The sequence below is a fragment of the Oncorhynchus clarkii genome, chromosome 13, assembly GCF_045791955.1.
Source record: "Oncorhynchus clarkii lewisi isolate Uvic-CL-2024 chromosome 13, UVic_Ocla_1.0, whole genome shotgun sequence".
NCBI lineage: Eukaryota > Metazoa > Chordata > Actinopteri > Salmoniformes > Salmonidae > Oncorhynchus > Oncorhynchus clarkii.
The window spans coordinates 32,432,276-32,543,342 of record NC_092159.1 but is presented as its reverse complement, the minus strand read 5'-3'; the positions used below and the strand labels follow the sequence as shown (position 1 = coordinate 32,543,342).

The 111,067-nt window shown below is 42.4% G+C and overlaps 3 protein-coding genes and 2 non-coding genes across 8 annotated transcripts; 4 read left to right on the top strand and 1 right to left on the bottom strand.

The window, feature by feature from the left end:
• Window positions 1–12,968: 12,968 nt before the first annotated feature.
• On the top strand, window positions 12,969–41,709 carry LOC139364542 (serum response factor-like). 2 transcript variants are annotated; one of them, XM_071101350.1, is made up of 8 exons: window positions 13,001–13,848; window positions 21,372–21,641; window positions 31,005–31,257; window positions 31,781–31,927; window positions 37,397–37,501; window positions 39,479–39,655; window positions 40,022–40,098; window positions 40,205–40,453. In XM_071101350.1, exons 1-8 carry the CDS (start codon window positions 13,405–13,407, stop codon window positions 40,292–40,294), a joined length of 1,563 nt encoding a protein of 520 aa, XP_070957451.1. In that variant the 5' UTR covers window positions 13,001–13,404; the 3' UTR covers window positions 40,295–40,453. The 2 variants fall into 2 exon arrangements, with proteins under 2 accessions (XP_070957452.1, XP_070957451.1); XM_071101351.1 differs by lacking the exon at window positions 31,781–31,927 and having other exon boundaries at window positions 12,969–13,848; window positions 40,205–41,709.
• Window positions 41,710–57,210: 15,501 nt separating this feature from the next.
• LOC139364536 (eukaryotic initiation factor 4A-III) lies at window positions 57,211–69,061 on the top strand. Its single transcript, XM_071101342.1, has 12 exons — window positions 57,211–57,485; window positions 58,030–58,102; window positions 60,479–60,545; window positions 60,841–60,903; window positions 61,334–61,466; window positions 63,817–63,897; window positions 64,212–64,353; window positions 65,388–65,526; window positions 66,402–66,517; window positions 67,298–67,405; window positions 68,501–68,628; window positions 68,850–69,061. The coding sequence occupies exons 1-12, from the start codon at window positions 57,332–57,334 to the stop codon at window positions 68,864–68,866; spliced, it is 1,221 nt and encodes a 406-aa protein (XP_070957443.1). The 5' UTR covers window positions 57,211–57,331; the 3' UTR covers window positions 68,867–69,061.
• On the top strand, window positions 63,402–63,536 carry LOC139365358 (small nucleolar RNA SNORA54). Its single transcript, XR_011626643.1, has one exon. It is a non-coding gene; the product is annotated as a small nucleolar RNA SNORA54 (small nucleolar RNA).
• Window positions 64,868–65,001, top strand: LOC139365361 (small nucleolar RNA SNORA54). The gene has a single exon (XR_011626646.1). It is a non-coding gene; the product is annotated as a small nucleolar RNA SNORA54 (small nucleolar RNA).
• Window positions 69,062–83,776: 14,715 nt separating the features above from the next.
• Window positions 83,777–104,314, bottom strand: LOC139364535 (atlastin-2-like). Of its 3 annotated transcripts, XM_071101339.1 has the most exons (14): window positions 104,212–104,290; window positions 95,879–96,153; window positions 93,706–93,840; window positions 93,224–93,328; window positions 92,760–92,810; window positions 92,123–92,179; window positions 91,813–91,905; window positions 91,298–91,436; window positions 90,577–90,704; window positions 90,025–90,081; window positions 89,402–89,473; window positions 86,070–86,501; window positions 85,493–85,507; window positions 85,069–85,379 (listed from the first exon to the last, which is right to left on the bottom strand). In XM_071101339.1, exons 1-14 carry the CDS (start codon window positions 104,282–104,284, stop codon window positions 85,269–85,271), a joined length of 1,743 nt encoding a protein of 580 aa, XP_070957440.1. In that variant the 5' UTR covers window positions 104,285–104,290; the 3' UTR covers window positions 85,069–85,268. The 3 variants fall into 3 exon arrangements, with proteins under 3 accessions (XP_070957442.1, XP_070957441.1, XP_070957440.1); XM_071101341.1 differs by lacking the exon at window positions 85,493–85,507 and having other exon boundaries at window positions 83,777–85,379; window positions 104,212–104,314; XM_071101340.1 differs by lacking the exons at window positions 85,069–85,379; window positions 85,493–85,507 and adding an exon at window positions 83,777–84,810.
• Between the last annotated feature and the right edge of the window lie 6,753 nt (window positions 104,315–111,067).

The following is a 111,067-nucleotide window of genomic DNA, read 5'->3' as shown; positions in this document are numbered from 1 at the left end:
GTGAGTGCTGACAGGGGGGAAGCCAGGGTGCTGTAACCCCAGATAACCCCGGATAAAGTTCCGATAGAAGTTGGCGAACCCCAGGTAACGTTGCAGCTGCACCTTGGATGTAGGCTGAGGCCAATCCATCACTGCTCTCACCTTCCCAGGATCCATCTGGACACTCCCAGCAGAGATGATGTAACCCAGAAAAAGGATGGTGGTGTGATAGAACTCGCACTTCTCCGCCTTCACAAACAGCTGATTCTCCAGAAGGCGTCGAAGGACCTGCCGGACGTGGCACATGTGTTCTTGAGGGGAGCGGGAGAAGACGAGGATGTCAATGTAGATGAAGACAAACCGGTTCAACATGTCGCAGATGACATCATTCACCAGAGCCTGAAACACAGCAGAGCGTTGGTGAGGCCAAAGGGCATCACCAGATACTCGTAGAGGCCACTGGCTGTGTTGAAGGCGGTCCTCCACTCGTCCCCCTCTCGTATCCGCGCCAGGTGGTAGGCATTCTGTAAATCCAGCTTGGAAAACACAGTGGCCCCCTGGAGCGGCTCGAAGGTAGAGAAGATGAGCGAAGGGTCTTGTCCTTTTTCTTCACAGAGAACCCTGCGCCGGCGGGAGAGGAAGAGGGACGGATAAATCCAGCAGCTAGGGAGCCTAAAGAAGGCCATTGTTATTGCTTCTTTAATCAGAACAATAGTTTTCAGCTGTCCTAACATAATTGCAAAAGATTTTTTTAATGATCAATTAACCTTTTAAAATTATAAACTTGGATTAGCGAACACAACGTGCCATTGGAACACAGGAGTGATGCTTGCTGATTATGGGCCTCTGTAGACCTATGTAGATATTCCATTAAAAATCATCCGTTTCCAGCTACAACAGTCATTTACAACTTTAACCATGTCTACACAGTTAAGGGAGTGTTTTATAAAATAAACGCAACATGAAACTAAATAAGAAATTCGAACAATGCACAGACTCAACACTGGAACAGAAACAATAACGCCTGGGGAAGGAACCAAAGGGAGTGACATGTATAGGGAAGGTAATCAGGGAGGTGATGGAGTCCAGGTGAGTCTGATGACACGCAGGCGTGTAACGATGGTGACAGGTGTGAGCCATAACGAGCAGCCAGGTGACCTCGAAGCCAGAGAGAGAGCAGACAAAAATGTGCTTTTCTTTCAAGAACAAGGACATTTCTAACTGACCCCAAACTTTTGAGCGGTAGTGTATTTCCACCAAGCACAAGTTTGTCACGGCTTTTGAGAATATTTGCTTCTTAAAAAAAGAGATACATTTTACTTTGTCTTCGTCAGGTTCTGTTATGTGTTCAAAATCAAGAAGGAAAAGATAGTTTTTTATTATTGTCAGATTACAAATGGACAACAACAATAATCCATTAACTGGGGTGGCAGGTAGCCTAGTGGTTACAGCGTTGGCCTAGTAACCTAAAGGTTGCATGATCGAATCCTTGAGCTGGCAAGGTAAAAATATGTTGTTCTGCCCCTGAACGAGGCAGTTAACCCACTGTTCCTAGGCTGTCATTGAAAATAAGAATTTGTTCTTAACTGACTTGCCTATTTAAATAAATAAATATCTGTGAGTCATACAATAGCCTTAATTTACTATGACATTTCTATCTGCATTACCCACTAAACTGCTCTCCTGTTTTCTCTTGGACTAGAGTATAATTAACACATAATTTCATAATTTTTGTCCCAATGCCACATTTTAGAAATGACGTACTAACTAGACACTTTACATTAAGCAGAATCAATTAAAAAGTGTGTGGGCAGGATGGTTCTTCAATTACGGTGGCATTTGGGCATGGCATTTTGGTAAAATGTATTATTTTTCTTATTGAAATGTTTTTGGGGACATCTTCCCAATCTTAATCAAATAATATGGTAGCTCAATGACTTTAAATTATTTTTACCATCATAATAACATTGTGTCACCAGTAGGAGTAGGTAACACAAATGAAATGGAGGCCTCAAATGCTCAAATCTGAGGTCATCAAAAATGATTTACTGAAGTGATATGATTAATCATTTTGATCACAATGTTATTTCCCTTCATATAAATTGAGTAACATTAAGTGACACTTTGGATTTAGACACATCACATTATTGGTGGACTTTTCAAATCTATGACATACTAAAAGGGTGTGATTAGCTAATAATTGTATTTAATATAGACCCCTCCCCCGATAACAGTTTGCCACTGTAGAGAATATGTAAGGTCCTTGAATATCTTCGTAATGAGTGATTTTCAAGGCGGAAACACCAATGACATAAACCTGAGGGACACACATTATACGAGTAAAATATTTATTTAATTCAATAGCCTTATGTGTTTTTATTGATCTATACAATATATTCAATACTTTTGCATTCAAAATAATACATATAGAGTACAAGTCAAAAGTTTGAACACACCTGCTCATTCAAAGGTTTTTCTTTATTTGTACTATTTTCTACATTGTAGATTAATAGTGAAGTCATCAAAACTATCAAATAACACATATGGAATCATGTAGTAACCAAAAAAGTGTTAAATAAATCAAAATATATTTTATATTTGAGATTCTTCAAATTAGCCAGCCTTTGCCTTGATGACAGCTTTGCACAATCTTGGCATTCTCTCAACCAACTTTACCTGGAATGCTTTTCCAACAGTCTTGAAGGAGTTCCCACATATGCTGGGCACTGCTTTTCTTTCACTCTGTGGTCCAACTCATCCCAAAACATCTCAATTGGGTTGAGGTCAGGTGATTGTGGAGGCCAGGCCATCTGATGCAGCACTCCATCACTCTCCTCTTGGTGAAATAGCCCTTACACAGCCTGGAGGTATGTTGGGTCATTGTCCTGTTGAAAAACAAATGATAGTCCCACTAAGCGCAAATCAGATGGGATGGCATATCGCTGTAGAATGCTGTGGTAGCAATGCTGGTTAAGTGTGCCTTGAATTCTAAATAAATCACTGACTGTGTCACCAGCATAGCACCCCCACACCACCACACCACTTCCTCCATGCTTCACGGTGGGAACCACACATGCAGAGATCAACCGTTTACCTACTCTGCATCTCACAAAGACACAGTGGTTGGAACTAAAAATCTCTAATTTGGACTCAGACCAAAGGACAGATTTCCACCGCTCTAATGTCCATTTCTCGAGTTTCTTGGTCCAAGCAAGTCTCTTCTTATTATTGGTGTCCTTTAGTTGTGGTTTCTTTGCAGAAATTCAACCATGAAGGCCTGATTCATGCAGTCTCCTCTGAACAGTTGATGTTGAGATGTGTCTATTAATTGGACTCTGTGAAACATTTATTTGTGCTGCAATTTCTGAGGTGCAGTTGACTCTAATGAACTGATCCTCTGCAGCAGAGGTAACTCTGGGTCTTCCTTTCCTGTGGCGGTCCTCATGAGAGCCAGTTTTATCATAGCGCTTGAAGAAACTTTCAAAGATCTTGAAAATCTCTGCATTGACCGACCTTCATGTCTTAAAGTAATGATGGACTACCGTTTCTCTTTGCTTATTTGAGCTGTTTTTGCCTTAATATGGACTTGGTCTTTCACCAAATAGGGCTATCTTCTGTATACCAACCCTACCTTGTCACAACACAACTGATTGGCTCAAACGCATTAACAAGGAAATAATTTGCACAAATTAACTTTTAATTTAAACACACCTGTTAATTGAAATGCATTCCAGGTGACTACCTCATGAAGCTGGTTGAGAGAATGTCAAGAGTGTGCAAAGCTGTCAACAAGGCCAAGGGTGGCTACTTTGAAGAATCTCAAATATAAATATATTTTGATTTGTTTAACACTTTTTTGGTTAATACATGTTTCCAAATGTGTTATTTCATAGTGTTGATGTCTTCATTATCATTCTACAATGTTGAAAATGGTACAAATAAAGAAAAACCCTTGAGTGAGTAGTTGTATCCAAACTTTTGAATGATATCTTTAAATCCCCAAAACATGTCACTACAACTATACACATCATTACTGGGACAGCCAATTTGCTTACCCCAAGTACTTTAAACAATGCATAAACAATACATTTTAACATTGATAAACAGTTCAATATCAACAAAAACATGTATGATATGTAACTATGTATTTTTAAAGTGTTTTAATGGTTGTAAAGGGACGCAAATGCCACCGCTATCCAAAAACGACCCGGCCAATAACTACACTAAAAATATTAAAGCAACAATTTCAAAGATTTTGCTGAGTTTCAGTTCATATAAGGAAATCAGTCAATTTAAATTTAAACAAATTAATTATGACCTAATCTACAGATTTCCCATGACTGGGAATACAGATAGTCACAGATACCTTAGAAAAAGGTAGGGGTGTCAATCAGAAAACTAGTCAGTATCTGGTGTGACCACCATTTGCATCATGCAGCGCAACACATCTCATTCGCATAGAGTTGATCAGTCTGTTGATTGTGGCCTGTGGAATGTTGTCCCACTCCTCTTCAATGGCTGTGCAAAGTTGGTGGATATTGGTGGGAATTGGAACACACTGTCGTACACGTCGATCTAGAGCATCGCAAACATGCTCAATGGGTAACATGTCTGGTGAGTGTGCAGGCCATGGAAGAACTTGGACATTTTCAGATTACAGGAAATGTGTACAGATCCTTGCGATCTTGCATTATCATGATGAAACATGAGGTGATGTCGGCGGATGAATGGCAAGACGAGGGTCCTCAGAATCTTGCCATTGATAAAATGCTAATGTGTTTGTTGTCCTTAGCTATGCCTGACCATACCATAACCCTACTGCCACCATGGGGCACTCTGTTCGCAACGTCTACATCAGCAAACTGCTCGCCAAACACAACGCCACACACGCTGCCTTCCATCTACCCGGTACAGTTGAAACCGTGATTCTTCCCGTGAAGAGCACACTCCTCCAACGTGCCAGTGGCCATCAAAGGTGAGCATTTGCCCACTGAAGTCGGTTACGAAGCCGAACTGCAGTCAGGTCAACACCCTGGTGAGGACGAGGAGCACACAGATGAGCTTCCCTGAGACGATTTCTGACAGTTTTCGTGCAAACCCACAGTTTTATCAGCTGCCCGGGTGGCTGGTCTCTGATGATCCCGCAGGTGAAAAACCCGGATGTGGAGGTCCTGGCCTGGCGTGGTTAAACATGGTCTTCGGTTGTGAGTCCGGTTGGACGTACTGCCAAATTCTCTAAAATGACATTGGAGGCAGCTTATGGTAGGGACATTAACATTCATTCATCTGTGGCATTGTGTGATAAAACTGCACATTTTAGAGTGGCCTTTTATTGTCCCCAGAACCAGTTGAACCTGTGTAATGATCATGGTGTTTAATTAACTTCTTGATATGCCACAACTGTCAGGTCGATGGATTATCTTGCCAAAGATGAAATGCTCACTAACAGGGATGTAAAGAAATTTGTACACAAATTTTGATAGACCTAAACTGTTTGTGCATATGGAACATTTATGGAATATTTTATTTCAGCTCATGAAACGTAGGACAAACACTTTACATGTTGCGTTCATATTTTTATTCAGTATAAATACAAAGTTTATCCCATAACCAGAAACATCTGATCCTTTTCCCGACGATCCACTTATTATATGCCTAAACCAGGAAGACACACAGTATCTTTTTATGGTTTGTAGTAAACCAAGGGTCATTTTCAACCAACTAATGGATCAAAGAAACCCCAAACCTTAAAAAAAAAATGAATCACGACTGCACTGTACTGTGTGTGGTTAGACATTTACAGTACCTATAGAAAGTCTACACCCTCTTGTTTAAATAATTTTGTTGAGTTACAAAGTCAGATTTAAATATATTTAATTGTAATTGTTTGTCATTTTTGACAATTGTTTGTCATGCAATTGTTTGTCAAAGTGAAAAGAAAATTACATTTTTTTTTGACAAATTAATAAAAATTGTACAACTAAAATCTAGTTGTTACATAGGTATTCACCCCCATTGTTTAGGCAAGCCTAAATTAGTTCTGAAGAAATGTTGGCTTAACAAATCACATAAGTTATATGGACTCACTCTGTGTGAAATAACAGGGGTTGACATGATTTTTGAATGACTACCCCTTCCTCTGTCCCGCATACATACAGCATCTGTAAGGTCCTTCAGTCAAGTATTGAATTTTAAGCACAGATTCAACTACAAAGAATATGGAGCTTTTCGAAAGCCTCATAAAGAAGGGTAGTGATTGGTAGATGGGTAACAATAACAAATCAGATATTGAATATATCTTTAAGCATGCTCTAGTTCTGTGGTTTATGTATTAATGCTCTTGCTGCTGGTGATTCTCTGATCCACCTCTACGCAGACAACACCATTCTGTATACAACTGGCCTTTCTTTGGACACTGCGCTAGCAAACCTCCAAATGAGCTTCAACGCCATACAGCACTCCTTCCGTGGACACTGACTATCCTACCGATCCTTAACTTCGGCGATGTCATTTACAAAATAGCCTCCAACACTCTACTCAGCAAACTGGATGTAGTCTATCACAGTGCCATCCGTTTTGTCACCAAAGCCCCATATACTACCCACCACTGCGACCTGTATGCTCTTGTTGGCTGGCCCTCGCTACATATTCGACGCCAAACCCACTGGCTCCAAGTCATCTATAAGTATTTGCTAGGTAAAGCCCCTCCTTATCTCAGCTCACTGGTCACCATAGCAACCCCCACCCGTAGCATGTGCTCCAGCAGGTATATTTCACTGGTCATCCCCAAAGCCAACACTTCCTTTGGCCGCCTTTCCTTCCAGTTCTCTGCTGCCAATGACTGGAACAAATTGCAAAAATCACTGAAACTGGAGTCAATTAATCGGCTATGAAAAGCCAACTGACATTTAGTCCATTTAGTCCTGAGGTGCTGACTTTTAGTCCTGAGGTGCTGACTTGTTACACCCTCGACAATCACTGTGATTATTATTATTTGACCCTGCTGGTCATCTATGAACGTTTGAACATCTTGGCCATGTTCTGTTATAATCTCCACCCGGCTCAGCCAGAAGAGGACTGGCCACCCCTCATAGCCTGGTTCCTCTCTATTTCCTTCCTCGGTTCCAGCCTTTCTAGAGAGTTTTTCCTAGCCACCGTGCTTCTACACCTGCATTGCTTGCTGTTTGGGGTTTTAGGCTGGGTTTCTGTACAGAACTTTGACATCAGCTGATGTAAGAAGGGCTTTATAAATACATTTGATTGGTTGATTGATTGATTGACCGTTATTTTACTAATAGACAAACAACTACTGTACCTCTACAAACATGTCTGAATGGAGTTGTATTGACACCAAGTTGATACCAAAAATATTGATACCAAATATACTTTTGTTATATCTCCTTACATCTTATGAGTTCCAAGCTCTGGCCATGGTGAAGCCAGACAGAGTACCCTCCAACATTACAACACCTCCACCCGTCATCAAAAAGGTCAGTCCAACAGTAAATAGAGGTCTAACATTAGTTGACCAAGAAGACAACTAGACACCAGTTGACTACACAAGGCATCGACGCGTTATAATGATTACTGTAATATTGGTTGGTACAACCTTGTCACTAACTGGTTGTGTTGTCCTGTGCTTCCAAGCAGAAGCTGTGCCCCCTACAGCATAACCCTGTCGTTGCAGACGGTTCAGACAGACATGCTTCCCCCCTTCCACCCGTACCAGCCCTTGGAGTGCATTGTGAAAGAGACAGCGTGCAAGCTAATCTCAGCCATAGAGAATCTCAGCCATAGAGAATACCCAGCTGCAGAATAAGAAGATGATCCTCAAGGAGCAGTAAACTAAAGAGTACATGAAGGCCGAAGGCCTGAAGGATGACCAGGGGCAGCCCCTACCCTGCAGACTATCTTCGCACCTTGGCCACCCAAGCAGTTCAGACTTGAGCATGACAGATTACCTTGACAGCTCCAGCCCTGACCTGCTGATGGTGAGCAAGCAGCAGATGTTGGGGCAGCAGTTGACAGGCCTGGGACTGGACCTTCTCACCCAGGCCCCGACAGACTCATACTGGTGTTCGCCGTACAGATCGTCACAGACATGCTGGTTAACATCATGGCCGGTACAGTGACTTCCGAAAGTATTCATACCCTTTGACTTTTTCCAAATTTTATTGTGTTACAAAGTAGGATTCAAATTAATTTAATACTCATTTTTTGACAACGATCTACACAAAATACTGTAAATGTCATAGTGGATGAAAAATTCTAACAAATAAAAAATGTAAAACTAAATAAAACACTTGACTAGATAAGTATTCAACCACCTGAGTTAATACATGTTAAAATTGCCTTTGGCAGCATTTACAGCTGTGAGTCTTTCTGGGTAAGTCTCTAAGAGCTTTGCACACCTGGATTGTACAATATTTGCGTATTATTATTTTTTCAATTCTTCAAGTTGGTTGTTGATCATTGCTAGATAGTCATTTTCAAGTCTTGCCATATATTTTCATGCCGATTTAAGTCCAAACTGTAGCTAGGCCACTCAGGAACATGCAATGTCATCTTGGTAAGCAACTCCAGTGTATATTTGGCCTTGTGTTTTAGGCAAGTGTCCTGCTGAAAGCAAACTGAACCAAATGTTCCTCTAAGATTTTGCCTATGCTCAGCACTATTCTGTTTACTTTTATCTGATGACAAGCAAACCCATAAAATGATTCAGCCACCACCATGCTTGAAAATATGAAGAGTGGTACTTAGTTATGTGTTGTGTTGGATTTGCGCTAATCATAACGCTTTGTATTCAGGACAAAAAGTACATTTCTTTGCCACATTTTTTGCAGTATTCATTTAGTGCCTTGTTGCAAACAGGATGTATGTTTTGGAATATTTGAATTATGTACAGTCTTCCTTCGTATCAGTCTGTCATTTATGTTAGTATTGTGGAGTAACTACAATGTTGTTGATCCATCCTCAGTTTTCTTCTATCACAGCCATTAAACTTTGCAACTGTTTTAAAGTCACCATTGGCCTCATGGTTAAATCCCTGAGCGGTGTCCTTTTTCTCTGGCAACAGAGTTAGGAAGGGTGCCTTTATGTTTGTAGTGACTCTGTGTATTGACACACCATCCAAAGTGTAATTAATAACTGCACTATGCTCAAAGGGATATTCAATGTCTGCTTCTATTTTTTACCTATCTACCAATAGGTGCCCTTCTTTGCGAACCATTGGAAAACTTCCATTGTCTTTCTGGTTGAATCTGTACTCAAAATTCCTTGCTCGACTGAGGGACTTCACAGATACAGTGGATTCCGAAAGTATTCAGACCCCTTGACTTTTTCCACATTTTGTTACTTTACAGCCTTATTCTAAAAAGGATTAAATCATTTTTGTTCCCTTTATCAATCTACACACAATACCACATAATGACAAAGCAAAAACAGGTTGAAATATCACATTTACATAAGTATTCAGACCCTTTACTTAGTACTTTGTTGAAGCACCTTTGGCAACGATTCCAACCTCGAGTCTTCTTGGGTATGATGCTACAAGCTTGGCACACCTGTATTTAGGGAGTTTCTCCCATTCTTCTCTGCAAATCCTCTCAAACTCTGTCAGGTTGGATGAGGAGCGTTTCTGCACAGCTATTTTCAGGTCTCTCCAGAGTTGTTTGATCGGGTTCAAGTCCGGGCTCTGGCTGGTTCACTCAATGACATTCAGAGACTTGTCCTGAAGCCACTCCTATGTTGTCTTGGCTGTGTGTTTAGGGTCGTTGTCCTGTTGGAAGGTGAACCTTCGCTCCAGTCTGAGGTCCTGAGGGCTCTGCAGCAGGTTTTTATCAAGAGTGTGCAAAGCTCTCAAAGGTTACTGGCTACTTTCAAGAATCTCAAATATAAAATACATTTTGATTTGTTTAACACTTTTTTTGTGACTACACAATTCCATATGTTTTTTCATAGTTTTGATGTCTTCACTATTATTCTACAATGTAAAAAATAAAGAAAAACCCTGGAATTAATAGGTATGTCCAAACTTTTGACTGATACTGTATGTTTGAACAATTTCATGCTGGATGTAACTTTGAGCCGGATGCTGGATGCATCTCTCTGCTGGATGCTGGATGTAACTCAATGCTGGATGTAACTGAGATAGATGCTGGACGTAACTCTGAGCTGAATGCTGGATGTAACTCTGAGCCAGATGTTGGATGTAACTCTCCGCCGGATGTTGGATGTAACTCTGAGCCGGATGCTGGATGTAACTCTGAGCCAGAAGTTGGATGTAACTCTGAGCCGGATGCTGGATGTAACTCTGAGCCGGATGCTGGATGTAACTCTGAGCCGGATGTTGGATGTAACTCTGAGCCGGATGTTGGATGTAACTCTGAGCCGGATGCTGGATGTAACTCTGAGCCGGATGCTGGATGTAACTCTGAGCCGGATGCTGGATGTAACTCTGAGCCGGATGTTGGATGTAACTCTCAGCCAGATGTTGGATGCTAGATGTAACTTAGCCAGATGCTGGATGCTATACTGGATGCAAAATCCAGTATCCAGCTCAGTGTTACAGACCCTACTGCAACCTGTCTGACCTGGGGTCTGTTCAGTAGGGTGCATTGTTACAGAATGTCAGCAGTTTAGATAGAAACGTATTGCGTGAACAGGTACACTATATATACAAATGTATGTGGACACCCCTTCAAGTTAGTGGATTCAGCTATTTCATCCACACCCGTTGCTGACAGGTGTAAAAAAAAGTTGAGCACACAGCCATGAAATCTCCATAGACAAACACTGGCATTAGAATGGCCCGTATTGAAGAGCTCAGTGACTTTCAACGTGGCTCCATAATAGGATGCCACCTTTCCAACAAGTAAGTTCATAAAATGTCTGCCCTGCTAGAGCTGACCCGGTCAACTGTAAGTGCTGTTATTGTGATGTGGAAACGTCTAGGAGCCTAGGCTCAGCAGCGAAGTCGTTCCAAACTGCCTGTGGAAGCAACGACAGCACAAGAAGTTCATTGGGAGCTTCATGAAATTAGTTTTCATAGCCAAGCAATCGCACACATTCTAGACGATTCTGTGCGTCCAACTTTGTGGCAACAGTTTGGGGAAGGCCCTTTCCTGTTTCAGCATGACTTGACTGGCCTGCACAGAGCCCTGACCTCAACCCCCATCAAACAACTTTGGGATTAATTGAAATGCCAACTGCGAACCAGGGCTAATCGCCCAACATCATTTCCCGACCTCACTAATGCTCTTGTGGCTGAATGGAAGCAAGTCCCCGCAGCAATGTTCCAACATCTGGTGGAAAGCCTCCCCAGAAGAGTAAAGGCTATTATATCAGCAAAGGGGGACCAACACCATATGAATGGCCATGATTTTGGAATGAGATATTCGACGAGCAGGTGTCCACATACTTTGGTCATGTAGTGTATAATTGTCTGTCAGGTAGAATAGGTTCGAATTGAACAGGAGACAGTGTTTTTCTAAACTTGGTGCATGAGGTTGTAGGTCACACCACATTCTTTAGGCAGCAAGTCTTATGGCAGAATGACAATGCACAAGTGGAGGCTGCTGAGGGGAGGGCAGCTAATAATAATCTCTGGAACCGAGCAAATGGAATGTCATTAAACACCTGGAAACCATGTGTTTGGTGCCACCAACCTCCTGGAATGCACATCTAGTTTGGAAGCAGTGCTGGAGAAAGTGTTTGCAAGTTGCAGCATGAGTGCTAGAACAGTTGTATGTTTGTTACATGCAAAGTTTCCCTTGCATAAACCTGAACAAAAAGGAAACGTGGCTTGCCTTACAACTTCCCTGACTGTGGAAATCATATACTTATACCGCCACCTTGTGGCTACAGCAAAGCCTACAGTCTTTAACGAACATGAATTTGTTTGATGAATCTCCAAGACAACTCGTATAAAGATACATTTATTTAAATGCATGTATTCCAAATGTATCTTATTCCCCATAATTGTCTACTTCATGTTGCATGGTTGTTTTACTTTTAATTCACAGGGTGGGTCTTCGGGGTTAATTCGCTAGAGTCCCAAATATGGAATAAGAATCGAAATGCTGTATGTGTTGTTATATACTGTTCCATTATGAGTAAATCAAGTAATGATGTAATTAAAAATGCTAGAGAATTTATCATCACATTTACAATGGGGGGTATTTGACATCCTACTTTTAGAACACAGGTAAAGTTGGTAGTTTTATAAGGCAAAAATATTCAAACATCACTGGGGGAAAAAATATGTTACGTGGTTTGCAATTTTAAAATCACTTTAATCCAAGACACATTTGGCTCTTTTCAATTACGAAACTATGTGGATGCCTTTTCGTCCAATCACAACCAAGTTAAGGGCGAAGGTGATCTCTTATATTTACAAGATAATCGAGTGGCTGCTCTAACAATGGAAATGCATGTCCTCAATGATTGAAGGCAGGCGAGATCCGGTGGGACCATTCTAGCCAATGAGAGGGCAGGTACGCGTGATAACAACATGCACAACTAGGTAGTTTTATATCAGTACATTTGTAACAGGCTAAACATGACGTAACTTCTATTTGATCAAATAAACCTCACGAAATTCGACACTCTGTCATAGACCTTTATACAAAAAAGGGCTGATCTCACACAAACATTGTTTGGGTGGAGTAAATGCTCTCGCTTCGCCCTCTTCCTCTCTGCCTAGGGTTCGGAGCTATGACTCACCAAATAAGGAGCGACAACACCATAAAAGGAAATGTATCTCTGTATATGGTGGAAAGTAGATCTCGAAAGAACGTTTCCCCGGATAGAATTCATGCGCGCTAAATTGGTTACTCTTGTACATCTAAAATGTATTTTCAAATGAATACATTTTCCAGATATTAATAACATAAATGGTCTATATTGGAAGAGAGACTGGGAATTGTCAAGCGTTTTCGTGGTGAATTATATGTGATCGCGGAGTAATACCAATGGGTGTAAATCGAAATGTCCTTAAGTGGAGAAGAGTAGGGGGTTGGGCTTGATTGATTAGTTGTAGGAGGAAACATAACTTCTAACTAACGTTACAACTTTGCACAGTTATCGTAAATTATATACCATGGTCAATTTATTTCGTTTACACGAGTCTGTGGTTATTAATTTGATCGTGTTTTGCTAAAGCTCACAGATAACACGCAGCAGCACTATATATCTAGCTAGCTAGGCTTCACTTGTTGATAAAGTCGTTAGCTAAATGCCATTTAACTAACTGATTATATCTCTCGAATAGCTGGATTCCAAGGTCATTTGCACCAACAAGCTGAGGAATGGACAGTTTTTGAATAATTTCTGTTCGATCACAACATCGCTCATTTACGCATAGACCAGTGGGTCCATCGACCGCAACGGGGCGAGAGGTTTGAAGGCCTGGGGGATAGGTTCGGAATGTTGGGGGGAAACGGGGCAGGAATAGGTACAAGAGCAGGGGCCGCACGACCTGGAAATGGGACTGGGTTGACCGCTCTGCAAGTTAATCACCCAGGAACGAACATGAGTGGTGCCGAAGGTGGAAGGTTTGACGACCGAATCAGACAGTACTCAGCCGACGTGGTGTACAGCGGCTCTGAACCAGAGTCCGACTCCGGGGATGATGATGAGACCATGGGTTCAGCCGGGGACAAAAGAGGGGTGAAACGGGAGAGAGCTGAGATGGAAGTCGCTGCATCGGCGACGTCTGTGGGGCTACCCCCGGGAGGTTATGGCGGTGCAACAGGGGCAAAGCCAGGCAAGAAAACCCGCGGACGAGTCAAGATCAAAATGGAATTTATAGACAACAAACTTCGGCGGTACACAACTTTTAGCAAGAGGAAGACTGGCATTATGAAGAAGGTTAGTTGTCAGTATTCGGTCTCTTTGTTTTCATTGCAGACATGCTGCCGACCTGTGCTCGTGCTCCCACACTTGCGCAGACGTTAGGTTTCACAGGCACACGTGTTGGCGCTATGGTATAAATGTGCTTTTGTCTTCATTTAAGGTTAGGAATACGGTGTGCTTAGGTTTACAATCCATTTTAAAATAGGCGGTGACTGTGCTAACTAGTGATGACCCTTTCTCATGTGATGTAACTTAACTAATGATTTAACCTATTATTTTATCAGACAGGCATACTGAGACCAAGGTCTCATTTACAGATGAGCCCTGAATTACATAAATCAAAGAAATGCACATCAAAATAAAAATGCAAGCAGAAAGAAAAACACGGTCATAAAAAAACATCAGTAATAAGGTCCTTAATCAGCTTTCCGAATTGCCCTAGAAGCACAAACATCACATTTTAAGGACATTTTGAAGATTGTTAAAATCAGCTTTTAGTTAGCTCGGAGACCAAAGGAATTTCCGGAGTTAGCCATCCCCGAGACCAGTGTGGAAACGTGTATGTCTCAAGTGTAGTAATGATGGGTGTAGTAATGTACTGTATGTAAAAGTGCTTTGTAAATGAAAACTTAGGAATTTGTCGTCAGAGGGCCAACCAATGAGTATTTAAATTGTCGCCCCCTGCGTCTAACGATTTTAATGAAGCTGCGTTCATATCGCCATAGTCTAGGACCGACTTCGACTGAACAATCTGCTTTCTACTATTTAGCGAGAGGCAGGACCTATTTATATATATTTTTTTAATTTGACCTTTATTTAACTAGGCAAGTCAGTTAAGAACAAATTCTTATTTTCTATGACGGCCTAGGAACAGTGGGTTAACTGCCTGTTCAGGGGCAGAATGACAGATTTGTACCTTGTCAGCTCGGGGATTTGAACTTGCAACCTTCCGGTTACTAGTCCAACACTCTAACCACTAGGCTACCCTGCCGCCCCAATATAGAAAATTACCAAATATTTGTAAGCACATGATCAATATGAACACCATCCAAAGTACATATGCTTAAATCAGACATTTTTATGCGCTCTAGAAAACCACATACTCAGTACTAATTTGAGGTCAAAGTCTTTCTCTAATACACATGATCAATATGAACACCATCCAAAGTACATATGCTTAAATCAGACATTTTTATGCGCTCTAGAAAACCACATACTCAGTACTAATTTGAGGTCAAAGTCTTTCTCTAATACATTAAAGGCAGACTGTAGTTCAGAGAGCCTGATCAACCGTGGGGGCAATAGCATACACAACAGTATAATTGGCATACAAGTGCAGGTTACAATTTTTAGCAGACAAGTCTATTGTTAGTAAACATTAAAAAGTACAGTACCCAGAATCAACCCCTGCAGGACACCTTTCGTAATGTCCAGGAAACTTGATTTTACACCATCAGTAGATATTGAGTTCTATCTGTCACATATTTTTTTATGTGGTAACTTACAGCGAACTAATTTGAGTTCAATGGTCTGAGGCCCTATTATAGATTTTATTAAAAACACAATGTTTTCATGAATGGTTCTTGATTAGGTTGTCCAGGGTAGCTACTTTTCATGAGCTGCTATAAAGTTGCAGGACTGATTTTAAATGTGTATAGCTATTCGGCTTCTACAGAGGATCAAGAGACTGGTGCGAAGAACGTTTTAATGCATTCCTGCAATCACCTCCCCAAGTTATAGCCAAGTAAAAACCTGAGCATGCAAATTCTTGCTGCCAAAGCCACTTTCTTTTCAAGGCAACTCAATATTGTTTGATCAAGCCTGTTTGGTTAGGTATAACACTATTTGCATTTAGGTTGGGTCATGTGTAGGCTGATAACCTCATCCTAGATAAGTCTGTCAAATGGGACTGCAGCATGCATGTGAGAGAGGCAGCATGCATGTGTTCCTCAGGCCTGTGGTCACGTGTCAAGTTTTAATGTCACATGCACAAGTACACTGGAATGCCTTTCTTGCAAGTGCCACAAAATAACAAGGTAGAACAAAAACATGCAAAAGTAAGAAGCTATTTACAGGGTCAGGTCCAATACCATATTTACAATGTGCAGGGATACTGGAGTGATATGTATAGGGGGTAAGGTGACTAGGCATCAGGATATAAACAGAGTAGCAGCGGCGCAAATTATTATTGTGTGCGAGTGTGTCGAGTCATTATAAATGTGTGTGCGTGTTTTTTTTTTTTTTTAATTTAAATTGATTTTATTTCACGTTTATTTAACCAGGTAGGCCAGTTGAGAACAAGTTCTCATTTACAACTGCGACCTGGCCAAGATGAAGCAAAGCAGTGAGACACAGAGTTACACATGGAATGAACAAACGTACAGTCAACACAATAGACAAGTCTATATACAGTGTGTGCAAATTAAGTAAGAGGGAGGTAATGCAATAAATAGGCCATAGTGGCGAAATAATTACAATTTAGCAATTAAACACTGGAGTGATAGATGTGCAGAAGATGAATGTGCAAGTAGAGATACTGGGGTGCAAAAGGAGCAAAATAAATAAATACAGTATGGGGATGAGGTATTTGGATGGGCTATGTACAGGTGCAATGATCTATAAGCTGCTCTGACAGTTGATGCTTAAATTTAGTGAGGGAGATGAGTCTCCAGCTTCAGTGATTTTTGCAATTTGTTCCAGTCATTGGCAGCAGAGAACTGGGAGGAAAGGTGGCCAAAGTAGGAGTTGGCTTTCAGGGTGACCAGTGAAATATACCTGCTGGAGTGCGTGCTGCTATGGTGACCAGTGAGCTGAGATAAGGCGGGGCTTTACCTAGCAAAGACTTATAGACATGGTCGTGTTGGCATGTGAGTGTAGAGTCGGTGCAAAAATAAAATACAAAGGTCAACTCAGTCTGTGTAGCCATTCTGTCAGCTATTTAGCAGTCTTATGGCATGGGGATAAAAGCTGTTCAGGAGCCTGTTGGTGTCAGACTTGATGCAGAGACAAGTCTATGGCTTACTTAGGTGGCTGGAGTCTTTAATGATTTTCCGGGCCTTCCTTTCACACCACCTGATATTGTTGTGAATAGTCAGATTTAATAACAGTTTGATTTTAAACTTTTAGCCTACATGCTGTGAAAAAAAATAATGATTTCCCTAATCTTGTTTACATGACACATCTGCATGAAATCAGGCCACCTGATGGGATTTTGATAATTGCGCAATGTTCTACCACAGCGACCATGTTATTTTGAGGAAGCCTATTTGATTCTGAGTTTGGACATATAAAGTTTGTATGTGGACTCTTTGTAAGATGCATACTTTGTTTTTTTCTGAACTTGTGCATAAGCATAGTGAGGCTTGTGCTGCTGCCACATGTGCAGATCAAATACACCGCTGCAGTTGACGTAGCCTCACAAGCCAATCGGCGTATGTGGAGACAGAACTTAAGCAAATCGTACCATCTGGCCAAGTTGAAATCAAGATTTTAATTTGGTAACATCATAGTGTAACGTGATAATCTTAAAACTGATTCCGACATACAGTCTGCAAAGGCCTTTGGGAGTTAAATAATCCCGCTCAGGGCAGGGTACTTTACTGATTTTTGTACCCAGGTGTGCTGTATGCAGCAGGGAGGGCTAAAAAAAAGTTTGCCAACCTCTCTTACAAAATACAGGCAAGGAAAGGGGCTGCATAGTCAGTTGCACAACTGAAATGTGTCTTCCACATTTAACCCAACCGCTCTGATTCAGAGAGGTGCCTTATAATCAACATCCAGCAGGTGTTTTTGTGGGTTTACTGCCTTGCAGATTCTTCCCCCTTGCCGGCTCTGGGATTCAAACCAGCAACCTTTCGTTTACTGGCCCAATTCTCTTACCACTAGACTACCTGCAGCCCCAGGAGGCTCTGGTTCGCTTGTAAAATCAGACTGCAATGTGGAAGGTAGAGTAAGGTACTGCTTTGATGTGCCACAAAATCTGAGCTATCACTGCTCCTCCATAGTGCACTGCCAAAGCACACACCCCCTCTGGGTGCCTAGGCAACCACAGGGTTCCTTCCACTCTGCAATGAGGCAATGCCACTTGTGCATATACAGTGAGGGAAAGGGGATACTGAGTCAGTTGCGCAACTGAATGCATCCATCTGAAATGTGTCTTCCACATTTAACCCAACCCTTCAATCGGAGCGGTGCAGGGAGCCTTAATCAACATCATCGGCACCCAGGGAGTAGTTGTTGGGGTGTTGCTCAAGGGCGAACGGCAGATCTTTCCACCAAGCTGGTTCGGGGATTCGAACCAGCGACCTTTCAGTTATTGGCCCAATGCTCTTAACCACTAGGTTACATACCTGCCCAGGGTTGGTGTGTGGGTGGGTCCGCACAAATGACAGCCTACAGAAAGTGTTGCTGCAAAGTAGAGGACACAGGAGAGCTAGTCCTAACTCGCTAACTCGCTCAAGCTCTTCAACTCTATATTCTTCTTCCTATCCTTTGCCCCTTCCTGACTTTGTAGCCTTGTTTTCTAATTAACACTGGTTGCTTTCTGATGTTGTCCCTGTTTTATGAGCACCATAAAGTGCATCAATACATTGAATAGCATACGCAGCCAACTGGCCAATGGCTGCTGACAAAACGATCCCATTTCCCTCCTACTACTACTATCCCATAGTGCCTGAGAGCCCTGGGCTTGTTAGAGCCATGCTCTCTGCTGCCTAAGGCACAATGTTATGCTTGGCTGTGGGGTTCCCCTTGGAAACAACAGCTTGTGCTCACCGAGATGCCGTTTAAAAGCTTTTAAGAAATGGCTATGCATGGTGGAAGGAAGCTTGGTCTAGGCTGCATTAAGTAAGGCACTGGGTTGAGGTACTATGAGCCTGTGTAGAACAAACATGACCTTCTGAAATGCTGAGTAAGGAATCCTGTTAGTTATATTCATGACATTTCTATTTGCAATGTTCCACAACGTTTGCCTTCTGAACGTGGCCCTGCACTGCTCTAAGCAACTAATGCGCTTGTTCAGAAATATTGACCTCTTACTCTCCCAATAACCTTTAGCCTAACTCTCCACTCTTGGCCTTTGTCGGACTACAGCCCAGAGACCACATTGATTGTTCTCTGCAACATCAATAAATAAATGGTTAGATGTGCTTGCTGCCATACCACATTGCATCAGTGCTAAGGAATTGTGTGTGTTTGCTGAGCACATTTGTAGAAAGTGTTCATTGAATATTCATGTACTGTGTTAGGCAGTACATGGATTGTGTTATTGACTGTATGTTTGTGTAACTGTTTGTTTTTGTCGCACTGCTTTGCTTTATCTTTGCTCATGCGTTTGTAATAATGGTTTTGCATTTAGATACAGCTTTTCATGAGGTCTCAAATGACTTGTGAAAAAACCACTAGGCCTAAATCCTAAATGCAAATTTTTGTAGTCATTCATCCATTTTGTCATACAACAATATTCACTGAAACTGTAGGCTATACTGAACCTATTACCGTATCACAATTGTAACAATATATTGATAAAGATGCATGCAAGGGCCTGTTTATCTATTGATGCTAGGGCTGGGCGATATGGCTAATAATTATCACAAGATGTGTGTGTGTGTGTATGTTAAATGTTTCATTCGATAACAATAATTATCCTGATATTAATCAAATAATGTTTAAAAATCTGCTTTAGACCCTAGAATGCCTGAACAAACCAAAGGCTTTAATGTTTCTTATTTGTCCGAAGTAGAGCTGTAAACCCTTACAAGTCATGAGCAAGAAATACAATTTTAAAATAGTGCAAGTCAATATGCATTATACCTGTTAGCCTAATAGCACATCACAGTTTGTTGGGGTAGTTGTCTTACAAGCAAGAAAAACAAGTCTGTCTATGGTTTCTGGCTTTAAAGCTGCCCTATGGCAGGTCACTATGTTGCCACCTGTGCTAAAAACACACTGTGAGGGGGAGCTGGTTGCAGGAATGCACAGGTAGTGCTTTGCCAGGTGGCTGACTTTGGGAAAGCTTTTTTTTTTTTTTTTTTGGTGGATCTTCCACCAGTCCAGTGGATTAGTTTCACTGTCAGAATCAGGAGATGTTCAGGAGGTCATCTGTGGCTAGGTCATCATATGTCTCATTCAGATAGTCCATGACTATCGTTTTGATGGTTTGGGTGAGCTCTGTTTCACCATCAGGTTTCATGACCTCTGTATTGAACAGGTGTAGTACTGGCTTCAGATAAGACACACTGACATAAGACTCACCAGACAGAGCATCTGAATTCTAGGAGTGGGGTCAATGCCTGGTTGATGGACTCCAGAACATCTGTATAGGTGGGAGGTAAGTCCTGGGTCTTCTTGACTCTGGACAAGACCTGTGAAATGGCTTTCTCCGGCTCCAGTACTCTTTGCATCATCTTTTGACGTGATCACCACCTGGTAAGTGACTCTGTCACCAACTTGTGCTGGGGTAGGTTGTTCTTTTTGAGCAACTGACATGTCTCTTTTTTTTCCACGAATAGGAAAAGGCACCTACCACTTTCTTACACACTCACACACACACTTTCTTACACACTCTAACCAATCACTTCAATATACACAATTGACAAGGTTACTTACCAATGGCCAAGTGCAGAAGATGTCCAAAACATTGCAGTCGGGTCCATTTGTTGATTTTAGCAGCCTTCATCACGTTCGCACCACTATCCATCGTAATGCAGGCCTGTCTGTCTTGACTGAGTCCCCAGGAGGCGAGAGCGTCAATGAGCCCCTCTGTTATAGCTTCAACTGTGTGGTCGTCGGGAAAGTGTGATGTTTGAAGGCATTTATTTAGAAGATTCCATTCTGTGAGGCTAATATAAGGCTCTGACGTGTGACTAGACCACTGGTGGTGGTGGTGGTGGTGGTAGTAGTAGCAAAATATGTAAAACAACTACCCCAAAATCACTTCAGAGAAACTGATTTTGTAATTTTGGTGCGTATAGAATGGAGTCGTGTGTGTTCCGTGTCTAATTTTCTTCACAATACAACAAACCCATTCTCTTCAGGGCGTAACGCATGTCATCCTTGTAACTGTGGATCAAACATAGCGATCATAAACCTTAATACTGTAAATTACATGTCTTCAAATATGGAAATGTGATGTACATTTGGACTCACAGGTGTGTAGTTTGCTTGTATGACGAAGCGGTATTTATTATAACCCTCAACGTATTATCTTTCAGAACACTGACTCGTCTCTATTTACAGCATTTCCTTCACTCAAACGACATGTGCAGAGGTAGCCCAATTAGCAGGAAGGTTGGAGGCATTTTGTTGTCGCGCACATGCTCAAGTTTATAACAGCTGTCAGTTAAAACCCATACAGCGCTGTGAAGCGGCGAACCTGAGCTCTGACGTCATGTATAGCATGTCACTCTACAGCCACTGCGTTCCAATTTAGGCACTTATTAATGACCCGTATATGGGATGACATGACTGTGGGTGGAAAGGGCTACATTAAGTTTGATTTGATGCCTGATGTTCTCTCATCCCTCTTCCCACTCCCCCAGGCCTACGAGCTCTCCACTCTAACGGGAACCCAGGTCCTCCTCCTGGTGGCCAGCGAGACAGGCCACGTCTACACATTTGCCACACGCAAGCTCCAGCCCATGATTACCAGCGAGACGGGCAAGGCGCTCATCCAGACGTGCCTCAACTCACCTGACTCGCCGCCCCGCAATGACCCGTCCACCGACCAGCGCATGAGCGCCACAGGCTTCGAGGAGACGGACCTCACCTACCAGGTGTCGGAGGGTGACGGCTGCACAGAGCCCACTAAGGTGAAGTGGTTACAGTCTCCTGGGGTTAACGCAACCGATAGCTGCTTCAGAGCACCTGGGTTACCATGCATCAAGTTACCTAAGCTGTCTTATGTGGTGCTTTTAGCCTAGCAGTTGCATGGAGGTGTTTTTTCAAACTCTTAGATCAACAAACCTGTTGTCACACTTTTTTTGCATACTGTGCATAATAATAATAATAATAATAATAATACAGTATGTGGAAGAGGTATATTGTTGCTCTGTTCATTCTTTATCCTGTTGGGAAATGGGCACAAGCTTCAGAACCAAGGAGGTTTGCTAGGTTACTATGCAGTGCCGGAAAGAGAACCAGTGTAGAATGTCTTAACTTGTAGTAGCATTCCCTTGAAAAGCAAAGGTGTTAGAGGTCTTAGAATTAAAGGCACTAGCCAGTGGTAGTTTCACCTCCTTATTCTGGTAAAGTGTGTGTGTGGAAGAACAAACTTTCCAGCCAGAGAAACCTTGTGTAGCCACCAAAAAAATGTATTCACGCAACAACAACAAAAACTGGATCAAAGTCATAGTACAACATCACAGGACCATCATTTTGCTTAAATGATTGACATCACTACATGGGTCCTTTAACCAAAGCTGACCGATGGGTTAACTGGTACGTCTCCGTCACTGTTATTCATGGGCAAATGAAAAACAAAAAAATGCTTCACAGTAGATTGAGAAAAATAATATTTGGCCTCTTTGTCCATATATGGGATGGTTTCCTCTAGTTTCTCTCTTGGCAGAGGGCTGATTGCATTCCATATAAGCTGCAGCTGTTTTCAGCGTTGGTTGGAGACTGTGATTTTTCAAGGAAATGTGGTGAGCTCTATGTGAGTAGGTTCAGCAATGTACGCCAACCTGAGGCTAAATCTTTTGCTTGAGTAAATAAAAAGGGCCTTTGTTGGGCTAGTTTTGCACTTTGTCAACCACTTGTTGTCAGTTTCATCTCTCACCTGGCTTAATACCGAGGGGAATAAACGGTAGCTTCCTCGGATGGTCATGTTGCTGGTTAATTCACCAGGCACAGGCCTACACTTTTCGCTTTGGAAATATAGCGTAAGCTACACAAGTTCACATTAATATTTTTATTAATGGATGGACCATTGACCCCCATTTTAAAGCAGAGAAGCTTATGATAAGTGACAACATATCATGTCATGATGCGCAGTTAGTTAGTTACTACAAATGCGGTGGTGTTAATTATGAGTGATGGCGAAGATTCTGGATTTTTCAGCTCATTAAGCTTCTTTACTCAACCAAAAGCCAGACTTGCTTTGAAATACAATTGGTTGTTGGTGATGAACTACGGTACTACTTTAGCTCACAGGTGCCGTGGTGGGAGGAATCCTCACTGCTCACTCTGTGGAGAGAAAGTTTCTATTTAAAGAGGTTTCTGTCTGACTAGTCACCTCAGCTGTGGTGTTGTGCAAAGCACTGATAGAAAGACAGAGTGCAGATGACAAGGTAGAGCCGCATGCTGGTGCAAGTAAGTTGTCAGGAACACTGAAATACAGATGGACAGGGACGCTGTTCAGGGGCAAAAGTGGGCTGGGCTTGGGTTCTGGACTCAATCAGACCACAGCCAGACGCCCACAGTCAGTGTCATAACAAGAAACAGGCCATCCAACGCAAACTTAGTAGGGCATTACACTCATAACCTAGTTTTTCATTGTTTGCTTTGCTCTCAGTAAAGAGAGTGAGCCCGTTGCATGGTGCTATTTCCTGACAGGTGAGCCGCTGGGCCACCGGGGTGTTTGTTTACTAGTTTTGTCCCCTCTTTTGGAAGAGACTCGTTCAGCAAATGTTTATGGAGGAGGAAATGGACTTATGCTCAGAGGGATAACTTGTTCAAATAGGCTAATGTAGATGTCCTCTAGAAAGAAAAAAGGAAACCAAGTGCCCTAGACTAGAATGCACTATAATGAATGCAAGACACTGAATGCGGTCAGTTGAGTCGGTTTATTTTCGCTTTATGGGCCGAGTGTCTGAGGGATTTCACTCCACCTCGTACTTGATTGATGTATTAATGTCACTAATTAGTAAAGAACTCCCCTCACCTGGTTGTCTAGGTCTTTATTGAAAGGAAAAAACAAAAACCTACACTCTGCCCTCCGTGGAATTAGTTTGATACCACTGAGGTAGTACCTCCCTGTGGGCCCCCAAAAAGGCTAGGGTTAAAATGTCCCGTCGTTGACACTGATACCGGTTCCAAAGATGTTTTTGTGTGTGAATCATTGATCATTTAATGACTATATTCAATGGAAATGATTATAACTACTAACAAATGTTTTGTTTTTTTTACATTTTATTTACATTTTCATAAGCGCTTCAAGGGTAAATTGTTTTTGTGCTGCTGGAACAAAGGTGCGGCTGAATGCAGCGTTGCTGTCGGCACACTTGACATTTCCTGCCGTTGAGTAGTAGCCAGCCAGCCTACTACCAAAATGTTTCTGTTCAAGTTTTCCCTTTGCAGTTTGGCTTAGTTTAAAGCTTGTCAATAAACAAACTGTTACATCTTAGTAGAACTGCAGCACACATCTGTGCATTTTCTCTCCGCTGCGCTATAAACAGGACACACGTAAACAATGCAGGTGATGGTGAATACACCCAATGCAAGCTCAGAAAGTACATGGCAACTATTAAAGTGGCACTCCAGTCTCCTTTTCATCTCATTTAACACCTGATTTACTTAAAGCTGCAATATGTCACCTTTGGGCGACCTGGCCAAATTCACATAGACGTATGTCATTCTCATTATACTGCTTCATAGACTTGCGTTCATCTGTTTTTATATGTGCTATTTCTATGCTTGCTGTACTTAAGTTTAGTTTTCATCTTTTACTTAAAAACCCCTTAATAGGGATAGCCCCCCTTTTTTTCAATTTTTGCCTAAAATGACATACCCAAATCTAACTGCCTGTAGCTCAGGACCTGAAGCACGGATATGCCTATTATTGATACCATTTAAAAGGAAACACTTTGAAGTTTGTGGGAATGTTAATTTAATGTAGGATAATAACACATTAGATCTGGTAAACGATGAAATGCACGAGAAAGGCCATACTTTCAGATAGGAGTATAGCTGTCATTTAGATTTTGTCCGTCAGATGGCAGCAGTGTGTGCAAAGTTTCAGACTGATCAGTGAAGAATTACATCACTGTACAATATGTATCAAGACTGCCAGGAGTTTGTCCAAATGTGCCGAAATGATACGTTTTCAAGTAAATAACTATAGAGAACATACAAAAATGCTATGGTAATAAAACAATTAAGTTTATACACCCAGGAATGTCATAGATGATGGATCATTAGCTTATACACTTTCACACATCTAGATGGCCGGGTAGGGTGGGTGTGGAGCCAGAGACAGCAGTGGGGTCAACCTGTAGACCCCAATTCCTACATTTGAACATAAAAATGTATTTTATCAAACAAAACTATGCTACATTTTATGTCTGGGACCCTGAGGATGACAAATCGGAGCAAGATTACTGAAAATAAGTACATTATTTACCTTCAGAGGGGAATGTATCCAACCAGTTGCCGTGATACATTTTTTGTTGTGCATTTAAACAATAGCATGGTATTTTGTTCACTGTAGTAATAGCTACTGTTAATTGGACACTGCAGTTAGATTAACAATCATTTAAGCTTTCTGCACATATAAGACATGTCTATGTCCTGGAAAGTTGGCTGTTGTATACAATGTCATTCTAGTAAAATGAGTGCATATTAGCAACAACCGTCCTGGTTTAGGGACACCCATCCCGTAGAGGTTAAAGTTTTGTACACCAGCTTAAAATACAACATTTTTGGTTATGGAAAATATATATATCAAACTCATTCCACAGTGTCCGCGGGTTTTCGCTCCTCTCTTGTACTTGATTTATGAATTAAGGTCACTAATTAGTAGGGATGCACAATATATTGGTGAACATATCGGATGTCTAGTTTAACGCCGATGTGAAAAAATGTCAAAGCTGACGTGCATACCTATATAACGTAGATACATAACATAATGACACCACGTAAAATGTAGCGCTACACGTGCAACACAGCATTCCTAACCTAGCCCCCTATGTCTGCTGTGTGAATCGAGCAGTCAACAAGTCGAGCAGTCATTTGAAAGAGTAACATTTCAGCGAGACAACTCAAAGGAGAAATCCATTAAAACCAAGATAATGGAATTCATTGCCCTTGACAATCAACCTTTCTCTGTCGTGGGTGATGTTGGCTTTCGCCGACTGGTCGAGCACCAGTACACACTACCAAGTGCGCTATTTTTCAGATGTTTCCCTAACGGAGTTGCACAGTAATAGCGTCACTGCTTCAGACATACTATGGCATTTGGGTCTTCGCGTGTCAAAGATACAGTAGTACTGTCAAAGCTGTACAAAAAGTCTGCAAACACCAGCCCCAAACAATGTGTTTACAATACCGCGTTGGTAATAAAGCATTTGTTTGACCGCAACTTCTGGGGTAGCTAGCTTCAGCTTGGTAACTTTACCTAGCTAGCACCAATACAATCAGCCTGAAAACAATGACCAGTAGAAACCTCAGTTATTTTCATTCTTAGCAATGATTTATGAATCCTTGTGAGTAAGTATTTTTGTTCGCCTATTGAAATTTTAACTTCAGTTCATGAAACTAAATAGTCAACTTAACCCTGTTGCCCAAAGCTAACGTTATAAGCAGCTGGCTAGCTTCCTCTGGCTAGTGAGGCTCGACCGGACCGGGATGTGTTGTGAAGCTAGCCACAATAGTGGAATTTGCAATTTGCCTTCAAAATAAAAGTATGTAATTGACAGTGATGCAAATGTATACAAATAGAATTATGCCATACTTTTATTTTGAAGGCTAACTACAAAGTCCACTAATATTAACCTGTAGTGACACCCCATCCCGTGAACGGGACCGTTGTCATCATCTGACACTAATTAGCATAACGCAACGGACATAAATCTTCCTAGAAAATCTTCCTATTCATGAAAATCACAAGTGAAATATATTGGAACACAGCTTAGCCTTTTGTTAATCACCCTGTCATCTCAGATTTTCAAAATATGCTTTACAGCCAACGCTAGACAAGCATTTGTGTAAGTTTATCATAGCCTAGCATAGCATTATGCCTTGCTAGCAGCAGGCAACCTTGTCACGGAAATCAGAAAAGCAATCAAATTAAATTGTGTACCTTTGAACTTCGGATGTTTTCACTCACGAGACTCCCAGATAGACGGCCAAAGTAAATTTTTTCCCAAAATATAATTTTTGTAGGTGAAATAGCTCTGTTTGTTCTTCACGTTTGGCTGAGAAATCGCCCGGAAATTGCGGTCACCACAACGCCAAAAAATATTCCAAATTAGCTCCATAATATCGACAGAAACATGGCAAATGTTGTTTAGAATCCATCCTCAAGGTGTTTTTCTAATATATATTCGATAATATATCCGTCGGGACAATTCGTTTTTCACTAGGACCGATTGGAGTAATGGCTACCTCTGTATTTTACGCAAGAATCTCTCTCGGAGCCACCATGTGACCACTTACGCAATGTGGCCGCCTACGGCTATTCTTCAACAGAAATGCGTAAAACTACGTCACAATGCTGTAGACACCCTGGGGAATACGTAGAAAGTGTAAGCTCGTTGATGGTACATTCACAGCTGAATAGGGAGTCATTGGAACGCAGCGCTTTCAAAACCTGGGGCACTTCCGGATTGGATTTTTCTCAGGCTTTCGCCTGCAACATCAGTTCTGTTATACTCACAGACAATATCTTTACAGTTTTGGAAACGTTAGTGTTTTCTATCCAAAGCTGTCAATTATATGCATATTCTAGCATATTTTCCTGACAAAATACGGGAACGTTTTTTTTTTCCAAAAATGAAAATACTGCCCCATAACACCAAGAGGTTAAGGAAAATATTGGATATTGGTATTGGCTAAAAATGTCATCGGTGCATCACTACTAATTAGTAAGGAACTCCCCACCTGGTGGTCTAGGGCTTAATTGAAAGGAAAAAACAAAAACCTGCAGACACTAGGGCCTCCATGGAATGAGTTTGATCACCCTGATCTACACTACTGAACAAAAATATAAACGCAACATGCAACAATTTCAAAGATTTTACTGAGTTAGTTCATAGAAGGAAGTCAGTCAATTTAAATACATTCATTAAGCCCTAATCTACAAATTATTACATGACTGGGCAGAGTCCACCCATAAAATAGCTTTATTACACAGAAATACTTAGAGAAATGCTCACCAACAGGTATGTAAACAAACTTGTGCCCAACATTTGAGAGAGAGAGGCACTTTTTGTGCGTCTGGAACATTTCTGAGATCTTGTATTTCAGCTCATGAAACATGGGACCAACGCTCCGTTGTTTATTTTTGTTCAGTATCTTTTTTAGGGGGTAAATCAGCTTTAATATTGCAGATAGGATGATAGACACAATTTAATTGTCTGCATCATTTCCAATCCCCCATATGTGTGTGTACAGTACCAGTCAAATGTTTGGACACCTACTCATTCCAGGGTTTCTTTATTTTGACTATTTTCTACATTGTTGAATAGTGAATACATCAAACTAAGAAATAACACATATGGAACCAAAATAGTGTTACAATATATTTGAGATTCTTCAAAGTAGCCACCCTTTGCCTTGATGACAGCTTTGCACACGCTTGGCATTCTCTAAAACCAGCTTCATGAGGTAGTCATCTGGAATGCATTTCAATTAACAGGTGTGCCTAGTTAAAATAAAATAATTGCCCTATTTAGTAAAAGTCTAAGTCCATATTATGGCAAGAACAGCTCAAATAAGCAAAGAGAAACAACAGTCCATTACTTTAAGACATGAAGGAAGACCAGAGTTATCTCTGCTGCAGAGGATAAGTTCATTAGTTACCAGCCTCAGAAATTGCAGCCCCCAAAAAATGCTTCAGAGTTCAAGTAACAGACATCTCAGTATCAACTGTTCAGAGGAGACTGTGTGAATCAGGACTTCGTGGTCGACTTTCTTTGGCCAAAAAACATGAGCAATGGATATTATTAGACCAGTGGAAATTTACTTAAGGTATTTCTGTTTAAAAATATATTAGCAAACATTTCTAAACCTGTTTTTACTTTGTCGTTATGGGGTATTGTGTGTAGATTGAGGAAAACGTTTAATTTAATCCGCTAGAATAAGGCTGTAAAGGAACAAAATTGGAAAAAGGGAAGGGGTCTGAATACTTTTTGAATGCAAGGTATATTATTTTAAATGTATATTTAATATATTTTCCTTTTATTATTTACTAACCCTTACACCCCTCCCTTAATTGGAGTGAACTAATGGACAACAATACTTAGGCTTCTACTTTCAGCTTATACATACTATATACACTGCTCAAAAAAATAAAGGGAACACTTAAACAACACAATGTAACTCCAAGTCAATCACACTTCTGTGAAATCAAACTATCCACTTAGGAAGCAACACTGATTAACAATACATTTCACATGCTGTTGTGCAAATGGAATAGACAACAGGTGGAAATTATAGGCAATTAAGCAAGACACCCCCAATAAAGGAGTGGTTCTGCAGGTGGGGACCACAGACCACTTCTCAGTTCCTATGCTTCCTGGCTGATGTTTTGGTCACTTTTGAATGCTGCCGGTGCTTTCACTCTAGTGGTAGCATGAGACGGAGTCTACAACCCACACAAGTGGCTCAGGTAGTGCAGCTCATCCAGGATGGCACATCAATGCGAGCTGTGGCAAGAAGGTTTGCTGTGTCTGTCAGCGTAGTGTCCAGAGCATGGAGGCGCTACCAGGAGACAGGCCAGTACATCAGGAGACGTGGAGGAGGCCGTAGGAGGGTAACAACCCAGCAGCAGGACCGCTACCTCCGCCTTTGTGCAAGGAGGAGCACTGCCAGAGCCCTGCAAAATTCCTCCAGCAGGCCACAAATGTGCATGTCTGCTCAAACGGTCAGAAACAGACTCCATGAGGGTGGTATGAGGGCCCGGCCTCCACAGGTGGGGGTTGTGCTTACAGCCCAACACCGTGCAGGATGTTTTTCATTTGCCAGAGAACACCAAGATTGGCAAATTCGCCACTGGCGCCCTGTGCTCTTCACAGATGAAAGCAGGTTCACACTGAGCACATGTGACAGACGTGACAGTCTGGAGACGCCGTGGAGAACATTCTGCTGCCTGCAACATCCTCCAGCATGACCGGTTTGGCGGTGGGTCAGTCATGGTGTGGGGTGGCATTTCTTTGGGGGGCCGCACAGCCCTACATGTGCTCGCCAGAGGTAGCCGGACTGCTATTATGTACCGAGATGAGATCCTCAGACCCCTTGTGAGACCGTATGCTGGTGCGGTTGGCCCTGGGTTCCTCCTAATGCAAGACAATGCTAGACCTCATGTGGCTGGAGTGTGTCAGCAGTTCCTGCAAGAGGAAGGCATTGATGCTATGGACTGGCCCGCCCGTTCCCCCAGACCTGAATCCAATTGAGCACATCTGAGACATCATGTCTCGCTCCATCCACCAACAGACTGTTGCACCACAGACTGTCCAGGAGTTGGCGGACGCTTTAGGCCAGGTCTGGGAGGAGATCCCTCAGGAGACCATCTGCCACCTCATAAGGAGCATGCCCAGGCATTTCCATTGATAATTTTTGTGTGATTTTGTTGTCAGCACATTCAACTATGTAAAGAAAAAAGTATTTAATAAGAATATTTCATTCATTCAGATCTAGGATGTGTTATTTTAGTGTTCCCTTTATTTTTTTGAGCAGTGTACATTTTACAGACAGTATATATTTTCTTTACTTGACAATTGCTACCAAAGCAAGTGGCTTTGATCTTGGCGAGCTACACAAGCATATTTAACTATTTTCTTTGGTAGTTTGTCAATTCAAGCGAGGGGTCCTAAGCCTCAATTATTTCCCAGCATTGTTTGTTCAAATTGGAAAATGTTCTCATCTTGTCATCGCTGTCTCTCCCCCCATCCCCAGACTCAAATCTGCTTTGCTTGATTTTCATAAAGCTAGTTAGCACACCAGCTTGCTCACAAACTACTCCAGGAGTTGAAGCTTAGCCCTTCAATGGAATCCTTGACATGTATCAGCAACTTGTAAAATCTAAAAACACTCAGTGTGCTGACTGATGGACAGAGTGCATTATTTACCTGCAATGTTTCTCGGCATGAGAGAACGCAAACACATTTGGTTGGTAACGTCCCCTTATGTTTGGCTATCAAATTATCTACATATCATAAGCTACATAAGTAAAGATTCTCTCCAAATGCACTGATAACAGATGAGTAAATATCTCTCCTGCTTTCTCCATTTCTCAGGACATGATGAAGCCGACCTTCACCATGGCCAATCTGCCTGCCGGTGTCAACACCCAACCTACGTCGACGTCTTCTTCCTCCACCACCTCCTCCGTGGCCATGCACTTGCAGAACAGCATCCCTGCCACCTGCTGGCAGGTCTCGGCGGGCATCAATACTCACAGTGCCACCAGCTGTGCCAACGGCACGGTGCTGAAGACCTCAGCCACGTCAACGAGCGTCATGCTACCTGGAGGGTTCACCCTCATGTCCGGTGAGTGAGGGGGGGTGTCCTGTGTTTTGGTGTGGCTTGGTTGTTTTTTTTCTTTGCCTCATCATTACCCACCTTATTGACTTGATTTATCTGTGTTATTTACTTCTATTCACCCCGCTGAATTGTTCACTCGTTTCAGAATTGCCCTTTTCTTTTTTTTATTGGTTGAGAATATTGCACCCCAATAAAACAAACAATCCTCTGGGGCTTTTTGGCTGTGTTTGCATGTGGTTTGTCTGTGTGACTGTTTTGACTGAGTGTGTTTTGTTTGAGTCTGTCTGTCTGTGGCTGTACATTTTTCTGTGAAACTGTCTGTATTTTGTCTGAGGCTTTGTTCTGTCTGTGTTTGAGTATGTTTTGTCGGTGATGCTGTGTTATATGGCTGTTTTGTTTGTGTGGCTATGTCCGTTTACCCTCTATCTTTTCTTTGTCTTTCTCGCTGTGTTGTGTGTTTTCTTGGTCTATTTGCTGGTTCCACTGCGTGAGACCTGGGCACCGCTAATCTTCTCTGCGCGTCCTCTAGGCGCACCGCTTCCCCTTGGCACGCACACCATTCCACTCAGTCAGCTCCAGGGCCCCTTGGCCCAGACCAGCATCACCACCGCAGGGCACACCCAGCAGGGCCAGCAGACCACCCTGCTCCGCCTACCTACAACTGTCTCGCTCACAGGTCAGGGGCTTCTTCACCCCGCCACGTCATGTTATGTTTTGTTTCCTTGCCACGATACTTCCGAGCATCAACTCTCCCTGAATTGCAAATCAACCCCTATCTCCTAGACTTTTGGCAAGCAATATGGCAACAATTCTGACTTAATGGGGGAAAAAATGGTCTGCACAACAAATAATCTTCAATGATTTAATTTATTCTCTGTACGACCACAGCCGCCTTTAGTGTACAGCTTAACCAATTTTGTTATATTTTTTAAGATGATTCTGCCTTACCTATCAGAGGGCATGATGGAGCTACCACAATTTTGTTACATACATCCAATCTTCTCCGATCAACCATGGGGTTGATTTGGGATTTCTCCCCCTGTCTGCATGCATCTCTCACTCTGTTGATGTTTGTGTCCAGTGTCTCCAAATTGAGCCCAGTTTGTTTGCATCTAGGATTCCAGTCATTTCTCTGTAGCTACCTCTTGTCGCTGTTCAAAACTGTATCTCCCAATATCTCTATGCCTGTCTGTTAGTGTCCTTTTCAAGGTTTGTCTTTACCTCACTGTCTCTCTATTAGAGGTCAACCGATTAATCGGAATGGCCAATTACTTAGGGCCGATTCCAAGTTTTCATAACAATCTGCATTTTTCGACACCGATAATGGCCGATTACATTGCACACATTGCACGAGGAGACTGCGTGGTAGCGTGTGCAGCAAGGAGCCAAGGTAAGTTGCTAGCTAGCATTAAACGTATCTTTATAAAAACAATCAATCAATCTTGGGGCCTCCCGGGTGGTGCAGTGGTCTAAGGAGATTCTGGGTTCGAGTCCAGGCTCTGTAGCAGCCGGCTGAGACCATGGGGCGGTGCAAAATTGGCCCAGCGTCGTCTGGTTTAGGGAGGGTTTGGCCGGCAGGGATATCCTTGTCTCATCGCGCTCTAGCGATTCCTGTGATGGACCGGGCGCAGGGCACGCTGACCAGGTGTACGGTGTTTCCTCCAACACATTGGTGCGGCTGGCTTCCGGGTTGGATGGGCATTGTGTCAAAAAGCAGTGCGGCTTGGTTGGGTTGTGTTTCGAGGACGCATGGCTCTCGACCTTCGCCTCTCCCGAGTCCGTACTGGAGTTGCAGCTATGAGACAAGACTGTAACTACTACCAATTGGATACCACGAAATTGGGGAGAAAAAAGGACGTAAAAAAAATAATCAATCTTAACAAGTGACTAGTGATTAACTACACATGATTGATATTACTAGTTTATCTAGCTTGTCCTGCGTTGCATATAATCGATGCGGTGCCTGTTAATTTATCATCGAATCACATCCTACTTCACCAAACGGGTGGTGATTTAACAAGCGCATTCGTGAAAAAAAGCACTGTCGTTGCACCAATGTGTACCTAACCATAAACATCAATGCCTTTCTTAACATCAATACACAACTACCGTAATTTCTGGACTATTAAGCGCACCTGAATATAAGCCGCACCCACTGGATTTTTAAAAGAATATGTATTTTGTACATAAATAAGCCGCAGGTGCCTACCGGTACATTGAAACAAATTAACTTTACACAGCCTTTAAATGAAACACGGCTTGTAACAAAAATTTAAAAAATGGCAGTAAACAGTAGCCTACCAAGAAAGTCATTGGTCACTATCTTCCTCCTCCTGTGCACTGAAACCACTGAAGTCATCTCCTTCGGTGTCGGAATTGAATAGCCTCAGTTGAAACACCTCTGCCGTCTTCAAGCTCATTTTCTAGTTCGGGCCATCTGCTTTTCTTCCCTCTGAAAGCTTTTGTTGTCTTTTTGCACTGAGTCAGTTCCTCACGCTGCTGTTTCCACGTCTTATCATCATTAAGGCCAAGCTCCCATGCAGCAGCTCTATTTCCTTTTCCAACAGCCAGATCGATCGCCTTCAACTTGAAAGCTGCATCATATACATTTATCTGTGTCTTTGCCATGATGAGGGTGACAAAATGACTACCGTAATCAGAATGATGGGAAGTTTGCGCGCGCTCGATTTACGTCACATTATGTGACGGTGCTCAGTTTTTTTGGCGGCATGAATCTTGTGAAAGCGGGAAAAATCCATAAATTAGCCGCGTCATTGTATAAACCGCGAGGTTCAAAAAAGTAGAGGCTTATAGTCTGGAAATTACGGTATATATTTTTAAACCTGCACATTTAGTTAATATTGTCTGCTAACATGAATTTATTTTAGCTAGGGAAATTGTCACTTCTCTTGCGTTCTGTGCAAGCAAAGTCAGGCAGTTTGGGCCGCCTGGCTCGTTGCGAACTGTGTGAAGACCATTTCTTCCTAACAAAGACTGTAATTGGGCCTCCCAGGGGGCGCAGTGGTTAAGGGCGCTGTACTGCAGCGCCAGCTGTGCCATCAGAGACTCTGGGTTCGCGCCCAGGCTCTGTCGTAAACCGGTCGCAACCGGGAGGTCCGTGGGGCGACGCACAATTGGCCTAGCGTCGTCCGGGTTAGGGAGGGTTTGGCCGGTAGGGATGTCCTTGTCTCATCGCGCACCAGCAACTCCTGTGGCGGGCCGGGGGCTAACCAAGGTTGCCAGGTGCACAGTGTTTCCTCCGACACATTGGTGCGGCTGGCTTCCGGGTTGGATGCGCGCTGTGTTAAGAAGCAGTGTGGCTTGGTTGGGTTGTGTATCGGAGGACGCATGACTTTCAACCTTCGTCTCTCCCGGGCCCGTACGGGAGTTGTAGCGATGAGACAAGATAGTAGCTACTAAAAACAATTGGATACCACGAAATTGGGGAGAAAAAGGGGTAAAATTTAAAATAAAAAAAGACCGTAATTAATTTGCCAGAATTGTACATAATTATGACATAACATTGAAGGTTGTGCAGTGTGACAGTAATATTTAGACTTGGGGATGCCACCCGTTAGATAAATTACGTAACGGTTCCGTATTTCACTGAAAGAATAAACATTTTGTTTTCGAAATGATAGTTTCCGGATTTGACCATATTAATGACCTATTTCTGTGTGTTATTATTGTTATGTCTATTATTTGATAGAGCAGTCTGACTGGGCGGTGGTAGGCAGCAGCAGGCTCGTAAGCATTAATTCAAACAGCACTTTCCTCCATTTGCCAGCAGCTCTTCTTGAAGCACAGCGCTGTTTATGACTTCAAGCCTATCAACTCCCGAAATTAGGCTGGCAATACTATAGTGCCTATAAAAGAACATCCAATAGTCAAAGGTATATGAAATACAAATGGTATAGAGAGAAATGGTCCTATAATAACTACAACCTAAAACTTCTTACCTGGGAATATTGAAGACTCGTGTTAAAAGGAACCACCAGCTTTCTCATGTTCTGAGCAAGGAACTTAAACGTTAGCTTTTTTACATGGCACATATTGCACTTTTACTTTCTTCTCCAACACTTTGTTTTTGCATTATTTAAACCAAATTGAACATGTTTCATTATTTGAGACTAAATACATTTTATTACAGCTGTTACTGATGGTGTGTAGCCCAGCTCTAAGTTAAAATAAGTGTTCATTCAGTATTGTTGTAATTGTCATTATTACAAATGTGTGTGTGTGTATATATATATATATATATATAATAAATAAATTGGCCGATTTTAATCGGTATCGTCGTTGAAAAATCATAATCTCCATCTCAGTCTCTCTCTGTTTGTTTGAGCCTGGGCTTTAGTCTCTCTTTACATTGCGATAAAGGCAAAAATACTAACATTTACAATGCAGTGAGAAGCATGTTTTTTATCTCCTTATGAGATTTAAATATGGTGCTCTGCTTGCAAGCAGTCACAGGAGAGGGCTCATTTGTTGACGGGACAAAGAGAGGCAATGAGGATGGATAATATGGACTCATGGAAGGGTAAACAGAGCTATATTTTAGGGACAAGGAGCGGGAGGAGTACGATAACTAAGTCGGTGTGTAGATAGGGACAGGAATATAGGGAAGTGGATATTTTAGTCTGTTCACTGGTGAGTGTTTGTTACTGAATGGGTGTGTGGGGGGGGGGGGGGGGGGGGGGGGGGCTCGCATTACAGCTGTTACTGATGGTGTGTAGCCCAGCTCTAACCTCTTATCACAATAAAAAAATTTGAGCAGGGCTAAAAGTAACCCCCACCCAGAGATAGAAAAAAGCGTGAGTTGAAAGTTCCACACTTGTGTCCAATGTACCCTCACTTTTTTTTCTGCACTTGAATGTTGTGAAAATTCTGTGCAACTTCCAGCACGCGTTTACTGTGAACACAAGTTCGTTTTTACAGTGGCCAATTAGGCGACTGGCTACTTGATCATAATGTAGGCCTACCAGAGTGACCTAACATCAAAAACAATGGAGATAATGCATCCCATAAAATTAACACTGAAATAGCTGTTCAATCATTGAGCCAACAGTAGCTGCCAATGTACAATGTAGGCCTACATTCCATTAGATTTTTTGAGGGAAAAACATGCAGGGTTTGACATTAACCTGCTTATCCACTTGTCCTTCAGATAAGGAGGTGACTGAAAATGTTGTGGTGCTTGATCCAATAATGCATTTTAATTTTGTAAAGTGGTTTATCAATCCCATACCATTATTACAGAGAATCAGGCAAATTACACACATGGCTACATGCAGCTCTCACTTTGATCTCAAAACAAGCACATCTACTCACGCTGTAAACACAGTCCAATTCAAAGTAAACTGCACAGATCCATATACTGTAAGGCAATGGTCTATTTGCATATAGGCCTACTGCAGCTTTGATAGGTTATGACGCACTGGTCTGTGTAGAGTATGGGCTGAGTCATGTGTATCAATGGGATAGAATCCTATGATGATGCGTTCTGCCTACAACAATCTCTTGCATAGTTTGTTTTGTTTCTGTATATTGCATGAAAAGTGGCTAATATTGCTTTGATTCGATCACAATCGCCACAGTAAAAGGAAACCATTGATAGTGTTAACTTTCTAGAGTTTTCCCTGTTAGTTAAGTGTGGTTTAATCTTGTGCTTCTCTGTGGGCTAATATTTCTCCTGCGCAGCAGTCCCCGGGCTACTGCGTAGACGCGCGCAGCTTAGAGGGAACATTGCTTGTGTCAGTTTTCTCACTTGGTCATAATCTTCATGAACTGTAGTGAATGTAAGCTAACAATGGGGAAATTCTTTAAAATTGTCAGTAGTAATAGCCCAAGTACTTCATTTTATAAAATCACAACTGCTGAAAATGGAACACCTTTGTGTTAAATAGCATATCTGACAGCTGTATAGATGGGGATTCTGTGTTACTTTTCTGTAGGTCTGTTAACCCTTGCTCAGCCATTTAACTGGTACACACCACTTCACTAACCCATTCATATTTACCACCCAACTTTAGTTATGTACCTATCAGAGGTAACATGCAAACTTGGCCTCCTATAGTGAGTGTGCGAAAGTAGTTGAATGGCAAATTTAATATTCTCTCTCTACGTGTGTGTGCATCTTTCTCAGGCGGAGGGATGGGCCAGCAGCTGCAGGCCATCCAGGTTCACCCCAGCAGCCAGCAGAGCTCTGTGAGCCATAGTGACCTTTCCCACATTACAAGCAACTCCACAGGTAAACAACAACCACCATACACTCACAGCAGCCTGTCTGCTTATGAGCCCATTTGACTACAATGCCAATGTGATTTGAGGGGGGTAAACAGCAATGTGATGATATTATTAGTATTGAGGGAGGGGGGGGGGGGTTAATGTTAAGTGTTAAATTGCTATATGATGACTAGTAGGCTTTTTACCCCACTCTCAAACGCGACAAACAGCAGTCTGTTTACAAGTTGACGTAATAATGAAATGGGCTCCTTGATGGACCCAATCCCAAGGAGGAGGGTCTGGAATGACTGGTGTAGCAGAGCAGTAGCCCCATCTAGAGGGCAAATGGAGAGACTGACTTGAGTGCTACTTCTCAGTGGCAAGTGAAATCGACCTCTATTCTCTAGCTCTTCCTCACTAGGCATTCCTATAGATCTGAAAGCACTGGACAGGTATTGACAATATGGTAATTGCTTCTCCTTGCCTTCTCATAGGCTGAGCTACTGTATACACTCGCATTATCTGCTAACCATGTGTATGTGACCAATAAAATTGTATTTGATTTGAGCTGGTCTTGTCTCCGCCCTAACAATGGGAGTCATCCCAATGGCGGGAAGGCAGGCGGTCTGCTTATCCTTGACTGATTTTGATGGAGTATACCCTCTCGCTATTGGGCCCAGTTTTTCAAAACTTTTATGATTTTGGCAATGGGATTGGATTAAATGTTCGATTCTGGTATTTCAAAACAGAAAAACTAGAATGATTCTGATCATTTGGATTTGGTAATCCAATCTGACCTTTAACCAATGATGTGAATGGAATTCTACAGTATTTCATTAATTTTTCAAGGTCAAAATGACACATTTCGGTATTTTATTTGTTGTAGTAGGGACACTAACATTTAGTACCCTTAAAAATAGGTTTAGGTTTTTGGTTAAAAAATAAAAAGGATTTTTGTATTTTTATTTTGTCAGTTCACATAATATAATTTAAAAGTAAGCATTAAGGTGTCTAATAGAATATACTTGACAAAAAACAAATGTAGACATTTTATTAATGCATTTCTAAAGCATCCAAAATCTCTTCTTTTTTTTTACAAGAAAATAAACCAAAATGGCTGTGTGGTGGCTTCAATACAGCGTTCCCTGTCAGTCATCCAGGGTTCATACACATTAAAATTATTAAAGGAGAAGTTTCCTTTTTTTACAACCAAATCTCTCTCTTGATGTAAATGGCATGTTTTATAGAAGGGTTCAGACACCTTTTTTTGTTTGTAATTTCACATGTTTTTGAGAAATGTACCCCAAACAGCAAATCACTTCCTCGTGCTCTTGTGTAGTATGGGGGCCCTGGAAAAACGTGAAGGGAAAAAATACTCTAACACCCAAATACATAATTTTAGAAAAGAGAAAAGCGCTCAGTATAGTGATGCAGGTCTTTAGCTGTTGTACAAATGAAATTGCATTCCAAACTTTATCCGCAATGTTATATTCCCTTGTGTGTTTCTCAAACATGTGAAATCACAAAGGTGTTTGGATCCCCTTCAATAATAGAGATTTGGTTGTGAAACAGTTTTTCCAAACTCAAAGGTAGTGATTATGATAGTTTTGATGCCATAAATGTAGCTGTTGATCCCACTGGAAGGGTGGATATAGAATGGTGAAAGGCACTACAACCGAGAAATGTCAATGTCACTAAGGTGGGGAGATCAAACAGTATTCCATCAAAGGTAACTAATTTTATGAAATGCTTGATTGCAGTATTGGTATGTGGTCATTTGTTAAATTGAGAAGTGTCAAATATCATGTACTTGCAGTACAAGTAATATGCAGGCTGTTTTTAATCTTACTTGCCTTTTATTAACATCAGTCTTTGTTTCACTATGACTGTAGAAGTAGTAACATTTAATGTTGAAGTCACCATTCATACTTGTATGAATGAACCATGTAGAATATTGATATGCATCCCTCATTGCCCTTGTTGTCCTGTCTCCCTAATTCAGTGAGCCTCCCCACCACCATCGTCACGTCCTCAGTGCCCTCATCGATGGGTGGTCACATGATGTACCCCGGCGCCCACACTGTTATGTACGCCACACCTACAACCTCGTTGGGTGACGGCAGTCTGACCGTGCTTAACACCTTCCCACAGACAGCCCATACACAGTCCCATGACCCCGGTGAGCCAATCAGAGTCCAGACACCACAACTGGCCTAACAGGGCACTGATATACAGTGAGCTCAAAGTATTGGTACAGTGACAACTTTTTTGTTGTTGTTTTGGCTATGTACTCCAGCATTTGGATTTGAAATGATACAATGACTGAGGTTTAAATGCAGACTGTCAATAATTTGAGAGTATTTTCATCCATATCGGTTGAACCGTTTAGAAATTACATTACAATGTCATATCATCATGATGTCACTATCGACGGTGGCTGTCAATCATCCTCAATAGACGATACTATCGTAATATCGGCCAACCCTACTGGCTCGTTTATGTGTGCGATTTAATTTATTGGATTCGTTTTTCCCATCCCAACTAGGCGCTGTATCGCAGGTGTTCCTCACAGGACATCCTGGGACAGTTCAGATCCCTGTGTCAGCAGTGCAGCTCCACCCGGTAATTGACACCCATGTTCCCTCTGTCATCACAACTCTGTTACCTCAACACTACCCTCACTGCTCAACAATACTGTCACCTAATCCCCTCTCCTTTTGACCTTTAGATGATGATTGGTCAGCAGTCAAGCAGCAGCAACCTCACAGAGCTTCAAGTGGTCAACCTGGACGCCCAGCATCACTCAAAGGATGATTGACCCACCCCACATATCAATAGACTGCTTTACCCAGACACACATTTAAATGCACACACACACCAGGGGATCACCGACGCCTTGCCAACAGACTGCCACCCCCTATTTATTACTGCCTTTTCACAGCAATTATGTTTTTCTTCTTTAAAAAAAAAAAAAAAACCTTTTAAGAATATGCACACACACTTACAAAGGATTGAGGTGTGGTACTGCCATTTTACTTTGTATACATTTTTGTATATTTGTCTTATTTTCTTTCTCTGCAAGAGTAGCTTGGCTTGACATATCCACACATTGCTGGGGCTACAGCTTCACATTTCAATCAGACACTTGTAGTGTGTACACATACCGGTTATACGTATGTGAACTGAAGAGGTTTTAATATTTTGTTCTTCTTACGAATGTATTCTCTTTTAAGCCCCCTGGGTATCCAAATGTTGATTACTTATTTTTCTTATGTTGGCATATGAATGATGGCTCTACACTACCAGTTGCTGTCATTAGGGTAATCATGTTTTTATTTCATTTCTGGGGGGGAAATGTACCATTGATGCCAGTATCTATTTGCTGATAATGAGAGATATATATCATTAACAAAGCATTCCCCTCAAAATCAAGCAAATGTCAAATTGACATATTTGTACCTTATGACTCTGCCATGTAGCTTGACTGCTATGCTTCTATGCTGTGATAGTGGGCTGATACATTGACTTGCCCTTGTACTCGGGCAGGGTACCACCACTGGTTTAGGTCGTGCCCTATCATTTTGTAGGTTAAGGAATTACTTTAGAACATCGCAAGGTTAATCTGGAAGACTGGCGCAGGCATTTCTTCTCTTCTCTGTGTGAATCTACAGCACTTACTGTGTTGCTGCATAGATGGTACTGTATTTCCCATCAACTACTGAACTATTACCCCAATTGTAAAGGGGTGTTTTCAGGATGCTGGTTATGATTTCAATATTGAAGGACATTGTCTTAGTACCTAATACCCAAGTTTTTTTTTTTTTTTTACACATACAAGTATGCCAGTCTAGACCTATTACAGGATTTTGACGATTTAACTATCTGGGTTGTGTTCATCTGGGCTCCCAAGTGGTGCAGCGGTCGAAGACACTGCATCTCAGTGGAAGAGGTGTCACTACAGTCCCTGGTTCGAATCCAGGTTGTATCACAACCGGCTGTGATTGGGAGTCCCATCGGCAGTGCACAATTGCCCAGCGTTGTCGGGTTCTGGCCGGAGTAGGCCCGCCATTGTAAATAACAATTTGTTCTTAACTGACTTGCCTGGTTAAATGTAAAAACATATATATATATTAAATTAGGCACCAAACGGAAGAAAACTACCATATCAAAGCCTGTTTAGCCCATATTTTAGAAATCTGCTCTGCAATGTTGGGTGTTAGTATAACTGCACAAGTGTGGTTTTTAAAGAGAAAATCATCAAGCCAGTATTTATCGGTGTGGTTCTCTTGAGCTCATCCGTTGCCATCATGAGGGAAAAACAACATCAAAATGTTTAATGGGTAGTAATGTTAATTTACTTTTGTGGGAATCCTTGAAGGGCAAGCACCACTTTCTATCACTTAACTTGCCTGAAAAAAGACACACACACACACATACAGCTTCATGCCCACATTCTCTACCACGTGAACATCTTCTGAGATGGTTTTTGACAGTTAACCATTGTCACCTATGTTAAATATCTATTCTTCAATTTAAATGTATGAATAAAAATGTTTGTAGACAGTCACCAATATTTCCCCACTTCCTGTATGAAACAAACTGAAAAAGAATGGCTGTAATTGGGCTCCCAAGTGGCACAGCGGTCTAAGGAACGGCATCTCAGTGCTAGCGGTGTCACTACAAACCCTGGTTAGATTCCAGGCTGTATCACAACCGGCTGTGATTGGGAGTCCCATAGGGCAGTGCACAATTGGACCAGAGTCGTTAGGGTTTGGCCGGGGAAGGCCGTCATTGTAAATAAGAATTTGTTCTTAACTGACTTGCCTAGTTAAGTAATGTTTGCCTTGTCGAGGTAGTTTCAGTGCGTTCTGTGTGGTGCTTAGGGTTGGATTTATTAATCCAATGTATGCGTCAAACTATGCGTAATGGTCGCAGAAGGTGAATGTTGAACTTTTGTTGCACACATGCAGATTATGCTGCGTTCCATTTTGCTCAATAATACTGTTGGTGTGATCGAAGCGTTATTGTAATTCTGGTGTACCAAAATGCAAAAACACTAGGTGTGATCGAGGCATAAAGCAGAAAAGTGAAATCCTACAGCCTGTTTCCAAGCCACTAGACAAGTTCTGGATCTGGTACAGGGTCAGAAGGTACAAAGTATGACTGAGTAAGATCCATGGACCTCCAGTACAGATCTATAACTAAACTCTATAACTAAAAAGAAATGTCCCTGTCTTTCAAAGATAATTTGTAAAAATCCAAATAACTAAACAGATCTTCATTGTAAAAGGTTTAAACACTGTTTCCCATGCTTGTTCAATGAACCATAAACAATTAATGAACATGAACCTGTGGAACAGTCGTTAAGACACTAGCAGCTTACAGATGGTAGGCAATTAAGGACACAGTAATGAAAACTTAGGACACTAAAGAGGCCTGACTGAAAAACACCAAAGGAAGATGCCTAGGGTCCCTGCTCATCTGTGTGAACGTGCCTTAGGCATGCTGCAAGGAGGCATGAGGACTGCAGATGTGGCCAAGGCAATAAATTGCCATGTCTGTACTGTGAGATGCCTAAGCCAGCGCTACAGGGAGATGGCACGGACAGCTGATCGTCCTCGCAGTGACAGACCACATGTAACAACACCTGCACAAGATCAGTACATCTGAACGTCACACCTGCGGGACAGGTACAGGATGGCAACAACAACTGCCCGAGTTACACCAGGAACGCACAATCCCTCCATCCGCAATAGGCTGAGAGAGGCTGGACTGAGGGCTTGTAGGCCTGTTGTAAGGCAGGTCCTCACCAGACATCACCGGCAACAACGTCGCCTATGGGCACAAACCAACCGTCGCTGGACCAGACAGGACTGGCAAAAAGTGCTCTTCACTGACGAGTTGTGGTTTTGTCTCGCCAGGGGTGATGGTCAGATTTGCGTTTATCGTCGAAGGAATGAGCATTACACCGAGGCCTGTACTCTGGATCGATTTGGAGGTGGAGGGTCCGTCATGGTCTGGGGCGGTGTGTCACAGCATCATCGGACTAAGCTTGTTGTCATTGCAGGCAATCTCAACACTGTGCATTACAGGGAAGACATCCTCCTCCCTCATGTGGTACCCTTCCTGCAGGCTCATCCTGACATGACCATCCTGCATGACAATGCCACCAGCCATACTGCTCGTTCTGTGTGTGATTTCCTGCAAGACAGGAATGTCAGTGTTCTGCCACGGCCAGCAAAGAGCCCGGATCTCAATCCCATTGAGCACGTCAGGGACCTGTTGGATCGGAGGGTGAGGGCTAGGGCCATTCCCCCCAGAAATGTCCTGGAACTTGCAGGTGCCTTGGTGGAAGAGTGGGGTAACATCTCACAGCAAGAACTGGCAAATCTGGTGCAGTCCATTAGGAGGAGATGCACTGCAGTACTTAATGCAGCTGATGGCCACACCAGATACTGACTGTTACTTTTGATTTTGACCCCTACCCCCCCCTTTTTTTCAGGGACACATTATTCAATTTCTGTTAGTCACATGTCTGTGGAACTTGTTTGGTTTATGTCTCAGTTGTTGAATCTTATGTTCATACAAATATTTTATGTTTATACAAATATTTACACATGTTAAGTTTGCTGAAAATAAACGCAATTGACTGTGAGAGGATGTTTATTTTTTTGCTGAGTTCATCTTGCTGAGTCCCTACAGTGGGAAAATCAGTTATCAAGGTCAGACCCCGCGCTGCTACATCTATCACGGTCTGGACCATCATGTCAGAGATTGTCATTAAACAACTGAACCCCCGCCCCCAAAAAAGCTCCATATTACAACCTACGTGTTGTGATAATTGCTTTGCTTGCTTTATAAGCAGTTAGTTCAGATGCCTTGCCACCGTGATATATAGGCGTAAGGCCGAGACAATAAGACATCGTGGCAAAATAAATTGAACACGTAGCATTAAAAAGATCTAATTTAACCACCTGCTTTAAGACCCAAACAACGTTCCATAGAGAGTTACCGCAAGTTTCCAAGAAAACACGAGCAGTTTCCGCTATTTCAGCACCATTTCAACATTGTCAAATCACTTATGCTTAGTCTAATACAGCTAAATGATACCAAAAACAATTTAGTCCAATCAACGTAAGCTAAATATCATGTGTCCATTGTACTGATGTTTGTGTGCGAGCCTAAGTAGAAAAACATGTTGACTCTCCCTACTTGTAGAGAATTGCCAATGCCATCCTCCTCTCTCTCATGTTGCCGAAATGGTCTGTTACTGCCATACAGTACACGCTTTTAGTTTTTGTTGTCCTATGCTACCTGGATAAAATGCTTGCTCGCTAGTCTAATTTTCTTTAATGTGCAACGAAGAGCCAGCTAGTTAACATTAGCCTACTACATCTAGATACATACAGTACTAATCAAAAGTTTGTACACACCTACTCATTCAAGTTTTTTACGTTGACATCAAAACTATGAAATAACACATATGGAATCATGTAGTAACCAAAATAGTGTTAAACAAATCAAAATATATTTGAGATTCTTCAAAGTAGCCACCCTTTGCCTTGAAGACAGCTTCAAATCAAATTGTATTTGTCACATACACATGGTTAGCAGATGTTAATGCGAGTGTAGGGAAATGCTTGTGCTTCTAGATCCAACAATGCAGTAATAACAAACGAGTAATCTAACCTAACAATTCCACAACTACTACCTTATACACACAAGTGTAAAGGGATAAAGAATATGTACATAAAGATATATGAATGAGTGATGGTACAGAACGGCATAGGCAAGATGCAGTAGATGGTATCGAGTACAACATATACATATGAGATGAGTAATGTAGGGTATGTAAACAAAGTGGCATAGTTTAAAGTGGCAAGTGATACATGTATTACATAAAGATGCAGTAGATGATACAGAGTACAGTATATACAGTAGGGAGAACAAGTATTTGATACACTGCCGATTTTGCAGGTTTTCCTACTTACAAAGCATGTAGAGGTCTGTAATTTTTTATCATAGGTACACTTCAACTGTGAGAGACGGAATCTAAAACAAAAATCCAGAAAATCACATTGCATGATTTTTAAGTAATTCATTTGCATTTTATTGCATGACATAAGTATTTGATACATCAGAAAAGCAGAAGTTAATATTTGGTACAGAAACCTTTGCAATTACAGAGATCAGGAAATGTATGTAGTTCTTGACCAGGTTTACACACACTGCAGCAGGGGTTTTGGCCCACTCCTCCATACAGACCTTCTCCAGATCCTTCAGGTTTCGGGGCTGTCGCTGGGCAATACGGACTTTCAGCTCCTTCCAAAGATTTTCTATTGGGTTCAGGTCTGGAGACTGGCTAGGCCACTCCAGGACCTTGAGATGCTTCTTATGGAGCCACTCCTTAGTTGCCCTGGCTGTGTGTTTCGGGTCGTTGTCATGCTGGAAGACCCAGCCACGACCCATCTTCAATGCTCTTACTGAGGGAAGGAGGTTGTTGGCCAAGATCTCGCGATACATGGCCCCATCCATCCTCCCCTCAATACGGTGCAGTCGTCCTGTCCCCTTTGCAGAAAAGCATCCCCAAAGAATGATGTTTCCACCTCCATGCTTCACGGTTGGGATGGTGTTCTTGGGGTTGTACTCATCCTTCTTCTTCCTCCAAACACGGCGAGTGGATTTTAGACCAAAAAGCTCTATTTTTTTCTCATCAGACCACATGACCTTCTCCCATTCCTCCTCTGGATCATCCAGATGGTCATCGGAAAACTTCAGACGGGCCTGGACATGTGCTGGCTTGATCAGGGGGACCTTGTGTGCGCTGCAGGATTTTCATCCATGACGGCGTAGTGTGTTACTAATGGTTTTCTTTGAGACTGTGGTCCCAGCTCTCTTCAGGTCATTGACCAGGTCCTGCTGTGTAGTTCTGGGCTGATCCCTCACCTTCTTCATGATCATTGATGCCCCACGAGGTGAGATCTTGCATGGAGCCCCAGACCGAGGGTGATTGACCGTCATCTTGAACTTCCATTTTCTAATAATTGCGCCAACAGTTGTTGCCTTCTCACCAAGCTGCTTGCCTATTGTCCTGTAGCCCATCCCAGCCTTGTGTAGGTCTACAATTTTACCCCTGATGTCCTTACACAACTCTAATGAGTTCAAACAGGTGCAGTTAATAAAGGTAATGAGCGGAGAACAGGAGGGATTCTTAAAGAAAAACTAACAGGTCTGTGAGAGCTGGAATTCTTACTGGTTGGTAGGTGATCAAATACTGATGTCATGCAATAAAATGCAAATGAATTACTTAAAAATCATACAATGTGATTTTCTGGATTTTTGTTTTAGATTCTGTTCTCTACATGCTCTGTGAAGTAGGAAAACCTGCAAAATCGGCAGTGTATCAAATACTTGTTCTCCCCACTGTACATATACATATGAGATGGGTAATGTAGGGTATGTAAACATTATATTAAGTGGCATTGTTTAAAGTGGCTAGTGATACATTTTTTACATCAATTTCCATTATTTAAGTGGCTGGGGTTGAGTCAGTATGTTGGCAGCAGCCACTCAATGTTAGTGGTGGCTGTTTAACAGTCTGATGGCCTTGAGATAGAAGTTGTTTTTCAGTCTCACAGTCCCTGCTTTGATGCACCTGTACTGACCTCGCCTTCTGGATGATAGCGAGGTGAACAGGCAGTGGCTCGGGTGGTTGTTGTCCTTGATGATCTTTATGGCCCTCCTGTGACATTGGGTGGTGTAGGTGTCCTGGAGGGCAGGTAGTTTGCCCCTGGTGATGAGTTGTGCAGACCTCACTACCCTCTGGAGAGCCTTACGGTTGTGGGCGGAGCAGTTGCCGTACCAGGCGGTGATACAGCCCGACAGGATGCTCTCGATTGTGCATCTGTAGAAGTTTGTGAGTGCTTTTGATGACAAGCTGAATGTCTGAAGAGGCACTGCTGCACCTTCTTCACAACGCTGTCTGTGTAGGTGGACCAATTCAGTTTGTCCGTGATGTTTACGCAGAGGAACTTAAAACTTACTACCCTCTCCACTACGGTCCCGTCGATGTGGATGGGGGGTGCTCCCTCTGCTGTTTCCTGAAGTCCACAATCATCTCCTTTGTTTTGTTGACGTTGAGGTGAGGTTATTTTCCTGACACCACACTCCGAGGGCCCTCACCTCCTCCCTGTCGGTCGTCTCGTCGTTGTTGGTAATCAAGCCTACCACTGTGCTGTCGTCCACAAACTTGATGATTGATTTGGTGGCATGCATGGCCACGTAGTCATGGGTGAACAGGGAGTACAGGAGAGACCCCGGGTCTCAAGCTTGATGACGAATTTGGAGGGTACTATGGTGTTAAATGCTGAGCTGTAGTCGATGAACAGCATTCTCACATAGGTATTCCTCTTGTCCAGATGGGTTAGGGCAGTGTGCAGTGTGGTTGCGATTGCGTCGTCTGTGGACCTATTGGGGCGGTAAGCAAATTGGAGTGGGTCTAGGGTATCAGGTAGGGTGGAGGTGATATGGTCCTTGACTAGTCTCTCAAAGCACTTCATGATGACGGAAGTGAGTGCTACAGGGCGGTAGTCGTTTAGCTCAGTTACCTTAGCTTTCTTGGGAACAGGAACAATGGTGTCCCTCTTGAAGCATGTGGGAACAGCAGACTGGGATAAGGATTGATTGAATATGTGCGTAAACACACCAGCCAGCTGGTCTGCGCATGCTCTGAGGACGCGGCTGGGGATGCCGTCTGGGCCTGCAGCCTTGCGAGGGTTAACACGTTTAAATGTTTTACTCACGTCAGCTGCAGTGAAGGAGGGTCCGCAGGTTTATGTAGTGGGACGTGTCAGTGGCACTGTATAGTCCTCAAAGCAAGCAAAAAAGTTATTTAGTCTGTCTGGGAGCAGGACATCCTGGTCCGCGACGGGGCTGGTTTTCTTTTGTAATCCGTGATTGACCGTAGACCCTGCCACATAAGTCTTCTGTCTGATCCGTTGAATTGCGACTCTACTTTGTCTCTATACTGACGCTTAGCTTGTTTGATTGCCTTGCAGAGGGAATAGATACACTGTTTGTATTCGGTCATGTTTCTGGTCACCTTGCCCTGGTTAAAAGCAGTGGTTCGCGCTTTCAGTTTCGGGTGAATGCTGCCATCAATTGACGGTTTCTGGTTTGGGAATGTTTTAATCGTAGCTGTGGGTATAACATCGTCAATGCACTTTCTAATGAACTCGCTCACCGAATCAGCGTATTCATCAATGTTGTTGTTGGATGCAATGGATCCCAATCCACGTGATCGAAGCAGTCTTGAAGCGTGGAATCAGATTGGTTGGACCAGCGTTGAACAGACCTGAGCGCGGGAGCTTGTTGTTTTAGTCTCTGTCTGTAGGCTGGAAGCAACAAAATGGAGTCGTGGTCAGTTTTTCCAATAGGAGGGCGGAGGAGGGCCTTAAATGCGTCGTGGAATTTAGAATAACAATGATCCAGGGTTTTACCAGCCCTGGTTGCGCAATCGATATGCTGATAGAATTTAGGGAGTCTTGTTTTCAGATTAGCCTTGTTAAAATCCCCAGCTACAATGAATGCAGCCTCAGGATATGTGGTTTCCAGTTTACATAGAGTCAATTAAAGTTTGTTCAGGGCCATCGATGTGTCTGCTTGGGGGGGGGGGGGGGGGGATATATATGGCTGTGATTATAATCGAAGAGAATTCCCTTGGTAGATAATGCGGTCGACATTTGATTGTGAGGAATTCTAAGTCAGGTGAACAGAAGGACTTGAGTTCCTGTATGTTGTTATGATCACACCACGTCTCGTTAATCATAAGGCATACCCCCCCCCCACCCCCCGCCCCTGTTTTTACCAGAAAGATGCCTAACCTAAGATTACCTGGGGTACCAATGTAAGAAATAACACGTAAAAAAACTAAATACTGCATAGTTTCCTAGGAACGCGAAGCGAGGCGGCCCTCTCTGTCGGCGCCGGAAGACATTACTGGACAATCTGGACCCTTTCTTTGCACACTCTTGACGTTCTCTCAACCAGCTTCATTAGGAAGGCTTTTCTTGGACATTCCCACATATGCTGAGCACTTGTTGGCTGTTTTTCCTTCACTCTGTAGTCCAACTCATCCCAAACTTTTAGTAAGGCACACCTGTTAATTGAAATGTATTACAGGTGACTACCTCCTGAAGCTGGTTGAGAGAATGCCAAGAGTGTCCAAAGCTGTCATCAAGGCAAAGAGTGGCTACTTTGAAGAATCGCAAATATAAAATATATTTTGATTTGTTTAACACTTTTCTGGTTACTACATTGTTTTATTTCATGTTTTGATGTCTTCACTGTTATTGTACAATGTTGAAAATAGTAAAAATAAAGAAAAACCCTGGAATTAGTAGGTGTCCAAACTTTGAATGGTACTGTACATATTGAACTTCCATCCTCTCAGGGCAGGGTCAACAATGTATGAATCTGAATCACCATTATAATCGTTGGCCAGTACAGAGAATCAAATCAAATCAAATGTTATTGGTCGCATACACATTTAGCAGATGTTATTGCAGGTGTTATAGCGAAATGCTTGTGTTCCTAGCTACAACATTGCAGTAATATCTAACAATACACAACAATACACACAAAGTAAAAGAATGGAATTAAGTCAAAAAAAATTGCTAACTAGCTAGTCACTGGAGGACAACAACAAGAGATGCAACAATTCAAGCTTTTTCTTGCAATGATGTTTGGCTTTTGATGTGATGTGATTGGTGTGAAGCCAAATCCAAACTGGCTTCCCTTCACACTTCTTTTCCCATTCACAGTTGAGCTCACTGTTTCGCTCAATGATGCTCACTGGCTTCACTTGCATTTAACGCTATGTGCAGCAACAATGTCATACTCTTTTTGACCAGACAACATCAGATAGATGGGCTACACATACAGAGATAGAAGGGCACTGTTTTGCAAGCTCTGATACTTTCCCTGGTGAGATACATTCAGCCTCTTGCAAACTGAAGGAAAATTATGAAACACAGACGAAAGATACATTGATGTATTTTTTTGGCACATTTTTTTGTGGAAGCGTGGCTTCCCTTGGCATCCATGAATACACGCCATTGACTGTCATTAATAAAGTTAGACTAAAAGATCTTAGCGGAAATAATCATGAACAGACTAAATGGGGTTCTTGATACCATAAAAGAAAAAGAGCAAACATTTGTCATCAAAGGGTGTTTCATGTGGGACAACATCTGTACGCTGAAAGATATTACTACATCCACATCTGAATTTGATTTCTACATTTTGTGAATTGTTTAGAAAAAGCTTTTAATTATGGTTTACGTGAATATTGATGGTCTGTATTGAAATGTTATGGGTTCCCAAGTCCATTAATTGATATGTTTAAGTTACTGTATGCCGATCTACTGTCCAAGTTCATGTAAATAGGGGGGTGAAGCAGGGTTGCTCACTTAGCACAGCCTTGTATGTAATAGCTATTAGCCCTCTCCTAAAGCAAATGAAAGAAGATCCAAGTATTCAAGGTACTATCACCAGCTCTAGACAGCCTGTTGTCGCACTTGCTTATGCCAATGATGTCATAATCAAAAATCAAGATGAGTTGAAAAGATTAAACAATCATTTTTATTTATACAAAGAAGTCACTCGAGCTAAATTGAACCAAGATAAAAATGGATGGTGTTTGGATTGGAACTCCAATACACATACAAGTAAGGGGTGAAATTAGAATTTGGGGTGTATAAATATGTAACCGTAACAGTATAACTTTAGTCCGCTCCCTCGTCGGACTCGAACCAGGGACCCTCTGCACACACACACAACAATCACCCACGAAGCATCGTCACCAATCGAGCAATGAAAGCCGTGGCCCTTGCAGAGCAAGGAGAACAACCACTTCAGGTCTCAGAGAGAGTGACGTCACCGATTGAAACGCTATTAGAGCGCTATTAGCTCGTATTGCTACGGTCCTGTGCTTGTCAGAACTAGGAAACTGGTAGTAGTTATACACGCAATGTGTTCAACCAGTAAGCAAGTCAGAAATGTTCTGAGTTTTCTATTCCCTACTAGTACGTGAACGTGGCATATATTCCTATATTACACTGCTCAAAAAAATAAAGGGAACACTAAAATAACACATCCTAGATCTGAATGAATTAAATATTCTTATTAAATACTTTTTTCTTTACATTGTTGAATGTGCTGACAACAAAATCACACAAAAATTATCAATGGAAATCAAATTTATCAACCCATGGAGGTCTGGATTTGGAGTCGCACTCAATATTACACACTACAGGCTGATCCAACTTTGATGTAATGTCCTTAAAACAAGTCAAAATGAGGCTCAGTAGTGTGTGTGTGGCCTCCACGTGCCTGTATGACCTCCCTACAACGCCTGGGCATGCACCTGATGAGGTGGCGGATGGTCTCCTGAGGGATCTCCTCCCAGATCTGGACTAAAGCATCCGCCAACTCTTGGACAGTCTGTGGTGCAACGTCACCCCAAAGTTGGTGGATGGAGCGAGACATGATGTCCCAGATGTGCTCAATTGGATTCAGGTCTGGGGAACGGGCTGGCCAGTCCATAGCATCAATGCCTTCCTCTTGCAGGAACTGCTGACACACTCCATCCACATGAGGTCTAGCATTGTCTTGCATTAGGAGGAACTCAGGGCCAACCGCACCAGCATATGGTCTCACAAGGGGTCTGCTGATCTCATCTCGGTACCTAATGGCAGTCAGGCTACCTCTGGCGAGCACGTGGAGGACTGTGCGGCCCCCCAAAGAAATGCCACCCCACACCATGACTGACCCACCGCCAAACCGGTCATGCTGGAGGATGTTGCAGGCAGCAGAACGTTCTCCACGGCGTCTCCAGACTCTGTCACGTCTGTCAAGTGCTCAGTGTGAACCTGCTATCATCTGTGAAGAGCACAGGGCGCCAGTGGGGAATTTGCCAATCTTGGTGTTCTCTGGCAAATACCAAACGTCCTGCACGGTGTTGGGCTGTAAGCACAACCCCCACCTGTGGACGTCGGGCCCTCATACCACCCTCATGGAGTCTGTTTCTGACCGTTTGAGCAGACACATGCACATTTGTGGCCTGCTGGAGGTCATTTTGCAGGGCTCTGGCAGTGCTCCTCCTTGCACAAAGGCGGAGGTAGCGGTCCTGCTGCTGGGTTGTTGCCCTCCTACGACCTCCTCCACGTCTCCCGATGTACTGGCCTGTCTCCTGGTAGCGCCTCCATGCTCTGGACACTACGCTGACAGACACAGCAAACCTTCTTGCCACAGCTCGCATTGATGTGCCATCCTGGATGAGCTGCACTACCTGAGCCACTTCTGTGGGTTGTAGACTCCGTCTCATGCTAACACTAGAGTGAAAGCACCGCCAGCATTCAAAAGTGACCAAAACATCAGCCAGGAAGCATAGGAACTGAGAAGTGGTCTGTGGTCTCCACCTGCAGAACCACTCCTTTATTGGGGGTGTCTTGCTAGTTGCCTATAATTTCCACCTGTTGTCTATTCCATTTGCACAACAGCATGTGAAATGTATTGTCAATCAGTGTTGCTTCCTAAGTGGACAGTTTGATTTCACAGAAGTGTGATTGACTTGGAGTTACATTGTGTTGTTTAAGTGTTCCCTTTATATTTTTGAGCAGTGTATATTATATATATTCCTAGTTAGCAACAAGGAAATGGCGGAGTGATTTCTGTAGTGCACCCACATATAAAACAATGAGACCTATATTCAATGAGACAGATATTTAATGGTTGTATAAATGTGAAGCATCCGGTTGACGTTTCCACTTACTACCAAATTTGGTAGTGAGAGGATGCCCACTGGCCGGAAGTGGGATATGTATTTTGGCCGACATTCTGCAAATTTTCTCATCCATGAAACATTTGATCTTAATACAGTTTTATGTTCGCAAAACCAGAATATTGTAGCGACCCGCACAGACAGCTGTGTGTTATGTGTTAGGCTAGTAGGTGGTTGTGTTGTACTTACCAGTACCCAGTGTTCGCGGGGTCCGACATGCCAATCAACCTGCTATCTGCCAATCACGGGAATGTCTGGAATGTTCTGATGTCGGGCATCCTGGCGGTTGGCGGAGTGGCGTGGAGGGGGGATGGAGCATTGGAAGTTAAGACCAGGTTTAGCCTTTGTTCTCTCTCTTACGTCTGGCCTTCACAGTTGAAAGTCACGGTTGGCTTGTGGGGTATCTTTCGTTTATTTGGCGTGGGCTACTGCCAAACAGTAGCCTGTGTAAAGTTGGGTTAATAAACCGTCGATTCGTAAACTCAACCCTCTGTCTGGACAATTGTTCCTTTATGATCTAGTCTATACAGGTACTCAAGTCCTTCTGTTCACCTGATTTAGAATTCCTCACAATCAAATGTCGACCGCATTATCTACCAAGGGAATTCTCTTCGATTATAATCACAGCCGTATATATATTCCCCCCCAAGCAGACACATCGATGGCTCTGAACGAACTTTATTTGACTCTGTGCAAACTGGAATCCATTTATCTGGAGGCTGCATTCATTGTAGCTGGGGATTTTAACAAGGCTAATCTGAAAACAAGACTCCCTAAATTTTATCAGCATATCGATTGCGCAACCAGGGCTGGAAAAACCTTGGATCACTGCTATTCTAACTTCCACGACGCATATAAGGCCCTGCCCCGCCCTCCTTTCGGAAAAGCTGACCACGACTCCATTTTGTTGATCCCTGCCTACAGACAGAAACTAAAACAAGAAGCTCCTGCGCTGAGGTCTGTTCAACGCTGGTCCGACCAATCTGACTCCACACTCCAAGACTGCTTCCATCACGTGGACTGGGATATGTTTCGTATTGCGTCAGACAACAACATTGACGAATACGCTGATTCGGTGAGCGAGTTCATTAGAACGTGCATTGAAGATGTCGTTCCCATAGCAACGATTAAAACATTCCCAAACCAGAAACCGTGGATTGATGGCAGCATTCGCGTGAAACTGAAAGCCCGAACCACTGCTTTTAATCAGGGCAAGGTGACCGGAAACATGACTGAATACAAACAGTGTAACTATTCCCTCTGCAAGGAAATCAAACAAGCTAAGCGTCAGTATAGAGACAAAGTAGAATCTCAATTCAACGGCTCAGACACGAGGTATGTGGCAGGGTCTACAGTCAATTACAAAAAGAAAACCGGCCCCGTCACGGACCAGGATGTCTTGCTCCCAGGCAGACTAAATCACTTTTTTGCCCGCTTTGAGGACAATACAGTGCCACTGACACGGCCCGCAACTAAAACATGCAGACTCTCCTTCACTGCAGCCGACGTGAGGAAAACATTTAAACGTGTCAACCCTCGCATGGCTGCAGGCCCAGACGGTATCCCCAGCTGCGCCCTCAGAGCATGCGCAGACCAGCTGGCTGGTGTGTTTACGGACATATTCAATCAATCCCTATCCCAGTCTGTTGTTCCCACATGCTTCAAGAGGGCCACCATTGTTCCTGTTTCCAAGAAAGCTAAGGTAACTGAGCTAAACGACTACCGACCCGTAGCACTCACTTCCGTCATCATGAAGTGCTTTGAGAGACTAGTCAAGGACCATATCACCTCCACCCTACCTGACACCCTAGACCCACTCCAATTTGCTTACCGCCCAAATAGGTCCACAGACAATGCAATCTCAACCACACTGCACACTGCCCTAACCCATCTGGACAAGAAGAATACCTATGTGAGAATGCTGTTCATCGACTACAGCTCGGCATTTAACACCATAGTGCCCTCCAAGCTCGTCATCAAGCTCGAGACCCTGGGTCTCGACCCCGCCCTGTGCAACTGGGTACTGGACTTCCTGACGGGCCGCCCCCAGGTGGTGAGGGTAGGCAACAACATTTCCACCCCGCTGATCCTCAACACTGGGGCCCCACAAGGGTGCGTTCTGAGCCCTCTTCTGTACTCCCTGTTCACCCACGACTGCGTGGCCACGCACGCCTCCAACTCAATCATCAAGTTTGCGGACGACACAACAGTGGTAGGCTTGATTACCAACAACGACGAGACGGCCTACAGGGAGGAGGTGAGGGCCCTCGGAGTGTGGTGTCAGGAAAATAACCTCACACTCAACGTCAACAAAACTAAGGAGATGATTGTGGACTTCAGGAAACAGCAGAGGGAACACCCCCCTATCCACATCGATGGAACAGTAGTGGAGAGGGTAGTAAGTTTTAAGTTCCTCGGCGTACACATCACATTGGTCCATTGGTCCACCCACACAGACAGCATCGTGAAGAAGGCGCAGCAGCGCCTCTTCAACTTCAGGAGGCTGAAGAAATTTGGCTTGTCACCAAAAGCACTCACAAACTTCTACAGATGCACAATCGAGAGCATCCTGTCGGGCTGTATCACCGCCTGGTACGGCAACTGCTCCGCCCACAACCGTAAGACTCTCCAGAGGGTAGTGAGGTCTGCACAACGCATCACCGGGGGCAAACTACCTGCCCTCCAGGACACCTACACCACCCGATGTCACAGGAAGGCCATAAAGATCATCAAGGACAACAACCACCCGAGCCACTGCCTGTTCACCCCGCTATCATCCAGAAGGCGAGGCCAGTACAGGTGCATCAAAGCTGGGACCGAGAGACTGAAAAACAGCTTCTATCTCAAGGCCATCAGACTGTTAAACAGCCACCACTAACATTGAGTGGCTGCTGCCAACACACTGACTCAACTCCAGCCACTTTAATAATGGGAATTGATGGGAAATGATGTAAAATATATCACTAGCCACTTTAAACAATGCTACCTAATATAATGTTTACATACCCTACATTATTCATCTCATATGTATATGTATATACTGTACTCTATATCATCTACTGCATCTTTATGTAATACATGTATCACTAGCCAATTTAACTATGCCACTTTGTTTACATACTCATCTCATATGTATATACTGCACTCAATACCATCTACTGTATCTTGCCTATGCCGCTCTGTACCATCACTCATTCATATATCTTTATGTACATATTCTTTATCCCCTTACACTTGTAAGGTAGTAGTTTTGGAATTGTTAGCTAGATTACTTGTTGATTATTACTGCATTGTCGGAACTAGAAGCACAAGCATTTCGCTACACTCGCATTAACATCTGCTAACCATGTGTATGTGACAAATAAAATTTGATTTGATTTGAAAGGTCATTACAATATGTTATGAACAGAATGGACTAAGTTTTGTAGACTTTATCCAAAATAATAAAGTTGCGCTGTTTAGAATGAGTTATTGGGGCTCCCAAGTGGCAAAGCGGTTTTAAGACACTGCATCTCAGTGCTGGAGGTGTCACTACAGACACCCTGGTTCAAATCCAGGCTGTACAACAACAGGCCGTGATTGGGAGTCCCATGGGGCACGCACAACTGGCAAAGCGTCGTCCGTCATTTTAAATAATAATTTGTTCTTAACTGAATTCCCTCGTCACAGAGTAGGCCTTCCTTTTTAACGGAAATATGCAGATACTAGAACGCGCCAATAGAATATCACTAGCGCGTGCTTGGCTCTGCCCACCTCCTTGTTTGTTCTGCCCACTATGACTCATTGTTTCCATTGAAAACAACAAGCTGTGATCTATCGTGGTTTATCCTTGTTACACCTTTAATCGGATCTCTATGGTGACGACACAGAACACGTCATGCAAATTCTCGTCTCTTGCTTTTGGCGTCACTAGAGCGACACATGCGGCTGTCTTTTTTCTACCTACCGCAGCAGAACTCGAGCTGGTGAAGTTGTTGATTTCATTCGTATTTTGTGAAAACGCTCACAAAAGCCATGGAAGTAGCCACCGTACCGCGCACGAGGCGTCTGTTGAAGGAGGAAGACATGACCAAGATCGAGTTTGAGACCAGCGAGGAGGTCGATGTTACTCCTACTTTCGACACGATGGGCCTACGAGAGGATCTCCTCCGTGGGATATACGCATACGGTAGGGCCGGGGGTTTGTTTGGGACAGTGGGCCCATATAGGCAGCTAGTTATTTGAACACATTTTCTGTACTTCATGATTCAGTTGCACACTCAGAACCAACACATACTGCGAGTGTTGGATGAAAAAAGCCTGACTGTTGTATTTGTTTTTCATTAGTTAGCGTTAGCCAACTAACGTTACCTAGTTAATAATTCGTTTCATTGAACATAGCTAACTCGCTACCTAGCTAATGTTAGCTAACTAGCATGCCCCACCTCCTTTAGTATTTAGTACATGTTGCATTTTCCTCACTTGTCGATTAATATTTTTGTGTGAGCATTTTGCTCTGCATGTGCCGCCATCTGTTCTAGCCACTGATAATAACATTTGACACGAACAGTCTGCACAACTGGAAAAGTATTCAGTACTACCAGCTATATTTTCCAGTTGCTCAAAGGATTACATGAATAGTATGTAGTGTTCATGGAACTATGTATGTAGTGTTCACTGAAAAGAGTATCATGGGCCTACATAATTAACCACCTTTTATTTCTTATTCTCAGGATTCGAGAAGCCTTCCGCAATCCAACAAAGAGCAATTAAACAGATCATCAAGGGTAGAGATGTCATTGCACAGTAAGTAATGACTGTTTACGCTGGAGAAATACAATGTCCAGAGCCACACAATATACTTAAATGTTTGGAACTTTGTCTATTCACCAGGGGTGTATTCATTGGTCGGATTCTGTTTTGTCTTTTGCAATGGGAACCGTTTGCTTTAAGAATCAAATAGGGGGGGGCGGCATGTGGGCTACCTGAATTGGTCCAGTAGAAACAACATTTTTACATTTTGGAGTAGGGATGCACAATATATTGGTGAACCTATCGGAATCTGCCAATATCAGCTAAAAAAGTCAACAACGGTATCTGCTGATGTGTAGTTTAACGGCGACATAAAAAAAACGATGTCAAAGCTGACCTATAATAACGTGATGATGTAATGACGCCACGTAAAATGTTGCGATACACCAGCAACACAGCATTCCTAACCTTGCCCACAATGTCTGCTGAGTGGATCGAGCAGTCAACAAGTCGAGCAGTCATTTGAAAAAGTAAGAACGATTCAAAGGCTAAATCCATTAACGCCAAGATAATTGAATTCATTGCCCTTCACAATCAACCGTTCTCTTGTCGTGGGTGATGTTGGCTTTTGCGGTCGAGCACCGGTACACACTGTTACCAAGTGCGCTATATTGTTCAGCTGTTGCCCTACCTGAGTTGCACAGTAATAGCGTAACTGCTATTAGCTTCACGATATACTATGAAATGCCGTTTCGGTCTTTGTGTGTCACATGACACTATTTGACAATCGCACTATTTCATACGTTAAATAAGCTTTTCACATGCAAGTTTCACACAGCTGTGAAGAGTTTACGCAAATATTAGCATTGTAGCTCTTATCGCGGGACTGTGACTGAAGTCACCTCCCCAGTCAGCCTATTGTATGTATTGACATTCATATTGCACTGTACAGCTTTACCTAAGGATTTGGGATCAATGAAATGGGCTAACGGTCTACTCAATACCTAAGATATTTTTCCCAACGTTCTCCTCAGTGTTATCAGACTCCAAAACATCATGGCAGTATTGTTTTTCCTGGGGAATAGTGCTCAATACACATAGGTAGACAATAATAAATGTGTCTCAATTAATTTGTTTCAGAGTCCCGCAATAAGAGCTATGATTCTAATGTTCTCTGGGTGTCACTAAGAAGACTGATACCCCATGTCATTGATCCACAATCCATAGATAAGGCTGTACAGTGAAATAAGTATGCCCCAATGCAGTTCTAAAGTATAATACATCCAGTGTGATTTCAACAGGTTTTTGTCAAACTAACAAATTATTGTATTTTGTTGATTTTATATAACATTCCAACCTCGTTCGTTCAGCATGATCTATTCAATTATGGCATAATTCTACTATTTGTATGCATTTGAATCCCTGTCGATGACACACTTTTATTTTGAAGGTTAACTGCAAAGTCCACCATTGTGGCTAATCCTTATTGTGGCTAGCTTCACATAGATGGGCCAGAACACCATTAATCAAATAAGACCTGTCTTATAAATCAGGGTTATTTTAGATGACACCTAGCTATATAGTTAGCTAGCTAACTATAGCTACTGAAACAGATTGTTGTTTTGCTATATTTTGGGGAAGAACATTGTTTGCATCCATGAGCTAGCTAGCTGTTTTTTTTATGACCAGCATTGTAGGTGCGCGAGACAACTTTACCAGCATCATAGCATACGTATCGATTAATCGTTGTGACATATTAACTTGTTAAATTATGTAACGTGCAGTCATTCAGGTCCTGATTGGTCAACAAGCTTAATTGACAGGTGTATCTTTTTTAACACGCAAAGTCCTGGTTGAGAATGAAACGACTAAACAAATGAACATTGGAACACCAAGTAAGTGAGCGAAATAGGTTTTTGATTATGTTTTGCTGATAATGGGGGCATATGTAAATGCCAACAAAATAACTTTTTGGTCAGTGTGGTGTGTATAACCTTTAATTAACTAGGCAAGTCAGTTAAGAATAAATTCTTATTTACAATGACGGCCTACCCCAGACGACACTGGGTTAATTGCGCGCTGCCCTATGGGACTCTCAATCACGGCCGGATGTGATACCGCCTCGATTCGACCCAGGGACTGCAGTGACGTCTCTTGCACTGAGATGCATTGCCTTAGACCGCTGTGTGTCTGTGTTAACTATTTAACTGCACTAGAATGCTTAAAAGGCTGTTAAATATCGGGTATTGTTTGTTTGTTTTTTGCCATGGAAAAATATCGGTATCGGTCAAAAAATTAATGTCGGTGCGTCACTAATTTGGAGTAAACAGTTTCCAACCTAATGATAAATACTCCCCAAGGCCATTGTTCAAATGTTTATCATGGCTGTTGAATTACCATCTTTCTCTGTTCTTCAACACCTTTCTTTAGGTCTCAGTCAGGAACAGGAAAGACTGCCACATTTTGCGTATCAGTGCTGCAGTGTCTTGACATTCAGGTATTTGAGTAAGGTTATGTGCAGACTAGGGCCCGTATCCAGCGTCTCAGAGTAGGAGTGCTGATCTAATACCAGTTTTTCCTTTTATATCATTTTATATCAACGTGTAGGACGAGATCCTAGATCAGCACTCTTACTTTGAGGCTACATGAATACAAGCCCTGTTGTAGGTACCGTTATCATCACATGGCAGTTTTGGATCATCTAACATTTTGTGAAATTTTCTCTCGCTTTGAATATGTGGAGTTTGGACAATGTGAGCAAAGTGATTTTTTTGTTGTTGGTTTTGTCACAGGTGCGTGAAACCCAAGCACTGATCCTGGCTCCCACCAGAGAGTTAGCTGGACAGATACAGAAGGTATGTGACTGAATATCAAGTGTCTTCTGATGGACTGGGGAAAACTGCTTTGGGAGATGAGGGTTGTTTGTGTTCAGTAGGACACACAGTAGCAAAATGTAAAGTGTTTCTATTGGGCAGGTTCGGGGTCCTGTTCATTCATCAGAACGCTGTGCAACGGAAAATGGGAACAAGTGTTTATTTGATATGTTTAGATTGTACCTTTCTGTTTCAAAACATTTTCTCCTGTTGTTTGCCGACTGAACACGGCCCAGATCAGAACATTGGCAAAGGTTTGAATTGGTGAAAGCCTTGGCTGGAGGGAGTTTCCACCATTGTTAAATCTGTGACGGGGAGTGTGCAAGTGCACATTCCGGTAGAAGAGTAGACCATTTGGATCAACCATTGTCTCCTATTATTCAGATGTTAAAATCACTTCACCCCTTTCTAGGTGCTCCTGGCCCTAGGTGACTACATGAACGTCCAGTGTCATTCCTGCATCGGAGGGACAAACGTGGGTGAGGACATCCGCAAACTGGACTATGGCCAGCATGTAGTAGCAGGGACCCCTGGGAGAGTGTTTGGTGAGTTCCCTGGACCCTAACCTTCTAGTATCCAGAGGTATGAACGTCTGTGTCTGCCCAGCTAAGAAGACTAGATATTTATTATCTCTTAGAATTCTGTCACAGGAATCAAAACTGAATTTCGCTGTTTCACTTCGTGGGTTCAGTCTGGATTAGAAGTCGACCGATTCATCGTAATGGACGATTAATTAGGGCCGATTTCAAGTTAAAAAAAACATTTTACACCTTTATTTAACTAGGCAAGTCTGTTAAGAACAAATTCTTATTTTCAATGGCGGCCTAGGAACGGTGGGTTAACTGCCTTATTCAGGGGCAGAACGACAGATTTTTACCTTGTCAGCTCAGGGATTTGTTTTTACAACCTTCCGGTTACTAGTCCAACGCTCTAACCACCTGCCACATTGCACGTGGCAGGCTGACTACCTGTTACGCGAGGGCAGCAAGAAGCCAAGGTACGTTGCTAACTAGCATTAAACTTATCTAATAAAAAACAATCAATCTTAGCATAATCACGAGTTAACTACACATGGTTGATGACATTACTAGTTTATCTAGCGAGTCCTGCGTTGCATATAATCGATGCCTGTTAATTTCTCATCGAATCACAGCCTACTTCGCCAAACAGGTAATGATTTAACAAGCGCATTCGTGAAAAAGGCACTGTCGTTGCACCAATGTGTACCAAACCATAAACATCAATGCCTTTCTCAATACACAAGTATGTATTTTTAAACCTGCATATTTAGTTAATATTGCCTGCTAACATGAATTTCTTATAACTATGGAAATTGTGTCACTTCTCTTGCGTTCCGTGCAAGCAGAGTCAGGGTATATGCAGCAGTTTGGGCCGCCTGGCTCGTTGCGAACTGTGTGAAGTTAATTTATTCCTAACAAAGACCGTAATTAATTTGTCAGTATTGTACATAATTATGACATAACATTGAAGGTTGTGCAATGTAACAGCAATATTTAGACTTATGGATGCCACCCATTAGATAAAATACGAACGGTTCCATATTTCACTAAAAGAATAAACGTTTTATTTTCGAAATTATAGTTTCCAGATTTGACCATATTAATAACCAAAAGCTCGTGTTTCTGTGTGTTATCAGTCTGACTGGGATGTGGTAGGCAGCAGCAGGCTGTAAGCATTCATTCAAACAGCACTTTCGTGCGTTTTGCCAGCAGCTCTTCGCTGTGCTTCAAGCATTGAGCTGTTTATGACTTCAAGCCTATCAGCTCCCGAGATTAGGCTGGTGTAACCAATGTGAAATTGCTAGCTGGTTAGCGGGGTGCACACTAATAGCGTTTCAAACGTTACTCGCTCTGAGACATGGAGCCACGGCTTTTGTGGAGCGATGGGTAACGATGCTTCAAGGGTGGCTGTTGATGTGTTCCTGGTTCAAGCCCGGGTAGGGCCGAGGAGAGGGACGGAAGCTATACTGTTACACTGGCAATACTAAAGTGCTAAAGTGTATAAGAACATCCAACAGTCAAAGGTATATGAAATACAAATCGCATAGAGAGAAATAGTCCTATAATAACCTAAAACTTCTTACCTGGGAATATTGAAGACTCCTGTTAAAAGGAACCACCAGCTTTCATGTTCTCATGTTCTGAGCAAGGAACTTAACATTTAACTTTCTTACATGGCACATATTGCACTTTTACTTTCTTCAACACTTTTTTTGCATATTTAAACCAAATTGAACATGTTTCATTATTTATTTGAGACTAAATGGATTTGATTGATGTATTATATTAAGTTAAAATAAGTGTTCATTCAGTATTGTTGTCATTATTATAAATAAATATTTTTTTTTATAAAATCATAATCGGTCGACCTCTAGTCTGGATCTGCCTTCATTGAAACGGTTTGTACCTTTATGTAATGAGGCATACTTACGACAAAAGTAAAGTCAAGAAAATCAGTGTTTGCACTGTTCGTAACCTGGCTCAGTCCTCCAGTGTGAGCTGTGGGTTCCATTCCAGTGCCACAGTAAAGCCCAGAGATTGGCAGAGGTTCAGTACGTCTTGTACCGTTGCTCTGTTCACTCTCTGGGAACATGACACCCCCCCCCCCCCCCCCCTCCCCTCCATGTAACACAGACAGGGGAAAGAAGGATAGTAAATCAATGACTTATGGTCCCACTCCAGCCACCCAATCACATTTTTCACATGATTTACCTGAGACCAGAACATTTCAAAGGAAGATAACCAGAAAATATGCACGAGTAGACAATCATGTCATGGGCTCCCTGTAGTCACCACAGGTTGTGTCTTCAAAGTCAGAGTATGAATTGAGAAGATTCCCCTCCATAATGCAGGCACTGCTCTCTCTGTTCTTTAGATATGATCCGCAGGAGGAGTTTGAGGACGCGTGCCATCAAGATGCTGGTGCTGGACGAAGCAGATGAAATGCTTAACAAGGGTAAGTCAGACACGTTGTTGTTCATTACAAAGATGAAACGAAAGACCTCTTCCAATTGTGTGTTTCTGGTCTCCTGTTGCCCAAAAAACAAGAACATGAGGTCAGGTGGTAAAGCAGGATAAGTTTCAGGGCTGCTTTGTCGTTCCCCCTGCACACATCAACTAGTTTCCAACTATCCCTGTCTGCAACCCACGGCAGGCAGGGATGCTTGGTCTCTGACACTTTTGCACAGGAAAGTCGTTTTGACGGTCTGTGCGACTTTTCCCAGAAAGTGTAGTGTAATATGAAGGGGGAATATCTTTCCCGTCCGGCAGGTTTCAAAGAGCAGATCTACGACGTGTACCGGTACCTGCCCCCCGCCACCCAGGTCTGTCTGATCAGCGCCACGCTGCCCCACGAGATCCTGGAGATGACCAACAAGTTCATGACCGACCCCATCCGCATCCTGGTCAAACGGTGAGTCAAGCGTTACTCGGCTGTATATTAGGAAGTACCACCCTGGTTTCTATTCTAGTGGAACCAACCTGGTCGCTGTGTTAAGACTTGTTCAAGTTGCGAACTCTAGGGGGCAGCATTGTGTAATGTATACAAGGAGGGAAGTAAATCAGCCGGTCCTAAATCACTCCCTACCCCATGGCCCTAACCCTTTGTTTCTGCAGGTCTGGATGGTGGAAGCAATATAGTGGATGCTCCACCACTGAACTGCTTATACGTATCCAGACCCTATACATCTGCAATCATCCAGGGGTTAGGGGCGAGGGGTTGGGAGTGATTTGGGACCGGTTTAGTCTGAATACATGTACTTAGTCTGAATATAAACCTCATATAGTCATCAGAGAATCAGCCATGCTTAAATCGAAAAGGCCCCCGTTCCTGTGGGACCTTTCAGAAGAGAAAAGAGAAATGCTCCGTCTTATCTATACCACTATTTCTGATTTATTATTTAGCCGAGTCAAGGAAATCTTCCCTTTGGCACTGTTCGTAACCTGGCTCAGTCCTCAGTGTGAGCTGTGGGTTCCATTCCAGTGCCACAGTAAAGCCCAGAGAGTGACAGGGGTCCGGTACGTCTTGTACCGCTTCTCTGTTCGCTCTCTGGGAACAAGAAACAAAAACCCTTTTTGGGGCCTTTGCGCCCTGCTTAGAAAAGGCAGGGTAGCCTAGTGGTTAGAGCATTGGACTAGTAACCGGAAGGTTGCAAGTTCAACCCCCCGAGCTGACAAGGTACAAATCTGTCCTTCTACCCCTGAACAGGCAGTTAACCCACTGTTCCTAGGCCGTCATTGAAAATAAAAATTTGTTCTTAACTGACTTGCCTAGTTAAATAAAGGTAAATAAATTAAATAAAGGTAAATATGGAAGGAAAGAAAGGAGTTGACTGGAATAGGAAGACCTGCACTCACTGGAAAAAGTATTTAGATGTGTTCCTTTTCTTTAGCAGCAGAAGAGGTCCAATACTGAGTTAACCCCTCTCTTCCTTTTCCCTATCCCAGTGATGAGTTGACTCTAGAGGGCATCAAGCAGTTCTTCGTGGCAGTAGAGAGGGAGGAGTGGAAGTTTGACACCCTGTGTGATCTGTATGACACCCTCACCATCACACAGGCTGTCATCTTTTGCAACACCAAGCGGAAGGTCTGTACACAACTAAAACAAAGTTACATTTATTGCGAGGTTGTCCCTAAACACTGATCTTCGGTCAGTTTTGCATTTTCCCCAATAATAGTTAGTTGGGATTAAGGGAGGGGAATCTGATCCTAAATCTGTGCCTTAGGAGAAACTTCACTGGAACTACTTGGGTTGTTGGCAGCTGTTGACAGTTCCTCCTAGTGAGTACTGTCTCCCTTAGCCTATATGTACTGGTAAAAAATAAGGATGGGCAGGAGTACTCCATTGAAAGTTTGTATTCGATCGGTAATGTGTACTTGACATTTTTAAATGCAACTATTTAGCAGGTTCAATTTATAAGCACTGTCAAAATGTCCCGACACGAAGATGTTTGCTTGTGGAATATGTCAAGCGCAGTGAAGATATGTTGCGTATCGTTTTCAGTTTTGTATCAGAACCAAATGCATTCTTTGAAATGCCCACCATTGTTAGAAAAAAATGAAGCGGTCCCAGCTATTTTGTCGTGCTTCCGTCTCCCCAGGGCCAACATGCTTTGACATTGTTAGTTTGACCAATGAATGCCAGTGTTTCCTCAACCTCTCATTGAACACCGATGAATGTCATGAGATAATCTTTGTTTGCACTGTTAGTAACCTGGCTCCGTCCTCAGTGAGAGCTGTGTGTTTCATTGCAGTGCCGCGCTAAAGCCCAGAGAGTGGCAGGGCTTGTACTGTTTCTCTGTTCACTCTCTAGGAACATAAAGCCCCCTCAAAGGATGTGTCCTAAATGGCGCCCTATTCCCTACATTGTGTATTTCAGGGAGCATGTTTGGCATGATCCCTGAAATGCATTGTCATACGTTTGGCCTGAGCCTCTATCTGTCCTCGCTCTGCTCGCGATAGGTTGACTGGCTGACTGAGAAGATGAGGGAGGCCAACTTCACTGTTTCCTCCATGCACGGAGACATGCCCCAGAAGGAGAGGGAGTCCATCATGAAAGAGTTCCGGTCCGGCGCCAGGTAATGATGAAATAGTCTGTTTTAGAATCCCAATCAATCTTTGAAGGCTATTCAATAAGTTAATTGACCTTTTTATTAATTTTTTCATTTTGGGTGTGTGACCACTGGGTCAATATTTATCAATAGTGAATGTGCTCTCGTGTCAGTAGTTACTTTGTCATATTTCTATGAGAAAGTTGAAGCTGGTCTTACACTTACACATTTATTTTTTATTCTCCGTGTGCAATCACCAATAATTTGCACATCTAGATGTATATCTGACTCGTTTGATGGCCAGAGACGTTAACTTAGCTTAGTTGGTCGAACAGTCTCTTAGCAGGAAGAACATTTAGATCCTATTATATGACAATGTACTGTATCGCCTGGATTCTTTCTGGTCCACCTGATAGAGAATGTTGTCTTTCATATACAATACCGGACAGTTCCCACACTAGATAAAGCGTACTAGTGGACTGAACACTTAAATGAACATTCTTCATTGCACTGTTCGTAACCAGGCTCAGTGAGAGCTTTGTTCCATTCCTGTGCCACAGTAAAACCCAGAGAGTAGCAGTGGTCCAGTATGTCTTGTGCTTTTTCTCTGTTCACTCCCTGGAAACATGTCTACTGTTCTTTTAAATCTCCCAGGGGTGGACTTGGGTCGTATTAATTGGTGCACACCGTAGCAAAACATTTAGCAAAGTTCAGATAGTCCCTCTCTGTTTGAACCTGTTTAGTTTCAAGTGAATACGACCTTGGTTTGGCCTAACGTGGATCTCCTCTTCCCCCCCCACCCCGTAGCCGAGTGCTTATCTCCACTGATGTGTGGGCCCGAGGTCTGGACGTGCCCCAGGTGTCCCTCATCATCAACTACGACCTGCCCAACAACAGAGAGCTGTACATCCACAGGTATGTCTGGCTGCCCAGCTCAGAGAACTACTATGCATACCTAATATCGCTTAGTTTCTAATGTGGCTATTCGGACAACGCGGAAGTCGAGAAAATCACCTGGCTCAGTCCTCAGTTTGAGCTGTGGGTTCCATTCCAGTGCCACAGTAAAACCCAGAGAGTGGCAGAGGTCAAGTACGTTGTGTACCTTTTTCTCTGTTCAGTCTTTCAGGACACTAAAAGCCTATTTTTATGGTCAATCCGACATCTGTAGTGGTCGTACAGCGTTTACAGCGATGCGGACTCCGCAGAAGTCAGAGCATTCATAGTTGCTCTTTGGGGAGCTGTCATACGCATCCAATAAATTGGTCTGCGCCGCACCACTCGTAGTGATACAAAGCTAATCGCTATAGCCATCCAGCTAGTTGTGAACAACTGGCTAAACGAAAAGACAAGACCTTACCTCTTCAGATGTTGGCGTCCGTTTCCCGGTGATTGACATAGGAGCTCAGCCAAGATGGCATTAAAGAGGCTGCACCGTTTTCCCACCTGTATCTCTGTCCTGAATCTCCCCATTGCCCCCAGCGAAATGTGCCTACATTTAGGCTGTTAATGTGTGTTTCACACTGTTAAGGTAAAAATGTCTAATGCTTGTTTGAATGTCAACCCCAATACATGTTCGTGTCATCAATCAACTGCATTACAGTTAAGAATGACTGACTACCACCACTGATTTCTGTATGCTAGCTATGCTACCAGATTATACAAACAGGAGTTAGCATTTAGCAGTCACTTGTTCTAAACTTGGAAAAATGTCTAAATGTTATGCAGCGAAAACAGCCAAATATATCCAAATTGGATTTTAGTAACCACATTCGGGTCCTGTTACAGTACATCAATCATGATGGTTTTGACATATCCACTTAGATCAGATTTGTTGAATGTAGGCCAATCCAGTGCCCTTCGCTCCCCCATGGTCTGCATTCCATTGATCTCTTTTACCTGCCTGATCTCTTTCCAGGAGCTTCTGGCCCGCATAGTCGGATCAAGCAAAAATCGGGATGTCAGGGCAAAGATTTACTGGTGTTTATGTCCCTCAACCTCCTCTCTTCATAGGATTGGCCGATCGGGTCGTTACGGCCGCAAGGGTGTGGCCATTAACTTTGTGAAGAATGACGACATCCGTATTCTCCGTGACATTGAGCAGTACTATTCCACACAGATCGATGAAATGCCAATGAACGGTAAATTACCATTTGTAAATCTTCTGTCTGAGTATTTAATTGACAATGTTGATATGTTTAGTATTGCTGTTTTGGTTCAAGCAACTACATGTAAGTGTTCAGTTTTGTTTCAACCATATACTGGGTTTACAGATTTATGGCCGTATAGACCTGGGGTTCTTTTACAAAAACGGGCGTTGACATTAGATGGCTGTCATTAACATTACATTTGTTCTCCTCAGTGGCTGACCTGATCTAAGGCACAGGTGACGGAAGTGGAGAGACCGCTTTGATTACACTTTGGGCCCCTTTTTATTTACTGTTAAAATTATTGTCTCATTTGTTTTGTTTTTAATAGTCGCTTTGGAACAGCCTTCGAATACTATTGTATTCTTAGGGAAATGCCTACTGCAACCATCAGTTGTTTTGTAAATAAAGAACATTTTGTTTCCCATTTGAATGCAGGTTCATTTCTTTTCCCTGTTTTTAAAGGGGCAATCCGGGATTTTGAAAAAACAACGAAATGGGTACCCCAACCATTTTTGTTTTGATAAACATCAAAGGGATTGGGCTGGAAAAATGTAACAACTCTCAAATTCATAGAAAGAGCTATGGTTGCAAGGACTGACCATCCATCCTTGAGATCAAAAGTGTAGTTTTAACCATGTTATGAGGCTATAGTATTTGTTTACAATTACATTCTGTGTGATGTGGTAGATGGATTAACTAAGATCATGAGATATAAGTTCTATTACTTTACAGTCACGTCTTCTGTTAGACTTCCATAGGGCTCCAGGTGCAACTGTCAGTCTTATGCCAGGATTCAATCCAATGTTTGTTATAGTGAATTGGACAGCCAACCAAGGTGTCATGTAAGGTGTTTCCCAGGTGTTTGCAGTGATTCCATTCATGGATCCCTGCTAATTTTGGCCCGTGCGTGAATTACCTTTTTTAAAAGACGCTTTGTCTACTGCCTAGTGCACTGCTCTATAAAGTGCCTTGGATTGAAATACGGCCAAGATTTCTTTCTTTTTTTATTTACCAGATCCGTTGTTTGATAATGGTGACATGGATGACCGTGATGATGAATGAGGGTGTATGTGATGGCATCTGTGACTGGGATGATGGAGTTGGTAAAGCTGAGTTTACTGTTGTAGGTACTGGAAAATATGCATGACAAGTTGAGTAATCCATAGGGCAGTGGTTCTTAAGTGATTTTGGTCTCGGGACCCATATTTCAGTGTGTCACCTCAGTAGTGACCAAATACTTGCGCAGGTGGAAAATTCATCAAAAGTTTGGATTTGTTTCAAAATGCAATGTGGGAAACTATAAGGCTCTATTGATGTAATAAATGTAACAAGAAAACCAAATGCTCTACAGATGTTTTACCTTTGTCAGCTCTGGTATTCAAACCAGCAACTTTTTGGTTACTGGCCTAACACTAACCTTGAGGTCACCTGCCTCCATATTAACTGGATTTTTTTTTCCTTTTCAATAATTCCATACTGCTCAACCTCCCACCACTCAATTTTGGTTGAGAATCGCTGCCCGCACTACAGATGGCTGGCTATATTGGTATAGGACTAGTAAAGGCCCGCGGCTATGCTCGTGTCTCGGAGCCCCCATTTTAATTATGTTAGTCACTCCCTCAGATATACTAGTCAAGGTAAAATGTGTAGAATTGCAGGAAATTAGCTGCAAAAACGTTCTGCTATCGGATCCCTCTGTACGTATTTTACTTTTTCATTCCGGTGCTGAGTTGGTGTAGTGGCTAATTGTATAGCTAATAGGCTATGTTTGTAGACCGACTGAGGTGGATAAAGCTACAGCAGTCAATGTGATAATGACTGGGTTCTTTTTTTCTTCTCCAAATAGCATTTGAGTTTGTCAGTTGTATAAAAATGCAGTAAATGAGCTTCAGTTGGCTTACATTTTTTACAGGAGGTTGGGCAGAGCTGTTTGATGTCACATTCCTTTTACTGATAACATTGTTTCTGAAACCTTTTTCAAAGTTGGATTTCCAAGCGGTAAGGGATGGAAGACCAACACCTTGGTTTATGCAGTGGTGGAAAAAGTATAACGTTTTTGTACTTGAGTAAAAGTAAAGAAACCTTAATAGAAAATGACAAGTAAAAGTCACCCAGTAAAATACTTACTTGAGTAAAAGTCAAAGTATTTGGTTTTAAATATACTTAAGTATCAAAAGTAAATGTAATTGCAAGTATAAATAATTTCAAATTGCCTAAATTAAGCCAGGGGCACATTACAACATGCAGATAATTTATGAACTAAACATTTGATACAGTAGGGAGGACCAGGGAAGTTCTATGGATAAGTGTGTGAATTGGACCATTTTCCTGTCCTGCTACGCATTCAAAGTGTAACGAGTACTTTTGGGAGTCAGGGAAAATCTATGAAAAAGTACATTATTTACTTTAGGAATGTAATGAAGTAAAAGTTGTCAAAAATGTAAATAAAGTACAGATTACCCCAAACTACTTTAGTAATACTTTACATTATTTTTACTTAACACCACTGAGATTAGGGACGGACCGACATCCAAGGAAGGGACCATTTCAATCTGAGTGGTATCAATGGAAAGACTCTGAGGCTGCGCTGCTAGCAGTAGACACTGCTGCTTCCCCTGCCTGCTATTCTCCACCAGCGACAGCGTGTGACCAAGAGACGGTTATTGAGACTTTAACAATTTGCCTATAGCACCCAACAAGCACGAGAAATCTTTGTCTCACATCCAAAGGCAGATCGCTTTTAAGACATTTTCCAGTTTACGGATAGACTTTAGCGGCCAGGGACCCTAAGTGATTGCATATGCCTGGAGCCGGCCCTGGTAAAGGAGAACCGTTAGATTTTTAAGTGTCTATGTAATTAATACTGCATGCTAATACCTTGGGTAGCCTACCTAGGTAAATGGGAGTTGGCATTTCGTGGCAATGATGTGGAACTATTACATGCTTTTTCTGAACAAAATGGACAGTTAACAACCCATTTAAAGGCTGCCACCATGTTTGCTTTTTGACCATGGCCTATGATTGAATTTTCAATTCAACTGATGCGCTCTTCTGTCTTCTGCAGAACAAAGAGATGAACATGGGTTTCTTCCGTACCCGTATCAGCAACACAATGAAAGCATTGGAACGGCAGCGACTAGACTTTGATAGTTTCTATGAGCGATTTGAGAAGAAACGTAATGAACTGGGTCTGGCATGACGCTCCTAGTAAACATTCAGAGTATTATAACCTACCGGACAACATCAATGTTCACAGGATAGCCAGGTTTGACCACGTTGGTGAACTTAATTTCCTTGGCTTAGTTCAATGCCAAAAATTATGTCACAAAAGTTCGACACCAGCAAACGTGCCTGTCAAAATATGCCAAGTATTTCGATTTCGTTAGATTTAAGGCTTATTTTGTCGTATTGTACAGTTCACAAATGGTACGAGACAAATCACCTGGACAGCTCCTCAGCTTTTTGTTCCAGGCAGGGCCGTAACCACATATGAGCACACCGAGGTCTGGACCTCAGCAATTTGTTTTAATAAAAAATGTAGAGGCTCATTTGGCGTTTCAACTTACAGTTGAGTTAGAAAAGTAGAAAACACAGGGTACAATTTCGAATCTTGGTTGTGCATCAGCAGTTTCCTATTGTTATATTCCACTCCCTGACAGTCAGATCGCAATTTACTGGGGAGGATTGTTAAACTATATTTTTTGAGGAGGGTTGTGTTTTTTTATTGGGCACAGTGGAGGGTAATACTTTTCCCCCCATGTTTACATTTGCACTTTTGCAAGTTTTACACTCTAATTTCTTCCACCCTAGCCAAATTTCCTTGTCTGCTTGCATTCGCCTCCCCAATATCAAGGTATTTTGGTACTTCCCTTATACCACAGGTCAGTATAGTCTACCAGTCTAACGGTCTATCCAACCCTCTATCCACCATTCATTGTGGGGCTTGGGGCTCCAAAGTGGCACAGCAGTCTAAAGCACTGTATCTCAGTGCAAGAGGCATCACTACAGTGATTCGATTCCAGGCTGTATCGCATCTGGCTGTGATTGGGAGTCCAATAGGGCGGCGTACAATTGGTCCAGCATCGTCCGGGGTAGGCCGTCATTGTAAATAAGAATTTGTTCTTAACTGACTTGCCTAGTGAAATAAACGTTAAATAAAACAACTAAAAATAGTGCAGTGAAAATTTTATTTGAATAACGTCGCAAAGCCCTGTAATTTGAATGTTTCATTCAATTGGGATAAGTTGTGGGTCTACTCTTGACAGTTTAGAAGGTCTAGAAAGGCACAGTAGCAGGCCAGTCTGGCTGCATTTTTCCTTCTGATACTGAATGCGATGTCTGTTACCAACATCTCACATTCAATTTGTGCGTGTATGTACATCATTTCAGAAAATGTTGTGCGTTTTTGTGTTACTTAATTCATGGGAACAGACACATTTATGTGCTGCTTAATTCGTTCGAAAATACCCATTTAACCAGTAGGCTGGTTACGCACAAGCCTTTGCAACAACCATAGATGCGATAGCCTATATTTAATTTGTGTTCTCTCTTTAGGTCTAATTCAACGTTATGAATATACAGACATTTTGTCTTTATTTAACTGTGTTTTAAAATGTGTAGTTGTATGCCTATATGTAGTGTTTTAGACTTGCTGAACAGAATTTGTGAGAAAAGACACATTTACGTGCCACTTAATCCGTGGGATTTTTTTTTTATTAATGCCAATAGTGTTTTCTATGCTTGATTTCACTTAATACTTGGGATACTGGGGCACTTGTAATCAGAAAGGCCCTTGTGTACAGATCATCATTCTCCCATGTTGTCCAAAATACAATGTGGCCACATTCAGTTGAAGTCGGAAGTTCAATTTGGTAGCATTGCCTTTAAATAGTTTAACTTGGGTCAAACATTTCTGGTAGCCTTCCACAAGCTTCCCACAATAAGTTGTATGAGTTTTGGCCCATTCCTCCTGACAGAGCTGGTGTAACTGAGTCAGGTTTGTAAGGCCTCCTTGCTCACACACGCTTTTTCAGTTCTGCCAATACATTTTCCATGGGATTGAGTTCAAGGGCTTTGTGATGGCCACTCCAATACCTTGACTTTGTTGTCCTTCAGCCATTTTGCCACAACTTTTGAAGTATGCTTGGGGTCATTGTCCGTTTGGAAGACCCATTTGCGACCAAGCTTTAACTTGATGTCTTGAGATGTTCGCTTCAATATATCCACATAATTTTCCTTCCTCATGATGCCATCAATTTTGTGAAGTGCACCAGTCCCTCCTGCAGCAAAGCACCCCCGTGTTTCACGGTTGGGATGGTGTTCTTCGGCATGCAAGCATCACCCTTTTTCCTCCAAACATAATGATGGTCATTATGGCCAAACAGTTCTATTTTTGTTTCATCAGACCAGAGGACATTTCTCCAAAAAGTATGATCTTTGTCCCCATGTACATATGCAAATCGTAGTCTGGCTTTTTTTAATGGCAGTTTTGGAGCAGTGGCTTCTTCCTTGCTGAGCGGCCTTTCAGGTTATGTCGATATAGGACTCGTTTTACTGTGGATGTAGATACTTTAGTACATGATTCCTCCAGCATCTTCACAAAGTCCTTTGCTGTTGTTCTGGGATTGATTTGCACTTTTCACACCAAAGTACGTTCATCTCTAGGAGACAGAATGCGTCTCCTTCCTGAGTGGTATGACGGCTGCGTGGTTCCATGGTGTTTACACTTGCGTACTATTGTTTGTACAGATGAACGTGGTACCTTCAGGTGTTTGGAAATTGCTCCCAAGGATGAACCAGACTTGTGAAGGTCTACAATTTATTTTCTGAGGTCTTGGCTGATTTCTTTTGATTTTCCCATGATGTCAAGCAAAGAGGCAGTGAGTTTGAAGGTAGGCCTTGAAATACATCCACAGGTACACCTCAAATTGACTCAAATGATGGCATTAGAAGATTCTGATAGGCTAATTGACATGACATCATTTTCTTGAATATTCCAAGCTGTTTAAAGGCACAGTCAACTTAGTGTATGTAAACTTCTGACCCACTGGAATAGTGATACAGTGAATTAGAAGTGAAATAATCTGTCTGTAAACAATTGTTGGAAAAATGAATTGAGTCATGCACAAAGTAGATGTCCTAACCTACTTGCCAAAACTTTAGTTTGTTAACATCAATTTTATGGAGTCGTTGAACAACGAGTTTTAATGACTCCAACCTAAGTGTACGTGAACTTCAGATTTCAACTGTATGCTCCCGGCAGGCCCAGTTGTTCAAGAAAAGGTTAACACAGGGTTGCCGCCTCTCCACTCCGAGTGGCTATTCCTCGCGCATCTAGAACCTAACTCTTCAATATAGCCTAAATATTTATACTTTTACTTTTTCAATTTATTTATTACCTTTTGATATGTGGCATAAACACAACCAGTAACCATGTTTTTTAAAATCTGATTAGGCTACTTCAAAAGTAGGCAGAAGCATGTTCATCCAAAATATAATTCCAGCATCCTCAAAATGGCTTAACATTAACCAGATTTCCATTCAACCTTTTTATGCAAGTAAAGTAGCCTATATGAATTTGACCTTTCGGGTAGGATTCATGAGTTTCATATGAAGAATAATAAAATTCTAAACTTAAGTTTACAACAACAACAAAAATTCTGCAGTGTTGAAAATCCAATAACAAGGTGTGGAGAAAAGTTTTCTTTTTCAATTCAAATGTATTTATAAAGCCCTTTTCACATTAACAGATGTCACAAAGTGCTTATACAGAAACCCAGCCTAAAACCCCAAACAGCAAGCAATACAGATGTAGAAGCACGGTGGCTAGGAAAAACTCCCTAGAAAGGCAGGAGACTCAGAAGAAACCTAGCGAGGAACCAGGCTCTGAAGGGTGGCCAGTCCTCTTCTGCCTGTGCCAGGTGGAAGAGTACATGGCCATTAAGGCCAGACTGTTCTTCAAGATGTTCAAAAGTTCATAGATGACCAGCAGGGTCAAGTAATAATCACAGTGGTTGTAGAGGGTGTCAGGAGTAAATGTAAGTTTGTTTTTTCATAGCTGATCATTCAGAGATTGAGAGGTCGAGACAAAACAGCAGGTCCGGGACATGGTAACACGCCCGGTGAACAGGCGTTCCATAGCCGCAGGCAGAACAGTTGAAACTGGAGCTGCAGCTCAAACAGGTGGACTGTGGGCAGCCAGGAGTCATCAGGCCAGGTAGTCCTGAGAAATGGTCCTAGGGCTCAGGTCCTCCAGGAGGAGAGGGAGAATTACAGGGAGCATACTTCAATTCACACAGGACACCAGATAACACAGGATAATTACACCAGCTATAACAGACTGACCCTAGCCCCCCGGAACATACACTATTGCAGCCTAGATACTGGAGGCTGAGATGGGTGGGTCGGGAGGCACTGTGGTCCTGTCTGACAATACCCCCGGACAGGACCAACCAGGCAGGATATAACCCCACACACCTTCCCAAAGTGCAGCCCCTACACCGCTAGAGGGATATCTACAGACCACCCACAAAGATCTCTTTCACCACACAAAACCGGACAGGAAGATTATGTCAGTGACTCAACCCCCTCAAGTGATGCACCGCTCCTAGGGACGGCATGGAAGAGCACTAGTAAGCCTGGGACTCAGACCCCGTAATAGAGGCAGAGAATCCCAGTGGAGAGAGGGGTGCCGGTCAAGCAGAGACAGCAAGGGTGGTTTGTCTCTCCAGTGCCTTGCCGTTCACCTTCGCACCCCTGGGCCAGACGACACTCAATCATAGGAACTACTGAAGAGATGAATGTTCAGTATAGGCTTAAAGGTTGAGACCGAGTCTGCACCTCTCACATTAATCTCTCACATGAATCATGTTTACATATCTTGCATTAATCATCTCATATGTATATACTATATTCAAAACTATTCTGCTGAATCTTAGTCTATGCCGCTGACGTTGCTCGTCCATATATTTATATATTCTTAATCCCATTACTTTACTTAGATTTGTGAGTATTGGGTATATGTTATGAAATGGTAAGATATTACTTGTTAGATATTACTGCACTGTCGGAGCTAGAAACACAAGCATTTCGCTACACCCACAATAACATCTGATAAATACGTATAAGTGACCAATAACATTTTATTTGGATAGGCAGACCATTCCATAAAAATGTTGCTCTATAGGAAAAAGTCCTGCCTCCAGCTATTTGCTTAGAAATTCTAGGGACAATAAGAAGGTTGCATCTTGTTACCGTAGCGTAGGTACAGTGGGGCAAAAAAGTATTGAGTCAGCCACCAATTGTGCAAGTTCTCCTACTTAAAAAGATGAGAGAGGCCTGTCATTTTCATCATAGGTACACTTCAACTATGACAGACAAAATTAGAAAAAAAATCCAGAAAATCACATTGTAGGATTTTTAATGAATTTCTTTGCAAATTATGGTGGAAAATAAGTATTTCTGGCTCTCACAGACCTGTAACTTCTTCTTTAAAAGGCTCCTCTGTCCTCCACTTGTTACCTGTATTAATGGCACCTGTTTGAACTTGTTATCAGTATAAAAGACACATGTCCACAACCTTAAACAGTCACACTCCAAACTCCACTATGGCCAAGACCAAAGAGCTGTCAAAGGACACCAGAAACTGTAGAAATTGTAGACCTGCACCAGGCTGGGAAGACTGAATCTGCAATAGGTAAGCAGCTTGGTTTGAAGAAATCAACTGTGGGAGCAATTATTAGGAAATGGAAGACATACAAGACCACTGATAATCTCCCTCGATCTGGGGCTCCACGCAAGATCTCACCCCGTGGGGTCAAAATGATCACAAGAACGGTGAGCAAAAAAATCCCAGAACCACACGGGGGGACCTAGTGAATGACCTGCAGAGAGCTGGGACCAAAGTAACAAAACCTACTATCAGTAACACACTACGCCGCCAGGGACTCAAATCCTGCAGTGCCAGACGTGTTCCCCTGCTTAAGCCAGTACATGTCCAGGCCCGTCTGAAGTTTGCTAGAGAGCATTTGATGATCCAGAAGAAGATTGGGAGAATGTCATATGGACCAGGACGACTGATCCGTGTAAAGGAAAGAATGAATGGGGCCATGTATCGTGAGATTTTGAGTGAAAACCTCCTTCCATCAGCAAGGGCATTGAAGATGAAACGTGGCTGGGTCTTTCAGCATGACAATGATCCCAAACACACTGCCCGGGCCACGAAGGAGTGGCTTCGTAAGAAGCATTTCAAGGTCCTGGAGTGGCCTAGCCAGTCTCCAGATCTCAACCCCATAGAAAATCTTTGGAGGGAGTTGAAAGTCCGTGTTGCCCAGCAACAGCCCCAAAACATCACTGCTCTAGAGGAGATCTGCATGGAAGAATGGGCCAAAATACCAGCAACAGTGTGTGAAAACCTTGTGAAGACTTACAGAAAATGTTTGACCTCTGTCATTGCCAACAGTATATAACAAAGTATTGAGATAAACTTTTGTTATTGACCAAATACTTATTTTCCACCATAATTTGCAAATAAATTCATAAAAATCCTACAATGTGATTTTCTGGGGTTTTTTTCTTCTCATATTGTCTGTCATAGTTGAAGTATACCTATGATGAAAATTACAGGCCTCTCATCTTTTTAAGTGGGAGAACTTGCACAATTGGTGGCTGACTAAATACTTTTTTGCCCCACTGTATGTATGGCAGGACCAAATCGGCGAGATAGGGAGGAGTAAGTCCATGTAATGCTTTATAGGTTAACAGTAAAACCTTGAAATCAGCCCTAGCCTTAACAGGAAGCCAGTATAGAGAGTCTAGCACTGGAGTAATATAATCAAATGTTGGGGTTCTAGTCAAGATACTAGCAGCCGTGTTTAGCACTAACCGAATGACATAACCTTGAGGGACACCGAAACTTACAATAGATGTGGAGGACAAACCCTCCACAGAGATGAACCGATATCTTTCCGACAGATAAGATCTAAACCAGGCAAGAACTTGTCTGTGTAGACCAATTAGGGTTTCCAATCTCCCCAAAACAATTTGGTGATCGATTGTGTCAAAAGTGTCTAGGAGCACGAGGGCAGATGCAGAGCCTTAGCCTGATGCCATTAAAAGGTAATTTACCACCTTCACGAGTGCAGTCTCAGTACTATGATCCGGTCTAAAACCAGACTGAAGCATTTCTTATAAATTGTTTGTCTTCAGGAAGGCAGTAAGTTGTCATGCAACAGCTTTTTAAATGTTTTTGTGGGGAATGGGAGATTCAATATATATGTTTAACACAGGAAGTAGCTTTTTCAATAGTTTAGTTGGAATAGGGTCCATTACGCAGCTGTAAGGTTTAGATGCCTTGTCTATTTATTTATTTGTATTTTTTTTTTTTTACCCCTTTTTCTCCCCAATTTCGTGGTATCCGGTACCCGTATCCGTACGGGCTCGGGAGAGACGAAGGTTGAAAGTCATGCGTCCTCCGATACACAACACAACCAAGCCGCACTGCTTCTTAACCAACCCATCCAACCCGGAAGCTAGCCGCACCAATGTGTCAGAGGAAACACCGTGCACCTGGCAACCTTGGTTAGCGGGCCTTATTTCACTGATTCCGAAGCCTGATAAAGACCCTTCTATCATTGACAATTGGAGACCAATTACTTTATTAAATAAACAAATTGATTGCTCTGCTTTATGCCAAAAGATTAAAGAAAGGAATAGATACCATTATAAATGAGACTCAAACAGGATTTATGAAGGGCCGTCACATAAACTCTAACATTCGTTTAGTCTTGGACCTTATAGATTATTCAGATGCAATTGACTCAGATGCGGTTGTCCTATTTCTGGACTTCTGTAAAGCCTTTGACACAATTGAACATGAATTTCTCTTTAGGTCTCTTAAACTTTGTGGATTTGGTGAACATTTTATTAAAGTAATTTGCATGTTTTACAAAGATATAAATAGTTCTGTGCTACTAAACCTTAATACTTCCAAAAGATTTAGTATCAACAGAAGTGTACGACAGGGATGCCCAATTTCGCCATTTTTATTCATTTTGGTTGTGGAACTTCTATCTCTAGATATTCTGAATGATGCAAATTTGAATGGCTTAACCATTTTTAACAAAGAAATCAAAATTTCCCAACTGGCTGATGATACTACTCTTTTCTTAAGAGACAAAGACCAGGTCGCACATGCCCTTAATGCTATATCTGCATTTTCTATTGCATCAGGATTAAAACTGAATGTTTCTAAATGTGAAATTTTATGTTTGTTTGACTCTGATGATAAAGAAATTGAAAATATTTCTGTAAAGGACTGTGTTAAATATTTAGGAATACATCTGTCAAAAAACCACTTAGACAACATTTGAATTTCTCTCCTAAAATTAAGAGAACTAAAAATATATTTAATAATTGGCTACAAAGAGATCTTTCTATACTTGGGAGAGTACTTCTGTCCAAGGCAGAGGGACTGTCTCGTTTTGTGTACCCCTCATTATCGTTATGTGTAAATCCAGCTACTTGTAAAGAGATCAATAAGACCTTTCTCGACTTCATCTGGAAAAATAAGCCTCACAAACTAAAAAAATATGTTCTTACTAACAAAAGAGCTGAAGGCGGTCTAGAAGTGTTGGACTTTGTTGACATAACACTTTCAAGATAAACTGGTTGAACATTTTTTTGCTCGATACTGATTCAATATGGTATTTCATTCCAAATAATGTGTTTAATAAATTGTGAGGTCTTAAATTTTTACTGAAATGTAATTATATTCCCGAAAGATTACCTGCTAAATTGGCTAGATTTCGCCAACAAGCTTTACTGGCCTGGAAAATATGTTTCCTGCACAATTTTTCCCCTCATAAAGCTCTTTTGTGGAATAATTCAGACATAACTGTAAGGAATAAGTCATTGTTCTACCCCAGCTGGCATGAGAGGAATATTGACTTTGTCCTTGATATTTTCGACAAGGGTAATATTCTCACATATGAACAATTTATAACATTGAAAGAGTTTCCAATACCTCTCAGAGAGTATATTTCTGTGATCAAAGCCTTTCCCAGTGGTCTAACTACACTTATGAAAAGTAATCTTAATTTTGGGAATGATCACAAAGTTTATCCAGAACTCAGATTGGAAGGCGTGGGCTTACTTGAGAAATCTTGTTGTAATAAATATATAAGACAAATTCTTCACAAAACCAACTTTACACCGAGAGGAAAGTTTTTCTGTAACATGCTTATTCCTGACATTGTCTGGAAAATGCATGGTTAAGACCTTACAAATACTGTATACCAAACAAAGTTAAGGAAGTGCACTTCAACATTTTGCATAAGATATATCCATGTAATTCTATGATGTCCAAATTTGTGGCTATTGATGATATCTGCGTTTTCTGTGAAAAAGAAGGTGAGAATCTGTCTCACTTGTTCTTCGAATGTAAATTTGTGTCAGAATTTTGGGAAAACCTTGCAAAGTACTTATTTACCATTATGAACACTGCCTATAATTTTAACATCAAATATATAATATGTTACTATTGCAATGATAACAAAACCACTGAAATGATTGTTAATTTGTTTTATTCTTGTTGCCAAATACTTTACACACAAACAAAAATTCCAAAATTCTATACCAAAATTACCAATTTTTCTGATTGAATTTAATTATCTTATTAAAACACTAACCCTAGTGAATAACAAAAATAATAACATCTTCATGAATCATTATAATAAGATATTTTCAGAGTGAATATAATTGCACCTAAATTGTTTCTTTTTTGTATTTTCTTTTTTGTATGTTTGAGCATTGTTAATACCTGTGTTTGGTTTGCTAGACATGTTTGATGTAGCAATGTAAGTTGATTTTTGTATTATGAATAATACAAAATAATGTATTTATTTTTAAACTTGGTTAGCGTGCACAGGAGTCGCTGGTGCGCGATGAGACAAGGATATCCCTAACCCTCCCTAACCCGGACGACGCTAGGCCAATTGTGCGTCTCCCCACGAACCTCCCGGTCGCGGCCGGTTACGACAGAGCTTGGGCGCGAACCCAGAGTCTCTGGTGGCACAGCTGACGCTGTGAGGCGAAGGTCGAGACACAACCCAGCCAAGCCACACTACTTCTTGACACAACACCCGCTTAACCCAGAAGCCAGCCGCACCAATGTGTCAGCATGCATTACCAGCATGCATTGCGCTCGGCCCGCCACAGGAGTCGCTAGTGTGCAATGGAACAGAAATATCCCTGCCGGCCAAACCCTCCCCTAACCTGGACGATGCTGGGCCAATTGTGGGTCACGGCCAGCTGCGAGAGCCTGGACTCGAACCAGGTTCTCTAGTGGCACAGCTAGAACTGCGCCACCCGGGAGGCCATTTTTTGTTTTTAGGTGGAGACTGCATCGAGGGTATTTCGCAAGGTTAAATTTAGATCCTCAGGTGGTTAACCAACTTCTGTAATCCAACGTCCTTGGGTAGGTGGAGGAAGGACATCTATGAATCTTTGGGTTGTCTGAGAATGTATAGCACGGCTTTGGATAATCCCTGTTTGGGGTCTGAGCAGCTTATTTGTTGCGATTGTGAACATAATAAAATGGTGGTCCCATAGTCCAGGATTATGAGGAAAAACATTTAGATCTACAGGACAAAACTAAATCCAGGGTATGACTGTGGCAATGCGAAGGTCCAGAGACATGTTGGACAAAACCAACTGAGTCGATGATGGCTCCGAAAGCCCTTTGGTTTGGGTCTGAGGACTTTTTCATGTGAATATTGAAGTCACCAAAAATGTGACTTATCTGCCATGACTACCAAGGTGCGATAGGAATTCAGGGAACTCCGAGAGGAACACTGTATACAGCCCAGGAGGCCTGTAAACAGTAGATATAACTTGTCATAAATGTTAGCAACACCTCTGCGAGACATGGTCACTAGTGTAACCAGGAGGTGAGGCCTCATTTAACACAGTAAATTCATCAGGTTTAGGCATGTTTCAGTCAGGTCAATCACATCAAGGTGTTGATCAGTGATTGGTTCATTGACTATGACTGCCTTGAAAGTGAGGGATCTAACATGAAGTAGCCCTATTGTGAGATATCACAATCTCTTTCAATAATGACAGGAATGGAGTAGGTCTTTATTCCAGTGAGATTGCTCAAGCAAAACACTGCCATGTTTAGTTTTGCCCAACCTAGATCGAAGCAGACACGGTCTCAATTGGAATAGCTGAGCTGACTACACAGACTGTGCAAGTGGTAGACTCCACTAAGCTGGCAGGGTGGCCGGCACCCCATCTCATTGTGGAGCTAGAAATAGAGATTATCAACTTCCTCACTATTACACCATGAAGCCACAATTAAAGACAATTTACTTTCCCAAATTGTACCAATCCCTGGGTCAACATTCTTGCCCTGTACAGCAAATTTGTACAAATGGCATACAACCAATGGAAGCTGGTGGGATGAGCTATAGGATGGGCATATTGTAATGGCTGGAATGGAATAGAACAGTATCGAACACAAACGCATGGAAACCACACTTGACACCATTCCAGCCCTGACAAGGAGCCCATCCCTCTATAGCGCCGCCCACCAGTCTCCTGTGCATACAACATGTGATACAATGGAGTTTCTGCACAAAAATTACAGGTGTTGTGAAGACACCAATCAATAGCCGTGTAAACATTGCATATCAGTTGTCACAACCATTGTCAAATGCATTGCTCAGTTGTACAGCCTGAATGTCAGTGTTGTGGAAGCTACTCTGAATATGTAGCTTAACAAGCTACCAATTTCTTCACACTGGGACAAGTTAAGCTACCATTAAGAACAATACATTTCTTGAAAAAGTAGTTCACTACATCCAAACTACTGCTTGATAAATCTAAATCTGACATTTCTACACATTGCAAGAACGAGTCATTCTGGAATTTAGGCTATTAAAACTGTTTCAAATTAGAATTAGGCAGGTCTGATGTCAAAAAAGGTAATCACCTACGTCCCCTATATTTTATTTCCTTTTCGCAAAAAAAAAAAGTGTACTTCTAGTTAAATTACTACATGTCGTTCACTACCCCAACACTGCTGAATGTGTACGGGGGGCCCTCGGTCTGTACAAACGGACCAAGCAAGCATTACTTCATATACTGTGGTATTGTTTTAATCTTGTATTGAAAAATAAATTAACGAAATAACTTTAAACTGCAACAGAAGACAAATTAAGTTAACAAACATTTGTCAGCAGGGGTGGAATTGCAGTGCTCAATGTGGATTACTTTACAAATGTATATAAAAAATAATTTATTGGACATACACAAATCACAAAATCATTCATTTAAATACAGTAAACTGCACAGTGGCCTACCACAACCATTGCTCTTCCAGCTACAAAAAAGGTATAGAAAATGTATTTATATATGTATATTTCGTACACATGCCCCATTTTGGATGAGTAAAAAAAAAAAAACTGTACAAAACAGCACATTGGTGGTAATGGTCTGGATGGAATAATTTCAACAGAATAACAATTCTAATACTAGAATAGAAATATACAAAATTATTAATCTTAAGAGCAACTGGTTGAGAGATGTGAGGGGAGGGTGATACTGAACTGATAAGCAGGCAGTGGTTGTTCTTACATTGATTGTTATCCATTCACTCAGACAAGTTGGAAGGAAAACAAGAAAGCTCTTACAGAAAAGACGAGTAAATTGTGGTTTAAACAGACCTCTAAACGCTGCCTGTCCCAGACAACCACAAACTACTGAGCTGAAAAATGTCCTGCTTAAATAAATTGCCACAAAATGTTCTGTCACTATAACAATCAGTTTCCATGAGGGGGGGGATGGATCTCACAAGACATCCAATCAGCAGTCTGATCAAGGAAAAAGAGGCGGGCTCATCATTCCCCGCACTGCTAACCGCTCGTAATGCCGCCTTCTCATTGGGTGCCCGAGTTAGTTGACAAGCAGCTATGACCAATTACAGAGGGTAAAGCTGTAAACTTTGGTTCTACGGGCAGGTTGGCAATGTTAGTGTGGGAAGCGGACCGTCGGTCACTCATTTACTCTAACTTGGCGTGTTGCGACACCTGCTCGCTCAGACAAGCAGAGACTGTTGACCACACTCAGCCTAATGTTATCCTCCATATAGTGATCGCCCAGAGGCTTCAACACCTGGGGAGAGAGACAAGAGTTTTGGGAAAGACAAAAGGAGGAGACGGGGTGACATCAGATGAAAGGAAGTGGGGGAAAAAATAGAATAAAACCAACTGGAGGTGGAGTGAAAGGAGCAAGGAAAGCAAGCTTAATTTGTTCGTTAGTACGTTCATCCATACCAAAAATGGAAATCGTGACAGCTAATCATGCACACACGTGATAAAACTTAAGCACCCAATGTCACCCTACCCACCCTTAACCTCTTAATCCCCTCAACATGTAATGAGAAAACAAAATCAACCATGAAAGTGCCAACCTGTACTCTACATTTGTGGTGAGAACCAGGTATAAAATTCAGTTTTTAAATTCTAAACCAGCATGGCATGGGGACCATGAGCTATCAAAAAAGAAAACATTTATATATAGTCCTAAAAATGGACACTGGAAACCAAGCGAAGGGGGAAAACCGGCAGGGGCTAGTTTTTCTTCTTGACATTGTTGTTGGAGGCCAGTCTCGTTCTCTGGGTCGTTTTTAAGGAATCCAACTGGACTCGACTCCTCGCCACCTCAAAGAGTTTGGAAAATATCTGAAAACAAGGCAAGGGAAGTATTGTGGCCATGTTAATGACATTAGTAGTGACGTATTTTTGCCTCCAAAATGACAAAAGATGGAGCCTTTCTTCCCCTCCGTCCACCTCACCTTTCGTGGAGTCCTCTGTGGCAAGCACAGTTTAAAAAAAAGATGGAACACTAATTAGTGGGGATAGTAGTGAGAGAGGCGTCCCAATTCTCTACCCTTCTACCAAAGTGTGCACTTGCACCCTCCCTCAGTGGTTGAAACAACGCTTACACTAATACATTTATTTTAAGTGGCGGGTGCACACTTCTGGGGAAAGGGTAAAGAATCAGGGTTCAACCAGAGAGAAATACAGATAAGGAACCACATTTTGGGCTGATAAGGAAATTCTGGTTTGAGAGAGAAAAGAGGTTTTGGTGAATCACATTCAGTCACATCCAGATAGGTTAGGAAAATAACAGGAGAAAGAGTTTGGGAGCAAACACTGAAAGAGTAAGCACTAAGGGGGACATGGGGTGAGACAGGAAAAGAGCGAAAGGGAGCAGGGAAAAAAAATGTATACATTAAAAGGGAGATGAGAGGCGTAGAAATAGAAGTGAGTGAAAGAGCCCAAGCAAAAGAGAAACAGAACATGCATAATAGTCTGATCAAGAGACGCAGGCATTTCTTCCTCCCTAACCTCCACTCCCGGATCACCCACCTGCTCCCACAGGGTCTCGGCCACCTGGTCGATGACGCTGCCCACCTCGCGGAACTCGCCGGAATACTTCACATAGGCCCATAGGCAGAGTGCAGCCAGTGCCACGCCCATAATGAGATTACAAACCATGGCCACTGTGTTGATACCCAGAAAGCCCGTGACCAGCGACGCCACGTACATGGCGAACATGACGGCGAAGAGCGTGGCTGGCGTGCGCGCCGCGTAGAAGATGTTCTTGCCATCGTTGTGCTTGATGAAGTTCGTGAAGGCCTCGTCCAGCTCTGCTTCAAGCTGCTCCTGGTAGCACCGGCAGAAGTCCTCGCCGCCCATTTTCTTGACCGAGCGAAAGTGTTTGACCGCCACCTGCCGCAGGTTCGCGTGGCCACGCTCCAGTTGATCGGGGGCCATGTAGGGCTTGTCGCCTCCGCAAACCTGGGAGAAAGGGGAGTTCGCTATGAGGGACACACACATACTGCAACTCATTTACTTATTGAATATTCAGTGTCTTATAAGCCCATATGGGCTGGGCATCTGACAGATGCAAGAACATTTCCGATCGCAAATCAACCCCTAGCCTCTAAGTATAGACATCTCTTTGCCCCTCAGATCTTGGAGAACTACACTGAACAAAATATAAAACAACGTGTAAAGTCTTGGTTACGGGAGCTGAAATAAAAGATCCATACAAAGCTTATTTCACTCAAATTTGTTTACATTCTTGTTAGTGAGCATTTCTCCATTACCAAGATAATCCATCCACCTGACAAGAAGCTGATTAAACAGCATGCTCATTACACACAGGTGCAACTTGTGTTGGGAACAATAAAAGGCTATTAAACTGTGCAGTTTTGTCACAACAGTGCCACATATGTCTCAAGTTTTAGGGAGCGTGCAATTGGCATGCTGACTGCAGGAATGTCCACCAGAGAATGTCATGTTTATTTCTCCACCATAAGCAGGCTCTTGTCGTTTTAGAGAATTTGGCAGTACGGTCAAGCTTCACAATCGCAGGCGACGTGTAACCACGCCAGCCCAGGACCTCCACATCCGGCTTCTTCACTTGTGGGATCGTCTGAGACCAGCCACCCAAACAGCTGATGAAACTGAGGAGTATTTCTGTCTGTAATGAAGCCCTTGTAGGGAAAAACTCATTCTGATTGGCAGTGCCTAGCTCCCCAGTGGGGGGGGGGGGAGACTTATGCCCTCACAGGCCCACCCATGACTGCGCCCCTGCTCAGTCATGTGATATCCACAGAGTAGGGCTTAATAAATGTATTTACAGTGCCTTGCGAAAGTATTCGGCCCCCTCAAACTTTGCGACCTTTTGCCACATTTCAGGCTTCAAACAAAGATATAAAACTGTATTTTTTGTGAAGAATCAACAACAAGTGGGACACAATCATGAAGTGGAACGACATTTATTGGATATTTCAAACTTTTTTAACAAATCAAAAACTGAAAAATTGGGCGTGCAAAATTATTCAGCCCCTTTACTTTCAGTGCAGCAAACTCTCTCCAGAAGTTCAGTGAGGATCTCTGAATGATCTAATGTTGACCTAAATGACTAATGATGATAAATACAATCCACCTGTGTGTAATCAAGTCTCCGTATAAATGCACCTGCACTGTGATAGTCTCAGAGGTCCGTTAAAAGCGCAGAGAGCATCATGAAGAACAAGGAACACACCAGGCGGGTCCGAGATACTGTTGTGAAGAAGTTTAAAGCCGGATTTGGATACAAAAAGATTTCCCAAGCTTTAAACATCCCAAGGAGCACTGTGCAAGCGATAATATTGAAATGGAAGGAGTATCAGACCACTGCAAATCTACCAAGACCTGGCCGTCCCTCTAAACTTTCAGCTCATACAAGGAGAAGACTGATCAGAGATGCAGCCAAGAGGCCCATGATCACTCTGGATGAACTGCAGAGATCTACAGCTGAGGTGGGAGACTCTGTCCATAGGACAACAATCAGTCGTATATTGCACAAATCTGGCCTTTATGGAAGAGTGGCAAGAAGAAAGCCATTTCTTAAAGATATCCATAAAAAGTGTCGTTTAAAGTTTGCCACAAGCTACCTGGGAGACACACCAAACATGTGGAAGAAGGTGCTCTGGTCAGATGAAACCAAAATTGAATTTTTTGGCAACAATGCAAAACGTTATGTTTGGCGTAAAAGCAACACAGCTGAACACACCATCCCCACTGTCAAACATGGTGGTGGCAGTATCATGGTTTGGGCCTGCTTTTCTTCAGCAGGGACAGGGAAGATGGTTAAAATTGATGGGAAGATGGATGGAGCCAAATACAGGACCATTCTGGAAGAAAACCCGATGGAGTCTGCAAAAGACCTGAGACTGGGACGGAGATTTGTCTTCCAACAAGACAATGATCCAAAACATAAAGCAAAATCTACAATGGAATGGTTCAAAAATAAACATATCCAGGTGTTAGAATGGCCAAGTCAAAGTCCAGACCTGAATCCAATCGAGAATCTGTGGAAAGAACTGAAAACTGCTGTTCACAAATGCTCTCCATCCAACCTCACTGAGCTCGAGCTGTTTTGCAAGGAGGAATGGGAAAAAATTTCAGTCTCTCGATGTGCAAAACTGATAGAGACATACCCCAAGCGACCTACAGCTGTAATCGCAGCAAAAGGTGGCGCTACAAAGTATTAACTTAAGGGGGCTGAATAATTTTGCACGCCCAATTTTTCAGTTTGAAATATCCAATAAATGTCGTTCCACTTCATGATTGTGTCCCACTTGTTGATTCTTCACAAAAAAAATACAGTTTTATATCTTTATGTTTGAAGCCTGAAATGTGGCAAAACGTCGCAAAGTTCAAGGGGGCCGAATACTTTCGCAAGGCACTGTAAATTAACCGATTACCTTATATGAACTGTAACTCAGTAAAATCATTGAAAATGTTGCATTTTGCGTTTATATTTTTGTTCAGTATAGAGCAATACAGAAGAAACAATTTAAGTGTGTACATCTTGCACACCAGACTACAAAGGGGTGCTATACACGGGACTAAATCAACAAAATCCTTTCAGATCTACAAGGAGTCATCACATATCTCGATGTAGGCGCTAGGAGGGCACAACTTTGCTGAGAGCAAAAACAGAGCTATTTACAGAGTGTATTTAGAGCTGTCTAATTAAGATGTGGTTAAATGAACAAAAAAAGCTTTACAACTGAATCAATCTCGAGTATAACGTAGCTAGTAACATGCCACAACTCATCTGCACAGGTGTAAATGCTTCGATTGCTTTTATTAGTCAGATGCTAAATTGGATGCTTAAAACTGAAAGTGAATTGTTCAATTACCTGCTCCATGCCTTTGTTGTAAATGTCTTTTGCTCCTGCAACAGCTGCAAGGTTGTTGGCTTCAGCCGTTGCCTAGGTGACAGCGGAAGAAAGCAGAGGGGAAAACGCAGCCGTCCTGAGATTAGGTCCCTTTGGTGCGTCAACATTAAACATACGCATGAAATTCTACTCAAGTTTTAAAGAAGCTATATGGAATACGTGTTTAGAGGGCCCTTTGGGCTCGAGCACCCCCAGAGGTAATACGCCTCTGGGGGTGTTCGAGCCCAAAGGGCCCTCTAAATAGACAAATCTTGGTCAGAAAGGGGCACACCTACCCACGCCCATGAGTAAAAGCATATTGTTTGCTAATTGCTCATTGACCAGGTGACAAACGGTATCATAAGGTCTAAAAGGCTTTGGGACGCCACGAATGTTCATGCTACACAATACATTTGGTCAACGACAAGTGAAAACATGAGCATGAACATTTTGCAACAGAAAACAAAACAAGGATTTTGAATTGGACAAATTCAGGCAGTACCTCCCAGTTTTACCCCAGTATCAAACTATTCTATTCCATTTCGTAACACAATCCAGTTATTTGTTAGGGGAATGTATCATTGACTATCTGGAGAGTTAACTACCTGTAACATTGACTTGGGATGAGGTAGCTCCTCCCCTTGGTATATTTTCATGTATGCCTGTGCCAAAAAAGAAAAACAAGCAACAAAACAATTCAGAAGAAGAAAAAGTATTAAAGAGGAAAGGTATAGGAGGGAAAAAAGGTATATAAAAAGGAGAGGTATATAGTAAATCATATTTTATTGGTCACATATTTAGCAGATGTTATTGCGGGTGTAGCGAAATGCTTGTGTTCCTAGCTCCAGCAGTGCAGTAATATCTAATAATACACAAATCGCAAATGGAAAGAACGAAATTAAGATATAAATATTAGAACGAGCAATGCCAAAGTGGCATTGACTAGAATACAGTATATACATATAACATTTGTAAAACAGTTAAGTGACCAGTGATTCCATGTCTATGTACATAGGGCAGCATCCTCGAGGGTGCAGGGTTGAGTAACCAGGTGGTAGCCGGCTAGTGACAGTGACTAAGTTCAGGGCACTGGGTGGAGGCCGGCTAATGATGGCAAGGTATAAGCTCAAAAGGAATGTTTGAAACGATTGACTTACTTTGAAATACTGTACAAGGTCTCGGCACGTCACTTTGGATCCTCCGATTTCTTTCTCCACCAAGTTCTTCGGGGACAACAAGATTGGCACTAGTTTGACGAGCTCAGTCTTGAAATCGTCATCAATATCTAGAGGGAGTAACAAGTGGGAAATGTATTTTTTTATTCAAAAAGGTCTGTTGACATTTCCCTTTTAAACCAGTGAAAAATTTACCAACCGCCATCTGACCTTAAATGCAACTATAAAGGCAAACACGTTATAACTTTGAAAGATTACCGTTGTATTGTAATTGATCGCATTTATGTAGCACTTTTCTTCTAAAATCCAAGAATACAAGTCTACAGTGAACCATGTTCCCTATGCACACCTGGATATGAGATAATTGGATACATATAGCGTTATGGTAATTGCTTCACCTTACCTTCTGATTGCCTTGGTAGAAATCTGACCATAATGCTTAGACCTATCCAATTGCTTCACATCTACAGGAGTGCCTTGGGGTAGGTGCTGGTTTATTTGGAATTGAGAGTTGGCTAAGGGGTACTTTGACTAAAGCCTGTTTTAGCATGGGCAGCGCCATGAACTGTCAATACACTGAAGTAAAAGAGGAAATTTACCATTTTAAAATAGAGATGGCCCTCAATGGCACTGCTCATGCTCTCAGAGATAGGTGTGCAATCTTTCCACAAGAGTAATTTAGCAACCTTTTCCTATAGCGTACCTGTGAGTCTGCCATCAAAGTTGGGGTTGGTGGCCACCTTGAGGCCGGGGTGGGGCAGGAGGAAGCAGCCAATGTTAGAGAAGCAGGAGTGGATGTGCTTCCTGACATTCTGCAGCTCCTCATGCTGGTTCTGTTTCACCTGCACACAGTGGAGAGACTCTTGCTTATTCAAGTAAATGGTTGGACAAATATGTGTTTGAATTAGCCCCGTCTCAGATCGGTTTGTGCTAAAACCCTGATGAAGGCAGCATAGCTGTAGGAGTGTTGGCTTCCATTACATTTATTCCTTCAGAACCCAAGTGTGCAGCTTTTATTTTCCATGTGCTGTACAGCCTACTACTGGTCGTTGTCATAACATTGTCCATAGGAGTTGGCACGACTGCGCAAACAAACCAGGCTGTTTGAACAGTGAATGCATAATTAGAACGTGTGTAAGTGCTTTAGTTCCTGAAATGTCAGAGAAGTTAAAGCTCTGATTTTCTTAAAACAAATGGAGCAAGTGAAAAAATGCGTACTTGTAATCTCTTCTCCAGGAAACTCTTCCCTCCGTCCAAGCCGTAGGGATGCTCGTAAGGGTAGCTCCAGTCTCTTATAAGAAACATTAAAGTCTGTTGTGGAAGGCAATTAAGGAATAAATATTAAAGATACTATAGGACTATAGACTTTAAACAAAGTGTCAAGTAATGGCAGCCATATTGAAATAAGACTAGAGATGCCTATTAGCGCCATCACAATTACTTACAAATCTCCTCTTCATTATTATCCAATGAGAAACGCGTTGCAGGCCATTAATTCAGGAAAGGCAGCAGAAAAATTTGACAATACCTGAAAGGGTTTCTCATAGATTTCCTCCAAGGCCAGCCTTCCATATTCGGTAAAGAGCTAGGAAGGGAAAAACAAAAGTCAGCTATAAATCAGAGTAATACTCCACGTCCTCGTCAAAAAGGTCAACAGTCAGTCAAACAATCTATTAATAACAACGAGAAGTCTTGCAGCTGACTTGCCGTCTAATAGGACAGTGATGTCAATAACACGCCTCATTTAAGAGTCTTCTGTTGAGTAGGTTTTAGAGAGGCTATATATAACCTTTGCTTCTAGGGGTGCTCGAGCCAAAAGGGGTACCCTGTACAGTCACATTTCAAGTAAATATGAAGTTCATTTAGCAATTAAAAACATCCATTGTGTATCTTTAACAAGGGAGGAAGCAGCTATACACTTCCATACAAGTGCTCTACTTATGACCCACTAAGTACAATAGTTCCAATTGCATGGATGATAATCAAAGGAATATCATGTAGACATTTCCCCCTGGAGAGCTATGATATAACAAAGTAAAGATCCTTTTCAAGTTACAGCATCTGTTCGTGGAGTTCAATGTCCAAAGCTCATGGCCAAAGCAGTGTTGAAGATTGTAAATCCACCATCCAAAACAATCCAAACACGCGCGTGCACACACACACACCTGGAGATGTTGAAGGTCATCTTCTTGCACATTCTGAGACAAGTTGTAAACCTAACGGGTGACAAATCATCAAAACATCAATAACCTGTACTAAAGTCCAGAGATCACACTTTCAATCAATGTTTTGCATGAATTGAAAAGTTGGTATGGGGAGGAGGAAAGTCTGGTATTCAGTCAGTCTAGAACTAGCACATGACAATACAACTTCATAAACTGTATTTAACATGCACGCAAGTCTCAGGAAAATGTCTAATTTTTCAATTCCTCAAACCTGATACTTACTGGCAAAAGGTGTATAGCAAGAGTGGCATTCCTCATCCAAACAGCCTATAGTCACCCAGTTCCCTATTATTGATTTTTTCAATAATGGCAATTAAACATACGCACAGTGTAGAACTCCCCTACTTCGAGTAATGAATACCTTAATATAAACGGTACACAACACTGAGGGGGGAGTGTCATACCTGTACAGAGCTGGTCATGGTGCTCAACGCAAACAGTGTCGCACAATCTTTGATGGTTGATTGGCTGTCGAAAGCCCCCTGTGTGTCGATTAGAAGAACCGCAACCTTAAAGGATAAATCAATTACAAAGTCATATTCTTCACCAATCAAGGGGTATTAAATCAGTTGAAATAACCAATGGACAACTGGAAATTTGAAATTGTGTCTTTAAAAGGGACATTGCACTCCAAAATCAAATCGTAAATCTGTTTTATAAATCCAACTATATGCCGCAATCCAAAGTGAACGGAGACGATAAACGGCATATCATTTCCACATTTTGCTTCACAACTGATGGCGTTTAATATGGACTCATCTTGATCGTTTTAGTGGTCTGAAAATATCAGAAACTTTACTTTTGGAGAGCAAGGTCTTAAAAACAATTCAACATTAGTTGGGAGAAAATGTGTGCCCATCCAAGGGAAAAGCAACTTTGTATTTACCCTGCTCCCGTCTGGCTTGTCCACCACAAACACGTCGCTCCATGCCAGGATGCCCGTGGTCTCCCTCTCGCAGCCCCCCCGCCAGGTGAAGCCTGTCAGTGGCTCCTCGTGCCCACCCAGCCAGGAGCAGGATGTCTGAAAGGACAAAGAGGACAAAGCAGGAGATTGAAGATCATATGAGCCATGTAGCTAGTGCCACACCTCTGGTTGACTGAAGCAGTCCTCTCTGGCCTTGCCCAGAAACAACCTCTAGCCATTTCCCCTAGACAATTCATGTAAACCTGAAAGGTATAAGCGAGCAATATGGTCCAGTCCCTACCAAGCCTATTAGAGGGCAATAAATACCACAGTACCTGCTTATACCCATCAGATGTATTCCAGATATGCATGAAGTGTCTAGGGGATAGGTATTTTTACTTATTGAACTCCCCTAACCCAGACCCTCCTGTTTGTTAGCATACTTGAGTTGCATATTGATGCCGATCCCCGCTCAAACCGAGGGCCACACACAAAAGCAGCCTTTATTCCCAGAATAAAGGGCAGAGTTCTTGCAAAAGCAGGCCACAGTCCTAAGCATTGTGCTGCCCAAAAATCAGCTTTAAGCACAGCTCAAACGGATTATGGTCAGCCCCTTAAACAAGTTATGAACAGCGAAAGGTAATTAACTGACAAGGGTTTAGCAAGTTGTGGCAGAAATCCTGATAAGTTTACTCCCTAAGCGTCCGATGAATGGCATGAATGAATTCCTCGCAGCTCTTAACAGTTTCACTTTCAGTGAAAAGTATGAGGACAATGTTTTCCAACTCAAGATAAGTATAATTTCTGGTTAGTTGTGTGATTTCATCTAACAAGTTTGTTTGAAGTCCATCCTTGTAAAATGTTCTATCAGGGCCAATAGTGTGTCCTGAAAGTCCTACTTGTTCAAAGGACACTCATGTTAGCAGATGTCCCAAAGCACTGCCAAGTAGCCCAACACAGGCAACATTTTCAATAAGTGCCACTGGATCATTTCACAGCGCAGCTGCAGCTCTTCAATGCAACGAAATCCCACAGGTCACAAAGCACTCAGACCCACATTAAGTTCACCAGACATGTGACATGAGCCGTGCTACTGTTCTCACAGGGGTTTGACATCAATTTCTTCGGTCGGGGCAAGTAGATCAGAAGTCTACTGGCCGCCAAGTGAATTTCTACTTGGAAATTGACTGACGTCTATCTACTTAGCCAAAAGCATAAGTTTACGTCGTCTCAAAAAAAAAAAAAAAAAAAAAAAAAAAACAGGTTAACGTTGAACCCTGCCTCATATTCTACTATGTTCCAGACTGGCGGGTTGAGAGCCAGTGTTTGCATTGCTTTCCTGTGTATTTCCATACCTGGTGGGTCAGAGCATGTGTGTTGTCCGTATAGGCTGCACACTAACACACATGCGGCCACTTAGTGTTTTTAAATTGTATATGCCTTAATGTAGCTGACCCCAGGAAGTGTCCTAAATACAACTAATTCTACATGTAACAATGCATGCCTATGTGGTCTCTCTTATGTAGTATATGTACAATGCACATAAGCCTGTGTGTTCCCTCTCCTGGTTGTAAGTCATGTATAAAAGCCCATTTATAGATAAATAAATGCTGCAGTAGCATATTTCCGTTTTCAAAACCATTTCATAGCTGGTAAATTAATCTCAAAAGTCAGAGCTACGAATTCTATAGCCTATCCCAACTAGTGTTGCAACACTGCCTGGCTGGGGGCTGAGCTGAGTGAAAGATACATTTTTAGAAGCACTGGTACAGGCATAAAAGTAGGTCTAATTTACTTGGAATGAAAGTCTACCGAAGTGAGACTTAGTCCTTGTGTTTCTTGGCTATTTACATTGTTTCAATTGCTAGGGAAGACGAGACAACGCAGCTACTAGCCACTCAATCTTACAGGCAGAAACCGTTGCATTACCAAGGTAACCTGTGATAGGGTCACAAACATTAAATCATGTACCACATTACTAGCAATACATTTGTTGTTTTAGAAAGATTACAACGCATGCACATCTACATCTATTTTATTTAGTTTTGTTGGTGTAATTTGAGTAAAAAAACATTTTAACAGTGGCTGGTGGAGTTCATTTTAGGCCCTGATTGTACATGTAGGCTGTACAAGGAACACCTGTGTATAGCCTCACCTGGTTGTACATGAAGCGCAGCATGAAGTCCAGCAGGAAGGACTTGCCCTTGCGGAAAGCACCGGCCACCGACACCACCACCACGTTGAGGTCGCGCACATGCTCCTGCAGCAGGATGCGCTCCAGCGCCGCCTCGTCCAGCTCAAAGGCGTGGTCGTCCTCGTGAGCCACAACGATCTGTACCGGCCTGGCCGACAACGCATCTTCCTCCGACAACAGGGCCTTCTCTTCCTCAGGGCTCATCTTATGAGGCACATCCTCCACCCCATGCTCACCTGGGAGAGATGTTTAGGATCATTAAAGGGAAGGTCCTCAATTTATAACTTAAGAGGTCAACCTCCCAAATCAGAGTTTAACAATTTCAAACCTGAAAGTGGTTACTGGTTAGATATAAAGTGGATATTACACAGAGACCTGCATATGCAAACTAGTTCATCCACAATATAAATTCAACTGTGTTACTTTAACTTAATTTTTGGGGCATATTAAACCCATTACGCCATCGTTTTCCACTCAATGATGCTAAGACTAATATGTAGCCATGTTAAACCTACCGGTATCTAGTCTAAACCTTGGGTTAATGGAACAAGGCCAAGGTTTATAGGAACTATAATATCCATTTAAAAATATCAAAAAGGTACTCTGCAGATTCCGGGATGTCAAAGATTCTTTTGTTTTCTAAATGTAGTGTTAGCTAGCAGCAAGTTGGTGTGTCTGGTTGCCTTTCTGCTTCCTGTTTTTCTACGGTGTGGTTTAGACCGGTAGTCTATGTCTGAGAGACTCCCGCTCTGATCACACCAGTAAGGTCCTTGGAAGAGATTAAAATAATTTCATTTGTGGGAACCGTCCCTTCAAACATCAGAAACAGCAGACTGCAGTCATATCAATAATGGGTCCCAGACATAAGTCACAAGCTTTGATGTCAAAGGTTCTTGACTTCAGACATGTCATTATGCCACAGTAACATTCAAGTCAAACGATAGGAGAGCAGTAATCATGAGTAGGCCTAAATGACTATCATTAACCTTTTATGGACGCAATTCAATGAAGAACTACAATATATGCTGATATTCTCTGAATAGTTGAGCTGCTCTTTGGGTGAAACATCTGAAAGAATACAGTCTGTACCATACGTTCCCTGAAATGCACAACAGGAAACAAAGTGGCAGGAACTGGGCTGCCAAGTTTGCAGTTTGCGAAGGGGTATGAAACAAACAGTGGTTAGAGCAGTTAGAACAAAAACGCACACACACACACACCTAGCAGGCAGACTGTGCAGCCCTGCCAGCGCTACATCAGTCGGCCTCCCCTGCCAAATTCTTTCATTAATAAAGACTGAGGGCTCCTCCCAAGGACAGTCAGCCCATTGGGAGAGGGGGACCATAATGAGGGGCACACGCAGCCACCCTCACCACATTACAGAAGACGACACTGCAGTCATCACCGGCAAGTCAGAACGCAAGACAAATAAAGCCTCGTCATTTCAGACTAGGTCAGCATAACACGAGCGTGACATTTAAGGGGTTTTAAGGGCAAAGCAACCAGTCTTGTGCTAATTGCTATGCTAATTGAATAACTTGATAAACATCTACACAACAAGCAACTGTTCATCATAGCCATGGCCTTGACTGACCACCATGACCGAACGCTTCGTATAAATAATCCTGCCTTGTGCTGCAGTACCGAAACAGCCTTTTGTCTTATAGGGCTTAATATGGGCAATAAGGATGCTTGATTGGGCACCTCAATGGGCATCTATTATAATGTTAAACTAAATACAAGTTTCAGACTAGGGTACAGCAGGTAACATCTGGACAACTCCTAGACAAACCTAAACCTGTACTAAAAAGCATGTTCAATGCAGAATCCTGTGGCCGGAAAACGTCCGTGTAGGCATAGGCCTAAACCTAGTGCAGCACCGGATTGGGCATCCACGTCCTTGGAGAGTTCAAAGTGTGTGCAGGTCTTTCTTCGTGACCAGCACTAGCTAAACGCACCTGGAGTCGCATTGTTACAGCTGGAATGGAACAAAAGCCTACACACACTGCAGCCCTCAAGGAACCCTAATCTAGAGTAACAGTCAGAGGATGACCATTCACAATGTCTCCATTTGGCTAGGCTGCATTACGAACTTGAAAGCGTAATCACTAGTCTCCGTCCCGGTCTACACCACCTTCAGAGTCCTGAAAGGACTGAATGGGTTTAGGCCTACACCATATCTGGCTGGGCAATATGGTTTTCAGATTACAGGGGGAGTTGGACTGAAAAAGGGTTAGCAGAGGGAAGGGAAGATTTAAGATTGATTCGACCCAGTTTTTCATAAAACCGACCCAGTTTTTCATAAAACCGAGCCAGTTTTTCATAAAACATGTGAACCCATTGGTTCTAACAGCCTATGAGGATAGACGTGAAAAGGATAGAAGCTTGTTTGGCCAAATTAGCAGCTGGAAGCCAATGCTGCTGGGAGGAGCAAGTGATGAACGATCTGACTAGGTACGGGATGAGAGCGAGTTCATGGCTCAGGAAGACTTGCTGCATTATTTTGAGCGCTTTGCTCATATACCAACATGTTATCATGCCAAACGTCAGGGGACCAGCCAAGAGGACTCAAATATGCGAGTGACTCAAATATCTCAAGAGTCTTCCAACTATAAGATGCTTTTTGAGGTCTCCTAGCAGTGCCGTTGAGGAACTACAGCAAGCACACTGGTTGGTTTTGTTTGGAACAACACCAACATCCCCACCATCACACAATTTGTTGTTTATGCAATCCAAAAACGGCTCATAATAAATCACAATTTGGTTCAAGTAGGCATAATTTGATAGCTTGTTCTATTGCCAAGTTATAAAATACGATCTTATTGTTTGGTTTCTCTGAATTGCCCTGTGAAAGCATATTGCAATTTCAGTGTGCATAGAAAAGGAGTCATGCGTGCATTAGGCAGTGACTGGGGCAAGAAAAAAAAAAACTATAGTTATAGGGACAAACCATCATATTGCTTTGATAATATTGCAGTATTATTTTTGCGCCATTTGGCTGTACTTGCACCAAAACTCCAGTATTCTTCCTTCATAGCTTGTTCTCCATATTTTTAAATAGTGAACCAATATGTTTCCAACACTTATTTCCAAGACTGATTTTCTCATGGTTCTCTGGTCCCTCTGCAGCAGACATATAGTGATCAATAGCCTGTTTGGAACATCCATTGCAATACATACTGTATCGGCACCTGTGACACACCACCCCAGACCATGACGGACCCTTCACGTAGATCCCGCTCCAGAGTACAGGCCTCGGTGTAACGCTCATTGCGTCGACAAAAAACACAAATCCGACCATCACACCTGGTGAGATAAACACGCAACTCGTCAGTGAAGAGCACTTTTTGCCAGTCCTGTCTGGTCCAGCGACTGTGGGTTTGTACCCATAGGACATTGTTGCCGGTGATGTCTGGTGAGGACCTGCCTTACAACAGGCCTACAAGCCCTCAGTCAAGCCCCTCTCAGCCTACTGTGGACAGTCTGAGCACCGACAGAGGGAATGTGCATTCCTGGTGTAACTCGGGCAGTTGTTGTTGCCATCCTGTACCTGTCCCGCATGTGTGATGTTTGGAAGTATCGATCCTGTGCAGGTGTTGTTACACGTGGTCTGCCACTGCGAGGACAATCAGCTGTCCGTCCCGTCTCCCTGTAGCATGGTCTTAGGCATCTCACAGTACGGACATTGCAATTTATTGCCCTGGCCAGATCTGCAGTCCTTATGCCTCGTTGCAGCATGCCTAATGCACGTTCACACAGATGAGCAGGGACCCTGGGCATCTTTCTTTTGTTGTATCTCAGAGTCAGTAGGAAGGCCTCTTTAGTGGCCTAGGTTTTCATTACTGTGACCTTAATTGCCTACCGTCTGTAAGCTGTTAGTGTCTTAACGTCCGTTCCTCAGGTGCATGTTCATTAATTGTTTATGGTTCACTGAACAAGCATGGGAAACAGTGTTTAAACCCTTTACAATGAAGATCTGTGACGTTTTGGAGTTTTACAAATTATCTTTGAAAGACAGGGTCCTGAAAAAGGGACTTTTGTTGTTTTGTGCTGACTTTAGATTACATAGGATCCGATATGATACAAGAACGAGACGTTTTAGTTTGAAATTATTCGGTGCGATTCGGTTTGATTGGAGAAAGAAAATAAAAAAAGTTGATGCACTAACATGTTGCATAAACAAATTTTCCATTCTTAAAAAAAGTTAGAAAAATGTGCTGCTAATGGAGCTCATGAGCTGAATCTGTGAGCTGACGTGTATATAAATGATGTAGGTCTATGGCGTGTGTCATGAATTATAAACTGGGTGGTTTGAACCCTGAATTTTGTTTGGCTGAAAGCCATGGTACAATAGACCGCATACCACGGGTATGACAAAACATTTTGTTTTAATTATCTTATTAAGATGGTAACCAGTTCATAATAACAGTAAGGCACCTCAGGGGTTTGCAGTATATGGCCAATATACCACAGCGGCGGTGTCCAGTCACTCTGTATTGCGTTGTGCATAAGAACAGCCCTTAGCCGTGGTATATCGGCCGTATACCACACCCCCTAAGGGTTTATTGCTTAATTATGGAGTATGAACCATGTAGGCACCTGATCTGAGCCATAAAGGAGATTAGGCATCTACCACCCCACTACCACTATCAGATATGGGCAGGGGGGCAATTTAGCTGAAATCACTCCCCCACTAATTAACTTGTCCTTGTTGCAGATTAAGTGTTAGAGCTAGTAATGTATGAATATTTAACATTTACAAATTAGCTATGACATAGCCAATGAATATATAGCACAACTTTGGATTTCATCCCCATCTCAAAATCAAATGGTTTTGACCGTTTGGAAGTTTAGTGAGCTTCTTTTCTCCTACTTTGGCCATGCAGTTTGCCTCGCAGAATGATTACTGTCTTAGTTATGAAATTGTCAACCTTACCCTGTATATCTAAAAACCTGTATACCTTACCCTGTATATCTACATTATACACTGATTGTCTAATGCAAAACTACCAAAACTATTGCTGATTGTGAACCTGAACAATCAAAAAAATGTATTCAAATGTTACCTGTAGCCTATTGCAGATTAGAGTTGTCTACAGTAGCTTACTTTTATTCCGGTAAAAAACATTTTCAACACAGCATAGATAACAATAACATAGCAACTTACAAGGGTTGTCACTCTAATAAAGCCTCATATTGCACAAGCCATTTCAGCATTTAAAATCTGAAGATGTGCATGATCAGGAACAGGCTGCCTACCGCACGTTGGTCAGTGCGCAACACTGGGAACAGTTTGACTAGGCTACTGATATTCCCTGGAAGTTGTTTGGCATGCAAAATGCCTTTTAGATCAATGACTCACAGTTACACGCTTAGTTCGATACTGAAGGAGAGGACGCATCAGTTGTCACAAAACACAGTATTTTTGGAAGGTATACAAGTAATATGTGCAACAAAAAGTGAATTGTGATTTGTAATGTTTCAAAGCGATTTTCTGACCGATGCACGATACATTTGTATCTGTTTGGGACTGATGCAGTCTTAGCTTCAAGATTTGAATCGGGACCAATGCCCATTAGTGAATCATAACATCCCTAGTGTAGAGTGGGGACTGTTTTTTGAGCCTCGGAAGTGTACCTCATCAAGCCCTTTACCCAAAGGGCATCAATCAAAAAGCATCAACACCAGAGAGAGTTGTCAAGGTGGGGAGAAATGACAGGAGGGATACAGTGGTGGCAGTAAACTCTAGGCTGCTGCATGAAGGGAACAGCAGTCGTGACAAATCTGAGAAATCGATACTGAAATGCCATGAATATGAAGCAAGATATTGGGCAAGATGTGATCTATAACCTGCATGACATCAGAAATAAAAAATAATTGAGGCTAGAGTTCAATGGCATTTCAGACATGCTGGCAGGCCTCCCTGCCTACAGTCTAGACTCTAGAGGAATCAGCCATTCTTAATAGGTTAGTGCTATGCGGGATTCTTGGGACATCCCTAACACTAACCTTACAAATTTGAAATGTAAACGTCAATGGGGTAGGGACGCTAATCTGTTAAAATCATGCCACAGGTCAAATGGAGCTAACCTAGGCTTTTTATAACCTAGGCCCTGCAATGTTGTTCACTTAGGCCAATGTTCTCTTGCTCACTTATCAGCACTCTGTTCAGATGCATGCGCAGATATCAGTGTAGGCTGAAGTTGCATAGACATTGCTCTCGAGTCAGTTTGGTATTTCTCCTACTTAATCGTTAAGGTCAGGATTGCGAGAGGGGAAGCTGATCCTAGTCACCATCCTATAGCCAGAGATCTCTTCCGTCAGCAGTTGTCCACAGACAGTTGTGTCACAGATAATGCCATGTTAGGATGATACCTGGACTCACTGGAACTCAGTGTATTGCTAGTCAGTAGGCAGTCTAAGTACAAATTAAAGCATACTCAGGTCGTCATTACTGCAGGGGATGTATGTTGGTTGAGAGAGCAAGCTATGCTAAATGGCTGCTCCAACTAAGCTAGCTAGCTAGCACATCAAATGTTAGCCAAGAGGTGCAAAAGCTTGGCCTAGGTCTTAAGGGTGGAAATGGGGAGAAAATTGGATAAGAAAACATTTAATTGGATAGCCAGACAGTAGCCTCACACTTTAGAAACAGGAGATGGGCTCCTGCCCTATCCCAATAATAGCTTTCATTTTACAAATGTGCCATCCTCTTAATCTCCCATGCTTGGATGGATGTTCAGATGCAGTTCTCTCCTTGTATGGAATTTTTTTTTCTTCATTCCTAACAATTCCAAGAAGTTTTAATTCCTACACCTCTGACCTTGCCTCATTTCAAGAAGTCCAAATTATGTCCACATTAGCAGAACCAACTTAAAGGAATAGTTCAGGATTTCAGCAATGAGGCCCTTTATCTACTTCCCCAGAGTAAGATAAACTTGTGGATACCATATATTTTAATGCAATTTTATATTAGTTTGAAGGAAACAACCTCTAACTTCTTCGTACTGGACACATAAAAATGGTATCCAGAAGGTCATTGGACTCTGCGGAAGTAGATAAAGGGCCTCATTGCCAAAATCCCAAAGTATCCATTTAAAACATGAGCTCAAGCTCACATCCCCTTCAACTCAAGCCATTCCTACAACCCCCAATGCTGGCAATGTTCAAAAACACACCATGAGAGATTACCCTAAACTTGTGCATCAATGCAGCAGGGCTAGGTAAGGTTACAGGAACAACTGCTGCAAGTAAACAAACTTGATCTCTAGGGCTTATAGTGGAAGCAGTTAAAGTGCAATGGCCTACTTCCATGCAGTCAGTATTGAAACAGTTAATGATATAGTAAAGCTAAGGTATCAAGTATGCACAGTATTCCAACATTGATGGTCAACTGCCTAGGCAAACTAGCTAGTTAATCCTTTTGAGAGGTTGTGTAAGAGAGTGGATAAGACCAGCTACTACAGCAGCTAACTAACGCCTAGCTGGCCAAATTAATTCCAAGTAGGCAAGGCTACTAGCTAGTTAGCTATTCTGTTTGCAGTAGACTAACGTTAGAGGTTTGTTAGAAGGTAACGCTCTAATTGTTTAGACAGCTAGCCAACTAAAATAGCTAGCTAGTTACACAAAACACATGTCATGCAGGTCATCATGTACTTAGTCAGATCATTCATTTAAAACTAGCCAATAATACTAGCTAGCTAGCAGTTTACAAGCTCACGCTAGCTAGCTACCAATAGCTATCGAACAATGACATTGACACTTGAAGATTACCATTAGCTTTGACATAAGGTGGTTCATGCCTTCACATACGGTACCAGCGTTGGCTAATGGGGCAAGACATACTGGTAGTTCGCTAGATGGCAAAAAAACGAAGATTATCTGGATTTACTAAAACTAGCAAGTACGACGTAAATGTCAGCCAGATAACAAATTAGCTAGCTAGAATTACAAAAAGGAACAGTCAGTAGCCAGTTTGTGTAGTGCTAACTTATTATTCCCGGGTAGGTAGGCTTTGACTATGTGGACTGAAACATTTGGGTTGTCATAATATTTAGTTTCAGTCAGACCCAATCAAGACGTTAATTTTAATTCAACATTTTCTTCCCAAAATTGAAAAGTGATGTTGAGTAGGAAACGAATAATGGGATGGATGCTCTGCACTGGAACTCGATAGCGTTCCCTCGTCCGTGATAACGTTAGCTCAGAATGAAACAGGGATATTATCGTCAATCCCACAAAACAACCTAATTACATTTATGTTTAGATATAATTTGCAAACTAAGGGTAAATAATACCTTCGTCGAAAGTGCTGTTTTCGCTATTTTGCTGAGAGTGATTCCGATGCTTCAACCCGCTCTTCTCCGCCATCTTGACCCGTTCAAATAATCAAATTCAGCTGACGTAAAAACCCCAAACCCCTCCCCTTGTCTCTATCGAGTTCATACGATGTGGATTTTCCGCAGGGTCCTACATGAATTAATGGAAGATGTAGGAGCATTGTTTGTACTTTGATTGAAAGCCTCAACCTTCTGACTGATTTTTGTTTGGATTATTATGGTCTGATACACACACACAAATGCCAAAATAATATTTTGTCTGAAAATACGTTGAATTTATTCAACATCTTTAATTAACATCATATTGTACGTTCTATTTGATAGTTAGAGATATAGGGTTGAGTTGTCCATGTGAAGTTTATGCATTTTTCAGTTGATGTTCCAGTTACTGGGTTGGCCCTCGCTACATATTCGTCGCCAGACCCACTGGCTCCAGGTCATCTACAAGTCCATGCTAGGTAAAGCTCAGCCTTATCTCAGTTCACTGGTCACGATGGCAACACCCACCCATAGCATGCGCTCCAGCAGGTGTATCTCACTGATCATCCCTAAAGCCAACACCTCATTTGGCCGCCTTTCGTTCCAGTTCTCTGCTGCCTGTGACTGGAACGAATTGCAAAAATCGCTGAAGTTGGAGACTTTTATCTCCCTCACCAACTTCAAACATCTGCTATCTGAGCAGCTAACCGATCGCTGCAGCTGTACACAGTCTATCGGTAAATAGCCCACCCAATTTACCTACCTCATCCCCATACTGTTTATATTTTTTTACTTTTCTGCTCTTTTGCACACCAGTATCTCTGGTGTACATGACCATCTGATCATTTATCACTCCAGTGTTAATCTGAAAATTGTAATTATTCGCCTACCCCCTCATGCCTTTTGCACACAATGTATATAGACTCTTTTTTTCCATTTTTTTCCTACTGTGTTATTGACTTGTTAATTGTTTACTCCATGTGTAACTCTGTGTTGTCTGTTCACACTGCTATGCTTTATCTTGGCCAGGTCACAGTTGTAAATGAGAACTTGTTCTCAACTAGTCTACCTGGTTAAATAAAGGAGAAATAAATACAATAAAATAAAAAACTGAACCATGTAGATTGTATAATTTTTGTAAATGGTTAGAACAAAATGATGACAATTTTTTCCCCCACAAAATATATGGGCAGACTACGAACGTAAAATAAAAATATACAGAAATATTTTAACTCCACGTCACTTATCACCAACTCCACAGTTGCACTGAAAGAGAAATAGGCCCAGCTCTGTATAATCCATTATTAGCCATCAAAACAAGTGAAAGCACATGTGAACCAATATAACAACCTAAAGCATCATATTTATATAACTAGGCTACATTCATCTTCACCCCCTTAACTGTGGTACATAAAGCAAAGCATGCAGGGGATTTTAATATTATGTTTCACACTTCACTGAGTGGACAAGTTAAAACAGTCAATGAAGTAAAGATTGACTCAGTGGTCTTCCCATATTGATCCAACATGTTCTCTATCCTTTTTTTGTCATTGATTAAATGATTAAAGCCTACAAACATGTTTTTCAGTCCCAAACAAAGTCAAACGTGCATCTTCCTGGACCCTTGTTAGTTTGTGGTACGAGCTAAGTGGAGCATGCCACGTGATGCAAGTAAGTGGTGGTAGGAAAAGTCCTTGCAAATGCACTGGCCAGTTCACTATCAAAGCAGACCTTTTATATTGAAGTCAATTAGTACATTTACATACACACTAATAATTGGAACACCTGGTTTTCTGAGAAATCTTTCGAATTATTAGAACATGTAAACAGTTTAATCTGTGTTCCAGCGGTGTGTTTAATATGCGCATATGCCAACAGCTGGTAGCGCAAGTTTCCCACTGTATGCGAAAGTGAAGTGAGTTCGGAAAAACTGAAAGTATGCATCTTATAAATAGTTTTCACATATACACTGTATATGTACGAGCTCAGAATCAAATGGTCTTCGTAAAAATATGGTCACATGAAAATGGGGGAGGGTCGTGCTTTTTCAGTTTCACTCAGGGGAAGGGTTTAGTATTTTTTTTTTTTCATCCATGTGAGGGTCGTGCAATTTGTAATCGATTAAATGTCAGCATTTGTCAGCATTTTGGAATGTCGTATTGCATTTAACTATGTGTAACTGTGGTGTACAACCCTGCTCTCTCGCTCTCTCGCTCATTATTTCTCTTTGCTGGGCCTGGCTGGGCGGGCATTTCAATTGTGCATTTCCATTGGCTGTTCGACCAGTCCCTCTTTGCACTTGGCCTATCCAGCACATGGGCATGTAGAGTATCTGGCAATAAGATAACGCTTGTTGTGATGAAGTCGGGAGTTAGCGCAAAACAGAAATGCTGCGTTCAAAACAACTGGGAACTCTGAAACCTCTGACTTCCGACTTCAGTGCTTTCAAGACAGCTATGAACTCGGGAAACAATAATCTTCACAATAATTAAAGGGTTTCTTGCAGTCTTTGGAGTAAACATTGGAGTAAAACAAGCTTATATTTTGGGTTCTCATGGAGTGACTGTTGAACTAAGCTCATGAGACATTTAATCATTTATAAGTTGTATTCTTAAAGATCAATGGATATACACTGCTCAAAAAAGGGAACCCTAAAATAACACATCCTAGATCTGAATGAATGAAAAATTCTTATTAAATACTTTTTTCTTTACACAGTTGAATGTGCTGACAACAAAATCACACAAAAATTATCAATGGAAATCAAATTTATCAACCCATGTAGGTCTGGATTTGGAGTCACACTCAAAATTAAAGTGGAAAACCACACTACAGGCTGATCCAACTTTAAAACAAGTCAAAATTAGGCTCAGTAGTGAGTGTGGCCTCCACATGCCTGTATGACCTCCCTACAACGCCTGGGCATGCTCCTGATGAGGTGGCGGATGGTCTCCTGAGGGATCTCCTCCCAGACCTGGACTAAAGCATCCGCCAACTCCTGGACAGTCTGTGGTGCAATGTGGCGTTGGTGGATGGAGCAAGACATGATGTCCCAGATGTGCTCATGTGGATTCAGGTCTGGGGAACAGGCGGGCCAGGCCATAGCATCAATGCCTTCCTCTTGCAGGAACTGCTGACACACTCCAGCCACATGAGGTCTAGCATTGTCTTGCATTAGGAGGAACCCAGGGCCAACCGCACCAGCATATGGTCTCACAAGGGGTCTGCGGATCTCATCTCGGTACCTAATGGCAGTCAGGCTACCTCTGGCGAGCACATGGAGGGCTGTGCGGCCCCCCAAAGAAATGCCACCCCACACCATGACTGACCCACCGCCAAACCGGTCATGCTGGAGGATGTTGCAGGCAGCAGAACGTTCTCCACGGCGTCTCCAGACTCTGTCACGTCTGTCACATGTGCTCAGTGTGAACCTGCTTTCATCTGTGAAGAGCACAGGGTGCCAGTGGGGAATTTGCCAATCTTGGTGTTCTCTGGCAAATGCCAAACGTCCTGCACGGTGTTGGTCTGTAAGCACAACCCCCACCTGTGGACGCCGGGCCCTCATACCACCCTCATGGAGTCTGTTTCTGACCGTTTGAGCAGACACATGCACATTTGTGGCCTGCTGGAGGTCATTTTGCAGGGCTCTGGCAGTGCTCCTCCTTGCACAAAGACGGAGGTAGTGGTCCTGCTGCTGGGTTGTTGCCCTCCTACGGCCTCCTCCACGTCTCCCGATGTACTGGCCTGTCTCCTGGTAGCGCCTCCATGCTCTGGACACTACGCTGACAGACACAGCAAACCTTCTTGCCACAGCTCGCATTGATGTGCCATCCTGGATGAGCTGCACTACCTGAGCCACTTGTGTGGGTTGTAGACTCCGTCTCATGCTAACACTAGAGTGAAAGCACCGCCAGCATTCAAAAGTGACCAAAACATCAGCCAGGAAGCATAGGAACTGAGAAGTGGTCTGTGGTCACCACCTGCAGAACCACTCCTTTATTGGTGGTGTCTTGCTAATTGCCTATAATTTCCACCTGTTGTCTATTCCATTTGCACAACAGCATATGAAATTTATTGTCAATCAGTGTTGCTTCCTAAGTGGACAGATTGATTTCACAGAAGTGTGATTGACTTGGAGTTACATTGTGTTGTTTAAGTGTTCCCTTTATTTTTTTGAGCAGTGCACTACCGGTCAAAAGTTTAATTTTTACAATTTTCTACATTGTAGAATAATAGGGAAGACATCACAACTATGAAATAACACATATCATATAGTAACCAAAAAAGTGTTAAACGAATCAAAACATATTTTTTCACCCTTTGCTATGATGACAGCTTTGCACACTCTTGGCATTCTCTCAACCAGCTTCATGAGGTAGTCACCTGGAATTCATTTCAATTAACAGGTGTGCCTTCTCATGCGTTTGAGCCAATCAGTTGTGTTGTGGTATACAGAAGATGGTATACAGGCGTGGTATACAGAAAATGGCCCTATTTGGTAAAATACCAAGTCCATATTATGGTAATAACAGCTCAAATAAGCAAAGAGAAACAACAGTCCATCATTACTTTAAGACATAAGGACAACTTTTCAAGTTTCTTCAAGTGCAGTTGCAAAAACCATCAAACGCTATGATGAAACAGGCTCTCATGAGGACCACCACAGGAAAGGGAGACCCAGAGTTACCTCTGCTGCAGAGGATAAGTTCATCAGAGTTACCAGCCTCAAAAATTGCCACCCAAATAAATTCTTTACAGAGTTCAAGTAACAGACACATCTCAACATCAACTGCTCAGAGGGCTTGGGCCCAGCCCCTGACTCACACAATTTATGTATTATACAGTTTTTATTTGTACTTTTTTTATTAATCAGTTACCCAATCAAGGCAGGGCTCCCCAGTTACCCACGTATGCACCCTACCTCCTGTGCTCCCCTCATCTGACGAAAAGCTGTCTCCTGAATCCTCCTGTGGTTGGCGGTTGCAGTAAAAAAAAAGAAGTGAAATATATATTACATTTATAATGTATACTGTATATATTCAATTCTTTTACACTTTTTTTGCTGTCTCTTGGGCCCCCACGGGCCTGAGCCTAGGGGCTTCAGCCCCGGCAAGCCCCTACATTAATCCAGCCCTGCTCACTTGATAGTAATAATACTTTCCTCATTGCACTGTGTTGTTGTAGCCTAGGTAGAAAATGTTACTGTCTAAAAACGTAGGCTAATCAATAGTGGAGCTTTGCGTGCCCGTCTGCAGCAGAGCGCAGCTTAGAGGACTGCTCAGATCCAACTTTTTTTCTTGCACTTTGATAGGTAAATATTTATAGCCTGTAATATTTAGCTAATGAGTGGCCTAATATATCAGTTTGTCTCTGTGAATGGTTTGTCCTCTGACAAATCAACTGTAAATTTCGGTGTTCCTCAAGGTTCCGTTTTAGGACCACTATTGTTTTCACTATATATTTTACCTCTTGGGGATGTCATTCGAAAACATCATGTTAACTTTCACTGCTATGCGGATGACACACAGCTGTACATTTCAATAAAACATGGTGAAGCCCCAAAATTGCCCTCGCTAGAAGCATGTGTTTCAGACATAAGGAAGTGGATGGCTGCAAACTTTCTACTTTTAAACTCGGACAAAACAGAAATGCTTGTTCTAGGTCCCAAGAAACAAAGAGATCTTCTGTTGAATCTGACAATTAATCTTAATGGTTGTACAGTCGTCTCAAATAAAACTGTGAAGGACCTCGGCGTTACTCTGGACCCTGATCTCTCCTTTGAAGAACATATCAAGACTGTTTCAAGGACAGCTTTTTTCCATCTACGTAACATTGCAAAAATCAGAAACTTTCTGTCCAAAAATGATGCAGAAAAATTAATCCATGCTTTTGTCACTTATAGGTTAGACTACTGCAATGCTCTACTTTCCGGCTACCCGGATAAAGCACTAAATCAATTTCAGTTATTGCTAAATACGGCTGCTAGAATCCTGACTAGAACCCCCCAAAAATGTGATCATATTACTCCAGTGCTAGCCTCCCTACACTGGCTTCCTGTCAAGGCAAGGGCTAATTTCAAGGTTTTACTGCTAACCTACAAAGCATTACATGGGCTTGCTCCTACCTATCTCTCTGATTTGTTCCTGCCGTACATACCTACACGTACGCTACGGTCACAAGACGCAGGCCTCCTAATTGTCCCTAGAATTTCTAAGCAAACAGCTGCAGGCAGGGCTTTCTCCTATAGAGCTCCATTTTTATGGAATGGTCTGCCTACCCATGTGAGAGACGCAAACTCGGTCTCAACCTTTAAGTCTTTACTGAAGACCCATCTCTTCAGTGGGTCATATGATTGAGTGTAGTCTGGCCCAGGAGTGTGAAGGTGAACGGAAAGGCTCTGGAGCAACGAACCGCCCTTGCTGTCTCTGCCTGGCTGGTTCCCCTCTTTCCACTGGGATTCTCTGCCTCTAACCCTATTACAAGGGCTGAGTCACTGGCTTACTAGGGCTCTTTCATACCGTCCCTAGGAGGGGTGCGTCACCTGAGTGGTTGAGTCACTGATGTGATCTTCCTGTCTGGGTTGGCGCCCCCCCCTTGGGTTGTGCCGTGGCGGAGATCTTTGTGGGCTATACTCGGGCTTGTCTCAGGATGGTAAGTTGGTGGTTGAAGTTATCCCTCTAGTGGTGTGGGGGCTGTGCTTTGGCAAAGTGGGTGGGGTTATATCCTTCCTGTTTGGCTCTGTCCGGGGGCCCCCCAAAGAAATGCCACCCCACACCATGACTGACCCACCGCCAAACCGGTCATGCTGGAGGATGTTGCAGGCAGCAGAACGTTC

What these genes read in the sequence shown, in the direction of transcription:
- LOC139364535 (XM_071101339.1), bottom strand. Translation starts at nt 104,284, where the DNA reads ATGGCGGAGAAGAGCGGGTTGAAGCATCGGAATCACTCTCAGCAAAAT. An exon ending in AAACAGCACTTTCGACGAAG is followed by an intron (nt 96,154 to 104,211) that starts GTATTATTTACC and finishes CATCTCTCCCAG; the next exon opens with GTGAGCATGGGGTGGAGGAT. An exon ending in TCCTGGAGAAGAGATTACAA is followed by an intron (nt 91,437 to 91,812) that starts GTACGCATTTTT and finishes CACTGTGTGCAG; the next exon opens with GTGAAACAGAACCAGCATGA.
- LOC139364536 (XM_071101342.1), top strand. Translation starts at nt 57,332, where the DNA reads ATGGAAGTAGCCACCGTACCGCGCACGAGGCGTCTGTTGAAGGAGGAA. An exon ending in GACCCCTGGGAGAGTGTTTG is followed by an intron (nt 61,467 to 63,816) that starts GTGAGTTCCCTG and finishes TCTGTTCTTTAG; the next exon opens with ATATGATCCGCAGGAGGAGT. An exon ending in ATCCGCATCCTGGTCAAACG is followed by an intron (nt 64,354 to 65,387) that starts GTGAGTCAAGCG and finishes TCCCTATCCCAG; the next exon opens with TGATGAGTTGACTCTAGAGG.
- LOC139364542 (XM_071101350.1), top strand. Translation starts at nt 13,405, where the DNA reads ATGTTGGGGGGAAACGGGGCAGGAATAGGTACAAGAGCAGGGGCCGCA. An exon ending in CATTACAAGCAACTCCACAG is followed by an intron (nt 37,502 to 39,478) that starts GTAAACAACAAC and finishes TCCCTAATTCAG; the next exon opens with TGAGCCTCCCCACCACCATC. An exon ending in TACACAGTCCCATGACCCCG is followed by an intron (nt 39,656 to 40,021) that starts GTGAGCCAATCA and finishes CATCCCAACTAG; the next exon opens with GCGCTGTATCGCAGGTGTTC.